The 144,179-nt window shown below is 42.3% G+C and overlaps 1 protein-coding gene across 1 annotated transcript; it reads right to left on the reverse strand.

The window, feature by feature from the left end:
* Window positions 1-54,044: 54,044 nt before the first annotated feature.
* Window positions 54,045-114,214, reverse strand: CPS1 (carbamoyl-phosphate synthase 1). Its single transcript, XM_075284940.1, has 38 exons — window positions 114,104-114,214; window positions 111,309-111,418; window positions 110,484-110,628; window positions 110,141-110,230; window positions 108,284-108,340; window positions 106,632-106,724; window positions 103,434-103,523; window positions 103,019-103,147; window positions 102,827-102,933; window positions 101,596-101,737; window positions 101,439-101,516; window positions 101,095-101,193; window positions 100,739-100,834; window positions 98,593-98,782; window positions 98,167-98,324; window positions 96,513-96,641; window positions 95,914-96,058; window positions 95,280-95,490; window positions 94,993-95,191; window positions 94,055-94,231; window positions 93,665-93,783; window positions 85,125-85,266; window positions 80,023-80,088; window positions 78,930-78,993; window positions 74,526-74,707; window positions 71,581-71,775; window positions 71,410-71,477; window positions 71,249-71,324; window positions 69,338-69,415; window positions 68,716-68,823; window positions 65,116-65,205; window positions 57,902-58,072; window positions 57,751-57,825; window positions 56,496-56,594; window positions 55,616-55,675; window positions 55,163-55,272; window positions 54,771-54,900; window positions 54,045-54,143 (listed from the first exon to the last, which is right to left on the reverse strand). The coding sequence occupies exons 1-38, from the start codon at window positions 114,212-114,214 to the stop codon at window positions 54,045-54,047; spliced, it is 4,488 nt and encodes a 1,495-aa protein (XP_075141041.1).
* Window positions 114,215-144,179: the final 29,965 nt, after the last annotated feature.

A 144,179-nucleotide genomic window follows, 5' to 3' on the forward strand; every position in this document is an offset into this window, starting at 1 on the left:
GACCTTAGACTCCGCCTCCTCCGGCAGAGCCAGCGCTGATTGGCCGAAGGCTGGCCAATGCATTCCTATGCGAATGCAGACTTAGCAGTGCTGAGTCAGTTTTGCTCAACTACACATCTGATGCACACTCGGCACTGCTACATCAGATGTAGCAATCTGATGTAGCAGAGCCGAGGGTGCACTAGAACCCCTGTGCAAACTCAGTTCACGCTAATAGAATGCATTGGCCAGCGCTGATTGGCCAATGCATTCTATTAGCCCGATGAAGTAGAGCTGAATGTGTGTGCTAAGCACACACATTCAGCACTGCTTCATCAAGCCAATACAATGCATTAGCCAGTGCTGATTGGCCAGAGTACGGAATTCGGCCAATCAGCGCTGGCTCTGCTGGAGGAGGCGGAGTCTAAGATCGCTCCACACCAGTCTCCATTCAGGTCCGACCTTAGACTCCGCCTCCTCCGGCAGAGCCAGCGCTGATTGGCCGAAGGCTGGCCAATGCATTCCTATGCGAATGCAGACTTAGCAGTGCTGAGTCAGTTTTGCTCAACTACACATCTGATGCACACTCGGCACTGCTACATCAGATGTAGCAATCTGATGTAGCAGAGCCGAGGGTGCACTAGAACCCCTGTGCAAACTCAGTTCACGCTAATAGAATGCATTGGCCAGCGCTGATTGGCCAATGCATTCTATTAGCCCGATGAAGTAGAGCTGAATGTGTGTGCTAAGCACACACATTCAGCACTGCTTCATCAAGCCAATACAATGCATTAGCCAGTGCTGATTGGCCAGAGTACGGAATTCGGCCAATCAGCGCTGGCTCTGCTGGAGGAGGCGGAGTCTAAGATCGCTCCACACCAGTCTCCATTCAGGTCCGACCTTAGACTCCGCCTCCTCCGGCAGAGCCAGCGCTGATTGGCCGAAGGCTGGCCAATGCATTCCTATGCGAATGCAGACTTAGCAGTGCTGAGTCAGTTTTGCTCAACTACACATCTGATGCACACTCGGCACTGCTACATCAGATGTAGCAATCTGATGTAGCAGAGCCGAGGGTGCACTAGAACCCCTGTGCAAACTCAGTTCACGCTAATAGAATGCATTGGCCAGCGCTGATTGGCCAATGCATTCTATTAGCCCGATGAAGTAGAGCTGAATGTGTGTGCTAAGCACACACATTCAGCACTGCTTCATCAAGCCAATACAATGCATTAGCCAGTGCTGATTGGCCAGAGTACGGAATTCGGCCAATCAGCGCTGGCTCTGCTGGAGGAGGCGGAGTCTAAGATCGCTCCACACCAGTCTCCATTCAGGTCCGACCTTAGACTCCGCCTCCTCCGGCAGAGCCAGCGCTGATTGGCCGAAGGCTGGCCAATGCATTCCTATGCGAATGCAGACTTAGCAGTGCTGAGTCAGTTTTGCTCAACTACACATCTGATGCACACTCGGCACTGCTACATCAGATGTAGCAATCTGATGTAGCAGAGCCGAGGGTGCACTAGAACCCCTGTGCAAACTCAGTTCACGCTAATAGAATGCATTGGCCAGCGCTGATTGGCCAATGCATTCTATTAGCCCGATGAAGTAGAGCTGAATGTGTGTGCTAAGCACACACATTCAGCACTGCTTCATCAAGCCAATACAATGCATTAGCCAGTGCTGATTGGCCAGAGTACGGAATTCGGCCAATCAGCGCTGGCTCTGCCGGAGGAGGCGGAGTCTAAGGTCGGACCTGAATGGAGACTGGTGTGGAGCGATCTTAGACTCCGCCTCCTCCAGCAGAGCCAGCGCTGATTGGTCGAGTTCCGTACTCTGGCCAATCAGCGCTGGCCAATGCATTCTATTAGCCCGATGAAGTAGAGCTGAATGTGTGTGCTTAGCACACACATTCAGCTCTACTTCATCAGGCTAATAGAATACATTGGCCAATCAGCGCTGGCCAATGCATTCTATTAGCTTGATGAAGCAGAGTGTGCACAAGGGTTCAAGCGCACCCTCGGCTCTGATGTAGCAGAGCTGAGGGTGCACAAGGGTTCAAGTGCACCCTCGGCTCTCCTACATCAGAGCCGAGGGTGCGCTTGAACCCTTGTGCAGCCTCGGCTCTGCTACATCAGAGCCGAGGGTGCGCTTGAACCCTTGTGCACACTCTGCTTCATCAAGCTAATAGAATGCATTGGCCAGCGCTGATTGGCCAGAGTACGGAATTCGGCCAATCAGCGCTGGCCAATGCATCCCTATGGGAAAAAGTTTATCTCACAAAAATCACAATTAAACACCCGATAGAGCCCCAAAAAGTTATTTTTAATAACATTCCCCCCTAAATAAAGGTTATCCCTAGCTATCCCTGCCTGTACAGCTATCCCTGTCTCATAGTCACAAAGTTCACATTCTCATATGACCCGGATTTGAAATCCACTATTCGTCTAAAATGGAGGTCACCTGATTTCGGCAGCCAATGACTTTTTCCAATTTTTTTCAATGCCCCCAGTGTCGTAGTTCCTGTCCCACCTCCCCTGCGCTGTTATTGGTGCAAAAAAGGCGCCAGGGAAGGTGGGAGGGGAATCGAATTTTGGCGCACTTTACCACGTGGTGTTCGATTCGATTCGAACATGGCGAACACCCTGATATCCGATCGAACATGTGTTCGATAGAACACTGTTCGCTCATCTCTAGTCATGATGTCACTTCCTGAAGAAGAAAGCAGCCACAAAATGAAAATGATTCAATCTCCACAGTATAACACCAAAGTGGCTGCTGGCAGCCTAATGCAGGGACCACAACTGATCACAATTATGGGACTCCCTAGCCCCTAGTGCCTAGTCTCTAGTGGCATGCTCCTTTCAGTTCGATGGATCTACCTTAGATAGCAGATCACTGTTCTTGGGTTCACTTTGCCAGTCCCATACAGATTCAAGGGGTTATCTAAGGAATAATAAAGCCTACCATAGCAGTACATTCCCTGCACTGGGTAAGATGTTTTGCTAAAGAACATCCCGGCCCTCTGCAGTCCCATTTATTACTTTTGCAAAGAGCAGTAGAGGAGACCAGAACTTTTGTTGTTCTGTCTCTATTTTTCAAGAAACATCCAATAGTCTGCTGTCATAGAAATGTAACAAGTTCCATCTGTACAGCTTCTCTACACAAATAGTGTAGCATACCATGGTGTCATAGTCAAAGAGAGTAGCTGTACAGATGGAACTTGTTACATTTCACATTCTAATTCACTTAGCTTTATAACAGATAGTGTAGCAACCAAGTGTTTAATATCCAAATAAAATAGCTTACCATCTGGAGACATGCCACTTGCTACATCTGCAACTGAAGGAATTTGACAGCCTTGCATATTGCATACATCAGTCAACATAATATCAAAACAGTAAGCCAGGACAGTTGTTAATATTAGTGCTAATAAAACGTACTGAATATGCTAATGACATGTACTAGGTCTTTATACTCACCCCTAGTGCAGCTGCCAGCATCCTGAAACAAAAAAGATAGAACCGTTATTTATTGATGTACCCACAAAGGGAAAATAATCTTAGATTGGTGTTCGTGTGGTCAATACATTTTGTCAAGCAAATAATTTAATTTTCCTTTCCATAAAAAATCATTCATACTGCGGACTGTCATCAATGTAACAAGTTGTGTAGCGATAACTAGAGATGAGCGAGTAGTGTTCGATCGAATATTACGGTATTCGAAATACTCGTACTCCATCGAACACTACTAGCTGTTCGAAGTTTAAGGTTCGATGCAGAACCAGCGTTGATTGGCAGAATGCTATACATTCTGCCAATCAACGCTGGTTCTTCTCTTACCTTTAGAAGTCTTCTCCGTGCAGCGTCCCCGTGGCGTCTTCCGGCTGGAATTCACTCTGCCTAGGCATCCGGCCTAGGTAGAGCCGACTGCGCATGCGCGGGCATGCCCTCGCATGCGCAGTCGGCTCTTCCTAGGCCCCGATGCCTAGGCAGAGTGAATTCCAGCCGGAAGAAGACGCAGTTACGCTGCGCCAGGAGAAGACTTCAAGGAGAATCCAGCCCGACCGTCACTCGTGGACTTGGTAAGTATAATTTTATCGAATTGTGCGTACCCCTGAAACGAGCATTTCCCCCCATAGACTATAATGGGGTTCGAAATCCGTTCGAACAGTCGAACAGTGTGCAGCTGTTCGAATCAGATTTCGAACCTCGGATATTTTAGTGTTCACTCATCTCTAGCGATGACCTAATGGACTCGGATTGGCCCACAGGTGAACAAGTGAATCCCCTGGTGGAGCTCCGAACCAAATGGGCCGCAGGTCACTCCAACATGGCTCAGTACACTCATTGCTCTTCATAGAGATAATCATCAAACAACATCTCAACCAGGCTACACATCTGTATAATATACTGGGTAGATTATGTAAGAAACAATCCAGTTTATTTGATATACTGTAGACAGACTATGTGGCTGAGACATCATCTTGGGGCAGATTAAGACCAACCAATAGTCTTCCTTCTCGGGTAGCATCTTCTCAATCACACTCCAGGGGCCTCAATGACCAGCCATCTTGTTGTGGTTTCAGGTCTGCTGATGTGTGGGCACATATACCTGTTTCATAGAGTTATAAGGGCCCTAGTTATAGGTAAGAGTCAGGCATGCATGCTGCATAGTACCAATGAACCCATTACTGAGCCCCATTATGAAATGGACAAAAGGTCCGTCCACTTACCATGAGATGTTTGTAACCTAAAGGATTGAGCTCGCAGAACAACATAAAACATAGAGTAAAGCTGTGTCCACATTGGTTCGACTAGCCTCTGTTTTAACAAGAATGAATGAATTGGACTAACGGATCCATTATAATCTGCAATGATTTCCTCTGTTCACCACCCTCAGAAATATTCTCATATAGAATACCGGAGTATTAGCAAAAGAATTTTCCATTGCACAAAACAACAAGAAAGTGATATTTCTTTGCTAAATCTCTGCTTTTCCGCAGTGCTACAGATTTCACACATTGTATAAGATCCATTATAATTTGCCATACTTAAGCATCTGCTGTGTCTTGGAAAACAAGGCTTCTAACTCCCGTCTCCATTGCTTTTTTTTTACTATATACACTGATATGTATTCTTGTCACAGGGTGCAGGCTTGTAAATCTGAAAATTATAACTCATACTGCAAATAATAATTTAATTACTTAAATAGTGCCAACATATTCTGCAGCACTATACAAATCATAGGGTTCAGACATTACAGAGTAAGGCTAAGTTCACATTTCTGATGGTGGAATCCATTGCTCCCGTACAACATAGAATGAGAGCAATGAACTTCAATAGAGCTGGAATGAGTGATGGCGACAGATTCCTTTCCAGTATGAAAAACGTGACAGAACCTCAAATAAACCTATATGAGGTAGTCACCAGCCATTTTCTTTTTACTGGACATCAAGACCTGTGGGATAGTGTGTGTGTGTGTGTGTATTGAGGGTGGGATAAACAGGGGAGGGATATATTGTGGAGAACAAGTGCAAAAGTGTTGTATTAGAAATTGTTATAGGCCTGACTAAAGAGGTATATTTTCATAATGCTCCTGAAGCCGTGGAAGTTGGATGTTAATATGACTGTTAAGGGTAGTACATTCCAGAGAACTGATGCACCTCGGGAGAAGTCTTGGAGATAGGATAGAAGACTTGACACAGCAGTGTATAGAGACAGTTGTGTTCTGTAGTAGTGTAGGGGTGATGTCACAGGAGAAGGAATGAAGCAGGATGTCATCAACATAAAGATGGCCATATCTGTTAATGGTTTGTCCAATGGGTGCAGTATGGAGTGAGAAGAGAAGGAAGCCTTGGACTAAGCCTTAAGGATCCCCAACAACAAGGACAAGAGAAGACGAGACAGAGCCCACAAATAGAGCCGTGTCCTTGGGAACAATAGAGTGGAGCATTTTAAATAGAAGTTAGTGGTCTGCTGTGTCTACTGTGTCAAAAGCTGCTGAGAAATCCAAAAAGAAGAAGGGAATAGCTGATCAGGTATATCTAACGGCAAAAGATTATGTAAGCTACGGAAATTATTTCTGCCATTTACTGCATTGCCTTCTTTAATATTTTTAACCATTGCACTGCCTTTATGAGAACACCGGAGACAAATAAAGAACGCCCACTCGCTTTTCGGAAGAATACATTGTATCCTAAAGTTTTGTCATCAGAACCACCAGCCCACTTAACCACAGATGAGAAAAATATGAGAATAATTTGTCATGTTCAACCATTTTTATCAGGTGCCCCGGGCAACGTTGAGTAATATACCGCACATATGTAATGTATTCCATTTGACATATACTCAATGGATAGATTAACATATTGTATTAGGCGAGAGATATATTTCTGAGCCGAATTTCTAGGACAGCGGTGATAGTTACAGGGATCTTTGGACAGACATTGGATCATTAAATCGCATATGTTTTCTTACTTTGTTATTAGATTTAAGCGCTGCAAAATGTACAAATTATTTGGTCAGAAATATGGCACATAAAATAAAGTTTATAGGATAATTAGTTTTTTTTTTATATTTTCTTTCCAGTTTTTTCCCCTTTTTTCATCTCACAGAGGACTAATGATCAAAGGTCTCAGCATGGTGACTAAAGGTCTTCTACTGAAAATTCACATTAAAATCCACACTATTCCTGATCACCGATTTTTTTAATGAAATTATCAATGTCAATTTCTCCATGCCTGTGGTACTATATGGGACATGCTGTAAACATGTCCACCGTTAATTATGGGAACGGGGACGATTTTATGTATGTTTATAAATATGAATTCTGATTCTATATGTCACTTTCGTGCTTGCTTGTTTATAGTGGCGATCGAGTGGCACCAACTAAAAGGAAGGAAAAGGAAAGAGAATTTTTCATGTTAGATGATCATTAGAGAGTCAGTGAGACTCTATATATATTTATTATCATATACCTTTACTATATACCTCTATGGGCAGGTCTAGAATCCTAGTAAGTGGTAGAACTATCTTAATAAGAGACCAAAGCGTTACACTCTGTTGTAGACTAGTTATCTTGTCCTCAGCTTTCTTTTAGATTCCGAATTAACTACCATAAGGAACGCGTATGGTATTTTGTATGACCATTTAACAAATAACAAATCTAGAACAGTGACATTAGTACAATTGTAGTTTTGTGAGTGAAACTGTTAATTATATTATTGTTGTTACTAATTACAGACAACAGTAACCAGGGACATAACAGGTAGACACGGGGCCCCACAGCATGACATGTAATGGACCCCACTATAGCATGACCGCCATTAGAAACAAGTTCTGAACTTGAAAACTGTATGATTGTTTTGGTCTCTTACACATACAGGGATGTCACGGTACTAGGATAATGCACACAGTGATATAACAGTACAGGGATAATGTCACCATTCAGGTATAATGCACACAGTGATATAACAGTACAGGATAATACACACAGTCATATCACAGTACAAGGATAATACACATAGTGATATCACAGTACAGAGATAATGTCACAGTGATATCACAGTACAGGGATAATGTCACAGTGATATAACTGTACAGAATAATATCACCATTCAGGTATAATGCACACAGTGATATAACAGTAAAGGGATAATAAATACAGTGATATCACAATACAGGGATAATACACACAGCAATGGCATGGTACAGGTATAATACACACAAACATATGATTGTACAGGGTTAATTCACACAATGATGTCACAGTACAGGGTTACTATACACCGGAATGTCATTGTGCAGGGATGCCACAATACTGGAATAATGCATAAAGTAATGCATAAAGGGATGCACACAATGATATCACGGATATCATGGCATCAGGGTTACTACAGACAGTTATATCACAGTATAAGACATAAGTAACTTCAGAGATGACATGCAGGTGTTATGATGTCTCAGTAATGATATCACACAGTAATGGAGGCGCATACAGTTTTACATTTCCGCTTCCTTTATCCAAAGCTAGCACTAAAAGCCAGGTCTCAGTGGAAATGGCTTCCCTTAGCTAGTAGTTGGTATGTCGCCTACTCTGGTAGTCACATCCATGACAATAACCTACCTCATCAATGACCCATCCATACACGACCACATAATATACCTAGGCTCCCCTTGACAAACATAAGCAAGGCTGTTGCAGTTGGGATCACAACACATCTGGCGTATATACAAGGAAGACTCCTTAAATATATGGCCAATTATTCATGGACTGAAAGCTAAATATGCAGCCCATTACACAGAGGTACAGGTAGGAAACAGAAAAACACATAGTCAATGGATCCCATATAACAACATGGGAACTGCTGTCCCTCACCTGAGATCCGTCACACTGTAATGTCCAGTTTGCTGTGGGAACTCATCTCGTATATTACACCCCATAGTTTAGCAGAACGGACAGATCTGAATGGGGAAACACACCCAGGTAACTGCACTGTAGCCGGACAGAATGACTCTGAGGGCTGAGTGTTTACTAGTGTCTCCTAGGAGCTATGGGTAGGGCTACACAAGATAATCTAAGTCTGTGCTTTATTCTCTAGTATCCCTGTTCCAGGCCAGTCACACACTTAGATTTTGTCCCTTTTTTGAGCCAAAGCCAAGAATGGCTACAAAAGGAATGGGAAATATATAGGAAGTTCTTATAATTCTCCCTTCTGATTAGTCCACTCCTGGTTTTGGCTCAAAAAAACGTAGCAAAATCTGCAATAAAAAAAGCTGTGTTTATGCAAAATGGAGCCTTAGCCTTACAGTGGAAAATAGTACTAAGGCCCGGTTCACATCTGCATTCGAGTCATTCCATTCCCCTATCCCTACCCCCATTGAAGTGAATGGGAAGTGTTTAGAAGCGCTCGCGTATACGGCTTGGAATGAGCCGAGCGCTTACGCCATGTGAAGGGGCCCTAAGAAACACAATGCGAACAGAACATGCATAGCAAACAAGTCCTGGCCCAATTATCCAGGTACAAGTTAAATATTCAGCAAACCGAGACTCAAGTCAGGCTGAAGATGCCTTATTTGCCCTGATTGTTTCTTACCTGTTATGCGACTTTGTCACTGAACCTTTGTGAGTAAACTTAACCCTTTAAGGATGCAGGGTAAATAGTACGTTAATACTTGGTGACTTTTTCATATTTCTAAAAATTCATAACTTTTTTATTTTTCTGTCGAAAGTGAGGGCTTATTCTTTGCATGGCGAGTCGTACTTTCATTTTGTACCATTCTGGGTTAATGAGTTAAAGGTGTCCTGTACCTCAGATGGACTCTGGGCCAAAGGTCGGACATTACAGCCCTTGGAGGACTACTTAACACTCCAGGCTCATCCAGAGACAGCCCTGAGATTGGGCGTTCGTTGCTGTGTCTCTTAGAGAATATTTGCCAGCCGTGCCAGGAGGAGCAACAGAGGAACTGACAGGAGGAATGCATTCGAGCCTAGTTTTCAGATCCCTGTCAGCGGCTCCTTGCCCTACTATAACTCCCATCATCCTAATATGGCACAAGTGGAGGAGTAGTGTTGGACTGTGTATTTTAGCGCCTGTTTCATCTCTGGGCAACTTCCTATATCCAAGGCACTGTGTATTATAAGCTGTTGGTTATACCCCGTGTTCCATTTAATAAACAGTTACTGGGTTCACATCATATCTCTGGACTCTTGAGTTGTGCCTACATCACCAACAACACCACCCTTGACTTGTCCAGCCCTGGAGTGGGATTTTAGTGTACGAGGCCTAGCATGTGGCACAGCCAGTGTCACTACTACTGCCATCCTCCGGTCTCCTCCACTGGGTTGCGGCACAAGGGGTGGTCATCTTGAATCCAGGCCCCCTGGATGCCGTGATCACTAATTTCTTGCACTTTATTTCACTTTATTTAAAATAATTTAACTTAAAATAATGATATTTTTTTAGGCAATTTCATTATTTATCTACACAATAAGTCTCGTGCTGTCTGGTTTAGGGAGAATGTTACAGTGTTTTGTTCTTGTACTTGTAATCTTCTGTGCTTAGTCTGAAGCAGCCATCCATTTCACTGCAGGAATCCTTCTATATGAAGAAATCCAATGCCCATAGTCACGCATTAACTCATCTCATCATTAAAAAATAACAATGTTTCTAACCACTTATGGCCTTTATCAAGTCAGGACAGATCAATTGCTTTTGTCTTGACAAAGGCCGTATGTGGCCATAAGTCTATAAATCTTTAATGATGAGATGAATTATGAATAAATGCTGACGCTTATTGGAGTGTCCACAGTGTAGTGACACATAGGAGTGAGGTTGTGTTGTCGTCGGAGGTGATAGAATTGTCAATAAATGCTAAGAGTCATATATTAAAGGACAGATGTAAGACATACTTAATGGGTGTTTTAATCAAATGTTTGGTTTGTCCAGTGGCGTAACTACCGCCATAGCAGCAGAGGCAGCTGTCACAGGGCCCGGGACATTAGGGGCCCGGTGACAGCCGCTACGCTGCTATCATTATACTCGGGGGTCTTTTTGGACCCCCGAGTATAATGATTGGCGTACCGGGAGAGGTAAGAAACATAAAAAACACAGTTACTTACCTCTCCATGATCCTGGCCAGGCCTCCTTCCTAGTTGTCTGATGTCTCTGACGTCACATGAACCCGGCCTGCGTCCCGGGTCATGTGATGTCCGACGTCATTGAAGAAGGACGGCAGCGGAGGCCGACAGCGTAGGAGCCGGGGACAGGTAAGAAACAGTAGTTTTTTATGTTTTTATTCCCCTGGGTCTGAAAAGACCCCAGAGTATAATAATTGTTTATGGGTGTCCACTATGGGCTATAATAGTGTGTGCAGGGGCCACTATGGGGGATAATACTGTGTGCAGGGGCCACTAAGGGACATAATACTGTGTGCAGGGGCCACTAAGGGACATGATACTGTGTGCAGGGGCCACTATGGGGTATAATACTGTGTGCAGGGGCCACTATTGGGGATAATACTGTGTGCAGGGGCCACTATGGGGGATAATACTGTGTGCAGGGGCCACTAATGGACATAATACTGTGTGCAGGGGTCACTATGGGACATTATACTGTGTGCAGGGGCCAGTATGGGACATAATACTGTGTGCAAGGGTCACTATGGGGGATAATACTGTGTGCAGGGGCCACTATGGGGGATAATACTGTGTGCAGGGGTCACTATAGGGGATAATACTGTGTGCAGGGGCCACTATGGAGGATAATACTGTTTGAAGGGGCCACCATGGGGCATAATAGAGCACGCAGGAATGCGTAGGAGGGGTCGGTCGAGGTCTTTGGCGTCAGTGTCGGTCGGGGGGGTGGGGCCCCATGTCAAAAGTTCGCCACGGGGCCCCGCCATTCCTAATTACGCCACTGGATTTGTCGTAATGTTTTGGTTTGTTTCACGCGATGCAAAGTGTATATTGTAACCAACTCTAACTTAAAGTGAATAGTGGTCACTTGACACAGTTTGCGTAAGCACTAAACAGATGACTCCTACATCAGTGGTAATGCAATATATACTATTTTTAAATTGCAATACTGTGAAAAAATATGCAACGTCAGAATGCTCTCAAAATGTATGAATAGTTTATTTTTGTAAATTAACAAAATAAAGTGACCTTTGTCCTTTGGAGGAGGAGTCCTGGAAGTGATGATATAGCTCCCACAGAGCCCTGATCTCATCCATCATCCAGTCTGTCTGGGACTATATGAAGAGACAGAAGGATTGGAGCAGGCCTACATCCACAGATCTGTGCTTAGTTCTCCGAGATGTTTAGAAAACCTCCTGCCAAGACCCTTCAAAAACTGTATGTAATGCTATGTTCATGGATGCATTCAGGTTTCCATTCAGGGGTCCACTTGGGAACCCACCAAACGAAAACCTAATCTGCTTATAAAACTGGTTACCCGCACGCAACCTTCTTTATTAAGGTTCACCTTAATAAAGAAGACTCCTTGAATATTCTACTGGGTGAGCGCTGGTTCTTCTGCCTGATCTTTTGTATTTGGCTGGTCCATTCAGGTATCCTGATATAGAGATGAAGAGAGGGATGGAGAAGTATATTTTACCTGAAGAACTTGGGGTGTGAACAAGTTGCCTAGTCCTTTGTGCTTACACCAATTGAAGTAAATGTATTACTTCACCTTCTAGATAATGTCCATATGGTGGTTTGTGTTTGTACATACGGTGGATGCCCATATGGCAATTTGTTTTTGTTCCATGCATCTTTTAGCGTCTAACAAACCTTCTGTGTAGAGATGTGTCTTCTATTCTCGTGGGATGGAAATGTGTAGGTGTGTGACTTATCTTACATTCATTCACTAGTATCATTGTGAAGGGTCCGTGTAATGCTCATTTTCTGGTTGGCACTAATATTGTGATCCCATGTATAATACCCCATGCACATTCCTTCTAGATTGTATGGAGTATTTTGGTTGTATTGTGAAGACAGTCTAGAGTCTTGTGAGGTTGTTGATTAGAAAGGTGCTCATGGAGAAATGATATCTGCAGCAGATGTTCGCTGAAGACGTTCTCTTTCATTTGCCGCACATCGTTAGTCAGAAACGCTTACCGCGAGTCCGATTAGGATGACAATTTACATGACGAAGAAAGAGAATGAAAGAAAAGTAATGAAGTTTCAATGTAGATTTTGGTTGGCTTATTATAATATGCAAAGTGATACTCGCAGATATACTTTCACCGCCCAATCTCAATCATCACCACATTGATAAACATGTAAATGGATAAGAAAAGAAGCGGTACACTGCGACTCCGTCACTACAAAGAGAATATTCAAACACAGGTCTATGATATAATGCAATTATCTGCAGATACTATTATCCAGTAGACGTAGTGGCCTTCAGACATTGGCCCGGATTTACCAATAGTGGGACAGTGTAAAAAATCTACCAGATTTATCAGAGGCCCAAAAGAACAGAACACATGGTGAGTATGTTTTTTTTATATATTTTTGTCACATCCCCGGGTCTCCACCTGTTATAATTTGATCAGACAGTGATAATTGGATGAGAATAAAGACGTTTTTGAAAGCAGTGAAACACAAATGTTGAGTCAGGATTCCATGTACGCCTCTTCCCCTCTGTATTATTTACCATGCTGTCTTTTTGTATTGTCAACCATGTCTTCTTTACTGACACAGATCCCATTCTCTAGTGGCCATGTGGCATCTGCTGAGAGAGATATTCTTCATAGCTTATGGCATAACCATTAGAGATGAGCGAGTAGTACTCGATCGAGTAGGTATTCGATCGAATACTACGGTATTCAAAATACTCATACTCGATCGAGTACCACTCGCTATTCGAATGTAAAAGTTCGATGCAGAAACAGCATTGTTTGGCCGAATGCTATACAGTCAGCCAATCAACGCTGGTTCTTCTCCTACCTTTAGAAGTCTTCTCCGTGCAGCTTCCCCACGGCGTCTTCCGGCTCTTCATTCACTCTGCCAGGCATCGGGCCTGGGCAGAGCCGACTGCGCATGTCCGCTTGTAGTGCGGGCATGCGCAGTCGGCTCTGCCCAGGCCCGATGCCTGGCAGAGTGAATTCAGAGCTGGAAGATGCCGCTGGGATGCTGCAAGGAGAAGACTGCTCGGAGGATCCAGCCCGACCCTCACTCGTGGACTTGGTAAGTATAATTTGATCGAACGTTGCCTACCCCTGAAACGAGCATTTTCCCCCCATAGACTATAATAGGGTTCGATATTCGATTCGAGTAGTCGAATATTGAGGGCTACTCGAAACGAATATCGAACCTCGAACATTTTACTGTTCGCTCATCTCTAATAACTATACGTTGAGCCTGACAACTAGATTGGATAACTATATAGATTAAGCCTGACAACTATAGGCTGAGAGTCTTTAGGTGTGAGGTGGAAAATAATTGGAAAGTCTCTTAAGAGATCATATTGATCAGTATGTTATATAACAATCATGGCTTTATGAATGGAGGTCATGTCAATCCAATGAACACACTTTTTATGAAACAATAAGAAGCTAACATGATGGTTTCTAGTCATTATATTGTTATATAAGACATTCTGATCAATATGATCTCTTAGTAGACTTTCAAATTATATTCCACCTATTGCATTTTGAATGGAAACAGGGTCTAAAGACTGGCCCATATGGAGTGACATAGGGAAAGAAAATTTTAGCATATTGCTCTGTTAAATCCTATGGAAAAAATAAGGAGTAGGACTTGCTTTTTCTGTACTGATCATAGACTTCAATGGAGAGGTGTCTTGCTTTCAATGGGGAAAGTGCTTGCTGACGGTCATTTGGAACTGAGGGTCTCCTAATAAGTAAGGGTCCCAGAGGGGGATTAGTTGTTACTAATAGGTCATAGGTACAATGTATATGTTTTAGTAGTACATTCTTCCTACACAAATTCTTAAGAAATAAAATACAAGAAATAAAAGTACAGAAAATCTTCTATTATGCTTTATGCACTTCCAAATATACAATACAGATGTGGCAAAGTTAAAGGGGTTGTCCAGGATTAACAAGCACCGATCAGCTATACAAGGACACTTCTGGCGACCATACTATACACAAAATGTCTGGACATTGAATCAGTGTTTGGCGATATGAACAGTTTCCTTCCTATCTGAATTGGACCTGATGAATAGAGGAGTCCACTCCCGAAACACGTCATCGGAGTTATTAACAATAGTTGGAATTCCCTGCTGAACACCGTACTCCGACAACCTGGTTATATGATCATAATTCAGTATATTATATGCAAGATAGTGACCATGTCCCCTTGGAATGCAACAATTTTTTTAAATGTAGATTGTGAGCCCCATATAGGGCTCACAATGTACTTTTATTTTTCCTACCAGTATGTCTTTTTGTTGTATTGGAGGAAGTCCATGCAAACACAGGGAACATACAAACTCCTTGCAGTTACTGTTCGTGGTGGGATTCAAACCCATGACTCCAGCACTGCAAGGCTGCAGTGCTAACCACTGAGCCACCGTATTGCCCCTGAGAATGCCACAAATGGTGACCAGGTGCTGTGCTGGCACTGTGATTCAAAACCCATTGACTTCAATAGGAGTTGAGCTGCTGTACTGCCACCCAGCCACTATATAGGGCATGGAGCCAGTTGCTTCTGAGCCTATGTTGTGTATAGTACTGGCACCGAAAGTGGTCATGTACAGCAGATCGATGCAGAGGACAACTGTCCGTCATCCCACAGGTCAGGTTTTTATGGTCTATCCTAGGGATAAGACTTCTGGGAAAGTCGGGCATGATGTTCAGGGTGCCTCCCATAGAGGGCAGCATAACAGAGGCACTGTCTCCCTGTTTACATCTTGGGAGACAGATTTGCATATTCTTCCCATGTATCCTAGGGATAGGCATACAATCGTTAATCCTGAACAACCCCTTTATTTTCCAAGGCTGTACTGTGCAATACGATATACTGCAGCAAGTTACAGTTAAACTTTGTTATGTCTATATCTTTCTTTACCAAATGGAAAATTGCAAAAAAACATAATTTTATGTAAAATGCAATTACTGATACTAACTGTTTAAGCACGAATCCAATATCGTTTAAAATGGAAAAACTTGTTCCACTGTATACTTCACCTGGCAGAGGTTAATATTTCCTCAAGCCGTCTCAGTTATTAAGTCACCTGTGTGGGCAGGAGGAGAACATCTGATCTTGAAAAATCCATGCAGTACGCAATCCTTTCAGGGTATTAATATAGCCAAGGCTGCAATGAATTCTTTAGCTGTACCAGAACCTAATAGAATAGGAAAGGTTAGAAAGGGTTTATGTCAAACTTTTATTTGACTTTTGTTAGATTTGCTCCTTTTTTAATAAGTTCAATATTTCCTTTCCAGCTGTGAGTGGAATGGATATAGACATGGTCTGGAGTAAAAGGCGCATTCAGTGAGTAGTCCAGGCGATTAAAGCTAAGCAATAATTTATTCATATTAAGCTTTGGATAGTAAAACAAATTAATTTGCATGTTGTACTTATTGCAATTTTTTATGCATCTGACCCATGTATGAATGGGAGTGCTTATGCAACAAGTTCAGGCCCTAGAAAGCGGGTGGAGAGGAAAGGACGTCACCATCACGTTGAAGACACAACAGCTAGGAATAGATTCATCTTTATGACAATTGATATTTACAAAGTTTTATTAATTTGCAACAAAAAAAAATTGCTTAATGGAAATTGATGGGACCTACTAAAAATGGTGGCGGTGAAACGGGACCTGTCCCCAAGTACCAAATGCTAATGCATATATCATGTGATAGCTGCTGTGCCCCTGATCAATTTGGCATCTTTTATCAATCTGTACACCCATTCTAAAGATATGGCTTCTCACAGGTTGTATCTACATTAGCTCTTAATCTAAAAATTGGACGGTAACCGTCCAGTTGGTAAATAAGAGTCAATTATTCAACCTTATGCGTTCCCGAGTCCCCGCTTCTGGGTCTCAGGAAACAGGCCAGAACCCCCGCAGTGTTGTGCAGTCTCCTCCTGAGCCGGACAGGGGACTTGCGGTTTCTGCCTAGCGGCAGGCCAGAGCGTATTTAAGGAGGGCTTTGGCATTTCAAAAAATTTTTGGCAAATGATATATGTCATGAGCATTTGGTACTTGGTAATAGGTTCTCTTTAAGAGGTGACTGCGTGAACCAGCATTGCTCGAAAATTCTGGCACAGATTTCTGGCACAAGACAAGCCAACTAACAGGTTGTGTAATCTTAGTCTAGACAGTCTAAATATAGAGGATTACTCAATCTGCCCAGTGTGTCTCCATATTTGAAAGACCAAACAAGGCCTAAATAACCTAATCCTGCAGACCTGTATTAGGGTTTTACATTCACATTTCTCAGCGTAATGTTTTTGCTGCCTACTTACATACTTTCCTTGACAATGTTGAGACAGTAGAGGATGATAGAAAGGAGTAAAGCTTGCAAAACACTGATTTTGGTGGGATCACTGAGTCATCTATTGTGTAGGGGGCTTTGAATTATCCTACAATGGCACATTTCGGGGGAGAGAAGGATCAGGTAGTTGGATTACAAAATGCCAAATCTTTTTCTTTTCGGGAAGATAAGCTGCTGCCAAAAACCCTAGCATACTATCCACATTCACAGCATACAAATGTCCCACCAAACCAAGCATGCATGTGTATAGGGGACAACAAGAGATAGCTCTTGGAGAACAGATATCTAGGGTAGCGTAAAGCCACATTCACATGACCAGTCCATGTGATCACCGGATTTATTGGGCTGGGAGAGGGAATATTATCATTGTAGTTATCTATACTGTTGGGAGTCCCTGCCTCCCTACAACATACTGTCCTATAGTCAGTGGCATAACTAGGAATGGCGGGGCCCCGTGGCGAGCTTTTGACATGGGACCCCCCCCTTCCTGACCGACACCGAAGACCTTGACCAACCCCCCGGTGCATTCCTGAGCACAGTATTATGCCCCATAGTGGCCCCAGTACACAGTATTATGTCCCTTAGTGGCCCCTGCACACAGTATTATGCCCCATAGTGGCCCTTGTACACAGTATTATGCCCCATAGAGGCCCCAGAACACAGTATTATGCCCCATAGTGGCCCTTGTACACAGTATTATGTCCCATAGAGGCCCCAGAACACAGTATTATGCCCCATAGTGGCCCTTGTACACAGTATTATGCCCCATAGAGGCCCCAGAACACAGTATTATGCCCCATAGTGGCCCTTGTACACAGTATTATGCCCCATAGAGGCCCCAGAACACAGTATTATGCCCCATAGTGGCCCTTGTACACAGTATTATGCCCCATAGAGGCCCCAGAACACAGTATTATGTCCCATAGTGGCCCTTGTACACAGTATTATGTCCCATAGGGGCCCCAGTACACAGTATTATGCCCTATAGTGGCCCCTGCACACAGTATTATGTCCCATAATGAACACCCATGAACAATTATTATACTCTGGGGTCTTTTCAGACCCCAGAGTATAATAATCAGAAACCTGGGGGGTACAAACATAAAAAAACACTGTTACTTACCTATCTCCGGCTCTGCTGCAGTCTTCGGTGGTGTCGGCCATTTTTAATGACGTACGGATGTCACATGACCCGGGACGCAGGCCCTAGTCAAGTGATGTCAGGGACGTCAAACAACTAGGCCCGATGCCTGTATGCAGCATGGAGAGGTAAGTAACAGTGTTTGTTATGTTCTCTTACCTCTCCTGTCCCTCTGATCATTATACTCGGGGGTCTGAAAAGTGTTTGTGGGGCCCGCGGCATCACTTACCAATCCTGGCCCCTGCCAGGATCTGTAAGTAAATAGGGCCTATTACCGGCTGGAGTAACTCCAGTTAGTAATGGCCTATTAAGAAGAAAAAAAAAAGCAGGGGTAGTGGCTGTCGCCGGGCCCCTAATGTCCCGGACCCTGTGGTAGCTGCTACCCCAGTAGTTATGCCACTGCCTGTAGTTATTATAATATGGGACAGTATGTTGCTAAGATGCAGGGACTCCTTTTGGCATGGATAATTGGTGCAAAAGTGGACTTACCCTTTAAGGAGAGCATTATCCTCTTTGGGTCATTGCAACCTCTTTAGAGCCATCTTCATCATTTGTCACATATCTCAAACATGCCATTTGTCAAATCTATCAAAAAGTTTGTGATAAGGGAGAGGACAAGAAGTATAGTGTAACACATGGTGGCAAGCCAAGGGGAATGACTGATGGGAGACAAACAATGACAGCAGAGAAATAAGGCTTTGGTAATTCTCCCATCCTAAGAGAATGATCATTTATTTTTATGACTCATTCACATCAGTTAATGTCGACAAAGCTCTCTGCAATTCAATACATTTTCTCCCAGCCAATGACCGTACAGGGCGTAAATCACTGCTGCGACGACGTGAAATCTCAAGTCAGCGGATGAGTGATATTTGATATTGTTTGCTTTTACAGACAGGGATATCACTGATCACATATTCTACTTATGGAGCAACCATAACATCAAGCCATAGATACATATACATATATATATCTTCCCAAGTCTGTATCTGTATGCAAATTGACATTGCCTACATACTACATAGGAAAATAGATGGTGCAGATATACAAACACACAGTGTGTAGAACAGCATTGTAAAGTAGATGTAAATACTAAGTGCCACAAAGAATCTGTTCCTTGTGAAGTCAAAGTAATTACTTTGCATTGTGAAGGTCTGCAGAGCCCTGTTGGCTCCTAATAGATTACTAACGGCTCATATGAATGGATTCTGACAGAAGTGATTAGGCAATTGCCTTTAGTCCACATTAATATACTGAGGGAGCATTTTTCCCATCTGTATCTAGTTATAATATCACCTTTTCAATTTACGGGAAGAGCTGAATAAATGGAAATCCTGATAAGGTGGGGTTCTCGTGGACTTTTAACCCCTTCTATAGAACGCAAAACAAGGAAAAGGACATTTTATTAGTCAGACAAAAATCTTGCTGCTAGGTCAAGCACTAGGGTGACCTTGTCAGGTTAGATATTTCTGTATGCTTTTATATGATAGGTGCCACTGGGCGGCCATCCTTATTGTTTCAATGCATCCGGGGGGGGGGGGGGGGGGAGGAAATAAAACAGCTTTGCTTGATTAAAAAGACCTCACCGTTTTGTGACTAAAGCTCATGTGTAGATCTATGTGTCTCCAAGTTACAGACTATCAACAAACTCTTTACAGGGAGCTTCTGCAGTCATACTCACTTCCAATCGCTAACAAGGTTTTAAGGGGCCCTAAGCTTCCCGCAAACTCTACAAAACTGCTAAGGGAGGGTTCACACCTGCGCCCGGTCTTCGCTTTAGCCAATCCAGCAGGTTTCCGTCTTCTGCCCCAAGAAACTGGACAGGGGACGGAAACCCGGCAGTCAGTTTTGAAACTCATTCACTTGATTGGGTTTGCAAAGTGACCACCCTTGTGCGTTTTCTGTCTTTTTTAAGCCAGGCACAAAGTCGGACATGCAGAACTATGTGTCCGGTTAAAAAAAAAATGGGTTCGCCACAGAGAGGCGGAAGATGCACACGAGAGGTCACTTTGCAAACCCATTCAAGTGAATGAGTTTGAAAACTGACTGCCAGGTTTCCGTCCCTTATTCAGTTTCTCGGGGCAGAAGACGGAAACCGTCTGGATTGACCGGGTGTAGGTGTGAACCCGCCCTAAACTTGACCATACCTTCTAACATTTCATAGGCCAAAATTTAAACTTTAATTTTGGGGTAGGAGATACACAAAACCCATTCCTTTTCTGGCCCAGTTACTGAGATTGTCCTGGCAAAATTGGGACTGTTGACAAATATGTTCAGCACCTAAGTGGCAGAGTGCATTGACTATGACTATGACACAGGTTTAGGCTTGAACTGGTCCACATTTGAAGAAGTAAATCCATTGGTGAGCCCCTGAGACAGGAAAGCCCACAGCGTATCCTGGTATGGCAGAGTACACTCATTATACTTCATTCAGAAATTCATGATACAGCATTATAACCAGGCTGTGTCAGTATAATATATTAGGCAGATCAGTGGCTTAAGTACCGCCGTAGAAGCAGTAGCGGCTGTCACAGGGCCCGCGACTTTAGGGGGCCCAATGAACCTTGCTGCTTTCTTCTTTAATAAGCTGTTACCTGCTGGAGTGACCCCTATTGATTTATCTCCTTATTCTGTGCACTCCTAGCCTCTTATGTACACACTTAGCAAAGTTTAAAGTGCATTGTATAACAAAGTATAGCAACAGCAATGATTTGAGTATCTTTTCTACCTCCTCCCCTCTTCATAAACTAATTTATCTTTGGAGTGGATGAGTGGCTTTGGAAAATAAAACACCAAAACACCTTATCAAAAGATGTATGTTATTGAATGTTATGTCCCCTTCTTCTGTATATCACCCCTTATCTTATGTGTAACTGCCTGCAGTAGGACAGACATATAACCAAGCCCCATCACTTTATTAAGCCATGTTCCACTAGCCGGTCACCAGCCAAAGATGGAGCAGATCAGAAGGCAATTACCCATGTTCTCCGAAACTTTCTACAAGACTGTTTACATTGGGATCATGCGGAGAATTCTGCAAACAGTGAGGGGAACTTTATTTTTTTATTTTCTTTTATCCTTTGTCTAGGTTTGTGTACTCTTAAATACACAGTTGGTTTTTGTTGTGAACACGGATGGGTACTACAGACCAAGTCATCAGAGCTCGCTTGATTTTACACCAAAGGAGACTGAGCAGCTTGCAAAGCATGAAAATACGTAATACAGCCAATGCGATAGAATCAATCTGTCCTTAGGGTAGTCAGAGCTTTAAGACACCACTTTAAAGTATATCAGTGTTTTATATTTATTCATTGACATAATGTGAGAAATGCAGATAATCCATTTACATAATCATATGCCATTCACTAATCATCCTAAATGATGTGATACGTTTCTTAAATAGATTGTAACACATGACCACCGTTACTATGTTCCATATTTATCTCACCAGATCCGGCTTGAGGAAGGATGCCTGAAACATGGCCAGCTTTGTCTTGGATCTGGAAATATGCCATTGAATACATTAATATATAGTGGGTGGTTTATTGTATTTGGTGAAACATTCCAACTATATATCTCAAGCTAAACAATACATTGCATTCCTGATTTGCATCTGTGTGCAGTGGTTTCTTCTGTAGTTATGCTTTTGGGTGGGCGAACATTGTTATGCAGAATTACACCCATTGCAGAGTGTTTGCGGTACCCCTGATATGTCCCTGTAAGGCTGAGGCCCCACATTGCGGAAACGCTGCCTTTTTGGTTGCAGATTTTGTTGCGTTTTTTTTTTTTTAGCCAAACCCAAGAATGGCTTTAAAATGAATGGAAAATACATAGTAAGCTCTTATACGTCTACCTTCTGCAAATCCACTTCTGGCTTTGGCTCAAAAAAACACAGCAAAATCTGCAACACAAAAGCTGCATTTCCACAACATGGGGCCCCTGCGTAAGTCAGTGCTAGGCTGGGGCCCCACGGGTTGGAAACGCCATGTTTTACAGTACTGCAAAGTAGATGGGATTCTTGGATGGGAATCCCATGCCTACTTTGCGGTAAAAACCATGGCACGTTTTTGGAAATTGCAGCATGTTAATTATATCTACGGAAATGCCGGTGGTTTCCCCATAGATATCATTTTAACAGTCTGTGGAGGAAAAGTCTGCAAACTTTCTGTTTAAAGTACTGCGGGAAGAACGGAGCTTTTCCGACACATTTTTTTCCCACAGCCTGTGGGGCGTCTCGTGGGGCCTTAACCTTAGAGACAACAGATATGGCTTGTATATTACTTGGAGTCTGTCTTTCATTTAATGATCTTTCATTTGATACTGTAATATGGCATACACAGATACCGTATATACTCGAGTATAAGCCGATTTTTTTCAGCCCAGTTTTTGGGCTGAAAAAGTCCCCCTCGGCTTATACTCGAGTCAGCAAAAAAAAAAAATAATAATAATTTTGATTTTTTTTTTTTTTCTAGGAGGGGGGTCTATGACCAGCCACAATATTAATGTATATAATATCCCATAAAATAGTGCAAAAAGAAAAAAAAAAAAAAGATTTAAAAAAAATAAAAAAATAAAAGTTCTAAATCCCTCCTTTCCCTAGAATACATATAAAAGTAGAAAATGACTGTGAAACACAAACACATTAGGTATCCCTGTGTCTGACAGTGCCCGGTCTACTGAATATAGGGGATCTGCAGTGCTCCTGTTCCGTTGGGAAGGGGTTCATAGGAGCACTGCAGATCCCCTATATTCAGCTAGACTGAATTCCAAGTGGGGGAAATAAAAACAGTCCTCAAGCTCAGGGAAGGGGCAGACAGACAACCAAAACACCCCCTCCCCTTCCCCATCACCCAGCATCTACTGCACCCAACAACTCCGACCATTTTAATTTTTGAAATTTTCCAGTAGCTGCTGCATTTCCCCCCAACCCCCCCCCCCTCCCCCTCCCCCTCGGCTTATACTCGAGTCAATAATTTTTCCCAGTTTTTTGTGGTAAAATTAGGGGCCTCGGCTTATATTCGGGTCGGCTTATACTCGAATACATTACTAAATGCTCTGTGTAGGGATAGTTGCACAGTTTTCAGGGCATACCTATAGTAAGAAAACCTTAAAAATGATCCGCTTTAAAGTTATCCCTGAAATCCTCCATTGGACTGTCGGGCTATACAAGGGGCAATTACATAGTAAATCATCCCTCAGTGAGTGTAAGGTGGCACTTGAGTTGAGCTGAGTTGAGTTCCTCCCATTCCCACTTACCATTAAAGCAAGCATTAACAATGTTGTCTAGTTGTTGCAAAATAAGAGTCACAAATGTTGCAAAATAAAGCAAACCCACTTATTCAGTCTCCTGGTGGTCCAGTGCAGAAGCTCTGGTGGTCCCCAGCTGATCACTGTTTACAAGGGTAATATGTCATGTGACTTCTGAGGCTACTTATGGTCTTGTTTAGCTATGGCATGACATCATGGCAGCTAGTAAACACTGATGGCAGACTACCAAAGCATCTATATAAAGTGAATAGTAATGGAAATGGAATGGGTTGGAATTTTTTTTTACCAAACTGGATATCCTTTTCAAAACTGTCTCCATAGTAAATGTAAAACCATGCGTCCTCGACATGTATCTATTTTTTTAACCTACGTTTCGGTCAAAATGAACAGAGTATAGTGTTTATATTGGCCGACTATATACTTGATGCAACTCAAGGATGGAGATTCAGAAATAATAAGGGTAATACACCAATCTGGCCTGCACCAGGCAACACAATGGCTTCACGAGCTGTAGACTCTTTGTAGGCTCTGCGGTTGTTTCTCTAGGGCATACTTACACTGACCTCATGCATTGTGTGTAACACAATAGGTATAACACCGCGGTTTATCATAGCCTTGGGGATGCTTTGTTGCGGTCTACTTGAGTAAAGGCTACTTGACTTCGAAACATTGATAAACTCTGCTCCAGGCAAATGTCATGACATTGGGCAACCATTAAAGCTATCAATGTTTCTACCTCTTAAAAAGCTCTCATAATCTGTCATGATGGTCATGAACGGCTCACATTATAATAGCAGTCGGAATCTCCAGTTATTTTTCTTGTTTATTTCCATGCAAGCTTAGGATAGATTCATTTGGGGTTAATAGTCATTTATTTGTGGCAGTTCACTTTGTATTTCTCAGTATTGTAATCATTCAATTGGTGCAGCATTATAGTCATTATTTGCTGTCGACTGTGATTTTGTAGAAAATCTCTCACTTAAATGGAACATGTTTAGCGAATTACATTTTAATATCATAGAGGAGACGCTACGAGATGTTTGCACAAAGCAATGGGATTTCTTTTATAAAATCAATATGATTTTTAGCTCTACATATGTTCATTGGGGGAGGGGGGGTTGCAATGCCTTTTATCTTCTGCATTGGCTAAATTGTAGGCAATCCTATGGGCTGCAATAAAACTTTGGACCAGAGCTCCCATCCATGCACATTGTACCCAAAGTATTAGTTTGGTCTTTAAATTTGATAACCAAAATCGTTGCGTCACCCTGTAACTAATAATAATAACTTTATATAGCCCCAACTTATTCCGCAAGTCAGAGGACACATGAACAAACAATATGAGACATTACAATGTGACATAGAAATTAATATATCAAATAATAGAAGTGAGGGCCCCGCTCGTGGGAGCTTACGTTCTATATGGCCATAGGGAGACACAAGAGGGTAGAGGGTTTGTTACAATAGTTCAGCCATGTTTTAATAAATAAGGTCATACACAGTCCAGTCACATTAAAGTGACCACCGCCTACTTTTGACGTCAATGTTAAATAACCAATGGCAGAAGGTACGTGTCATCAGCCATCTGGGTGCACTCATCATTGTGGAAGGAACGATGGATCAGCACAAGTACGCATCTATCCTTGCAGACCATGTTCACCCCTACATGTGAATTGTTTTTCCTCAGGATGATGGCATCTACCAGCAGGACAATGTGACGTGTCATAAAGCTCGCAGTGTACGTGCGTGGTTCTTGGAGCACCAGGATGAGTTTACCAAACTCCCTTGGCCAGCAAATTCCCTAGACTTGAACCCAATCAAGAATCTGTGCGATCACCTTGATCAGGTTGTTCGCGCCATGGATGGTCAACCGGGAAACCTAGCACAGCTGGCCACGGCACTGGAGTCGGCATGGCTCAACATCACAGTGACCATCATCACAACATCCCCTCTCTTCCTGCACGTCTCGCAGCGGTCCGCTCTGCCAAAGGTGGTTATTCTGGATTTTGACAGGTGGTCACATTAATGTGACTGGATTGTGTATAAATGAAGCCCGTCACCAGCTGATATCTGGGACAGATACAGATAATAAGTGCATGGAGTGCAGAGTAACTTGTAGATGAAGCAGACAGGTTCTGGGAAATAGAATAGGAAGCATAGCTTCGGATAAGTAATGTTAACATAGTGGGTGGAGGTGTAGAACAATGTGATCAGGTTATGTGATAAGCCTGCCCAAACAGGTATGACTTTAAGGGCATGTGTGAGGCTGCCGCAGTTAGTTGTTCATCAGATTGTCCAGAGTAGAGCATTCCATAGCACTGGTGCAACTCGAGAAAAGTCTCGGAGACGGGAGTGGGGTGTTCAGATAACAGAGAATAAAAGTATAAGATCATTGCCAGAACAAAGGACAGTTAGGGAAAGCCCTGAGGAACCTCATAAGCAAGAAGAAAAGAAATAGCACTAGCAAATGATACACTAAATGAGTGGTCAAAAAGATAAGAAAAAAAGCGAAAACAGCGCAATGTCCTTGAGGCCAATAGTGGAGCATAGTGAGGAGGAATTGGTGGTCTATAGTATCAAATGCTGCTGAAAGATCCAGAGATCCAGAATAAGTGAATAGTTCTCTTTAGATTTGGCTGTCGGGAGATCATTGTTGACCTTTGGAAGAGCCGTTTCAGTAGAGTGTAGTGTAGTGCACGAAAACCTGATTGTAAAGGGTCCAGAAGAGAGTTAGCAGAGAGATAGCGGATTAGGCCGTGGGCACCACAGTTGAGTCAGCTGCAGAATCCGCAGCAAGATAGAGTAGCTCGAATCTTTTTTCCGCTACTAGCTAGTGGAAAAAAGAAGCAAGCGGCTCCGACTGAAGTCAATGGGAGCCATATTTGGCATCAAAATCCGCTGCCAAAATCTCTGTGTGAACAGACCCTTAGGTATCCCTGTACCATCGGATACTGTCAGCACAGATTGGACACTGTCAAAGTATGCAAGGGCCAACCCTATCTAGTAATAGCCAGATGTCTATTTATACATTTCTAGTTTGTATGAGGCTGAAGCCCCACGTTGCAAAAATGTTGCACAAAGTGCTTCGCTACCTGCAAACTGAATAGTTTTCTGACTAATCCAAAGTGAAACCAAGGGTACATTTAATAAATCAAAAACTTATGACTGGTTTATTTTTACAGATTTTTACAGATTATATGAATGTCTCACATGGAATCGTCTGAAAATGAACATTATATAAGTGAAGAAAATAACAAAAGAACTTGGTTGAGGTGGTAATGCAAAGAAATCAATCTCCAAGAAAACCAGATGTAAGTATAATTAGCGTCTAATCTAACATCTGGTCTAACACATACAACAGCCAGAAGAGGGTGGAGGGAAAACGGGGGACAGTTCATCAGGCACATAACAAATCTGCAAATAGAGGTGGTGTAGACTGATCAATAATATATGCTCAGTGCAATATATAATCAATATATACTGTGGCAGTGATCCATAGGTGCTATAGATTGTGCATTGTCTATACTGAAAACAGCAGTTTATAATTCTAGATATTCTGTATATATATTCTGTTTCAATTATACTTATGGGGAAACTGCTGGCGTTTTCATAGGTATAATTGACACGCTGCAATTTCCAAAACCGCACCAGTTTTATAAATCGCGGCATGTCCATAGCGCAGTTTACTGCAAAGTGGGCATGGGAGTCGCTAGATTTCTGCCGCTGTCAAATCACAGTGTTTATACCATGTGGGGCCCCAGCCTTGAGAAAACTCTGCAGACTTTCTGTGAAACATTCTGCAGCAAAATACACAATGTGTTTCCACCATAGTCTTTTCTGCATAGCTTTTTGGCTGCAGCTTGCTATATGGGGCCTTAGCCTAAAGGGGGTACTGGGCCAAGGGGCGTAACTAACAGGGTAGCAGCAGTAGTGGCTGCTACAGGGCCCGGAACATTAGGTGGCCCAGTGGCAGCTGCTACTGCTCTAGTAGCTCCAGCAGGTAACAGGCCCTATTTACTTAAAGATCCTGGCTCCTGCTCACGGCCGCCGGCGCTTAATCTTCTGCGGAGGCAGCTGTGAGCAGGATCCGGTAATGGTAAATAAGGATACAGGCTCATGAACTCCAAAATACACTGCTATCATTATACTCGGGTGGTCTTTTCAGACCCTGGAGTATAATTATCCGAGGCCAAGGAGAGGTGAGAGAACATAAAAAACACTGTTACTTACCTGTCCTGGGCTACGGAAGGTTTCGGGACGGGTGGTCACAGATGTCACATGCGCCGGGCTTTCGTCTTTATGTTTCGCGACACAAGCCCGGCTCAAGTGACGTCTCTTCCATCATTGAAATACTGAAATATCAGCGGGGAGTGGGGGGCCCATGTCAAATGTTCGCCATGGGGTCTCGCCATTCCTAGTTACACCATTGTCTGGGATTATTATGTTGATAATCTAGGATAGATCATCCACAGCTAGGATTGAGCCGATCTTGAGATTTCAAGATCGATTTTAAAATCCGATTTCCGATCATTTTCCAGCCGAAGCCCAATCGTGAAATTTGCTCGATCGCTGATTGGAATCCGATCTTTTCCGATCCCGATCGCTCAACCCTACTCAATGCTTCTCTATGGGTAAAGTTACTTTTAGGGTTGAGCCGATCTTGAGATAACCTCTAACCTCGATCCCGCTGGAAAAGATCGCCAATATAAATCCAATCTTTTCCGATCCCGATCACTCAACCCTATCCATAGCATATAAGTGGGTGGGGGTCCATCACCAGGCTTCCCTGCTGCTCAGCTGTTTGAAGAGGTCTCCACATCTAAGAACAGTGATGTAAAATTCATCGGTCACAAAGTATTTTTTTGAGTCATCACTCTATGAAAGGTATAACTTTATTCTATTTGCTGCCAGAAATCTAGAATTATCTACAACCGACACTTGTTTTCCTTTAAAGGGGTATTCCCACGTTGCATACTCACCAGTCTTCACTGCTGTAAAATCTTCTTTCTTCCTGGTTTCTTGCGTCATTTGGTGGGCGGGGTTTCATATACAACCTGCCATTTAGCCCAGCCCCCAAATTAGCATGTAGCTCCACCCATTGCATAGCGTGATCCTATGAGGCGGCTGAAGGGCCTGGGATGTCATCAAAGGTCCTCAAACAACACTTTATACACAATATTGGACTCTGAAGTACAGGCAGGAGTAACTCCATTCTGTGTTACATACAGAGACTGCCTGTCTCTGCCATAATGAACACAATGGAATTAGCTAACCTGATAAATGGGAGAACAGAAGACGAGTTCAGAAATGAAAGCAGCTCCTCTCTCCTATCTGAGAGCAGGAAGCTAGGTCACGTGGTGTAGACACAGGAATAGCTAGATACACAGGCTGGCTCCCGTGCACTTAGCCCCTCCCCCCTCACAGCAGCAGATACATCACTTGACTTTTGAGCAGATAAGTCAAGGGCTGTGTCAACAATGAATTGAATAAAGTAAGATAGTGGACAAACAAAGCAGTTTTGCTGAAGCAGTGTATTTAGGAAAAGTCTTACATCCACATTAACAAGCAGTATAGATAGGATCCTTGTGATGGGACAATCCCTTTAAGGATAAGTACCACCCTTCCAGTAATATATATTGCACCACCCCACATAATCTCTCCACGCTACAATAGGTTCTAGCGAAGAATCTTTAGAGGATGACGATTAAGATTTCCATTGTATGAGAGGATCTTACAATATTGATCTGCACACAATACATATAAGAATCCAGAGCAGATCTCGAGGGATTCTTCATGCTTATGTATGCCATTTTATACAATGTTATGTACCGTAATAATCAGGTATTGTCAGTCTTGGTAGATATATGTAGAAGATACAGTTTCACAACGTAAGACACAACACAAGGTTTTCAAAGACAAAACAACGGTTCTAATGGCAGATCCTATTCCCTAGTAAGTAAATTGCAGTATTACGTAGCATCTCTTGTGAGCCTTGTACAGGCCTTGGACAGACACAGTTACTGTTGCCTTGGCAGACGGCACACGGCCAGCAGGAGGGTTTGTATTAGATGGATGAACTCTGTGAAACAAGAAAATTGTCCCACTTACAGAAGATAATGAACAGAAAAGTGATACGGCGGAAGCAATTAATCCTAATCACTTAGAAGACAATGCAATTCAATTACCGTTTCTTTGAGGAGTTAAAATCCTCCAATTAATGTTAATAGGATTTTTTTTCCTCTCATGATGGTAGATAGCATAGCACACTTCCAGTCTTCTTGTGCAGATAAGGAGAAACACGGGCAGCGCCGCCTCTCCTCTATCTCGCTGCCTCCTTCTACCATCTTTCTCTCCAATAACTTGTTTTTCAGAGTAATTACCTCTGGTTCGAGCTTAACAGATGAAGCACGATTGGATTTACTAATGTGGCATTAAAACGGTGAGACGGAAAAATGACATATGATTTATTATCAAATTGTCGGGAAATTTTCATTCTTTTCACTGTACAAACACACAGTGGCAGATTTCTTATGCCTTGCGGTTGCATTTTGTTGTGAAAATTGGCGTTTTGCACAGAAAATAGGAACTTTTTTTTGCTTTTATGACACCTATGCCACTTCTCAGATAAGGGGGCATGGTGAGGGCGGACAGGGGTTGGGACGTATCCATCCAGGGCACATCTCGGGGGAGAGGGCACGTTATTTAGGAGGAGGCGTGAGCTTTGTCATATATGGGGTGCACCTTTCATTCACTTCGAGGTTGTGGAGGCTGGAGATAATAATGGCAGGCTTCATAAATGTATCCCGTACTGTTTAGGTAATGCCGTTTTATCATGTACAGCATCTGAGTCTATCAATATAGTCTCGATAGTATAGAACGCATTCACATGCAGTGAGCAGTGAAAGTACACGGACCCCATAGACTATAATGGGGTTTGTTTACTTTCTGAGTGGTGTCCGCAAAAGTCCTGTGGACAGGAACAGCGCCGCACCTCCCATGAGGCGACCTGAAGCGACCGCTTCAGGCGGCACTATGCCAGGGCCCCGAGGAGGGTGGAATTTTTGCTGACCTAAGCCAGTCCAGGACAAGCTGTCCTGGACTGGCTAAGGGTCACCGTCACTGAGCGATGGATTGGGGAGGCCGCTGGAGCAGCGCTGCTCCAGCGGCCGCCTCTCACGCTCAGGCAGAGAGCAGGTCCTCTCCCTGCCTGCTCTCTGCCTGCTAAAGACGCTCGCTCCGCTCGGCCCCGCCCCCTCCGCTCGGCCCAGCCCCCTCCGGGAGGGGGGGGAGGCGACTTTCTGACGTCTGCCTCAGGCGGCAGAAACCAATGGTTCACCCCTGGACAGGAAAGTAGATCATGAAGTACTTTTCTGTACTTTTCATGCAGACAATGCGCGGAAAGCACACAGACCCCATTATAGTCTATGGGGACCCGTGGGCTTTCACTGCACAGCACTTGCCGATGCATTCTGTATGCCATTCAGGGGATCCCCATGTGAACTCTTTGAGCGGATTACTGAATGCAGATGTGAACCAGGCTTAAGGCCTTATTCACATTCATGACAGTATGATGGACAGAAAGACAATGAAACTGTATACTATCTTTGGAGAACATTGACATTGCAACAATGTAATTCATAAATGGTGAAGAAGATGTAATAAACATGTGGGGAGTATTGAACGTACCGCAGGAAGCTATGCAAAGACCCATTTACAAGAGTCAGCCATTATATCTCATTCACTTCCAATCAACTACAAAAATAAAACTGTCATTTTCAGAACCTAGGCTAGATCGCCACATTGCGGAAACACAGCATTTTCTGTTGCTGAGTTTGGTGCAGTTTTTTGAGCCAAAGTCAGGAGTGGATTTAACAGAAGGGAAACGTCTAAGAAGTTTCTTTATATTTCCCATTCCTTTCCAAGCCACTCCTAACTTTGTCCCCCCCCCAAAAAAAAAAAAAACGCTGCAAAAACGCTGTGTTTCCATAACGTGGGTCCTCAACTTCTTCTCGACATCTACCGTAATAGTACAGCGGATGTGGGGTATTTAAATATTTAGGTATTATACAGCAGAGACCCGGCGCTAATGCCCAAAGCTGACCGAGGTGCTGCCATTTTGGGGAGGATCACCAGAGCCAGAACGAGAAATGGGACCGGCATGTTGCCATGCAGCCTATTTAAAGCTCCCAAGCTTGGCTGGCATTTATTTGTATGACAGGCTCCTCTATAAAACCTGTAATTGAATTGCTGGCATTTTGTAATGCATTACATTAGTGATCAGGCTCACTGGGGTTCAAGAGACCTAGGGGTACTAATAATTGCAGTATAAGAAAAAAAAAAAAAAATTCACCCCATTTCCCTAGAATACATATAAAACTAAAAAAAAATTAGACATACGTATTAGGTATCCCTGTTTCCGAAAATGCCTAGTCTAACGGAAAAAAATCAAAAGTGCCAAACCACCGTCTTTTCGCTGCTTCAGGGCCCCTTCAGACGGAGTTTACGCTCTGCTCATTCAGACACGTATACACGAGTGCTTCAAAACACATCCCATTCACTTCAATGGGAGCGCGTGTAAAGCCGGCTTTACGCTCGCTCCCATTGAAGTGAATGGGATGTGTTTTGAAGCGCTCATGTATATGTGTCTGAATGAGCGGAGCGTAAACTCTGTGTGAAGGGGCCCTCATCTCTGATAAAAACTGGAATAAAGAGTGATCAAAGTGATAGACATTCGCCTAAGTGATATAACTAAAGATTACTACTGGCCCCGCAAAAAAATACGCCCTATGGGTGCATTCAGACTACGTAACGCCGGGCGTGTATGAGAGCCGTACACGCCGGCATTACGGCAGACTGCCGAACACTTCCCATTCACTTCAATGGGAGCGCTCGTAACAGCGGCGTTTACGAGCGCTCCCATTGAAGTGAATGGGAAGTGTTCGGCAGTCTGCCGTAATGCCGGCGTGTACGGCTCTCATACACGCCCGGCGTTACGTAGTCTGAATGCACCCTATGTCAGAATATGACAACTTGAAGAAAAAATGTTTATTTTTTAGCAAAGTTTAGGATTTTTGTAAAGGGGTTGAAATGTAAATAAAACTGTATAAATTCGGTACCCCCGGAATCGTACTAAAACATACAGGTGACATGTCATTTTGGCTGCACAGGGAATGCCATAAAAACAAAGCCTATTAGAAAGGTGCACAAGTGCACATTTTCTCCAATTCCACCCCATTCTGATTTTTTTTTCCAGCTTCCCAGTACATTGTATGGAATAATAGATCATATCATTATGGAGAACAATTTTTCTTGTAGACATTGAGCCCTCATATGGCTATGTGGATGGAAAAATAAAAAAAGTTATGAGGTTTGGAAAGTAGGAGTCAAACAAAAGTCAGAGAAAGGAAATATATAGTGAACCAAGTTAAAAACAGATGCTTCATCCACTGCTCAGTGCCATGTTACTACTGCTCGGTTCCCATTCACTTGAATCAGAGCTGAGCACAATAAAGCCATTACATAGTGAACGGATGCTGAATAAAGCTGATCGGTGGGGGTGTAGGGTGTCGGACATCTTAAAGACTTCAATTAGAAGTTGGAAACAAAAAATTAGGAGCAACATGCCACTGATTTTTGTGTCTATGGACTCCATGGCCATATTTACATTTTACTTTAGAAATCAATTACTCCATACGTTGTGAGGAATATTTATCATTATGCATTATCATTTGTCAACAGATTGAGGTCCTGAAAATTTGTGTAAATCTCATCCACAGGACTGCAGATGATCCCAGCAGGTGGTTAACTTGCTGTAATCCCCGTGTTTTCCAAGCCTTTGGGGTTGTTTCATGCATATTTTTGGAAAAGCACCACTGCGGTTTTTAAGGCGGCTTTTTGAGCCACGGCCAAAAGAAGATATTCTCCATTTCTTTCAAATCCACATCTGACTTTGGCTTACAAAATACTACAAAACCGGTGATCAGGGCTAGTCTATGCATTGTGCAACTGGTGCGATTACACATAGTACATCAGAAAAGGGGCTTTCAAATGGTCTGACTCTAAAATGTGTTCTCTAGAACCCGACCCAAACGCCGTGATGCTGACTTTTTCAAGTAGTATTAACAAGAAGCAATTCAGTGTGGATATAGAAAACACTGTTACATGTTAACAACAGGAGAAAAAAAAAACAATATTACTCAGCAATAATGAACATAACGCAGAAAAAATACAAGCTAATAAAAATTAATTTAGGGCGGGTTTCCATCTTCTGCCCCGAGAAACTGGACAGGGGGCCGGAAACCCAGCAGTCAGTTTTCAAACCCAGTCCCTTGAATGGGTTTGCAAAGTGATCGCCCGTGTGTGTCTTCTGCCTCTCCCCGGCGAAACCGTTTTTTTTAACCAGACACAAAGTCCTGCATGTTCGACTTTGTGTCTGGCTAAAAAAAAACGGTTTCACTGCGGAGAGGCAGAAGACGCTCATGGGCGGTCACTTTGCAAACCCATTCAAGGGACTGGGTTTGAAAACTGACCGCTGGGTTTCCGTCCTCTGTCCAGTTTCTCGGGGCTGAAGACAGAAATCCACCAGATTGGCTAAAGTGGAGACCGGGCGCAGGTGTGAACCCGCCCTTACAAAAATTCATTAAGTCAGATCTCAGATGAATCGTCTATAGGATTGTCAGGGACATCTAGACATTTTAAGGGTAAGTTCACATGGGGTTTTTTGGATCGGAACCTCCCCTTTATGAAGAGGGGAGGGAGAAGAAGGAGGAGTCTGCTGAATGAGAAACAACATAGGGACTTGCTGCTACAGTAAGATTTCTAGCAGTTTTCCTTTAGCAGTATAGATAAATCTTGGTGTTATCCGATCCAGCATGTCTGTTTCTCTCCATTTCTAACTTATTCCTCCTCCTTCTCCCCCTCCCCTCTCCAAACAACTTCATGAACTACATGAGCAGTAAATTGAACAGTTTGGCAGAAAGAGAAGATAGGTTTATTGGATGAAATATATTACAAAGTTTCTTTTATTCAGCTACTCATTTACAATAAGAATGGAAACAACACTTACCCTTTAAGGAGACGTCCACGTATACGGTATTGCTTTTCCATTGTGGAATTAAAAGGCTAATCGGTAATCGCTACAAGTACGCCGCTGTTTAACCCTCTGCATTGCAAAGGATGAAAGCTGTAGTGAAAACATGTAACATATCTTAACATACCACAGATAGAAAACCCCGCACTTCATGGCGGTTTCCGTTGACAATATTTTGCACTGCATATGGATAAGATTTGTATAAATTTCATCCACTTTACATCTACTGTACAATGGAGCAGATTACAGCTGTCGACAAGTCTGCAGCTGATCCACTGCTTGTACGTCCCATGAGGACAATGACCCACGCTGAGAGTTTGAATTGCACAGCAATAATTGACATGTTGCAGGTTTTATCCATGACTTTGCAAATGTAAGGGTTAAAAGATTCTGGAGACTTGCAGTCATTCTTGCATGGGTTCCCTTGTCAAAATAAGAATAGCCATTGCATTATGGAATGAGGGTTTTTCTTATATACTATGTTTATTTAGTGTCCGCTCAATGGGGTCCATCTTTAGGGACCCCTGCCAATCACAACATTGGGAGTCCCTGAGTCTTCTCTGTGAATGTGATTGGTAGTGAATGATCACCACCCCAGCCACTTCTGTAGGACTGCAGTGTTACAATGGCCTCCAGGTACAGTATTCTCTACATACTTAGGTCTTTTCTAGAGCATTGTGACTTGAATCCAGACTCAACATACAACGCTTGTCTGGAGGTCATTCCACTGGTAAAACCCCTGTATTAGTGATGTACATGCACACTAATACAGGGACATAATAGTACAGGGAAATACTGTGTGCAGGGGCCACTATGGGGTATAATACTGTGTGCAGGGGCCACTATGGGGTATAATACTGTGTGCAGGGGCCACTATGGGACATAATACTGTGTGCAGGGGCCACTATGGGACATAATACTGTGTGCAGGGGCCACTATGGGGCATAATACTGTGTTCAGGGGCCACTATGGTGCATAATACTGTGTGCAGGGGTCACTATGGGACATAATACTGTGTGCAGGGGCCACTATGGGGTATAATACTGTGTGCAGGGCCACTATGGGGTATAATACTGTGTGCAGGGGCCACTATGGGACATAATACTGTGTGCAGGGGCCACTATGGGGCATAATACTGTGTGCAGGAGCTACTATGGGGTATAATACTGTGTGCAGGGGTCACTATGGGACATAATACTGTGTGCAGGGGCCACTATGGGGTATAATACTGTGTGCAGGGGCCACTATGGGGTATAATACTGTGTGCAGGGGCCACTATGGGGTATAATACTGTGTGCAGGGGCCACTATGGGGTATAATACTGTGTGCAGGGGCCACTATGGGGCATAATACTGTGTGCAGGGACCACTATTGGTCATAATAGAGCGCGCAGGAATGCGTAGGAGGGACTCGGTCGAGATCTTCGGTGTCGGGGGGCCTCTGCATTTACAGGCAGAAAATCTTCTTCTTTTAAAAAGGTCTGTTAGTGATAGTAATGAGTTAATAAGTGAACCCATATACCTTTAGCAGTGTTTGGAGTGATTTCTGGGAGTCTCTGCTTGCTGATACATCCTCTGCCTTTGTTTACTTGGTGTTAGCTTCCTATGTAGCTGCTACACTAGATCCTTCTTATTCAGCCCCCCTCCTCCTCTCTCAATCCTTTACAAACCCTCCCTATCACACTAAGCCTAGCCCTTCCCACCCTCCCCTGTCTCTCTCTGTAGCCTAGTGATCTCGCCCATTACTAGCCCCTCCCACTATCTCCCTAGATAATCTATTCTGCCCACTGCTGAAGAAAGGAAGACAGGAGGAGTCGTTCCCTGACACAGGAAGGCTTGGTAAGTATTGATGGGGATAGGGGAGGGGAACGAGTAATGCTGATGTTCCGTTTCGGAAGTGGTGAAGCGGAACATCACCGGATTATCAGAAAGCGTCCCTGGGGTGGTCACATGACCGCTCCAGGGATATGGGTAATTATAGATTTTTAATTGAAGTAAATTAAAAGTTAGGTGGGGGGAGGGAGTTTAGTTTAGGGGTTACTTTTCAGTTTATCCTGGACAACCCCTTTAAATATTGCTAGAAGCAAGGTTACAGCAGGAATACAGCGGTCACCCAAGTTACAGTATTTGTTGGTTCACAGTTGTTCATTGCAAGTTGAAACCGTTGTAGCATCAGACAATAACTCTATTGAAAACTAGGAAATGGTTCTGAAAGTTCCCAAAATGTCACCAAAAATATGAAAAATTAAAACACAAAATCATCAACTAACTATTACAGATATAGCAAATCTTTACACATAAAAGTCAGAAAGAGTGGATGGAAGCTGTAAATTACTTTATATGATGGTGGGGTCATGAAAGTCTACCAAATGCACCCCAAAAATACCATTTGCCGTCTGATTGAATGTCCAAATGAGCAGCTCATCCTGAAATATGGAAAGAGAAATACAGACCATGTAGTACCGCATTGCACTGTAGAGAGGCGCTACTAGACAGCAAATCAGTGGTGCATTGTCTCTCCAAGCAGGCAAAACCTGGATCCACCCATTGGCCCACCCATTGGCTGTGCAGTGTCTCTTTGATGACATTCAATGTACAGTCTTTGCACAGTATGACTTAATGGCTGTGAGACAGGCTTTCATATAGGAGAGGCTTTTCCATGCCTTTCAGTCTTCTGTCTGGATTTCTTTTGATTTTGCTCCAGTCTTCTGTCCATTCAGCCAAGTTCCAGACTATTCTTGGAGTCTAGTGCTGGCGAGTCTGTTGTGAGACTGAGAATTAGTCATTGTGAGTTTTGAGCACAAAGCACTGTGAGACCTGGGCAATCCCTATGTGCACCACAAGACCTGGGCAATCCCTGTGTGTACCACAAGACCTGGGCAATCCCTATATGTGCTGCAAGACCTGGGCAATCCCTGTGTGTGCCACAAGACCTGGACAATCCCTGTGTGTACCACAAGACCTGGGCAATCCCTATATGTGCTGCAAGACCTGGGCAATCCCTATGTGTGCCACAAGACCTGGACAATCTCTGTGTGTGCCACAAGACCTGGACAATCTCTGTGTGTGCCACAAGACCTGGACAATCTCTGTGTGTGCCACAAGACCTAGACAATCCCTATATGTGCTGCAAGACCTGGGCAATCCCTGTGTGTGCCACAAGACCTGAACAATCCCTGTGTGTACCACAAGACCTGGGCAATCCCTATATGTGCTGCAAGACCTGGGCAATCCCTATGTGTGCCACAAGACCTGGACAATCCCTATGTGTGCTGCAATACCTGGGCAATCCCTATATGTACTGCAAGACCTGGGCAATCCCTGTGTGTGCCGCAAGACCTGGGCAATCCCTATATGTGCTGCAAGACCTGGGCAATCCCTATGTGTGCCACAAGACCTGGGCAATCCCTGTGTGTGCCGCAAGACCTGGGCAATCCCTGTGTGTGAAACAAGACCTGGGCAATCCCTGTGTGTGCCGCAAGACCTGGGCAATCCCTGTGTGTGCCATGCGTGTTCCTGAGCCTGTTCCTGTTGGGTGTACTGCTGATGTCTCAGTTATAATCAGTGCCTGTGTGAGCAGATTGTATTCCTTGGCTACATCATCACTACATTCAATGAGCAGGAAGTCCAGTTGCCCCAGCCTCCGTAGGTCAGTGAAAGAGAAGGTGAGCCAAGCACAGGGTAACAGCTGTTTGGCATAGTCAGAATGGCCGGTATCCTCCTACAAAGCCATCGTAACTTGAGGGACCATTGTGCAGTGCAGTAATCCTTCAGATGTCTGTAATTCAGTAAATACCTGCTACTTAGCCATCATAAAGCCATAGATGACAGACAACTGTGTGAAGACTAGAAAATGTGCTATTCACATGTGATTTAGAGATTTGCTCATTGGTGATGGAGACCTCTAGTGGTAGATGTCCAGAAGTACCATCTTTTAGTAATCAGGAACTTTTCTTACTTACTTTTCTTACTTTCTTCAGCTTTTAGAAACAATTTCTTATATTCACACTAGTATGCCAGGCATTACAATTTGCACATTTAAATGCATTTAATCCATAGGGTCAATGTCCCTTTTACAGAGTGGCTCGTGTTTTGTTTTATTGCAGATCCCTGCACCCTTTAATGCAATTCTGCATCAGGGAATGTAAATATACATTGTGTGTATGCGATAAGGAAATTATACATTATACGCTTTAAAGCACAAGTTCATCTAAAGGGGTTGGTAAGTTTCAGCAAATGTTATTGTTTGTATGCTTAAAAGTTATGCAATTTTCCAATATACTTTCTGTATGAATTCCTAGATCTCTGCTTGCTGTCATTCATTCTGCTTACCTTCAGTGGATCAGTCCACGGTCATTTTATATACAGTCCATGGTCATGTGAATAACATACAGCTGGACAAATTTATTTGCTTAAACTAGTCGGCAACCATTTTAGGAGCAATGCACATAACCAAAGTTCGTTGCCATATAGTACAGACCCATTCATTTCTATGGCCCCATACACACATCCATAGTTTTTATAGATGTGTGAATGAGCCGTAGAAAAGAGCTGCAAAATATGGAGCCCACGGAGGCCTTTTAGATCTAGTGAAGGGAAATCTTAATGGGGTTCTTCCTCTCTCAGCAGTTTGCCTGCTGTCTCTTCTTCTTACTTCCTGTATTCCTCCACAAGCTGGTGGGCAGGCATTGACTAATTAATGGACAGAACACTATGAAGTACCTCAGTAGATATAGACATTGCCTTTATCATGAGAGATTATGTATTATGATTACTAGAAATCAAATAACACGTACAGTAAATGTATATTACATTACATAGATTTGGAGAGAAAACTTACATGCTGCCAGGACTGATAACAGACTTGCATTATCTTTGAATTTGAGGTAACAGCTCTGAAAGCAAACCAGAGAACTCAGTTCCCTTCCCCTTAAGACGGGGCATGACCAGAAAACAATGGGTCGCATAACAAACTTTTGACTGTCCAACCTCCACACCCCCTTTTCTGCCCCCTTTTCTGGACCCCATCGCCACTATCCTAGCCTCCATATAGTATAAAACCCACTTTACTTGGCCCACATTGTATAAAACTCCATTTACTGGCCCTCACATGGTATATAGCCACCTTTACTGGCTCCCACATAATATAATGTCCCCTTTTCTGGCCCCACATTTTATAAAGCACCCCTTATCCCCATACTGTATTTTGCCTCCATATTGTCCCCCCAAACTGTATGCTGTCTCGTTTACTGGCCTCTATAAAGTAAATGCCCCCTCTACTGGCTCCTCACACAATATACTGTCCCTTTATTGGCTTCATACAGTAAGTGCCCCCTTTACAGTCCCTTATATAGTAAGTACTAGTAACTTCAGGCCGTCACCTTCCCCGCTCCTCCAGAGTTTGTCCTATTTCTGGACAAGCCCTTTAAGAATAATGTACCATGGTGAACAGCATAATATTTCATAGTGGCCCCTTCATATAGTATAACATTCCATATAGTATAATGTCCCACAGTAGCCTCTCTACACAGTATAGTATCCCATAGTGGCCCATACGATTTTCATTATGAATTTTTGGGTTCGCCACCTACTATTATTATACTCTGGGATCTCTTCAGACCCCATAGTATAATTAGTGGAGACCCAGAGGAGGGGATTAAATATATTGCTCAACAATTTGACTCACCTCTCCTGTTCTCTGGCACAGGTTTTCAGGTCTCTTAAGTTACATCAGCGACCACTGAGATCATGTAGGTTACCCACGTGACAATCATAAGCCTCCGCCTCTGACGAAATTCAGGAGGCCCAACCAGGAAAGGTATGTAGCACTGCTATTTTTACTCACCTCTTTTGGGCCTCCACTCATAACAATCTGGAGTCTGAAGAGACCACAGAATATAACAATAGCAGTTCCGTTTCAGACCGCCTCGTAATAGAAATGCTGGACAAACCGCGTAAGACAAATCTCGTGAGGTTTGTCCAACAAAAAACCTCAGTCTGGAGTCCTAATTGATCCTCGCTCCTGCCTATGGCTCCCTCTGTTTCTTCCTTCAGCCTTGTGGTCCCGTGCACCGCACAGAAGTGCTTCAACAAGGTCCATAAAAGCACATTTGGATAACTTTGTTGTACAGTCCTGGCCTCAACTCTATCAAAAAACTTTAGGATGAACTTAAATGGAGATTGTGATCTATTGTCAGTTTGTATATTACCCTTCCATAGGGTATACTGTTCATTTATCCAGCTACAGTAGCAAAAATAATATCACATTAGGAGTAGGACACTTGTACACTAGAGGCTCGACAATCCAGGAGCACAGCCACAATGAGAGACTGGCCAAGCCACTGAGGCAAAGTCTATGGGGAGAAGGAGTTTCTCACAGGGATTCTACCTAATAGGTACCAAAGAGAAGGGTCCCAGACCAAGTCTAAACTAAAGATGGAGTATGAGTTTGCATATTTAAAAAAGAAAAAACCATTTGTCCATTACAGTCAGCCAGGGTATGGGAAAGGGCATGACTGAAGGAAATAAGTATTCTATACATTTCCATAAGAGTCAATGCTGTGGCCAGTTCCTGGGGTAGGGTATTGCACAGATTCTCAGATTCCAGAATGGATCCAGAAGCTCCATAGACGTGAATGTGTCATGGAATGCACTCAGATGATACTTGGATGTCACCCTGTGACTGCATTTGGCTGCACTCGGCCCCATGTTGGAAGCCTACTTGGTCATGTGCATGGAGTCTTACAGTAAGTGCAACTTATGGCATAGCACTGTACAGATATAGTCAACAAGTACATCATCTCCTGAGCTCACAATCCCCTGTCCTTTAAGAATGTAGAAGGAAACCCACACAAACGTGTTCATTATCCAGTGTTCTTATATGCAGTATATTTTGGACAATACAATGTGCATTTTGTTGTGTTCAATTTGCGTGTCCACAGTGTACAGGCAGAACATGGTGGCACCTACAATAAAAGACACTTGGGCACCAATAACCACTTACAGCCAGTCTTTAACCACCTAGCCAATGCTAAGGAAGTTTCTATGTGTTTTCTAAGTTTCAATGCCATTTTCTATGTGTGTGATGTTTGAAACACTTTCACAGGTTGAATCCCATGGGTCCACTGACCACTGAGTTCCAAGAGTCCATGACACGCTCTACGAGTCTTGGACTCCACTCCAGGCTCCTATGAACTTCAGCTAATTTACGGTCAGATTTTCTGCTTATGTGGGGACCCCTCCCCAAACTTTGATACTCTGTGCACCAACTACTCCCAGTGCACCAAACAGAGTTTTGCTTTCCTTGTACTACATCCCTTTCAGGCTTCCATCCTTGATGATAGAACCAATGCTCCATCATTCTGGGGACTAGGTTTACTCCACATTACCTGTAGACTACTTGCCTTGCTCATCTCAAGATTAGTCAAGCTTGGTTCCGTTTATAAGAATCTTCTGGGAGTCCTTTGTATGACAAGATGACACTATACCAACAGGTCTGTGAGTACTCCAGTCCGTGGGTCAATAGCTCACTCTATATTGGCCAGTGTTGTGATGACTATGAAGGGAAATTTGATGTATCCCTTTTGATTTATTACAAATCTCAATTAACGTGAACTGAGTCTTCCACCAGTCTAGTGCTAGGTATGAACTGTTGAAGTAACTTGTGTAAGCCGATGGCTGATCAGGTAATGGAGGGGGTGTACATCTCACCCAGACTACTAAGGTGGGTGAGATGAGAAAACTCCAGAAAGAACGTTTCTCAGCAGACAATAGTTATCTGCTGAGAAACGTTCTTTCTGAGGGTTATTTCAGAGTTCCGGTTACCGGGCTGGATTTTTAGGAATGGCAGGTAGGTTGGTAGTGGGACCTGTCATTCCACCCCCCTCCAGTCCACACTTTGGGGATGTTCCGGCAGCGACTCCACTGCAGGGAGTCTCCTCATTAAGGGAGGCTTAAGAAGCCAGCTCCAGCAGCAGACCCTGACACTTGCAATACATAAAAAAACCTAATACGTCTTGAAGACGGTATTATATACAAGTAAGCCAGCACAATGCTCCTGGAACGGCGTTAAGCTTTTGATTTAATAACACTGTTACACTAATATGTATAAGCGTCAGTCATTTCATTAATCAGTTGCCGGGAAAAGAGGATTTTCAAGGGATAAAAGTGCCAATGATAGTTTATATTGTTTTTCAGCTACGAGACGTTAATAAGAACACAACACCTTCTCTAACACAACTTTAAAATTTAGCTCCTTATACCGGGGAAGAACAGAAGTGTGCATTCTGCTGTTTGCTGTAAAAATAAACCATGAAAACAAATCGATCGGCACTTGCCTTAATTTAGTGGTTCTCAAATCTACTCAAAGAACATCTAACAGGCAGGAGGCCAAGGAGGCGAGAGCTGCTCCAGTGTGATAAAGTTTTTGTGTGCTATCTGCATAAAGAATTGCTTTAACTCCTCCATTGTCACTGACCATTCCAATAGACTCCCATTTAATAATTTTGTAGTTTACAATTTAACCACAATAAGTTTGGTCAGTGACTAGTCAGTAGAGATGAACGAGTAGTATTCAATCGAGTAGGTATTCGATAGAGTACTACAGTATTCGAAATATTCGCACTCGATCGAATACTATTCGCTATTCGCAGTAAATATTCGATTCAGAGCCAGCGTTGATTGGCCGAATGCTATACAGTGTATAGCATTCGGCCAATCAACGCTAGTTCTGCAGCAGGCTTGTCCTTGCTAGTCAGGAGAGCTGGCAGCTTGCGGTTACGAGGGAGCTTACTTTTTCTCATAGGAATGCATTGACCAGCGCTGATTGGCCAGTGTACAGCTTTCGGCCAATCAACGCTGGTTCTGCCGGAGGCTCGTCTGTAAGGAGGCGGAGTCTAAGATCGGACCACAGCAGTCTCCATTGTGGTCCAATCTTAGACTCCACCTCCTCACAGACGAGCCTCAGGCGGGACCAGCGTTGATTGGCCGAATGCTGTACACTGGCCAATGAACGCTGGTCAATTCATTCCTATGAGAAAGAGAGTCAGCTCCCTCATAACAGCAAGCTGCCAGCTCTCCTGACTAGCAAGGACAAGCCTGCTGCAGAACCAACGTTGATTTGCAGCAGGCTCATCTTTGCTAGCTGGGAGAGCTGGCAGCTTGCTGTTATGAGGGAGCTGACTCTCTCTCATAGGAATGAATTGACCAGTGTTGATTGGCCAGTCTACAGCATTTGGCCAATCAACGTTGGTCCTGCTGGAGGCTCGTCTATGAGGAGGCGGAGTCTAAATTCGGACCACAATGGAGACTGCTGTGGTTCGATCTTAGACTCCGCCTCCTCACAGACGAGCCTCCGGCAGAACCAGCGTTGATTGGCCGAATGCTGTACACTGACCAATCAACATTGGTCTATTCATTCCTATGAGAAAAAGTAAGCTCGCTCGTAACCGCAAGCTACCAGCTCTCCTGACTAGCAAAGACAAGCCTGCGGCAAGTCAACGCTGTTTCTGCAGCAGGTTCATCCTGGCTAGTCAGGAGAGCTGGCAGCTTGCTGTTACGAGGGAGCTGACTTTTTATCAGTGCAACTGCAAGCGCTTTGCAGTTAAAGCGCATGGACCTCATAGACTATAATGGGGTCCGTGTGCTTTAACTGCACAGCGCTCCTTCTAAACACTCTCCTCCTGCTATTCGTGGACTTGGTGACTCTCCTTTAGTCGAATAGTGGTTTCCCCTGAAACGAGCATTTTTTCCCATAGACTATAATTGGATTCGATATTCGATCAAGTAGTCGAATATTGAGGCTCTACTCGAAACGAATATCGAATCTCGACTATTTCACTGTTCACTCATCTCTACTAGTCAGTAAATTTCTTATTTCACTTAAGACACATAGTATTTCTCCCAATAAGGCCCGTTTTAAAAACATGGAAAGTGAATGAGTATATTCCCATGTCCGTTTTTTTAGTGGATAGAAAAAGCGGTCGGTTAAAAAATGGACCCATGTTCCATCATAGTCTGTTTTGAAGCTGTTCATTGGCCTCAACGGTCACATCTGCCGGAACAAGACCCAGAGAGCAGCACGAACGGATCATGGAGGGAGACACCAGAGCACCAAGGACAGGTGAGTATGTTTTTCTTTTTCTTTTTGCACCTTCCCTGGCCTCCTTGCTCAAAACTGCATATCCTCGACAACCCCTTTAAGCTATATTCACACTGCAATAAATTCAGTTTATGTGAATGAGGTTTTTCACAGGAAAATCCATCAACGTGATTTTTTTTTTTAGAAGTTTTCTGTGTCTCAGTTTTTTATGTCTGTTTTGCATCATTTTTCAACTGTCAGTGATAACAATGGCCGGTAGCTTATCAGGCTATTATATTTATACTGTGCTTTGGTAGTCTGAGACACTCCTTTCTACTCTCGTACGGGCCAGCTGAGAGCATTGGGTAGTGTCTTAGACTAGCACAGCACAATATAGTTGTCATCATCTGAAAAACTGGGATTTTTACAAAAATAAAAAATGGAACTAAGAATCAGAAGAACTGAAACAGTTAAAAGGAAAACACAAGGTAATTTTATTAGGTGTAATGCATGTATTGGGACATTTTTTATGTCAATTGGAGGGTTGTTTTTGGATGTTCTGATTAACAGACTGAGACCCCGCGTTGGGGAAATGCAACTTTTTTTGTTGCCGATTTTATTGCCGTTATTTGAACCAAAGCCAGGGGTGCCTAAGAATGGAATGGGAAATACATTAGAAGTTCTTAGACGTCTCCCTTCTACTTAATCCACTCCTGACTATGGCTCAAAAAACTGCAGCAAAAAACTGCATAAAACGCTGCATTTTAGCCTCAATGAAAGAGATGTACATGTGATTTCTGGGTTGAGGCCATTTTGCGCAATATAAAGGGAACTGGGAAATTAAGGAATCACACCAGAAATTTTTTAAAAAGAGGGCAGCAGGTCCATTAACTAGGCATTAAGCATTTATTGGGATGGGGGGGTTATGAAGGAGAGGGGCACTTTAAGGATATGTCATCAGTATTTAACCAGACGGGGTCTAACCCAAGGGACCTTCTCTGAACAGCACTTTGAAGGACCTGCAGTACTTGAGCTAGTGTAGCCCGGCACACTGCTATACATTTTAGTGAATTCGATCTGCAGGAGCCGGGATCAATAAGTAAGGACGTGGGCTCACGAACCCCACAAACACTATCATTATACTTGGGGGGGTCTTGCCAGACCTCTGACTATAATGATCGGAGGACCAGGGGAGGTGATGTTAACATAAAAAACACTGTTACTTACCTCTCCTGGCTCAAGAAGGCTTCAGGCCGGGGCTTGCATCCATATGTGTCACGACACAAGCCCCGGCTCAAGTGATGTCTCTTTCATCATTGAAGATGGTCGACATCAGCGGGGGGTATGCCAGAGCCCAGGAGAGGTAAGTAACTGTGTTTTTTATGTTTCTATCCTCCTCCTGGGCCTCTGATTACTATACACTGGGGTCTGAAAAGACTCCAGAGTATAATAATTGTTCATGGGTGGTCCACAATGGAGCATAATATTGTGCGCAAGGGCCACTATGGGGCATAATACTGTGTGCAGGGGCCACTATGGGGCATAATACTGTGTTCAGGGGCCACTATGGGGAATAATACTGTGTGCAGGGGCCCCTTTGGGCATAACACTGTGTGCAGGGGCCACTATGGGGCATAATAGTGCATGCAGGAATGCGAGGGGGGGCGGGACGGTTGGGTCTTCGGGTGGAAAGACGCTCATGGGGTGTCCTATGTCAAAAGTTTGCAACGGGGTCCCGACATTCATGGTTACGTCTCTGCTTATAGCCAATAGATTTTACAGCAACAATATCAGAATTCTGCGTCCCCATCCAGTTTCTAGTGATGTCATTTTGTTCTTCAAGACATTACATTGAATAAGATTTAAAGGACCTATAAATATAAAGCTTTGTGGGGTGGTGGGCCCTTCCAACATTGGTACCTGGATGTGCATACAAACTCAGTAAACCCTATGGCTAACCCATTGTGATTCTAAGAACCCAGGACAACTCATTCTACAGTAAATTTTGGGACACGTCGATTAACATGTATCACACCATCCTCGTGACAGGTTGAAAAACCAGCCATTCATCCAGGGGTGAACTGGCTCCAGGTGGCCTAAGCCTGTCTTCAGCTGCATTTCATGCCCTGCTAGGTTTGCAGTACAAAATTTCTTTGTGTAAGAGAGCAGGATACGGGCTGGCGAAGCTCACAGGCAAGTAGCATATAGCCGAGAAACAAAGCAGGGAAACACAGAACAAGTGATCTGAGTCAATGGCATCCCATTAGCCGCAACGTAATGTCGGGTGTAATTAGGAAGCTTTATCTGGCTGATTGTGTTAGAGCCTGGCACCTGCAGCTGTGGGTATCTGGCACAGTCTGCCGAGTGATAGCACTTTGGGGTGTAATTAGAGAACATTAGCTTTATTCAGAGCTTGGATTGTCCTCGGTATAATATCAGCTTCCATTATCAGAGAGGACTACTGAGCAGTTCAAGGGCCGACAGCAGCTGCTTGGAGCTCGGAAGAAGGATCTCATCCTCTCTCATTTGGTGTTCAGAAAGAGTCTCATAACATGTTTTGGGAGGCTCATTATTTCGGCAGTACTATTTTCTGTCTCTTGTATGGTTCCTTGTTGATATTTCTATGAATACCCACTACAGAAATATCTTAATGTTGTAATATGTACAACATAGCGTAAGAGACAGTCTGCAAGGTTCAAATGAAAAACTTACTGGGGAAGAAAGAAGGAAAGAAAGAAGTAGAAGTTTGAGATGAAATATTTTTGAAGTAAACAGAAGTCATTAATTCACTTGGCGTCGAAAAAGTTTGGAGAATGTTTAAGTGTTTCTTGAAGATTCATTAATCTGAGGTCTTCGAGGCTAATGCTACAAGACAAGTCCATTGTGCATTGGATGTTAATGAAGCAGTTGGTAGTTTTGCTTTTAAGTAGTACTATTATATGAAGATCAGTATAGGGAAACTATGGCAATCGCAGAGGTAGCAGAGGGGACTATGAAGTTGAGTCCTGCAGCCTAAAGGGGGTCCTAATATCCCTCTGCTGTACATTGAGATTACAATCACGTCAATGGCCCCCCCTGGAGTCCAGAAGCTTCAAGCTATCCATCCATCCTACGCTCGACGCACCCCCTACCCCAACCTAATCCCCACTCTACTTGGCAATGTCAAATACCTATTTGGACATGCCACTAACGCTTCTTTGTATTGTATTGTAAGTCAATAGTCAATTGTAGTCATTTTCATTTGCATGGCCATTTCTAGTTCTGCCAATTGGGGCAAAAACTAAAATGATGCCCCTACATGGGGGCCCACACCCAACCTCATAATAATATAACTCACTTGTTCAATCCCCCACAGCTCCAGCATGGTCTCTGATTGCTGTTCCACAAAGATGACAGAGTGAATGAGCCGAGCGCTTACGCCGTGTGAAGGGGCCCTTATAATAGATTATAAAGGGGTGAACAGAGGTTCACCTAGAGCTGCCACCACTCAACACTTAAAGGGGTTTTCCCATCTCAGTCTTCCCCCAGTCTGCCTGAAGTGTCTTCTACTCACTTCCAGTATTTCTCCTACCTCCCCCTCCCTCCTGCTAAACTGGCCAGAGAAGACTTACAACACTTATACAGATCAGATTATCTGTGGATGCTTGTTCAGAATGGACTCATACTTATCTGTGTTTATATAGAGAGATAACAGACCAGGCTTTATCAGCAAAACTGCAATTAGCTGAACTGATTGTCCTGCAAGAGCAGCGAGTAAGTGACAGCACCTGTTCGATAGGTCTGTGGTTATAGCAAAACTGTGTAAACAATGGGAGGAATAAGGTCACATAGCAGGCAAACAAAGCAGAATTTCTAAAGTAATATATTTAGGGAATGTCTTCAATTTACATAAGCTACAAGTATAGATAGGGTCTGTGAGATGGGACAACCCCTTTAAGGGTATGCCCAACCCATACACAACTAGCACACAAAAGGGTAACACGATTAAGTAATATTTACTCTCTTCAGTCAAATCTTATTAAATTTTAGATTTAGTGCACACAGAAAGTGTATTGTCCTTAAAAATGAATAACTAAAAGACACATACAGTACAAACAAACAATGTACAAATAAAAATGGGAAATAAAGTGCAGTTTGTTTAAGTCTGGTGGTTGGAGTGCCATAAAAGGAAGGCAGGGACTGACTCCATGTTATTTTGTGGCTCCAAGAGTCTGAACAAGGAAATTCCTAAATAGACGTATAACTCATAATTTGATATATACATATACTTGCAAATATAAGTAATTAAACATTTTAGAGATTTTTCTTTAAATATCCTGTGGTCACAGTCTTGTTGTCTTGATCGGTTGCCAGTGGATACGACCATGAATGAAGGACCTTTCTAAGGTCAGAAAATTAGCTATGATTTCCTTTTGATGGCCGGGATATCTTCTCATACATGTAGTGTCCCTGCCTGATAACCCAGATACATTAATAAAATAATGGCTAGGTTCCTGATAAGACCCAGACCATAAAAAGTGTCTGCATCTGGGGTCGCATCTATTGGCAACTAATCAAGACAACAGCTATCATCACTAAGATAATTGGAGAAAATCTTTAAAACTCTGCAGAATTTTTAACTACTTATATTTGCAAAAATGTTTAACTTTTAATTATCTACAAATATGGATATGATTATGTTCATGGGAATACCCCTTTAAGACTCTCTTTGGAGTCTTACATTGTATTGTAGAGGAATCTGACATTGTATTACAAAAAAAAAGAAAGAAAGAAAAATTGCAAAAAAAAAATCTTAACAAAATTAGATTATTGGCAATGAAAGGGCAATGATAAGCTCAGAGCAAAGTGTAGAAATTCTCCTTCCCTCCATTCCTATGACTTCTCGATCTGCCTAAAATTGATTAAATCTAATTAAACTTTTTCTATTGCACTGTTTTTCTTGTTTTCCTGGTAGCAAACTGGAGCTATTGCTTTGGATCACGCAGTGATGATGACAACACAACCCAAACACATCCCAAAATGGCTCTGTCTTTCTCAGCTAAAATCTTATATTGTGACTGTGACATCAGAACCGTAAAGTCTCTACCTACTAGAGACTATTTCAGGTGCCCGAACCCCAGGCAACATCACACACGAGTCTCCTCTGTATTTCCACTACAATGCTTGTTGCAGTGGCCGTTTTAGTTTGCGCAAGACAAATTGCAAAATATTTGGTTTGTTAAAAATTAGCAAATCAATTCTCCAGGATGTAATTAGGAGAACAGTGCCTCTGTATGCCGCCCTCTAGAGGGCAGCCTCCTTAACATCATGCATGACTCAGTTAATAAGCCTACTAACATGATGCAGATTTAATTACCAAATTAGTATTTCTATTCCAAAAGGAACATATTCCCAGCTTTTGGAATAGAAATTCTAATTTGGCAATTAAATCTGCATCATGTTAGTAGGTTTATTAACTGAGTCATGCATAATGTTAAGGAGGTTGCCCTCTACAGAGGCACTGTTCTCCTAATTACATCCTGGAGAATAGATTTGCATATTTTTTTACCCAGAATCCCTAGCAGAGCAGGAATGACTTGTAAGTCTCCGTACGCCTATGTAGGCACACACTCTCCCTAATGTGTATGATTATCTCCTGACCCTTAAAAATTAGCAGCATATTGGGCAGATGTCCGCTGCCTCTCTCAATTCCAAGTAATATTACTGTACCTATAAAGAAGCTTCAGACTGCTGCCTGATGCAATATGTTTATCTTGCCTCAGGTATAACCCTAGCCCTTGGGTGTGCAATGGACTTTAGATTTTTCCCCTGTAACTTTGGTTCCTGTCAGTCTGAAATCTATCAGAAGGAAGACTATTATTTTACCGTATCCTCCTGCGTTTTCTCCTTCAATCTCTAGCCTTCTAAATTATAATGATAATATTAGATACTTTTCCTTTCCCTCCATTCTCATACCCTTCACACATATGCAGTTCACTGCGTAGGAGCAGTGAGTTATTCCTGATTTCATCCCTGGATTATACTGTACAATGTGTGCACACTACCATCTGTAGCAATTCAAGCAATTTCTGCTGCACTATCTGAGATTTTTAATCCATAAATTCTGCCCTTCCAATTGCTGACGATTTCACCTACGTCAAGGCAAAATGCAGGTAAATTTATCAGTTTATTAAATGTTCAAACTAGATTTCTGTCCCAAAATCGCTACCTACCTTACCTGGCGCACAGTCACATGCGCGAACAATGCGCCACTTTATTTATTTTGCCAGGACTAGCCACAATGTATCAGAATTATTAAGAGACTGGAGCCACTTAATAATTCCAGCGCTTTTTCAGATTTCAGGATTCCCTCAGTTTAGCTTTGTTTAAAGCTACTTAACTATGTATATATTATGTATATTAGATATTATTGTATCACCATGTAAAACACTTTTAGCCTACATTAATATATCAAAAATTCAGATTTTTCCAAAATTTCTGACAGACCAGAAATAGAAAATGACATGGTTTGACTGCTGCCAAGCTCCCTTACATGCCCGCTGTTGGCACACGGACCATCCAGCATTGAATCTGAATAAATTGAGACTGACTGGCTGCTGAAGATACATGGCCCTGCAGTACTAGACTGTCTCAGATTGCTTAGGTCTTCAGCTCAAAGCAGATATGGCAGAAAAAGAAGAGAAATTAAAATCTCGGGAACTGTGTCAATCCTGTGTTTTTTGCACGGGGCACCAATAGATCCACAGACCAAGAATGAATATCCATAAATAACAGAGCCCTAGCACTAGCCTGGCTCTATGCCTTAACTATTTGTGTCAGTACATAGCATTCCTATCATGTTTATATTGTCATAGGATTCTGATACTATACGGGCATTGATACATTTTAGTTAATACTGATCATTGATCACTTATTTCACCCTATCACTTGTAGATACCTTATTAATAGAAGGAGCAATAGGTTGTGAGTCCCACAAGGGACACACATTCTGCATTGCGGACCAGGAGCTTCATGTTATGCCTTTGGTCCTACCAATCCAGAATGAAGACTCTTGAACACTGTGGACGCAGATAGGTGTATGTACATATGCATGTATTGTGAGAAGGTGACAGGTGAGATTCTGGAAGGTCACTATATCTCCCACAGATTCCTCACTTATGTGTGGTAAGTGAGGCTACAATTTAGGTAACACCTTAGCTGTGAGATGGCTCCTTCTATTAACTACCTCTTGTACTTCTAGGGAGAAGCCTTCAAACACAGGTGGGAGCTGGACCTTATTAAAGGCCTATAAAGGTCGACAAGACCTCTGTCCTGGGGAAGAGAGGAAGAACAGGGTTCTTTTTTTTAAATGTAGATTGTGATCCCCACACAGAGCACACAATGTACATTTTTCCCTATCAGTATGTCTTTTTTGGAATACGGGATGGAAATCCATGCAAACACGGGGAGAACAATCAAACTCTTTGCAGATGGTTTTTTGCCCTTGGCGAGATTTGAACACCAGGACTCCAGCGCTGCAAGGCTACAGTGCTAACCAATGAGCCAACATGTGGCCCCATAGGAAGAACAGGGTTCTGTCCTGACACACTGCAAACTAGTGAGAGTCCAGTCTGAACTGTTACTGTGCTCTGTGTGCTGAAGCCAGCCACTTGTACAGTTATGGTATTTGCTGTATACTTAGTAGCTCAGACAAGCAGGATTTGTCTGAAGTTAAGGCTTATTTTGTTTTGCTGTTTTTGCAAAATAACCATACAGGGTAAAACCTGTTTGCACCTGAATTTTTGTGTGTCTGTCTCTGACTATTTGGGTCTGCTGCTGCTACCACTAAGCCTCTCCTCACACAGTATGTGTAACTAATGTATGTTATGATAGGCTCATCTATCAGGCTAGACGCTACAGCGATGCCTCGGGTCTGTGCCAGTCGTTACATTGGCTGCCTATTTATTATAGAATAAAATATAATGTTATCCCCCTCATCCACAAGGCTCTCCATAATGCTGCACCTCCCTACATTTCCTTCCTCATCTCTGTCTACCGCCCAACTCGTGCTCTCTGTTCACTCAATGACACTCATATACAAGACTTCTCCCGAGCTGCACCACTTCTCTGGAATACTCTACCCCGGACAATCAGATTAACTCCCAATTTCTACAGTTTCAAACGCAAACTAAAGACGCATCTTTTCAGACAGGCCTATCGCAATTTCTAACGTAAACCCTTCCGTACTATAATTAGAATCCCCAAAATTTAACCTTCCTCTGTCCCCACTCCCACATTACCCCACATGATATGACGTCTTTTCAGGCTAACTTTATCTGTCCAAGCTCCATCCACATGTTACAGGACACCACTAGTGATGGCTCATAAAGTTTTGTTTGTGTAATGACAGTCACCTCTATTACAAAATTGTCTGACCCTGTATAAGCAATGCCGCCCCTGATACCTCTTGTGTCACCCCCTCTACCTCATAGATTGTAAGCTCTTGCGAGCAGGGCCCTCAGTCCCATTGTGTGAAATGACGTTCTTTGTTATCTATCTGTCTGTATTTGAACCCTACAAATTGTACAGCGCTGCGGAATATGTTGGCACTATATAAATAAAATTTATTATTATCATTAATAATAAAAAAACAACATGAGACAACATATTGAAAAATACTCAGTGGTTTTATTTTTTCACATTTAATTATTTAGAACCTCCATCATTTACCATGTGTTTATTTGTATCCGCCATGTTCATTAAGTTTGACTTAACATCTGAAATGGCTCATCTTTACAATGGGCATAAGTCTACCTATGGGGTCAATATAAACATTATTTAGGGATGTGTCCATGAAAAGTTGGTACTGTTAGTGCATTGGTTTACATGGAACAGACTCCAGACTAAGTGGCATTTCCTTCCGACCATGCTTCTAGCCAAATAGTTCTACAGTTACATTTTTGCATTTATGAAGGATTTTCGGTTTTGCTTGGTATTCTTATGCTTTAGATTATCAATTTTTTTTCAATTTCTACATATTTGAAATATGTTCTTGTGATGTTCTACATCAGACAGTATTGGGACTACAGTACCTAACCAGTCGTAGACTTGGTTTTAGATGGTCACCATTCAAACCTTTTGGGTGTTTTGGGTGTGGGTGGTCAACCAGGGAATATCTTATCTATTCTTTTTCTTATTTTTCATTTTGGAGATGGTAAATCCTTTTATGAGACCCTTACTTTATATAGTAGGGCATGACTTAAACTATATACCGTATCTTTCATGCTTTTACATTTCATGGTGGCATGGAAAATTTAGAGGTGATGCTAAACTGTAATTCTAAGAAATCTATAAACATACATATCATTATTTTTTACCAGCACAGCTCAGATTTCACTTATTCCAAACCTCAAAGACATGATCAAAGGGACATTTGTCTTTCGGCAAAGTAAACAAGAAGTAAACGCATGGTCAACAAAAGACCTAATTCTCAGATGGTCCTTTTAGAAGTGAGAGCTGCTACAGAATCGGTTTACGATTCTTAGACGGATTTGGCGCCCCCGAATTGTCTATAATGGAAAAGACTCTTAGCATCCAGGTCTCCGGAATATTTCATAGCTTCTGCAAACATTTTGACCACCTGTAAAATATAAGTAAAGCTCACGTCAACAAATTAGAAGGACCCAAAAAGCATAATTTATAGTTAGATAGTCTTGACGGGATTCTGAATGTGTTATTTGGCTGACCTGACCCCATTAATGTGCTGAATGTGAATTGTTAGCTGCGCAGTAACTTATATTGATTAAATGTTCATTTACTGGAGTATTAGAGAGAACATTTTACACGGTCCTCATAATGTGAGAAATGAACGCTTGATGGAGCAAAGTCCAGGAAAGCAAGTGTCCAAATTGAATGTGAACAAGGAGTGGGTGAAATGTACGGCACGATTCTACCTGCTGTTACTTTACTGGCAAAATAGAGTTATGGCATATGCACAAGAAGCAAATTTATATTCATTTTATAAGAGGTGGCAGTAAGAAACCAACATTAGCTGGGAAATCTTATTGTGCCTACCTGGAGATTTCATGTGTTCGGCATCTTGTGTCTAAAATTGCCCCAATATCTTGGGTGAAATTTCCAAATTCCTCTCCCCACACCTATATCCACATACAGTACTATCCGGCACATAGAATTTGCAAAAATTGGTCCCACAATATGTAGCATTCCCTGGATACATGTCTGTACACATACGGTAATTGGAACTGACCTGGAAGTTGGTAAGTAAGGCGACTCCGCTGTCCACTGCAGTCCTCCTTATGATGAAGTTATCTCGCACATACTTTGTGTTGTTGTTTGGCAAGTTAATAACCATATCAATGTTGCCTTCTTTAATCAACCTATAGAAAGAACAATATGATCAGCTACAGAGGGAATCACCATGTCTCTAGTCCAACTATTGCACTTACAACAGGGGTAACATATAGAAAAGTCCAAATTCCCACATGCCCATGTGTATGGAGTCTTAGACTGATACTTGGGTTAGAAAAAGACAATTACAATATACAGTAGTACATAGCGTTTTGAACCAATACATCAAACACTATGGCAAAATATGACCGCTAATACGGAAATTTCATCTAGTGGGAGTCTAGGACGTACTTGCTGATTGAGGGAGAGCCGGATTGTCCCTCCTGGGATGGCCAAGCAACAGCTGTAGCAGGAACATCATTTGCATTGAGCCAGTCCGCAGTGGCCTCAGTAGCATAAAGCTGTAAAAATGGGAAAAAATGATCAAATGCAAAGTTTAGACTATAAGTAAGAGTTACATGTAACTAAAATATTACCTATGTAATTTACATTGTTCTATCTATCTATCTCCTATCTATCTATCATCTATCTATCTCATATATTACATTTTTCTATATAATATCTGTACAACTTCTCCCTGTCTTATCATTTGAATATTTCAATATATAGAACAAGCCTGACGTTATAAATAAAGGAATATACGCTGATAACTCGCAGTACAAGCATTGTCCCCTGGGCTATAAGGTTATACTACTTTAATTAGATACACATTTTCTTAGCTAGTAAAGTATAATCTCTTTGTACCTTGAATCCTTCCTCTTTGAGTTGCTGGGCCGTGCCAAGGAAGTGGGGACGGAATGAATGCTACAATAAGTAAGTAAAATAAGAGAAAGGTGAGATTTTATTCTTCCTTTTACACTTTGAATATGTAGCACATAAATCATATGGAGAATTTGTTGATACAGCAAAGTTAGAGTCAATTATTATATATTATATATTATAAAATACAATTGTACAGTAATTTTCAAGCTTCATTGCTGGACAACATGCACATAATTGTGTTATTAATGGAACAAAATTCATGAATATGACAAAGAAAACTAAACACAATCAAAAGCAGCTAAAGGAATAAGTCAGGTAGGTGCCTTGAAACTTTATTATCTTCTTAAGGAAGTTGCCTCAACAACACAACTCCTTTGCAAATGGAAGTCAGCATGGTGATCAGGGGCCACTATGGGGCATAATACTTTGTACAGGGGCCACTATGGGGCATAATACTGTGTGCAGGGGGCATAATACTGTGTGCAGGGGACACTATGGGGCATAATACTTTGCGCAGGGGCCACTATGGGGCATAATACTGTCTGCAGAGGGAAATATGGAGAATAATACTGTGTGCAGGGGCCACTATGGGGCATAATACTGTGTGCAGGGGCCACTATGGGGCATGATACTTTGCACAGGGACCACTATGGGGCATAATACTGTGTGCAGGGGCCAATATGGGGCATAATACTGTGTGCAGGGGCCACTATGGGGCATGATACTTTGCACATGGACCACTATGGGGCATAATACTGTGTGCAGGAGCCACTATGGGGATAATACTTTGCACAGGCGAAAATGTGGGCACTAGTATATGAGTATGTTACAGAACAATGCTATAAAGTCATGTGTTACTGACCTGGATTCCAATGAGAATTCCCTTTTGGGGCAGTTTGAAACCAGTCGAGATCATGGCCTTTAGGAAGGCAGAGTAGATGTTTTGCCCAAAGCAAGCCACCTGAATAGAGCACAATGGAAAGGGGTTAAGTAAACCAATTGATTATTGCAATGTATTATTAGATATACACTATACAGGTTATATTAGGTTGTGGACACCTTGCAAAGTAAAGTAAAATTATAGGATAATGTATCTAATACAATATATCTGTAATTTCCAATATGAGGTGTCTTCACGCAATTTCCTTACCCTACATTATGAAGACAACACTTCCTATCCTGTGTTTCAGCCTTGTCATTGGTAATTTTGTGGATCTAAATCACTGTCCACACCAATATCTGTATCTTATTTGGTTTGAGAAGCCGACTTGTGTGTATGTGAGACCTGAAGGGGTTTACCTATGAACAACACTTATCACATATCTTGTGGAAAGTGATAAGTGTCTCGTGCTGAAGGTCCAGACGTTACCTTGAATGGAGCAGTCAAGGATGGCCAATGCAACAGTCAACTGTGCACATTGCTATGACATTCAAAGAATGACCTCAGAGGTTAAGAGCCATACTCAGGTATCTTTGTCAGTCTCATATAATGGAAAGGGGTAGCAATGGCCATTCCTGACTGGGGGGACACAGGACCCTTATTCTTGTAATTGCTGGGTTTCAAGTGGTTGGGACCCAACAATCCTGTGGATTCATTAATGAGGATGGTGATTTGGATCCGCACCATTCCTATAAGTGGAACCATAGACAGGAAGCATTGTGAATGAGACACAAACAGATGGATGCCTTGGACTGGAAACAAAATGAAAAAAGTTTCAAAAAATATTTTTTTTTGTACGAGGGTCCACGAGGGTTATTGTTCTTTCTCTATACAGTGCAGTGATTCCTCTACATCCTATGTTGGGATCAGACATTTTTGGTTGCACTTTCTTTGATCTTCATCTGTGTTTAAAGATATTTCCTAGGATTATAGGTGACGGAACGGCAGTGCTTTTCTGTTCTTGTTTGTTCATATTCAGTTTGTGTCTTGAACGTTCATGTTTCTGAATTTCTCCATTGTAGAAAAATCAGACCAAACGAAAGCTCAAATACAGCGTCACGGTCTCTCGCTATTGCTTTTACTAAGTGTATATGTTTTAATTCAAAATTTTAGGGAGAAGATCATTCAATTACAACCTTCAAAGATTTACTGTGGATACATTTTAGGTTAAATTTACCTCCCCAGTGGATGCCATCTCACAACGCAGAACTGGATCAGCTCCCCTCAAACGTGGCCAGGAGAACATTGGTGCCTGTTTAGAGATTGCGATTATTACAATGACCATACAACGGGATTGTCTTCGACATGTATCCCTTTTAGACGCTCACCTTGATGCCAACATAATCTGCAGGAACGATGGGGCTCTCTAATGTTGGGAGAGGGTTCTCATCAATTTTCTCTCCAATCATGACTTTGGTGGCCACATCGATGAAGTCAACTCCCAAAGTCTTGGAAACAAATGGGAAGGAGCGGGAGGCTCTCAGGTTGCATTCAATGACCTAATGGCAAAGAGATCCTTCAAATTAACTCACAGCACATAGAATTATCCTGTATAGAATTTTATCAAGTTACTAATAATGGTTTAGACCAGGGGTAGGGAACCTTCGGCTCTCCAGCTGCTGTGAAACTACAACTCCCAGCATGCTCCATTCACTTCCATGGGAGTTCCCAGAACAGCAGAGCCAGTATGCATGCTGGGAGTTGTAGTTTTGCAACAGCTGGAGAGCCGTACATTCCCTACCCCTGGTTTAGATTGTATGAGGAAAAGTTGTCTGATATATGACCTTTTTTTAGCATCCTTTTGGTTGGTCAACATGTTCTGAGTATAATAATTCTACCAACTGTTCTGCAAAAAAGTGATGACTTGAGATCAATAGACAACAACCTTCATAGCTGTCATCAACAATAACCAACCAATCTTCTACAAAATGATACTTGTGCTTCATAGAACCTATCACAACCATTTGAGCCTGTAATTTCAGCGCATAAACCTCTCTGTGTAGTAATTGTATTTCCAAAAATAAAATAAAGTAGTCATTTTCTATCCATTTCAGACCACTAATGGAACCCACTAACAATGTTGAAATTGAACCTTCTTTATAACATTTTTGAGACTTTTTGGAAACACAGGCTTTACTTTGCTACATTGTATGTTCCAGATCAGATCGGTTTAGCGACTATTCATGGTGGTCTGTTGATGCAGTAAATACTTAACACGTACTTCCAATTATAAAACAACTTTTCAGAAATAAATAGTACTGGTAAATATAAGAAAAACTTTCTAATATATCTTATTAAAGAAATACGTTTCTTCCTCCGCTTAATAGGATGTTTTCCACTTCCTTCATTCACTCCAACTCTTATCACTAATAGCACCCATACCAGTCTCACATACAGAAGTCTATGGAGAGGTGAGGAGGAGGAGCTGCTGCTAGCTTGGCTAATTGATTTATTGCCTCAGAGCAATCATTTGCATGATAAAGTTGTGTCAAAAGAGTTCCCTCCTCATTCCCTGTCCATAGACTTCTATGAAAGAAGTAAATTATAAGATATATTATAAAGTTTCTTATATTCACTTGCAATATTCTTTTATGTTTATTTCATAAATTGACCCCCTTCCTTACTGGTCTTTGTATCCTTGCTTCTAATGATGTTTCGATACAGACATGTGAATGCTACAGCCAGTGATTGACTTTACCAATCACATGTCTATGCCCCAATTCCTCCCATTCCTCTTACTGTGGTCATTCAATGGGTTTGAATGGAGGCAGGAATAGCTAAACATTGTATTTTGCTGTTTTCGTTCAGCCATGTAAACACTCAATGGAGTAATATGAATAAAGACAATAACATGATCATAAACAATACGGTAGCTCAGTGGTTAGCACTGCAGCCTTGCAACGCTGGAGTCCTGGGTTCGAATCCTGCCAGGAACATCTGCAAGGAGTTTGTATGGCACTTTGATTTATAGATTATGATTATCTGTTATCTCTAGGTGAATGCTACTGTGCCATCACATCTTTGGTTTTAGTCAATGCTATTTAAGGTCTAGGACTATATTGCGCTCTTAGATCTTCATGCACCGTACCATTATACCACACTTGTGAAGCCTTATCTTTAAAGCTCAGTCATTTTATTGCAGATTTCTATTGCATACTAATTTGCTAACCGAATGTTGTTATCATTACCTGCTGCCATGTTACAGGTACAGTGAAGATACAATACCATCACTGTTTGTACAAGCCATCAAGGTAACACTACACTAGACATACCTCATTAATCCCCTCTGACTCTTTGGTTCAACCAATTTTACATAGCACAAAGACTACTCTCCTGAATGAGTGTTGATGCTGCTGTAATACACTGTCTACCGATAAGTATTTGGACACCCATGCAAATGAAGATATCTGCAGTCGTGATGTAAGTCACGCCTTCCGCCGTTAAATAGGAAACAGCATTGGCATTAGTCGTATGCAAGATGTCACAAAGTGCAGAGTTGTCTGATTTCGAGAAATGGGTAATTGTGTTGTACCACAGAAATGGATGATCCTTAAGGAACATAGCAAGTGAACTGAATTACCCAAAATCGACAGTGGCCTATGTGATTACGAAGTGGAAGGTGAACGGTGATGGTCAGAACGTGCCCAGAGTCAGCAGACCCCGAAACTGGGAGATAGAGACCGACGAGTGCTGGCCAGAGAAACCGCACCCAACCGATGGCTCACATACACCAGGAGTGTCACCAGGCGTCCGGGAGTATTGTGCCGATAAATACCATCCGTAAGGAAGCATCTGATGGGTTCTACCAACTATTGAGCATGAATAGTATAAGTCTCCACACACCTGAAAAGGTGGTCTCTCCCTAAGGATAGACGTTATCCCCACAATCTGGTCTTTCAGCCTCTCACTTAAACCAAATCAATTCTCTCTAGGCTGCGCTGATGAAGTCCAAAGAGACAGAAACGGTGCCGTCCGTAGCTGAGAAATTGATTTGGTTATAACCTCACATCATGCAGTGAAGGCTTCTGGGAAGTCGGGCATGTTGTTCAGCTTGCTTGCTATAGAGGGCAGCATAACAGAGGCACTGTCTCCCTGTTTACATCTTGGGAGGCAGATTTGCATATTCTTCCCATACTTATTGGTAGACAGTGTAACAGGATCTTGCTTATATTAACTAATGAAGTTGACAGCGGCTGGGAGAAAGTAAAGTGCTGCAGATATTCAGGTCTCTTCCCATATAGTAATAATGAGTAGTATGTTAATCTATTGCATTCATAGGTTAATTGTTAATTAAGCAGGTGAGTTCACACAATGCATATACTAAAAGGCGTTTAGGTGGATTATTGCAGATCTACTGCTGAGGGTTCATTCTCTTTGCAGCAACACAACAGGGAAAATAGGCAGTTCAATAGCGTCTGATCACAGTGTCTCCAGCAGCGAGAATTAGCCTGTAAATACGGTGTAAAGTGTAACGTGTATGTATGTGCGCGACTGTATATACGTACACATGTTTTAAATACACTGTCACTTTAAACAAAACCTATTCCAGAAAACAAACAAGCACCTATAGGATTCTGATCTGTATCTAACACCAACGCACATAGTGACAGGTGACACGTTCCCTTTGTGACAGCACCCTGGTATTACTGTATTATACAGTCTGATAGGGGCTCTTTTCTTATCAATGCCTTGTCAAGTTCCTCACAGAATGGTGATTGACAGATCAATAGTGTAGTGACGGAGAGCAGAGAAGCTGGTATTATGCAGGCAGCCCACATACAGCTGTCTGCAGACACAGGAGGAGGAAGCAACATGGAACTCGATTGCTTTGTAAATTGAGATTATCCCAAAAGGCTTCCAGAACTCACTAGTGGATGTTTTAGAACCTGAATATTACTTGGCGATCTAGCCTTATTAGATGAATATGGCAATTGCAAAACGAGTATTGTAATCATTCTTAATAAATGATGTCTGACTAACTGTGAAGATCGGTCCAGGAACTATCAGTCTATGCATTTATTGAATCTTCCCAGAAGGTAGCTGGGAAATAAAGTTTTCTCACCAGCCAAGATTTGATTGGCAGCCATTTTCTTTCCACAGCTGCAATAAAAATTCCTCCTATAATCAAATCTTTCTCTATGAATATACAGTACTGCCGAAAAGTATTTGCCCCCGTACAGAAAAACCTGACTATTTGTTAACTTCTCTCTGATCTTTGAAAAAATATCAGAAAAAAATAGAATAGGAGTTAACTAGGGTTGAGCCGATCTTGAGATTTCAGGATCGATTTTAAAATCCATCCAATTTGCTCGATCGCCGATCGGGATACGATCTTTCCCGATCGCTCAACACTAGAGTTAACGTAAAGAATAGATGACAAATTATTACCCAAAATAAAGTGGACAAATTTAGTGATTGTCCAATTGAATCTCATTGGTGACTACAAAAATCCAAAACTATTAGAGATGAGCGAACAGTAAAATGTTCGAGGTTCGATATTCGTTTCGAGTAGCCCCTCAATATTCGACTACTCGAATCGAATATTGAACCCTATTATAGTCTATGGGGGGAAAATGCTCGTTTCAGGGGTAGGCAACATTCGATCAAATTATACGTACCAAGTCCACGAGTGAGGGTCGAGCTGGATCCTCCGAGAAGTCTTCTCCGTGCAGCGTCCCCGCGGCATCTTCCGGCTCTGAATTCACTCTGCCAGGCATCGGGCCTGGGCAGAGCCGACAGCGCATGCCCGCACTACAAGCAGACATGCGCAGTCGGCTCTGCCCAGGCCCGATGCCTGGCAGAGTGAATTCAGAGCCGGAAGACGCTGCGGGGAAGCTGCACGGAGAAGACTTCTAAAGGTAGGAGAAGAACCAGTGTTGATTGGCTGACTGTATAGCATTCGGCCAATCAATGCTGGTTCTGCATCGAACTTTTCCATGCGAATAGCGAGTGGTACTCGATTGAGTACGAGTATTTCGAATACCGTAGTATTCGATTGAATACCTACTCAATCGAATACTACTCGCTCATCTCTACAAACTATCACTGCCTATTTTTAATGTGGAAGGACCGCTCTTATGTTGTGTTTTCAGTGGCATTTTTCATGTGATATGTAGCAGACAAGCTGTTACATTCAAGGTACATTTTATATACCTTTGTAGTGACATGTATATGCAGTATTTTGTTCTAATATAATCATTTTTGTAATTGCTCTTTATATAATATTTTGCACTGTGTGACTTTCGCAGCTTGCATGTATTACAATACAAAGAAAGCTGCAGGATGCCTCCAAGATAATCCATTGATTTTCAATCACTCCTGTGTTTTCAAAGCTTAATCAAAGCTTAGATTTGTTCATAATTTAGTCTAAATGAGAACACAATAGGAGTTGGAGATCGAACCACCAGAGAAGTTGTGTGTATAGAATTCTTCAGCTTGCAATGTATTGTAAAACGGTGATCACATTGTATTAGAAAGATGGCCAGATATAGGAGTTTCACAGAATGATTTGTTCCTATAAAAGCAGCATACTGACCTCTCGTTCACATCTGTGTTTGGTAACCCATTCGGGTAATCCATATGGGGACTGGAATGGACTACCTAACGCATTGCCAAGCGGTGTGCAGTAAAAGCATACGGACCCCAGAGACTATAATGGGGTCCATGTGCTCTCCGCGTGGTGTCTGTACGGAACATGCAGACAAAAAAATACTTTGTGATCTACTTTCATGTCCACATGATACGTGCACAGAAAGAACACGGACCTCATTATAGTCTTTGGGGTCCAAGTGCTTTCACTGCCTAAGGCTATGGCCCCATGTAGTAAGCCACAGCAACAAAAAAAACACAGCATAATGCATCACGTTTTTTTCCGCATCATTTTTCTTTGCGATTTCACAGTGTTTTCGTCTGCTGACTTCCTGCCCCTATGATACCTATATGGAGATATAATTGACATGCTTTTCCACTGCAATTTTTTATTTAAGTATAGATGGGATTAGTTAGAATCCCATCCGCTTTACAGGTAATGTAAAACATAACATTTTTTGCCGCAGCATTTCCGCCACAGCCAAAATGCTGAGTTTTAGCAATGTGGGGCACCAACCTAAAAGTGGATGAAACTGTCAGTTTTTAACATCCATTTTTCCATCAGTGTGTTCCTTATTTTTCATCAGTTTTCTGACAATATGTTAATTTTTAATGTCTATTTTGCATCAGTTTATCATTAACAATTAAAAAAATTCTGACCTTCATTAGTCTACATTTTTTTTTACTCCCGCCACTCATTTATTTTTAATAACGTCAAACTGATGCAAATCCGATTTGACAGACATTAAAAACTGACCCATTGACTTCTATTGGTCCATCCATCCGTGAAAACTAACAAAAATAGAACATGTTCTGTTTCTTAATGGTCCGATAAAATGGTCCGTTAAAATAGCAGACATGTCTATGTCCCCATTGACTCACATTGTCCCTAAAACGGACGCGTGAAAGACGTTACCTGTAGAGATGAACGAGCAGTACTCGAACGAGTAGGTATTCGATCGAATACTACGGTACCACTACTACAATAGTACCACTCACTATTTGAATGTAAAAGTTCGATGCAGAACCAGCATTGATTGGCCGAATGCTATACAGTCAGCCAATCAACGCTGGTTCTTCTCCTACCTTTAGAAGTCTTCTCCGTGTAGCGTCCCCGCGGTGTCTTCCACCTCTGAATTCACTCTGCCAGGCATCGGGCCTAGGCAGAGCCGACTGCGCATGTTCGCTTGTAGTGCGGGCATGCGCAGTCGACTCTGCCCAGGCCCGATGCCTGGCAGAGTGAATTCAGAGCCGGAAGATGCCGCGGGGACGCTGCATGGAGAAGACTTCTCGGAGGATCCAGCCCGACCCTCACTCGTGGACTTGGTAAGTATAATTTGATCGAACGTTGCCTACCCCTGAAATGAGCATTTTCCCCCCATAGACTATAATAGGGTTCGATATTCGATTCGAGTAGTCGAATATTGAGGGGCTACTCGAAACGAATATCGAACCTCGGACATTTTACTGTTCGCTCATCTCTAGTTACCTGTTTTTCACATTCATGTGCATGAGGTCTTTCTTTAATTTTTTTCTTTAAATTTGCATTCCGCGTGTGAACATCCTTCGTGGCTAGCCATGACGGGATGCGGTGCAGTGCATCGGCATCCCGTTGCGGCATTTCGCTCCAGATTAGGCCTGAAGAATGAGCCTAATCGGGAGGGCAGTCGCCGCGGCTGAGTGAGCAGTAAGATGGGGTAGCTCGTTTCTTTTTTCCGCTACTAGCTAGTGGAAAAAAGAAGTGAGCAGCTTCCATTGAAGTCAATGTGAGCTGTTTGAGGCAGATTCCACGTCAAAATCCGCTGCCAAAAAACTCAGTGTGAACTGACCCTTATTAAAATCAGCAAAGGTGTAGGTTAGCCTTTAAATTTGGCTGAAAGTACAAACCCATTGTAATGTATATTGCTTTAAATCCCCCTCCATTGTGTCACTATATATGATTTCACGTACTTACCAGAACATCATTTCCTCTGACAAGGAACTGCACATTGAAGGGTCCAGAAATGGCAAAAGCATTTGCAATTTTCTTGGTAGCAATTTTCACCTGCAAATTACAAAAAAAAAGATATAAATGTTCAAGTATCGTGTTCCAGTACTGTTTGGAGAGAGAGACAATTTTGATGTAATTGTAATACATAGCTCTACCTATGCCCTATATAGAGAGATAATACATTTTAACCCCTTAAGGACACAGTCAGTTTTTACATTGTCGCAGTTTGCAATGTTCACCGTACAGCATAAATTGTTACTTTTATTTGTCACATCAGTACAATGACAGCCGTGCTTAATTTATAGACTATTTTTATGTTTTTCTAAAATTGGAAAGTATTTTTTTTCTTTTTTTTTTTTTTTATAACATAATTTGATTTTGTATCACCATCTTCCAAAAGCCATAACTATTGTATTTTCCATTAATGTTGCTAATTGAGAACTTTCTTTTTGTGGTGCCTTTTAGTGATACCATTCTGAGATGTATATAACAGTTTAATCACTTTATATTCCATTTTTGGGGGTCAGCAAAGTGGCCAAACACCTGATAATGCCCCCCAAAACATCCACATTTGCAAGGGTTTTAACCATTTGAGGCCGGGGCCCCATTGGATAGAAACACGGTGATTTGCCCATGGTGGAAATGTGGTAGCAAAAATTGCGGTGCTTTACAGTAAGGGCAAAGTGGATGGGATTCTAACGAATCCCATGCCCACTTTGCGGTAAAAATCACAGTGCTGACATGCCACGATTTCCAAAACCGGCGCAGTTTTGGAAATCGCAGCATGTCAGTTATACCTACAGAAATGCCAGCGGTTTCCCCATAGGTATAATTGTAACAGAAAGTCCGCAGAGGAAAACTCTGTAAACTTTCTGTCAAAAGCGCTGTGGGAAGAACCACGTTTTTTCCCACAGTGCTTTTTTGCTGCAGGGCGTCCCGCGGGGCCTTAGCTTTGTAGCCTGGTTCCCAAGATTTCCCCAGCAGAATTGGGAATGTTGGCATATATAAATAAAATGATGACTGTCATCTACTTATCTTGTGTTGAATTATTGTTTCTAGTTCCTCCCAGATGGCACTCAAACTAGTGAAAAATCTGTTGACAACTTAGCAAAAAATATAGTATACCGCAATGCACTCAGTTGTACTTGGGGGATAGTTTCCTATACCAGATTACTGTGTCGTTGTCATCTGTAAATACTTAGAATGATCAATCATTAGGGTTGAGCCGATTTTGAGATTTCAGGATCGATTTTAAAATCCGATTATCCAGCAGATCCCGATATTTGCTCGATCGCCAATCGGGATCCAATCTTTCCCGATCCCGATCACTCAATCCTAGTCAATGCTTCTCTATGGGAAAAGTCACTTTAAAGGTTGAGCTGATCTTGAGATTTCAAAATCTGATTTCCGATCATTTTCCAGCTGACCTCGATCGTGAAATTTGCTCGATTGCCGATCGGGATCCGATCTTTTCGAATCCCGATCGCTCAACCCTATGAATCATCAATGCAAGCTTTGTATAGATGATGAACTAGCAGGATTGGGGACCAAAGCTCAGGAGTCTGCATAATGGTGAATGTAGATGTACAGTATATTAATAAAATTGAGATTTTTTTTTTTGTGTGTGTATTTTCTCTTTATAGTATAGATTCTTCCAATGAAATATACTAGTAGGTTAATTGACTTCTTATAAATATACCAATAAGTTAACTGACTTCCTATGAATATACCGATAGGTTAATTGGCTTCCTATGAATATACTGATAGGTTCGTTGACTTCCTATGAGTTTGCCCCCAGTGTGTGTCTGAGAAAGGAAATTCGATTGTGAGCCCCATTGCAGCATCTGTTGGTGCTACATCTAAAAACACATACTGTACTCTGCAACATAAACATACATTTCTTAACCATACTCTAAATTGACACATTTTGGCACATAATCTCCAACTAAATTGACTAGAATTTAGCTGATCGTAATTCCTAACGGAGGCTATAATTTATTTTGGCAGGATCGTACGGATCTTCCATTTTTAAAAGGTTGGTTTACAAGTGCCAAGTAGCACTGTCATGGGTAAAGTCCAGAACATCTGTTAAAGTCAGTCTACATCTGTTGGCTCCCCCAGTATATAATTTAAATGTCATTACTTCTGCCATCGCTCTATGTGGCTAGGGGGAATTTAAGTAAACTGTGATTGTTAAATGAAAAGCCGAAGAATATTGTGCAGACGTCTAGTGACCATGACATGGTGGTGGAGAACAGCGTGAGAGAAACAATCAATGTGGGAAAGCAATTGAGATGTAGATTGTTAGATTGTTCAGTCAATGCATTAACATGGGAAGATAAAGCCTGCAGATTAACATTAAGAGAGATGTGTTCAATGTGTGTCATTTATGTTAATGCAATAAAAATGTATATTCTGTTAGATTAAGTGTAATTATAATCATGTCAGGAATAGTAATCTGATCTGGCTTGGCCTGATATATCACAATACTGACAATCCCCTGACATTTCACTAAGTTTTAATGTGGACAGACAAAGTTAACAGAAGTGAAGAAGAATCAAAATGGCAGCCCTGGTGGTAATGGGTTATGCCAAGATACTCCTGACTTTTTGGAACTTTCTATCCATTTCCCAGAGAGTAGTTGACTGGTCGTTCTTCAAGCTAACCACTTGTCTACTTTTGTGGAGGTGGAGGGATGTACTATGCAGGTTTTCACTGCCTATTACAAGGAATGATGTCTCTTACTTACACTCCAGTCTCGCCACTCATAGAACTCTTATAGTCGCATTCTCATATAATGGCACATTCATCTTGAGCCATACTTCTAGCACATCAGTTTTGAGATGACAGGAAACCATATAAGCAAAGTGGAGGGGCAACACGGTGGCTCAGTGGCTAGCACTGAAGCCTTGCAGTGCTGGAGTCCTGGGTTAAAATCCCGCCAGGAACAACATCTGCAAGGAGTTTGTATGTTCTCCCCGTGTTTGCGTGGATTTCCTCCCATTCTACAAAAACATACTGATAGGAGTGATCCCTATATGGGGCTCACAATCTACATTTAAAAAAAAATATATATATATATATATATATATATATATATATATATATATATATATATATGCAAAGTGGGGAATATGTAGATAAATAATAAAGCAAGGGCTTGGTTACAAAACAAGGTTTGTCTAGCCAATAAGACTGTGCTCAACCTCAAGGACTTAGGTTGGGTCATACATCCCGAAAACTCTGCCTTGGGCACCATAAGAGCTAACCATACCCCCAGGTAAATGGTGTACAGCCAAATACAGTGGAGTACATCCATATAAAATCCCTATCAAAGTCAAGTCACTCTCCATATCTGGAAAAAAAAAAGCTTCAGTCTCCAGATGACATATTGCTCCTTAACCATAAGAAATGGTAATATGTTCTTCTGGATGAAAAGGGGGGATTATTTTTTAAAGTTATCCACATCCGTTCCCATCCCTTGGCAAACTTATGTCTGTTTTTCCGCCTTACTGTCTATGTAACCGCATAGTTTGACTTAGTTTGTATTTTTTGCCCCCTCACCTTCTCCAGTGCCCCTTGGCTGATTGTCTGTGTGGGAATCATAAGGGTGGCATCTCCTGAGTGAACTCCGGCATCCTCCACATGCTCGGAAATAGCGTGACAAACGACCTACACAAATGAAAATAACACATATTAAAAACTGCCTCTCCGGTTACCCAATGTGCTTGTTTGTCCAACTGGCAATCCATAAGCCACATTTTGTCTCTCAGTCTACTTTCCCTAATGAGGCTTTCAAGACTGTAAGAAGCCATGTAATTACAAAACTGAAAATGTAGCCGTTCCATTTGGATCACTATCAGGACACTAAGCCTGGCAAGCAGTTACTGAGCCAAAATGACAGCTCTCCTGGTGACATGAGTGCGACATGTTCCAACTTCTAATATCAGCGGAGAGAAAAACTACAGTACAGACTCGATGGAAGACATAGGTTTTAATAAAGATTAATAAACTTATTGTCTACAGGTAGCCTTTCTTGCAATATGACCTTCTATCCAGTACTGGTCATCGTATTACAGACTCCTACTCATCACGACTGTAATAGTAACATGATGTCACCCCAGTGATGACATCATCACCTTTCATAACTGGAGATCAAAGACCTAGATAAGAATAGTTAACTTACACGGCCTTCTTTTGCAACAGCATCCATCTCCACCTCTCGTGCTCCTTGGACGAACTTGGTGATCACCACTGGGTGCTCCTGTATAGATAATATACACATAAGGTTTTATTTTCTGCTTGAAATAGACATTATGTACAGCTTGGATGTGACATATAAGAAAATAGAACACACTTCTTAAAAACACTATTTAAAGGACCATATGGCTGAAAAATAGAGTACCCAGACATTCCTTGGGAAATCTGCTATCTCCTCTCTCAGATCTTCCGATGGCTGATCTTGTCAGTCTCCCGTAGCTGAGAGTTTGCATCACTCACTATAAGTCTTTCTCAGATCAAACCTGTTTCCACATAAATACCTCTCTCCCTTCTAACCACCTTGAGAGTGTTTAAAGACACTTTCATCTTCTAAGTTAAAACTTCACAGGATGTTCTTTAAATACATAAAACCCCCTACTCATGCCAAAAAGAGGCGTAATAGGAAGACAAGGAACATTACCCTAAGAGCTGGCAAGATGCGATCATTTTGCTGCCAGATGATTATGAATTATATATAACAGTTTTAGTGGAAGATATATCGGTACAAGCCATTCACACGTTCTGGGCACTTCAAGGTACTTTCTAGTAATATTTCCATGTATAAGATGGTTGAAACATTCCTATGGTTGTACTGATAAATTAATTTTTTTCTAACTTTCAGATAGGCCATGATGATAATAAATTGCTGGTCATCCTAATATAGTCTAATACTCTTCTTACTGCATTAGACCCAACTACCAACTGGATTGAACCCAATATTCAATGCGCTCAACCCCTTGGTGTTTGGCCGCTTACACGCATCCCTATGGCGGGGAGGTATTCGATCGAATACCACTCGCTCAACACTAATCCCAATATACTGTTGATCAGGGAAGATACTGGGAATCCCAATAGTCCACTGTTGACCTAAATAATATCCTAAATTACTTGTATAAAGACGACCTTTCTACCAACTCAAACTCTAGTCTTGCACCGATTCCGGTTCAGTTGGAATTTTTTCTCTGGTTCCCATTGTTCACGAGGAACCATTTTAGCACAATTATGCTTCCTAATATCAGGTGGGTGATGCGGGTGCTCCAATCTAACACCACCCACCTGGCAATAGAGAACATAACTGTGCTGAAAGTAACAGTACCAAATGCTTAGGAATGGTAGGAACCAGAGAACAAATTCCAACTGCTCTAGAATCATTGGAATGGCTCCAATTTGAGGATGCAAGGAACTTGAATTGTGGTGAAAGTTACTCTTTAAAAAGGTTGCCCTGGTATTTTTTTATAAAAAATATAAGAAATGATACTCACCTTAGCGATCTCCGTCTCTTACATTACGAAGCTTTCAAGACCCCTACTAGTCCCTCTCTCTGCACTTAGCCAATTACAGGTCAAAGTGGTCACCTGCCTCAGCCAATGACTGGATAAGCAGTAAGTTCCTAAGTTTTGGGATTTTTTTTTACTTTCTGACCCCTTAAAAAAATATTGGGCAGTCCTTTATAACGGGCCAACTGAAGAAAAAAATATGATGTAAACCCTACATACCCATTTAATACAGTGAGACTTAGAGCATAGGAGATATATGTTCCGTTATATGGTCTTTCTTTTTATAAAGAAGATATTGTCCATTAGTATAGGAACTTTAATGGGGGAATCCCTCTTCGGCATCCAATGGCCTATGGAGCAGTCAGAAAATCCCTTTGTGTTCTCTATACGACATTGTAGGCACACAGAGGCTAACTAAGTAACGTAGTCTTGTATGGACATTGTATCATATCCCTGTACAACTGACTGGTTATACCGGGCCCTAATATAGTAATGTGTATGAGCCAATAGATGTGATCTCATGATAAAATATTAGTAAAATATAAAAATATAAGTTTTACCTGTGACACTCGGGTAGCTTCAGCTAGGAAGCTCTTTAGCTCCTCTTCTCCATGGACCACATTCATTGCTGAGCCACTAGAAGAACATGAGAACATATATTAAGTAGAGTGTACCAGTATGGCACCAAGGCTATACGGTATTTGTCTATGGCAGGTGTTACCTGAGCACATAGGAAGGACGTAGTAAGCATGGGTAACCGACAGTCTTGGTGAACTGAAGAGCGTCATCCTATTAAATCAAATGAATCAATAATACAAGGTTAATTTCACATACGGATATTAGTTATAGGACTTAGTCAATCAGTACATTGCATTAGAGATATTGTAGTTACCAGAGAGTTAACCGCTTTCCATGGTGCTTGGGCGATCTGAAGCTCATCCAGGACGGCAGAGAATATGGAGCGGTCTTCAGCTCTGTCAATCTGCAATGGGCTGGTGCCCATGATCTTCACTCCACTCTTGTATAGGGGCACTGCCAAATTGTTAGGGATCTGCCCTCCCACTGAGATGATGCAGCCGTCACATTGCTAGTGATAAATGGAATAAATATACATCATATAGATTAGATAGAGATTCAGGATTTTTGATGATGTATAATGTGTCCAGTACAGAATTTTACGTAATGTTTATAGATAAACCTACGTCCACATGAAAATTCAGTTCAGTCTATGATTTTGATGTAGAGTACAACTTTTCCCAGTGCTGTATTTTATAGTTATGATACATGTAAGGAGAATTTAGATCTAGATATCTTATCATGAGGTTATTCTATTCCAGCTGCATTTTATAAAGCATAGTTTGTATGTATGAATAGGGGAGTATCTGACACCATGGTCTTCCTAAAAGTGGACCATTCACCATCTTAAAGGGGTATTCCCACCTCACATACTCATCAGTCTTTACTGCTGTAAAATCTTCTTTCTTCCTGGTTTCTTGCATCATTTGGTGGGCGGGGTTTCACATGCAACCTGCCGTTTAGCTCCGCCCCAAAATTCTTGTGTAGCTCCGCCCACCCATATTGGACTATGAAGTACAGGCAGCAGCAACTCCATTCTGTGTCACATACAGACACTGCCTGTCTCTGCCATAATGAACACAATTGAATTAGCTAGCCTGATAACTGGGAGAACAGAAGAAATGAAAGCAGCTCCTCTCCCCTATCTCATAGCAGGGAGCTAGGTCAGGTGGTGTAGACACAGGAATAGCTAGAAACACAGGCTCGCTCCCCTGTACTTAGCCCCTCCTCCCTCCCCCCTGAGAGCAGCAGATACATCACTTGACTCATGAGCAGCTAAGTCAGGGCTGTGGCCACAAAGAATTGAATAAAGTAAGATAGTGGACAAACAAAGCAGTTTTGCTGAAGCATTGTATTTAGGAAAAGTCTTAAATCCACATTAACAAGCAGTATAGATAGGATCCTTGTGATGGGACAACCCCTTTAAACTTTCTGCATTAGGTTCCACTCCACAGTGATTCCAGCTCAGTTGGAATTTTTTCCATAGCCCTTAGGGTTTCCAAGCTATCATGTTTGTTCATTTCAGCACTTGGTATGTTAAGTAGGCTTCCTACTCTGTGTTGGACTGTCTGATCCAGCCCAGGACCACCCACCTGACAGTAGAGAACCTACTTATTATATTGGGTGCTGAAACTAACTGCACCGATAGCTCAGGAATGGCGGGGGCTAGAGAATAAAAATTCTAGCTGTTGATGAAGGTGGTTATAGATCTTCTTTAACATTAGTACCCTCTCTTTATTCCCCAGCTCCTGGATTTATGTGTGGACTCTCACTGGCATATAGTTAATTCCCATCAGGACACCACATATGTTATGGCTCATGTGTGTAGCAGAACATTCAGGCTACATAGGGTGCCATATGTGTAACTATATTGTCCCCAAAAAGGTGAGTATACCTCTGTACACATGGCATCTGATAAAACACTCCATCATTTCTTATGAATCTACCAGAGAAAAAAAATCTGTATGTCTAAGATTGTAATTGAAAATTACTAAAATTATGGTAAAAGTCTTTGGTCTTTCTATGGAGCTCCACTGCTGCCCAGTACGAAACAGGGCCATAATATGGTCATGGGCAAAATTTTGGAAAATGAAAAAACAATAAAAGATGGTGGAACAGCGGGGGGTTGATCTGGTGAAAAGCATAGATTTTATTACTTTATTCAATTCACCCTCTGGCAATTTTTTTCCGATCCTGGAAGATCTTATGAAACCAACCCTAACCCTATTCTCCAGACACTAAAGGTTAGGCAAACTGACAAGTGGGCATTACCGTTCCATACACAGGATGAAGCTGACAGCACCGACAGTAGCGCGTCAGATTAAGATCTACCCCAGCTGGTAACACTCAGTACTCGAATTATTCAATATCTTAGAAGAATTACAGAATAGCGACACTATACAGAGATCTCAGACAGGGTCATTGCAGGAGAGATGACAGGTTTAGGGAACATTTGCAGAAAATTAATGTATTTTCACATAATAATTATGACTTACGACTATTTTCTCATGGTTATCACTTTATATCTTACAATTACTATTTTTCTTTCAAAATATTCACTTTTTCTCATAATTACGACTTCTAGATCTCATAATTACACTGTTATGTCTTACAACTCTGACTTTATTTCTCATCATTTTACCTTTTGTTATAAATATTTTTTTTTGTAATAATATGATGAACTTTTTGAAATATAGGATGTAAATCTATCTATGCAAATCTACTCTATCTATCTATCTATCTATCTATCTATCTATCTATCTATCTATCTCCTATCTATCATCTATCTATCTAGCTATCTATATTATCTATCTATTATCTATCTCCTATCTATCTATCTATCTATCTATCTATCTATCTATCATCTATCTATTTATATTATCTATCTATTATCTATCTATCTATCTATCTACTGTATATTATCTATCTATCTATCTATCTATCTATCTATCTATCTATCTATCTATCTATATTATCTATCTATCTATCTATCTATCTATCTATCTATCTATCTATCTATTTAATCTATCTATCTATTTACTCTATCTATCTAATCTATCTATCTATCTATCTATCTATCTCCTATCTATCTATCTATCTATCTATCTATCTATCTATCTATCTATCTATCGTATTTCCTACATGTCTTGCACTGTGTGCATAGGGTTATATAGTAGGCATGGCACCAGACACTATGGTCATACTACAGTATATAGTGTGTATAAAAGCCATCATAGCAATGAAGGAATTAAAGTTACTCACTTCTTGTTGGAATACATCCAAAATTCTTTCTTGTGACAGCTCTTCAAAGTAAAGTTTGTCACATTCATCAAAATCTGTGCTGACAGTCTCGGGGTTGCAGTTCACCACCACAGTCCTCTTGCCGAGCTGGCGTAGTGTGCGGATGCTGGAAACTGCGCACCAATCAAACTCCACACTGCTGCCTATACAATGCAGAAAGTGGGTGTAAGTGAAACACTAAGCTTTGTTATAGAAGCTTTTCCATACTGTGTGACAGATATCTACATCTACAGGAGCTGTGAAGCTGCTCAAAACAATGGCTGAGGTTGGCCATTGCTACTTTTAGGTGACTCGGGCTCCTAATAGTGCAAAGCTTTAAGTAGCCATTGGTTAGAAGGTGTCAGGCATAACCCTTTATATTTAACACCTATTCCTACCAATTCGCCCATACACAGGCAAGCTTGGCTCAGCCATACATACATGTTCCCTGTAGATAAAGGGGACTACTGTATGTACCTGCCTGTGGTGGCAGCATCCTTCATGGAAGAACAATGGATCAAAATGCTGAATTTCAACCTGCCCAATCCTTCTTTCCCCCAAGATAATCTGTACTGGGAGATACCCCCATGCACATAAGATGTAGAGTCTGCTTACTTATATGACATCTTCATATTACAGATATTGTCCTTTACAATGGATCTTCTTAACGGGTTATTATTCTCCTCTCTGCAAATCGCAGCCAAGACAGAACCAACTGCTCACAAGTCCCATCCGCCAAGCCAAAACTTAAGCAAACTGACAAATAGCGCAGCTCCACACTGCAAGGATATGTTCACATGTAGGAATCTGGCAAGGACTTGGGAGTGAATCTGGACAAGTTCTGCACCTATTGTTTTTTTATGGGAGGCAGAGATTGCAGCAGGATGCGGAAAAAAAGTCGTGCTCGATCTTGTCGTGGATTCTACGGCTCGGGAGTCCCTGCCTACTAAACGCATTTATCTGGGCTTTATCAGTAGAGGAAAGCAACAAGACTGCGGCCAAACACGGCGGCAGAAAATAAAGAGGAATTTCTCTTATTTTTTCGCTATGTGAGCCTAGCCTAACTGCATAGAGGTGGTTCGGAGTTATGATAACTACATAGCACATTAAGCTACGCTGTTTCCATAACTGTGGAGCTACAGAAAGTGTAGGACAGCGGCTCAGCGCTTTCTCCATAGCTCCCATTCACCTCTATAAGACTCACTAAGGGGGCTTTGACACTTGGGCCCGTGTCCGCCCGCCGGGTCTCCGTCCTAATTCCCAAAGAAAATGGATAGGGGACGGCTTCCTAGTGGTCAGTTTTAAAACCTATTTATTTGAATGGGTCTTAAAAGCAAACCGCTGGTGTTCGTATGAGGCCTCTCCGCGGGGAAACCGTTTTTTTTTTTTGGGCCAGACACAAAGTCGGTTTTCCCGCGGAGAGGGGGCATACATACACCGGCGGTTTGCTATTAAAACCCAATCACATGAATGGGCTTTAAAACTGACCGCCCCCTATGCAGTTTCTCTGGGGAATAGGACGGAAACTCGGCGGGCGGACATGGGCGCAAGCGTGAATGCCCTCTTGAACAGTACAGAGCAGTAGTGCTTGCTCGATCTTATGACCTTTTATTCCCATCTCGACAGCCATTTGCTTACATGGGAATAAACTGTCAAACATCTTTATGGTGCACACCAGAACCACTGGTGTCTCTTCCAGATAAACGATGCTCCCATCTATAGCACCTACACTTGTTCCCATGCGTTTCAAGCTACACTGCTTATCAGTCAAATAATAGTATTAAAAATGATATGAATAGAGATGAGCGAGTAGTATTCGATCGCATACCTCGCTCCCATAGGAATGCGCGTAAACGGCCAAATACCAAGGGGTTAAGCGCATCGAATATTCACTGTGCTTAACCCCTTGGTGTTCGGCCGCTTACACGCATTCCCATGGGAGCGAGGTATTCGATCGAATACTACTCGCTCATCTCTAGATATTAATATACTAAAATTTTGCCATAAAGTCCAACGGAATCTTTGCTTTCTAAATTAAAGAACAGTGTTGTGTTTGCGCTATTGGAAAGAGTTAACCTGCACAAATGCTTCCACCACCTGGGCACGCAGAGATGGTGTGTTTAGCCAGATGTCTATTCATTGTCTGTTCATAACTGTATCTCACCAGTGCTGAAAATGTGTCTCATTAAAGGTTGAGGAGCCCTAGACAATTATCTGTATAAATGGGAAATAGAACCCAAGGAGGGAAGCCGTTCATGAATCAGTAAGGTTAAAACTCTTTTGTCGGCAAGCACAGATTAGTCTAGTAGGAGAGCTATCTCACTTATTAAAAGTTAATGACATTTATTTTTTGCCTGGAAACTTATAATCTTTCGCATTATAATGTATTTCCTTTGAACTTACATGTCGGGCAGCGGATATTTTATTATGTGAAATAGTATTCATTAAGACTTAGTTTATTAATTTGCTAGTTACCGATGACACGCTGTAGACCCCAGGCTCAAGTGTGTCACTGTTTTCCATTAAATTGATTTCCGGCACCTTCTCGGCTTAAAGCACGCATGGGTTACAGTGGCCAAACACATTAGATTAATACCGGTCGAAACTGACAATTTTGGGGTGACCGGGTGACCTTGAAATGTTTATTGGGATGTCTTGACTTTTCACCATAGGAAGTTTGAGCTGCTGAATCTTAACATGTCTGATCCTCCAGGGATGTCTATGTACTATGTAAGTAACAGCATATCAATGGTTTAACAGTGGTTTTGAGGGTTGTATACGGCCTTTTAAGGGAATATATAAACAGAAAATAACCCATTTTTAAGTTTTATGTTAAACATATTTAAAAGAACTATTGAAAAAAATCCTAAAAATTTTGAGTCTAACCACAAAGCCAAATAATGCTAATAGATTCTGTTTTCTGTATATTATATAGCAGCAGCCACCTTATTTATAAGCACACTGTCACAGCTATCATGTATATGTAGATAAGACACAGAATCCACCAGTCACAATAGGGGATTTCTTATCTAACCTTCGACCTGCACAATGACCTCTACCCATGCCTCTAATAAAAATCAATAGGGTCTACTCCAGACCATTGCGTCTATGGCCTATGGTTCAATCTCAAGAAACAGGAAGTCACAGATTATTTTAGGCTTAGGGGTAGGAATTGAAATTGCAAGATTTTTTAAGATTTTTTTTTTTTTAAATATAGATAATAACATGGAAAAATTAAAAAACAAGAACACCAAAAATTCTTTAAAAAATGTGTTTGACATAAAAAGAACATTTCCTGGCAACACATTCAATTTAAGCCATTACTACATCATGTCCTAAATGTATGGCATGGCAAGTAGTACCGTGTTTCCCCCAAAATAAGACAGTGTCTTATATTAAATTTTGGTCCTAAAGATATGCTATGTCTCATTTTCAGGGGATGTCTTATTTTATTTTTGTGTGCTGCTGCCACCACCGCGCTGAGATGTGCTTTCTGCGCAAAGACATTATGAAGAAAAAGATTGCAGCTGGCTGAACACTGTGTGCGGTGCTCCGTGTGTACAGTAAAGCCAGCTGCTGTGATACCGTACGTTGTATCCATTGTTCCTGCTGCTGTGGGATGAGCTGGGAGAGTGGACTCCCCGCAGCATACGATGCTTAGTGTATGCACAGCGGATATCTCCCAGCAGCAAGGACAGTGGATACAACGTATCGCAGCGGCGTCAGCAGCCGTCATACCTGTGCACATGGAACATCGCGCACAGTGTTCAGCCGGCTGCAATGTTTTTCTTCATACAATCTTTACACAGCAAAACTATTATTATTGGAGGATGTCTTACTTTCGGGGGATGCCTTACATTAGGCAATTCAACAAAATCTCTTCTATGTCTTACTTTCAGTGGATGACAAATTTTTGGGGAAACAGGGTAGTGAGCGGGTGTAATATACAGCTGATAGTCTAATGCAACACCCCCCACTCAGAGGTGATTCTGATCGCAGATGTATAGCTGCTTATATGCCACTTTCAATAGCATTGCCATCATTAATCCTCTATAGGTTCGGCCAGGGACAGGGCGTAACAGGTTGGCCGTCCCAAAATTTTAATGGAAGACATTTGAAACTACAGAATCAAAGTGTGAGCACCCACATTAACATACTGTATAATACCCTAGGAGTATTATAAAAGGTACTTCAAATGTCTTACTTATAGCCAACGAACTTCCAAGTACAGAATCCATTATAAAGTCGAATACATTTGTAGCAGTGTCCTGTTCCATACAATGTGTCTTTACTGCTCTTGTCCCCATTTGCAGTCCCATTTATCTACTTGTGTTTTTATGAAGTGTTTATTACAGACATGAGAGGATGACAGGACTCAGACAGTACCTATATGATACGGGCCACAGCCTAGAACCATCATTCCATGGTCATCAAACTTTATGTCATGCTCCTGCAGAAGAAATGAGTAGAAGCATTAACCATAGCAAGGAGATATAGATCATAAACGGAAATATTGAAAGGTCCTGGGTATGGCTTATAGGAAATGTCTCATGAAGCCGTATGATTGTATTCCATTTAGAAATAGTCAACCCAAAAGTATACCAAAGAGAGTGATCATTAGTCTTGTAAAAAACATATTCTAGCGATCTTTAATATCTACATGAAGCCATTTTAGAAGAAGGTTTCTATCATTCAGAAGTCTGAAAATCTACAGGTTAGTATTACTATGGCTGTAGACCATCTGGCTAAAATTGTCGGATGTTGGATTTTCGGAATTCAGATTGTCAGATGTTGGATTGTCAGATTGTCAGAAATGATAGGTGTAGTGATCTGACATAAATGATGGATAAGGAAAAATATCTTTGTACTGTGTTAGCCAGTAGATATGATATATAAAAAATTGAGAGTCTTCAGTAGTTGATACGTTTTTTAATGTCAGACTAAAATGATGACAGATTGCAAGCTATAGGTAGTTACTAAGCCTGACAAAGAGGACTAAGCAGCCTCGAAAGCTTACAATCTGTCATCATTTAGTTAGCCATTAAAAAAGGTATCAACCACGGAAGACTCTCAATTTTTTATATGACATAATGACATAAATTAGTAAGATAAGGGCAAGGCCAAACCATATATGGCTGAAACCCTGTCCCATTGTGGCGTCCAAAGGAGCCAGGGTTCTACACATAAGAATGAGTTATACTAAAGTCTTACTTGCAGAATTGCATGGCCATTGGATTGGATGGAACAGGGCTCCTGACTGTACCCTTATACCATTACAATAGGGCGTCAGGACGTAGCGGTCACAAACTAGCTGACCCCTGAATGGGCTCATATAGATAACAAATGACCAGTATTGTTAGTTTTGTGGATTTAGCAGATTACAACACCATTTAATACAACTGATTTACAATAATATCAAATTGATCTTAGATATTCAGCCTAAGGTGGGAAAATCAGAGCACCATATCCCCGACAGTACCTGTCCATTGTAGGTGAGGTAGAGGTAGTTTGTTATTGCAGGATATTCAGCGGCCAGGGTATCAATCTGTAGAATAAAAAATGGATTCAATGTTAAGATCAAGAAAATCGAAATCTAATTCTTTCGCACTGGGGTACTATTAACTATTGTAGGGGTGTTAACTGTTCAGAGGATAGGTTACCAATATCTGTCACTGGGGGTCTCACACCCTTACAGATCAGCTGATACCACAGCATTTAGGAGGGGGGTGCGGCCTCTACTGTGTACCAAGGACTATGTATTGCATAAGGGCTGTGCTTGGTATTATAGATCAGTCCCATTCACTTGAATTGGACTGAGCCAAATCTGTACCATGTGCCACATGAAACTGATGTCATCAGCAGTGGTCCCCATTGGTGTTGGTCCTGGATATCAGAACCCCACTTACCTGATACTGATAACCTATCCTAAGCATTAGCCATCAATGTCTCAACCCCATCAAATCTCTTAACCCTCTACCTATAAGATCCACTTGATACAGTATTTTATATGTAAAGATCCCATTAGACATATGGCACGCCAATGCCCAGTATAAAACCAATCTTCATGTAAAACATTCAGACATTCATGTAAAACTTTACTTAGTGTCATTTTTACCTTCTACAAAGCCTTGAACACAAATTCTATTTTATTATCCATATTTAATAAGAAGTAGCAATGATAGTAGCGGCATAAAATGTATTTACAACGCGGATACATAGTGTACTGTAGACACAATAATATCACAATGATCGTAATAGAGTTCATCTATCTATATAGAGCTGTAAGTTATATGCTCATACAATGGCCTCTTCTCTAATGCTATATTGGGAAGGCCAGCTTTGGAAAAGTACTATATAAATAAGAGATGACCAACAATAATGATGCTAATAATGTCCTATTACAATAACCCTCACATACAGCTAATTAATAGTTATGGCACTGCGATGGGCCATAGACTATGTGACCACCTGGCTAGCGGTCCAGCAATGAAGGAGTGTCGCATTAATTAGCTCTAACCAGGATTCTATTACCTCATGGCAAATGACAGGATCAAGCGTACAAATGCATCCGCGCTACAACGGCGCATACCAAGTAACTTCATTAAAATAGAGGAGCTTGCCATGAATGCAGAATTACTTTAGTAATGATGGGGCACTTAAAATAAAGTATTAGCCCATAAAACAATGTTAGCACCTCGGGAGATGGCTGCGAGGCTAGTTTTTTAGAGCCAGATGCCGCACGTTTAAACCAGGTCAGCTCCTGATGTTTCGTGATTACAGGTTTTTATATACTGTTTAATTGCCACTTCAGCGGAACGCCACCGTTTCAATGGGAGCTCTCAAAGAGCAGCGTAGAAATTGCTTTGTGGGTGAAATAAGGAATGATGAAAATGGAAAATGAAATTGCCTGACAAAAAGAAGGTTAATCTGTCAGATGATATAAAAATATCAAGATTTTAATAGTAATGTTGCCGGATCCATTCCTACTTTTCCTTAGCGATCCGATTGGTTTACTCCGAAAGAGATTCTAACAGGTAGGCCGCTGTAGATTTATAAAGTTCTATCATCTCACGAAGAAATAGAAAAAAATTTATATTTAGAATTTTATTTTAAAAGGAAAAATTTAGATAGGACATTTTGTCTCCCGAATGCCCCTGATGTAGGAGGTGTGACCTCTAGGTCTACTGCGACATACAGTGATGGCAGATGGATTAGACATGGCATCTATTTTTAAAGAGTTCTGAAAATTTGCAGTATTCGCTCCAGTTCCTAAGCCTTATCATAGGCTGATACTTCCTGTTCTGTAGAGATCACTTCAGAGCAGCCACCTTATCATTATCATTACAGACAAGATTACAATGAAAGCTAACAACTATTTAGAGAAAATATCATTGATAAATCCAATGCTGACAACTCACCTCTTTACCTTCCCTACTTGGGTTGAGCGATCGGGATCGGAAAAAGATCGGATTCGGATTGGCGATCAAGTAAATTTCACGATCGCGATTGGATCCCGATCTTTTCCAGCATGATCGAGGTCAGAGGTTATGTCAAGATCGGCTCAACCCTAAAAGTGACTTCCCATAGAGAAGCATTGACTAGGGTTGAGTGATCGGGATCGGAAAAGATCAGATTCTGATCGGTGATCGAGCAAATTTCACGATCAGGATTGGCTGGAAAATGATCGGAAATCAGATTTTAAAATCGATCTATCAACCCTATTCCCTACACAATGACCTTTGCACAGGTCATAGAGCATACCCACAACAGTCTGCTACAGAAGTCAATGAATCATCTCTAGATTATAGGCTTCTGTTATCCACGTGGTGTAAAGCACATCTACTGTTAACAACTAAGGCAAGATAGCTGTCCTTATAACTATGCACAGGAAACAGAATAAAAAAATCTGAAAATATAAACGGATTAGAAAAAAAAAGAATATGAACCAGAATCTGGCCATAAAGGTTTTGTCCCATTATGGACACTTATCCCCTATCCACAAGACAAGGGGTAAGTGTGTGATCCCTAGTGGCCTGTTCTCCAGGTCTCCCACTGATGAGGAGGACAGTGGACCAAAAGTCCCCCTTATGCCTCCTTGTGAATGGAGCACTAGTGTGTTGGGTTACCGATGCTCCATTTACTCCAATGGGGTTGCAGGTTCTGCCGGACATTATAGTCCAGGCAGTCCCATTGTGTTCTTTTCACAAAGAGGTATTAGGGGAATTTCAGTCCTCTATCCTACTGATCACCAGAGAACCGAGCGATCAGTCCTCCAGCGATAGGACACATCCCCTGTCCTGTGGATAGGAGATAAGTGTCCATAATTGGACAACCTTTTTAATTATTTAAAAAATTGATAATATCTATTACGGCAAGTGTCATCAGTGGACACCCCTTAGTTAAAATTTTGTCCTGATCCTTATAGAGCAGCTGTTGAGTTATAGAAAAAAAATCCCTGGTTTATACAAGTGAAAATGATATAAAAAACTACAGACTTGTCTGGAAAGCAGAGGAGACATAGGCCGAGATACTATGAAAGTCTTCATAGTGCATATGGCCAGTCTGATAATACTAACTGCATATTCCTACCGCTCATGACGTTATTGTATCTGATGTATTCCAAAAAAACACAAGGGCTTTGGACTGGAGAGTGAACCTTTTGATCTTTTCTACTTGATCGTGCTTCTCATAATGGGGGATTTACTTCTATTATCTGGATTTCCTTAGCTAGAAGTTATTGGGACATTTGTACTTTTCTCATTCATTTCCAACTTTTATATATACAGAATATATATATATTCCATGGGTTTCAGTGCACTGTAACTCATGAATTGCTACCATGACGCTATCTGATCCTCTAGAATCCATGCCCTGTAGATATTTCAGGAATGCTAATATTTAGAAGGCTGTTCTTTCAGATTAATTGCCGGATTTCTGAAGCCTCCTGTTTTACTACTGTCAAGAAAGCGTATTGACAGGTTCAGAGAGATTAAATAATAATGCATAAGAAATCTTTGCGTCTGTTTCCTGATGTGACAACCAGTAGCTTCAAAGTATGACCGTAGTGCCATGGTTCTTGTTTTATGCTGAAGTCTTCCTCCCTTGCATTTTAATATAGTCTTGGAGATCATTGAAATTCTTGGCCACATCCAAATTTTCCTATTCAATTCCAGTGTGTAAATATTGTGTTAATGTAATCTGCCTTCATAGGGTTGTAAATGTAAGTCGTTTGTTGTTTTTTAGTAACGTCCTCAGTGTCCTTCAGGGTATACGACCTTTAACATGATCATATACATAAGAGTAAAGTCAATTAAATGCCAAATTCAACATGATTGGACAAGTATGGACTCCCACCTATCCCCTTACAGATCATATCATGGGGGCACCAGCATTGTTGAATTCCAACATACCCAATACTTTGTTCTCATGGAAGATAAGTATCTGGCAGTGGCTTCATTATTACGAATACATGGACACTTGACCCAGTAGGGTTAAGAGTAGAAGTGAGTAATTGGCCAACATCTATTGAAAGTGTATGGCCCACTCTAGGGTATGTTCACACGGTGGAAACCAAATTCTGCCGTGTGAACTATCCGCGTGGCTAGCCATGGCGGGATGCAATGCAGTGCACTGGAATTAAGTCGTGGTATTCCGCTCTTGATTAGGCCCGAATGAATGGGCCTAATCAGGAGGGAGTCTCGCGCCGTGGACGCCACGGCTGTTTTAGCCACGGAATCCGCAGGAAGAAGTTTGGAGACTTGTTGCAAATTTTAGTTTTCCAAAGAAATTATCTATTAATACTTATTTATAAGGGCGCAAGAAAAGAGAAGGAAAGTCCCTTATGGCACTAGTTGAAAACTTTTGGTCCCTTCTTCCCTGGCACTGTTGCCCTCGTCCCTCCAGGTCTCCTAACCATAGTATTAGCTATCTCTATGACACTTATCCTACTTGTATGTATAGTAGAGGAAGTCAGATTCTTGTTTGTAAGGAAGTTTTTCAATTAGACTCTAGTGACTAAACTGTGCCCAATGTTACATCACTTTATATCTATGTGCACCACACCCAGCACGATGCAGTTATAAAAATGACCTGTCCGATCGATGCTGTCACTTTGAGCATTTTGGTGTTTTGTTTATCCATATTCATTCAGCCATTCCAAAGATATAAGCCCTGTTAATGTTGATGCAAATGAGCATGACATATAGCTCACATATACTGCCCTGCGATAGACACCACAATGTTACTGCCTGCTTGGCTAGTGTGGTCTAATTTGCATCAACATTAACTTCCCGAGCTTGAAAGACCCCTTTAAATGAATTCAGATGGAGCTGTGGCACCATTCACAACCATCACACAATGTACAGCGTTGTGCCTGTTGGGCTGCCAGTTCCAGGGCGCAGCGGCCATTGCAATCAGCTGTCTGGTGGAGGACGCCAGGAGTCTCTGATATTGATCACTATGGAAAGCTCATCATCATATAAAGCAAGTGCAACATCGAGTGCAACGACCATAACATACTAGGAAATGGGAACCATACTTTACCATTACACACCTACAATTTGTTATGGAAGGTCTACATACCTGCTTGACCCATGGCTTGACATTCTTGTTCAGCCTAAGCTCTCTGGTTTGAGCTTCCGTCAGACCCAGACACTTGCCAATATACCGATCGGAGAACCCAATTTGCTTGGCACGACGCAATGTCTCTTCTGGCACAGATTCACTGAAGAAAAGCATAAATCCAGTCTTCAGATTACACTCCATACCATCAAACACAATTTACAGATTTACCATAATTTCTGTATAGTTTATATTATTACATTAAATATTATATACCGCATATGAGGGGTATATTCATTTTTTTTATAAAGCAAGGCAGATTTTATTCATTTATTTCCAGCATGCTTGATGTTTGCGTAAGATTTCACCCTGCTCCTCTTTGAAAGTTCCTGCACTCCTTACATGCCGTGTTCAATAATACATGATAAAAGGAGGATGAATAAAATTCCTCTTAATGAGTAAGTTTTCACCTGTCAGAAGGAGCAGAGGGAACGAAGGGATGCACTGGACGTATGCGTGACGCATCCCAATCACCCAGACACAATTCAATGTCCCTCACGCCTCCTTGTCCTTTTCATCGCCTGGATTTGTGACATGGTTAATCATCCAAAAAGGGGACACGGACCATGATACAATGTACGTCTGGCGACATCCAACTGAGACTTCCTCCGGCTTTAAACAAACATCACTAAAGACATTTTATGTCCAGCCTTAAATACTCAGCAATGTATCAATTATGCATCTTATGCAGATACATCTCTGCAAGCCTCAAGAAACAAACTTTGATATTGTAGAACGTGTGTGGATTGGATCTAGACTACACATTATGGCTCTATAGGAGCCTGGAAATGGCTTACCCATCAATAGAAACCATGAAAAACCATCAGCATAATATACAGGATCTGATTTTCTATAAATATGCCTTTTTGTTGAATCAGTCCATTCCATGTACAATACTATGCAAATGGTATAGGCAGGTGTGGAAAAAATATTGCTTAGTAAGAATGCTTTCAAAAATTGAACCCGTGAATTATAGATGGGCGAACCGACCCGCACTGAGCTGGGCTCGACCCAAATATTCCAAGATCTTTTACAAAATTGAACAAATAGAAATTTGTCTTGGACCATCTAAAATGTCCACTGCATTATACTCTGGCGTCACCCAGAAGAGGTGACAAAAATTTAAAAAAAACATTCAGAACCACCTTCTGTTACCTCTTTTGGACCTCCAGGAGATGTCAGGGTGCATTCACACGATGTAACGTGGCACTGATTCTTGCACAATAACTTGTGTAAGAATCAGCGCTGCAAAACAAAATCCCATTGACTTCAATGGGTTCCATTTCATGCCCATGACACATTGAAATCAATGGGAGGCTTTTTAACCCATTGATTTCAATGTGTTGCGCACGTTAAACAGAACCCATTGAAGTCAATGAGATTCTGTTTTGCAAAGCTGATTCTTACACGAGTTATCGTGCAAGAATCAGTGCTGCGTTACATCATGTGGATATACCCTCATGCACCCAGGGTCACTGGTGAGGCCTGTAATTGAGCCTCTGTGGTGACATAGGCATGGCCCATGTGAACTCTCGTGGCATGACGTCACCAAGAAGGCAAAGAGCATGAATGAGTATGAATGTTTTTTTTATTTTACCTCACCTATTGAAATTTCCCCAATGTGGGACTATTAAAGGATTATCTTATCTTATCTTATCTTATACTCTGTAGTTACTTCCACATTGGCATAACTTTGCTGTGTTTGCCTTAGAGAGATAGGAATTTGATAGATAGGTTCCTGGTAATCCTGACAGCGTTTGACCCTAAACTAATCTTGGACCCACACCACCCACAACAAAGTGAATACTGAGAGGTTCTCCCATCTCTAGTGTTAATAGTTTATTATTATCAGTTACCAAAATGAAGTGATAGAACAAAAGAGAAATCTAAATACCATTAATATTTGGTGTGATCTTTGCACCTTTGGAGGAGGAGACCTAGAAGTGACCATATGGTTCTAGAAGTGACCATATGGTCCCCACAGAGTTCTGTTCAACATCATCCAGTCTGTCTTGTATTACATGAAGAGACAGAAGGATTGGAGCAACCCCACATCCACAGAAGATCTGGGCTTAGTTCTCCAAGATTTTTGAAACAACCTCCATGCAGAATGTCTTCAAAAACCATGTGCAAAAGTTTTGAGAATCGATAGAAGGCATAGGGCTGGTCACATCAAATATTGATGGGTTTTAGATATCTCTTTTGTTCATTCACTTTGCAAAAAAAAATTACTGAGATGGATCAACAAAAACTGATTCTAGTCACAGACACAGACATAAACAATACTTGGGTAGTAACACTAAAGCCATGTCCATCTAGCATTAAGGGAACTCATTAATTCAAAGAAAATTTCACTATATCACTGCCACCATGGCACAAAGTAAGATGGATCCATGGGTTTGATGGGGTTACACCAAACTATGGCCTCATTCTACAGAAATATAAAACATTAGATAAGGCAATTTTTTTCAGTTTCTAAAGCTGGTTATACAGATGAGGTATATGTTTGGCCAGCAGTTTTCTGTCCAGGCCATTGTATACAGGTTTGTCCAAGTAGGTCAATGACAAGAAGGGAAACAGGTGTGGCAGTGGCTTATCATCCTAAGGAACATTGGATCAAAGATGGTGAATTCCAATATGATCGATTCCTAGAATATCAATTAGGGTCAGTTCACATGTGAAAACCGCCTAGCTTATTTGTGCGGTTTTTGACGCGGTTTTCGCTAGCGGTTTTCGCTAGTTTTTTTTTTCCTATATGTGCTATAGAAACTGCAGGCGAAAACCGCACAGTTTTTTTGCAAAAAAAACGCACGTTTTTTTACTGCGTGGTTTTCGCCTCCCATTCACTTCTATGCAATTCTTCAGGCGTTTTCCGCCTGAAGAAAGGTCATGTCGCTTCTTCAGGCGGAAAACGCTAGGAGGAAAAAAAAAGCTAGCGGTCTACATAGACCACCATGTTAAAGGGGCGGTTTTTGAAGCGAATTCCGCTGTCAAAAACCGCTCCTTTGCCCACGTGTGAACTAGCCCTTAGTCAACCATAGGGAATTTAGGTTTTTAAAAACCACCGTCTGGCACAATGCTCATCCCAAGGCCGCTTGTTTTTCTTTATTTGTGTGTTAAAGGGTTTTTTCCAGATCCTATCCACAGAATACAAGGGAAATGCTTCCCTTGTGTTTACTCACCACCTTCCAGGTTGGTGTCCGGGAGTAGCTGCAACTGAGGGCTCCATCTTACAAGTGCCAGGGCACCAGTTTTTTAAAGTTATTTTTCATTATTTGTCTATATCCACAGAATAGGTCATCAGTAGGTGATCTGTGAGAGTCTGATGCCCGGACCCCATACAGATCATCGGTTCTAGCAGATGACTTATCCTCTGGATAGGTCATTTGTTTGAGTATATGATTTGGGGCCAGAAAACTTTAATGGAGCTGAACATTACTCAGTGTTGGACTGCGGTGCTGGGGGACCACTACTAAAATTCATGTTTATGAGCCCACTATACATGCAAATATTACATGACACTCATTTTCAAACTCCTATAAGGTTATTTTTATCCTGGGGGTCCTGTCAGTAGTCAGCCGCATGACTGGGACCCTCTCAGCTCTGTGTACTGAGGCCTGGACCCAAAGAGCAGACCTCAAGCTGCACAAAGACGCTGCAAGATTATTGATGACTGGGGCCGTTTCCGTTTGGGGGGTCCCCAAGTGGACTCTCTGAATGGAATACCAAACGTAGATGTGAACCGGGCCTAACCTGGTGGAGATGCTGTAAGATGAGAGTCAGTATGAGGTATAGAGAGTGTATTATGTCAGGGTGAAGTGTGGGCCCAGCTATCTCCGGGGGATTAACCTGTTCATCTATGGGCAAGTCCAAGCCTTCCAGGAATTATAGAAAACTTAGGAGTGAAAGAAAACAGGCTGATAAGACCACTGAGGCCTATTGGGACCTCAGGGGCCTCTGGTAAGGAATCGGTGGCGTATCTGAATTGGGACCCTCACCAACAACTTATTAAGCAGTCATGTGAGCCTGTCCGCTTCTGGACCAGCAAATTATAGCACAGGAGGGAGATTGCTGGGGATAGGAGAATATGACTTTTTTCTGTTTAGACCCAAATTGGCCACCCCTGAATTTACTGGAGTTCTTGGAAAACCCCTTTAAGTCTAGAACTGAACTTCATGTCCATGTTGTAGACACTTTTAGATTGGGCGACTTTCCAGGGCTTCGAGTATGCTGTCATTTTCAAGTACAAGATATATTGATGGTTTTTATAAAAACTGCAATAATACAGTGATGAGCTATAGTGATGTTAGGAGTATAATACATTGGATACGTTTTCTTGTATATAATCTATTGTCACATCTATTGTACAGAAGAAAACGTATACCTAAGAAAGTAATATGTTAAATGTTGGTGGTCAACCACTCAACCGTGTAATCGATTACCATATACACAATAGTCCGATACTCTATTCCGCTCTTCAAATACAACATTTCTATGGCTTTCTGTTACCTGAGTCTATAATGCCCCCTAGTGGCCCGAGAAAAACTGGAACATTCAATCAAGAACTCATGATCATAGCAAAAGCAACAAGGGAAGATCAGCAAAACCCTCGTAACTGTGAAAGGTCAAAGGGAGTCAGCAAACCACTACAGATAATATACTGCCGGGCGCACAGATTTACTGCTATCTATTCCTCTGCTTTTTATATGGACACTAAAAGACACCCTCAGATTTATGAACAAATTATCACCTTAAATGGAGGAAGGATGGAAAAATGCAGAGCTGGAGAGATATAAAGGATGAACAATGTACAAGCTGTCATATTGGTTTTTCAAACTATATCATAAAAGACAGTGCACTACAAGGCGGTATAAGGGTGTTACCCTAAATGCTACGGTGCCGTGCTACCGTCATTTGCGTGGCTGTAAGTTTCAATGTGATATTCTGCAAAATGCATCAAGTCCAGAAATTTAGGACCATAAAAAATAAAATTTTTTTTTTTTTTTTTTTTTTTTTTTAAACCAAATTAACTGCAATTACATTTGCTGTGCGGTTGTACTATCTTGGGTTGCAGATCTGCAGCAGTGGACCTATTTTTTGGAAATACATAGGTAAAGGGGTAGTAGCATCACCCAGACCACATAAGGAGACTCTCTGCCTACATCCCTGACTTCATATCTGCAGACAAGAAGAGGAAACTCTACATCCTACTTGAGAAGAATAGGCCGCTGTGGAGATCGCTGCCCACCAAACAAGAGGAAGATGAGACTCCATGGACTGTTATACCCCAAACCACCAATGTGACAGATTTTTCAATGGGCCTAGAAGCTTCATACTGCTCCTGTGGTTGTAGTCAGGTCTCTAGCCTCCAAATGGGTGAGCTGCTGTTTTAGCTGCTGACACTGAATCTATTACTTGCCCCTGCCCCAGGGTAAGATCTTATTCACATACCAGTATTTCATAAGCTAAAAGCAGGGATAAGGCATAAAGGAAAGATTTGCACCTTCTGTGCCTGGGTTTGGCTTGCTCCAAAAGACCCGAGAATGGATTACTAAATGTATTTGCCTTCATAATAACCACTTTGGAGACAGGTTGCCATTGGCTTACCCCTGGTGCAAATATACTTGATAAGTGGGCACATTGACATTCTCAAAACCTGCTAGGATATTTGTCCCAGTGTGGCAGACCATGCTATGGGGCCTATGGGTTGAAGGGGCCTGGCACTGTTCTTAACATTTTCTGCATTTTTCTGTAGCCACCACAAGGGGGAGCACAGTGTATGAAGAGTCTTCCAATTTCCATAGAGTTCAGTGGTAGCTGTATTAATCCATATGCACTGAGCTCCACCTTGTGGTGGCAGCAAGCAGCAAATTTTATCACTCAGAGCTGTATAGGGGAAATTTATCAATGCATTTATACCAGTTGTCTGGTGTAAATACATGGAAAAATATTGAGCACTGATTTGTCCAATACACAGCAAAGTAGCAAGCGATAAAAATGTGACACTTTGCTCACCAGAGTAGAAGCAAGGCTTCACACTACAGCAAATAATAGCTCAAAGTTTGAAATCTACGCCCTAACATAGATTACAATTTCTAGCGCACGGACCACCCAAAATTATTATTAACATGATTAAGAGTCCCAATAGCTTAGTCCCATGGGGTTCTATGATATCTGCGTGCACCCCTGTTACAGTATAATGTAACCTGCTGTAGGATTATGAGCCAGCCCTTAGATTTTTGGATGTATGTATAGCAGGGGTCCTCAAACTGCGGCCCGAGGGCCACATGCGGCCCGCCAAGCACTTCTGTCTGGCCCTGCCGACAACGCCGGCAGGCGTGCATTTATAATGAAGCTCCTGGGGAGCTCGGGCCAGGCCATGGAGCGCACTTCACTTTAAATTTGGATGGCACCGCTCCTGATGTCTGTGCGACCTGCTCTGCCTCCGGCCCACTGTTTAAAAAGTTTGAGGACCCCTGATGTATAGGTTTATGAGATGACTGTGACTCTTATGATTTGTACATATTGTCAAATGTTACCTAATCCATTGACCTATTGTTACATAAATGGGAACTACTATAAATGGGAGCTTGTAACATTGCAAAGACTCACTTTAAGCTGTTATTTTATTGGACATGGGTTTGTGTTCTTTAATAGGCTGTTTACAACCGATCTCACAAAACAAATGCTGCATTTGTCTCTATGACAATACCTTTAGTGAAATCTATCCACATAGTACCCACAGCCCTGGCATAGAACAAGTTCCGCAGCTCTGTTGCAGCGCGCCCTGCTTATCTGGTTTTTATCACACTGGCCAGTATTAATCTTCCAGTCTGCCAAGCACTGATGAGGTTAAGTGAATTATTTGTGCTTTTGCAGTAAATCAATGGAGGCGGTTTTGTCTACTACCACCAATTCTAAAGACCCTGCCACCTGTTCCTGCATCTGCTTATTGTACCCAACACAAGAAAAACGTATTTTAACAGCATTAGGATGTTGGAGGCGCGCCTTACTGCTAACATATTCTAGCCTTGCATTCGGTCAAATAGTCTCGAGCTCTCTCATCTGTTTCCAGACTGAAGTACGAACATAACAATTTGGGGGCTTAGAAGGCAATATCTTACTTGGCGACACATAAAGCTAATTATGACTAGCTTATAGAGAATCTTCCATGCGCAGTTGGTTTTATTTATGGCTGTTTGTCACCGATGATAGCACTTCTGGCTTTTACTGCCCAAAATACCTGAAATTATCTTTTTTTTAGGGAATTATGTCCTGTCGCTTTCAAAAGATTCCTTTAGAGAAGAAACAATATTTAGAGTAGTACACCAGCTTTAGACTCTATTGGGCCTTTTACTTTGAAGCAGTGCATACAGTGCCGCACCTCCCATGAGGCGACCTGAAGCGAGCGCTTCAGGCGGCGCTATGCCAGGGCCTCAGGGAGGGCGGCATTTTTGCTAACCTAAGCCAGTCCAGGACAAGCTGTCCTGGACTGGCTTAGCACGGAGCGGTGGTTTGGGGAGGCCACTGGAGCAGCGCTGCTCCGGCAGCCTCCCCGCACGCTCAGGCAGAGCGCAGGCAGTCTCCGGGCCTACTCTCTGCCGGCGAACGGTGCTAAGCCACGCCCCCTTTGCTAAGCCACGCCCCCTCCGCTAAGCCACGTCCCTGCTCACGGCTTTCTGCACTTCGCCTCGGGCGGCGAAAGGGGCAGGTTCACCCCTGAGTGCATAGTCTTGGATCAGGAGCAAGATCTGCCCCAATAAGAAGCAAGAGTCCTTCTGGGAAACTAGCCATCAGCAGATTCTCCCTTCTTTTATAAGTTTCCCCAAGGTCTCATCCCATAAAGTCATAGCTGTCTAGGGGGAGGTGAGCAATCTGGGCATATGGCTCAGGTCTTGCTGGTGCAATGGATACCATTGCTGTTAAACAATCTTCTAGCAGTCATCACTGAAACTGTACCAAGTATCGAGTCCACAGAGTCCACTGCCTTCTGTATTCCATTCGAGGTGTCCGCTTGGGGACCATCCAAATGGAATACCAAACTAATTAAAAAGCGGAGAGTTAAGAAACCACACAGACCCCATAGACTATAATAGGGTCCGTGTGGTTTCCACTCGGTTTCCACACAAAACATGCGGAGAGAAAAGTGCACGCGGACCTCATTATAGTCTATGGAGTCCATGTGGTTTCTTAGCGATCCGCTTTTTAATGCCTATAGGTTTCCATTCGGGGGGGTCCCCAAGCAGACACCCCAAATAGAATACCAAACGCAGATGTGAACTGGAACTCGGAACATTTTAGAGGTATTTTGTCACATGATATCTCATTCTAAGCAATGGCCTGTTCCACGTACCCATGTATGACGATTCTTAATTTTTTTACCCTAAGCACATATACTACTAGTAACATTAGCACCCATGAAGGAGAATTATTGCTTAGTATATGAACCCACTTCTGTTTATTACACATCAATGGTGCCCATTGAAATGTATTGATCCTACCTTTTGCTGTTTTTCAGGGTCTTCTCCATGTTCAGAATACCTTGCATTTTGTACAGGAACCATTTGTCAATGGCTGTAAGTTTGTGGATTTCATCCAGAGGAATTCCCGACTGTATTGCCTAATATAAATCATATTAAAGTTTCAGTATTCGGTAACAGTTCTATCATACCAATGTTCTATTACGTCTTTTCAATAGTTCTTAAGCTGTCTGAATAGGTGTCAGAGACTCTATTAGGAGTCTTTCACAAGGTAGCAAAGCAAACTGCACTATTTCATCCACCAAAATAGCAGACTCCATAATGGAAGACGGTGGACCATGTTCTAGTCAGTGAGATGCATCCATTACAGTGGAGGATATGTGATCTTAGCTGATATGACTTCATTATTACCTTAGCCATGCTGTACATACGGGTGCTGGTGGGCTCAGCCATCTCTTTCCTTAGGTTGACATCTGATGCCCATGATTTGTTCATTGGAAGATTTGGGGTGAAGCCATCGACTGATGGATGGCACATTCTTAGTGCTTTTTGGAAACTTTCTTCGAATGTGCGGCCAATAGCCATAACCTAGAAGATATCATTTAATGTCAAAGATATATATAGAATAATAATTAGGGTATATCAATATACTCAAATATATTTGGCTTTGAAAAAAATGACTATGAGGCAAGTTCAAAAATTTCACCAAGAGAAGGAAACGTAAAAACTACAATCACTCGCCACTCCAATGCCCATTGCTCCAGTACCGTACCGCCAATGGTACCCGCTGGTATCTGCTTACTTAATGCCAGGATTACATGCTATAAATACACATTGAACCAGTATCTTCACAGTTACATGCCATATACAGCCAGGCTGCAGAGGTCATGTGCGTAGGAATGGTAAGTGATTGTTGTGAGGCTGGGTTCACACGATGTATTTTGGCTCGTAATGTGGCACGTAGCTATTTTGCGGCCGTGATTTTGGGGCGGTCGCAAAATAGCGCCGCGTATACGGTCCCGGCTCCCATTGAAATCAATGGGAGCGTAAACGGCCCGCAAAAGCTCCCGCGGCGCCAAATTACGAGCCAAAGTACATCGTGTGAACCCAGCCTAAGAAGTAAGCAGAGACCCTGCCTAAGTGATGGGGTATGTAAGTATAGATTTTTTGTTCTTTTACCTCATTCTCTGCTCTTGGTGAATTTTTTGTAAATCTTTGAAATCACCTTTAAGATATCAATGGAATTAATTAACTATTAATCTTATCCACTTCAGAGAATATGAATGATGGATGAACCAAATGATGGAGAAAGTATGCATTGATGATTTCATTATATATTCTAGACTAACCTCTCCAACACTCTTCATAGAGCTGCCAATCAATCCTGAGGCACCATGGAAGCGATCCAAATCCCATCGGGGTATCTTAGTCACCATGTAGTCCAGACTGGGCTCAAAGCAAGCCGTGGTCTTTCCAGAGACAACATTCCTAATCTCCGGTAGAGGTATACCCAGGGCAATCTTAGCAGCAATGAAGGCCAGTGGGTACCTAGAGAGACAACATTTTATCATCATCATAGCCTGAGAGAAGATTGCCAAAATTACTTAAATATAGTTATTTTCAGACTCAAGCTTACCCAGTGGCTTTAGACGCTAAGGCAGAGCTACGGGAGAGCCGGGCATTGACTTCAATGATGACGTACTCCAGTGATGTGGGATGCAAAGCAAATTGGATATTGCATTCACCAACGATGCCCAAGTGCCGTACAACTTTGATAGAACAGGCCCTCAACATCTGATTCTCTTCATTTGACAGAGTCTGACAAGGAGCTACAACAATGGAGTCGCCTGTACAGTGAAAAAGATATCTATGTTAGTGCATATTTTTCTGCAATGTGTGGATAGGATTAGCTAGGTATTGTAAAAATATGCATTTTTTGGTGCCGCGATTTCTCCATGGCAGAATCTCAGCATTTACATTAAATGGGGCCCCGGTCTTAAATACAATTTACTGTATAGTTCAATGATATATAGATACAAGTCACAGTACTTATTTACTGTCATATATACACTTTGTTCAGCTAAATTTTTTTCTGAACTCCTGGCCACCCTTTGGGTAGGGAACTGGAACACATCTCCATTTAGGGGAATGGTCCTGTGTTGTAGGTAGACTCCCACCGATCAGAAAAAAATACTAGAAATTTCTCATCGCTTTTTATGATGGGCAAAACCCTTTAAGTCAAATGCATTATGTTTGTAAAACCCAGTTACCTGTATGGACTCCCATCGCGTCCACATTTTCCATATTGCAGACGGTGACACAGTTATCTGCCGCATCTCTTACCACCTCATACTCAATCTCTTTCCAACCCACAACTGAACGCTCTACCAAAATCTGGTTTGTCATTGCCAAGGCCTTGGAAAAAAAAAAAGTGGATACAATAAATCATCAAAAAACAATGCTGTGCATTTCTTCCTGACCCTTGTCATAAACCTATGGTAAATAGCTAAAAAATTATCTGCAAAACTTTTAGTATTTTAGTAGGATCTGCAGTGAATTGCAATCGGTAAATGGAAAAACATTACGGCGTTACCGTCAAAAATCGTATAATAAATCCTATTTCTTTTTTGCTAAAAATTCTTTCTCTACCCCTGGACTTTTTTCATTGTGTCTTTCTAAAAATGCTTTATCCTTTTGTATCCCATTCTCTGCTTTCCTATGGTTTATCTTTGAGCATCTGCAGTCTGCACCAGTACATCGGTCCATTAAGTCAGTACATTGAGTACTCAGGATATTCGGGAGCTTTCATAGCTTTAAATGGAGCACTTGCCAGCTAATTTCCCTTGCCTTGAAGAGCCCACTCTCTTACCTTTGTGGCCAAGTCTGTGAGTGTTTCCTTATCAGGACAAAGACCTGACCCCAGTCCACCCAAAGCATAAGCAGATCGAATCATGACAGGATAGCCAATTTTGTCAGCTGCATCCAGAGCGTCTTTCACCTGAAAACATAAATGTATTTTCCTGTTATTTTTTGACATTGCTCAGCGAATGTAAAGAGTCCAAAAGACTAGAACCCACTTACGTAAATTTTATATACCCACTACAGGTTCACATATTAATATACAGTATGTTCTATCATTCCAATCCTGGGATAAGAGTCAGGAAAGACTGCCGTCCGTTGCGTTGGCCATCCAAAGTGCCAATGAATAATGCAGATAATACATCTGTTTTCCATGGAAGTCAATGACATCTTGGAAAACAGATCTTTTTAGCTGATTGAGGTCCCTCTCTATCCCAAAATATGACCTATAAGTATCAGTGGTGATGCCTGAAGCCTAATCCTTGTTGCCAACCACCTGTAAATTCCTGGACAGTGTATGAAAATAAGCAACTTTTTTACGTCTGAATTCTTGCGTCTGTAATTTTAATTTTTTTTTTAATTTGGAAGAGCTTGTATGGGTTATTATCAGTATAATTATCCTCATTTTACAAATTACAGTAAATTTATGGTAATGGATTCATATTAGTATCATCATTTATATTATAGTCATGATTTATTTCCCCCTTGTCCATAAAAAATTGGCTTCAAATGGATAAAGATAAAAAATAATGAACTTGTATTCCATTGATTTTTTCGAAGAATGCAAGATATTGAAGGTGATATAGATCTGATTAATCCCCCTATATAAGAGCAGCTTATTATATAGCTAGTAGCCAAAATGACACATTTATTTATTTTTTTCAGGTAGTGTTGAGCGATCGAGATCGGAAAAGATCGGATCCCGATCGACGATTGAGCAAATTTCACGATCGCGATCAGGATCAACTGGAAAATGATCGGAAATCGGATTTTGAAATCTCAAGATCGGCTCAACCCTAAAAGTGACTTTTCCCATAGAGAAGCATTGACTAGGGTTGAGCGATTGGGAAAGATCGGATCCCGATCAGCGATCGAGCAAATTTCACGATCGCTATCGGCTGGAAAATGGTCGGAAATTGGATTTTAAAATCGATCCTGAAATCTCAAGATCGGCTTAACCCTACTGGCAGGCTGTTGCAAACAAATGTATACACAGCAGCCTATCACCATCCTAAGTGGTGGGGGGATTGTTGGGATGAGCACTATGTTCATGAATATAGCCAGACCTACGAGACCAGTGTATTCTTTCAATGTTGCTAATAGCCAAATTGCCCAATATGTTATGTGCCATTTTGGTTAGTAGTTATACAGATCTGTAGCTATAATATGCTAGCCTATGCAATAATTCAAGAATTCCTTTACACGGTCATAGAGTTAGATGATGAAACTTTGGCTGCTTGAAGCTGCCACTAGGGGGAGCTTAGTATTGATGGCTTTATACAGATAATGAATCTGTACAGAGTGCGCTCCTTCCTTCTTCCCGGTGATACTTACAGGTAGACAAACATTAATTAACAGACTTGAGGAACTATTTAATTTTTATTGTCCATTAGTTTCATGAATCTCACTTACATTGATCATCTAATGGATTGAAGCAATCTTACCGACTCTACAGCAAAGCTTGGGGCGATGGGTTCATTAATCTCATTTAGTTTGTCAGAGAAAAGCTGCCTGTCTTCTGTAAACATGATGGATTCCACTGAAGTTCCCAAAACTCGGACGCCATACTCCTTAAGCACGCCACGTTTGAAGAGCTCCACACCTGGTAAGGTAGCAAAATAGTATAAGATGTGTGTTCCTATATGTGGACTAGTAGCTGTATACCTGTAGGGTTAGTAACTAGTCTATCTTAATGGAATTAAGTCATTTAGTTAAGGATGGCGGTGCTACATTTGTAATGTCTTCCTATTGATATTATTCTATTATGGGGTTTTTTGCGGTTTTTCAAGATTCTTCTTCTATTAATTTGATCAATAGAAAGGAAAAAAAAATCCAACAAACAAGACAAAGACTTAACATGATATACTCACCGCAGTTCAGAGCAGTCTGTCCACCCATCCCCAGGATGATGCCATCTGGTCGCTCTGTTTTAATGACTTCTGTGACAAATTGCGGTGTGATAGGTAAGAAGTAGACTGTGTCCGCCTGCTTGATGCCCACCTCATTAGTCTGGACGGAGGCGATGTTGGGGTTCATAAGGACAGTTTTCACATTCTCCTCCTGTAGATTATGTCAGACGTCAATATTAAGCAGAATCTAACTCGAGAGTACAATGAGTGCTATCTAATACATGAGCGGCCGACCTGTTCTGTTTGTGCTGAGGACAGCATGGGTCAAGAAGCTGAGTCATTACAGAATGTTAGAGTAAAATATGTCTGAATGATATTAATGTATTTTAATACTATGACTTTTTTGACATGGAATATTTACCTAGCAAAACTGCAATTCAGTGTACAACTATGTATTGCCACTTATACACAACTTATTGGGCTTTTTGACCGTCATCATACATGGTTTCCTCAATATGCAACTTTAACAGGTTTGAAACAACAATATGCAAGTTGCAACAAATGGTGTATGAAGGTTTTATCTGGATGTATTGCTGTTCTAAGGAGGCAAAAGTCAATGGCTCGTATGGTTCCACTCTTGTGATGGAAACAATGCCATTAGAGATGAGCGAACAGTAAAATGTTCGAGGTTCGATATTCGTTTCGAGTAGCCCCTCAATATTCGACTACTCGAATCGAATATTGAACCCTATTATAGTCTATGGGGGGAAAATGCTCGTTTCAGGGGTAGGCAATGTTCAATCAAATTATACTTACCAAGTCCACGAGTGAGGGTCGGCTGGATCCTCCGAGCAGTTCGAGCCAACTGCGCATGCCCGCACTACAAGCGGACATGCGCAGTCGGCTCTGCCCAGGCCCGATGCCTGACAGAGTGAATTCAGAGCCGGAAGACGCCGCGGGAAGCTGCACAGGGAAAACTTCTAAAGGTAGGAGAAGAACCAGCGTTGATTGGCCGACTGTATAGTATTCGGCCAATCAATGCTGGTTGTGCATCAAACTTTTACATTCGAATAGCGAGTGGTACTCGATCGAGTACGAGTATTTCAAATACTGTAGTATTCGATCGAATACCTACTCAATCGAATACTACTCGCTCATCTCTAAATGCCATGTAAATACTGCTTGTTGGAAAAGATAGAGTTAAAGAGAGCCTGTCCACTTTCCTGACACAATAAATACTCATATTCTGCATATATAATTCTGGAGCATCTTGTCTTAGACCTCTGTGTCTTACTATTCCTCTCTTATTCTTCCTAGAAGTTTTTGAATAAATTCGCCACTGGATGTTACCATTCCCATGGTCAAAGAGGAATATCTCTACACAGGCTGGTAGTATCAGCACTCATTTTACAATGTCATACTGTTTAGTGATATACCTCCTAATGGTAACACCCACTTGTCCATTTATTTGTACTTTCTGGGATGATTAAGGTGGAATTCACACATTGAGTGATGGATAGTAGTAGAGTGATGGATAGTAGATAATAGTAGAATGATGGATACAGATGGAGCCCCCTCCCGCTGCATGTGTTCCCATTGACGCTAATGTAGAAAAATAAACATAATGGTAGTTTTCTTCTGTCATGTTTGTTTACTTTTGCATCATCAAAAAATGTTTTCCATGGGCAACTTTTTATTCTTTCCAAAAAGTAAAAAACATAAGGGAAGAAAGCCCCTGTGAGCGCAATCCACTCTAAGTATCACCGTATTGAAGTCCACATTATTAAAGATATGCTAGCATAGAGATACGCACAAGATACACTCAGCTGTGGTGTATATAGTGTATCCTTTATGCTAGCATAACTTTAATAATGTGGACTGCAATATGTGCTCACAGAAATTGGCGCCCAACGTGGGGCGCTCACAGCCCACATCATGTTTTTAACATGAGCGTAAGTGCAGATGGATACCAGATGGATGAATGTCCATCAGCATCGGACTCTACTATCACTACTGTCTGTCACTCTCACCCTATGAAGGATGAGAGCAATGGACATTAATAATGGTATAGTAAACATACAGAGAAACAGCACAATGCAGCATGATGATTAGGATTATATTATGAGAAATACAGGTATTTGCTATATCATGCGTGTAGATAACTTACCTTCATAGCTTTGACAGCCTGAGATCCAGAATAATCAAATTCTCCTGCTTGCCCAATGGAGAGACCTCCAGAACCCAAGATGAGAACTTTAGACACCTGCAAATCAGAAGATGTAAAATAAACCGCATGACATTAGAAAGTGCTTTATTGTTCACATGGAGACGCCGTAGTTAGTTAAGAAGTCTTTAATTTAGAATAGATTGAAATGTGATGTCTAGTAATAATGCCCAATTCGCAATTCATAAAAGTTTAAATAACAAGAAAAATGAAAATTGAAGATAATTCAAGCATGTAATGATTTTACTAATACTTATTATTTCTGGCAGAGATATTTATAAAGAAGTGTTTCTTCTTACTTCAATTCTCTTAGACTCTAGAGCAGGTTTGGGCATGACAGATGCCAGGGTGGTGCCTTTACCCTTCTTTATCATAGAGAGGAACACATCAAACAAGAACTGAAAACAGGAAAAAATATCTGATTAGTATCACTAATTTAATACAATTTTGCCAGCAAAATCTGAGACACATATAGTATAGATATCTTGTGACGGAATATCACAAAATCATGTTGTTTTGAAAAGTTGATCATCTAATGATACAAATATTTGAATGCGTCCAGTCAAAATGAAAGGTAAGGATGGACATACTTGTAGTATATCTTTTTAGACAGTGCTATATTATCAAGGATCATTTACTATACCTCGGTGTCAACAGGTCCAGGATTGGCTTCGGGGTGGAATTGGGCAGTAAAAATCGGCTTGGTCTCATGCATGATGCCCTGTAACACGAAAGATAGTTCTAAAAATCCATGATAAATTTTTACTGGTAAACATTCTAGGTTTGGAGATATTGCTCACCTCATTGCTCTGGTCATTTATGTTTACAAAGAGTGGTTTCCAGCCAGCAGGTAGGGATTTGCTATCTACTCCATAGGCATGATTCTGAGCAGTGATGAAGGCCTGTCCATTCATTGTGTTCATAACAGGTTGGTTCTGCCCTCTGAAAATATTGATATAGTCCATATGCAGTTACTATATGTAGTATATGTACTATAGTAAATATATGTGTTAGTTCCTAAAACCCAAATTTTGGGAAAACAACAGATTGCTGATTCTGCACTCCTGGGATTTATTTCTGGAAAATTAAAACATGACACCCAGAGCCTTAGCCCTATAGATATAGCTAAAGGCATGCGCTGAACAACACTTCTTCATCTCAGCATGTCCTCAATACAAGAAATGACTGTTGTCGGAACACATCAGAACTTGTATCCACAGTCCAGCAACTCAGCTGCATGTTTTCATTTTCAAGAAATAAAATCCAATGTTTTTAACTGTATCCAGGAGTGCGGAACCTTCTTTCTATCTACAGTATATTAGCCCAAGCCAGGGGCAACATTTGAGCACCACAGACAAGGTGAGATGGACTGATTCATTCATTAGAGCACTTGGGAGAGATAGAAGACTTACAATTATCTGCAACAGTTTACTTGCCTGCGTCTTTCTCAGGGTGGGTTCACACCTGCGCCCGGTCTCCGCTTCGGGGTTTCCGTCTTCTGCCGAGAGAAACTGGACAAGAGTCGGAAACCCGGCAGGCAGTTTTCAAACCCATTCACTTGAATGGGTCTTCAAAGTGCCCGCCCGTCCATGGCGAAATCAAGGTTTTTTTCAACTGGACACAAAGTCCTGCATGTCCGACTTTGTGTCTGGTTAAAAAAAAATGCCGATAGGCACAAGACGCATATGGCGGTCACTTTGCAAACCCATTCAAGTGAATGGGTTTGAAAACTGACTGCCAGTTTCCGTCTCCTGTCCAATTTCTCTCCGCAAAAGACGGAAACCCGAAAGCGGCGACCGGGTGCAGGTGTGAACCCGCCCTTACTCTACCCTCTTCCCTTTTTCCCCTTTTCCTCTCCTTAGACTTCTATGGGCAAATGTAATTAATACTTCAATGACCTGACAGTCTATCTTGGGAGATCAAGACATATGCAGCAGAGATTTCAGTTTAATGTGGAAGGCGGTTCTTATATTCACTTGTGCTATTGATCAATGTAAAGATTGTTGAAAAGTTAGTGACCATTTACCATACCTGTTAGCCATTGGCAACCTATATGTCTTAGCACCGGCTGCCAAAGCTGCAATCTCATTCCCCATACAGATACCAAACACTGGTTCAGGGCGGTCACTGTTGAAGACCTGAAAAAGAAGAAGACAATCAGACTTCATATAACAAGTCATAGGCTTGGTTTTAGAAGGTTTGTAAAACAAAATAATCACTAACCTTCCTGAGATTTTGTATTAGAGGCTGGGCCAGTTCTGGGTTTCCAGGTCCACTTGTGATTAGGAGACCATCATATTCCATTTTTGCGAAGTCGTGATTCCAGGGAACCAGATGCACCTCTGCTCCTCTCTGATATCAGAAAAATGGCATTTACATTCAGATTAACGCATCATTGTCTTTGTAAAGTAAGACAGGAGTGTCAGACACTTGAAGAAGAGATAAGTGACTTTATCTAAGGACGGATTCTTCCCTATATAGTCTTCTAATCTTGCAGTGCTTATGCAAATAGGACGTCATGTTCACGGGTTAGATAGGGCCTATTGGGATGGGGACGCCTCCCCTTGTCTAAATTCTTGCTCTGATACAGGATCTCATTGACTCTTTCCCATAGAGCAGGATACAAGTGGTGTCTTACCTTTACCAGCTGGCGGATGATGTTGTGCTTCACTCCACAGTCCACGGCCACGATTCTAACAGGATTCCCTTTGCCATATACTTTCACCTCCTAAAACAAAATGCAAGAAAACGGTATTATAAAGCGATCCTCGTCTCTCACTGTCGATATCTATCCCCAGATTACCCCATTCACAAACTCGCTACTTCACATGAATACTGACATCAGTTATGTCTCTTACTGTAGTCATGAAATGGTCATATATGTATAAGGGCTAGCGAGTCAGGATGAGTAGCCCTTTCCATGTGTATAAAGTGGCTAAGAAAGATAAACTGAATGAAAGTGTCCTAATGACCAAAAAGAACTTTTTTGGACTGATTTCAGTCTATATTTGCAAACAGTTACTGCACATGCTTTGTTACTGCTCAAGTCAATGGTTTCGTATTTTGGCCCCCATTTCATACCCTCAGTCCCTCCCATCCCCTAAGGATGCGCTCTGCCTATTCCTCATCCAACCCCTGAACTTATATGTTCACTATACCACCTCTCCCTATTTTGATTTGTTAGTGGCCATTCACATCATGCTTTTGGCATCCATTTACGTGTAAACTTGTCTCCTCTCCCAGAACGTCTTGAAGGCTCCCCCAAAAAAAGGGTAACCTCTTGGACTCCCAGATGAGCTGACAAATCTCCTTGACCTGGCATAATGCCAGTATGCATTTTATATATAGTTTAAACAGTTTATGTGCACAAAAGGGGGAGTGGTATGTCCAAAAGTGCCCAGAAGGGGTGTGACCATATGAAAAATCATACTCCGCCCTAGAATCCCTCCCTATGCTGTTGACAAACTGCTATTTCTTCCATGAAAGGGTTAATGTTCTCTTTTCTGTCAGTGTAAGGCTGTGCATCATAAATCTCACTCATCAGAGGGCAGGGGTCAAAAATTTATGATACACAGAATTTCAGCCATCAAGGGACGCTAGAAAGGAGATCAAAGATGTATATCTAGCTCTAGTGTGTTGCGGATCCCCTTGTCTTCTGGGTAACAATGCAGCTGCGACCACCACGACCCCTATAGTTATACCATAAATGCTAATGTTACAATCCCATAGCACGATATCCCCTCAACCCTATCTAAGCCTCTCACCTCTGCCAGATCAGTCCTCTCTGCGCCAAGCTGATGAGATGCAAATACATCGAAACAGCTGTCCTTGGCTGAGAAGACCGTATCTGGTATAATCCCAACATCATTGCAAACAAAGGCCTCTGAGAAGGTCGGCATGATGTTAAACAGAGCACCCTCTATTGGATGTCTTCACTGAGACTCTGTCTTCCTAATTACATCATTGAAGACAGACTTGCACATTCTCAGTCAGCGCCCTCTATTGGTGTGCATACTTGAGGCACTGGCATCCTAATTACATCATGGAAGACAGACTTGCACATTCTCAGTGAACGCCCTCTATTGGCGTGCATACTTGAGGCACTGGCTTCCTAATTACATCATGGAAGTCAGATTTGCATATTCTTCCCATAATCCCATAGCAGTCAGCCTAATGCACACCCCCAAGGTAAGCTGCAGTCACCAGCACACGTCCCTTTAAATAGCCGCAGCGGGGGAGTGCAGCAATTCACGGCGTCGGTTCAAAGTTATGTTTATCTGATTTCAGTAAAGTGTCTAACAAGATCTTTGATGGATGTTTTGCTGCAATACCTAATTTCTTAACAACACTTATTATATGTGACTGTCGCTCTCCAGCTAAAACAGGCTGGGGACCTCTTCAATACACAATGTCGCTGGAAACATCTAATCCGCTCCCTCTCACAAGCTCATCAACAAAAACATTCAGAGACTATTTTATTGGTGTGAACACAGTGTTAATGAAAGAGGCTGAAGCAGATGTTAAGAAATCAATTTTTGGCTCTTGGTAAAAAGAAATGTAGCTCACGCTGGTTCATATTAAGCGGCTGTTTATCACCGGAGCAGACAGATTACCGCGCTCGCTAATTATTGCCAATGGTAAATTTCATTATTGTCAACTTTATTTTTCGAGATGGCTTTTAAAGCCTTCAAATTGGAGTTATGAAATATTCCTCCTGTTGTGTCCCAGATCATCTGGAAATGTGTCAGCTTCTTAACTTATTCTGACAGCTAAACTCCCTAATAGACCATTAAATTACATGACCTGGCGCTTTTATTAGGGGGATTGTAACATAGAGATAATTGGATGGACAGCCTTCAAGAAAACCCTACACAAGTATGAGCAGGACCGCTTGGGAATATATTAGAAAATCAGAAATTCAACAGGAATTTTGTTTGGTCCATGATGACGTAATGAGTTAACTGTTTATTGTGTGACCTGGGACTATAGGAATGGTGTGCAAAGGAAAAGGAAGACTATGCTATGGGGGGTGAGAATCTTATAAAATTACAGTTCACCACTCAAATTGAGCATTAGTAAGGAGAGTCCATTATCCCCACAATGTGTCTGGTATATACTAACAATGGCTGGCTCCATAACCTGCCTCTACTGTCCCTGCCCTCTGTATATTATTCTATAGTGATAGTGAAATGTATGATAATTTATGAAATTTGATGATAAAACTTAACATAATATCTAAGACCTGGTTCACATCTGCGTTTGGTATTCCATTCAGGGTGTCCACACAAGTTATGCGGAGAGAAAAGTAGTTCTTGATTCGTGCGGACACTGTGCGGAAAACACACGGACCGCCATTATAGTCTATGGGGTCTTTGTGTCTTCATTGCTCACCACTTTTTAATGCATTTGATATTCCGTTTAGGGGTCCCCAAGCGGACTACTGGACGCAGATGTGAACCGGGCCTGACATTTATTTCACCACATAAGACTATACAGAGGGCAAGGACAGTAGAGGCAGGCTAAGGAGCAAGTTATACCAACCATAGACACTTTTTATAGTGTGGAATGGAGTCGTCTTAGAAATGCACTGCTAAGGAGAGAAGGTAGAGTGCAAATGTTTTAGGCAGGTGTGAAAAAAAATGCTACGAAGTTAGAATGCATTCAACGAGTCACTGCCCAGATAACAAAGCTATCGGCTTCTTGCTCTGTTCCCTGTATAGACGCTGCTGAAAACAGATGTTCAGGTGTTAGATCCCACCAATCTTGTGAACAGGGTTGTGTGTCCAATGAATGTGCCCAATAGGGTTCTGGAAGCAATGAAGATGTTTTTTCTCACCTTAGTTGATACTTCTGCAATTAAGTTCCTCTTGTTGGGATCAGTGAACTCCACCGGCTGGCCTTCAAATTCGATTTTCCCCAGTACAGTGCCCTGAATATAGAAACATATCAGTTATAGTTTTGGTATCCTGGGGTGCCAGTGTGGATCTTTACCCCTCTGTAATCCCCACCATCTATTATCCAGAGTGGATAGAATCTACAATTGGGATCTGACCAACCTGATCTGCCCATTATACAATCAGTCCATTGATTTCAACTATGACTATGTAATACTCCATTCTCCCTGTGGGGAAATTAAATATTTTCTAGCTCCCCAGCAGATTATAAATGACTAACCTGATCTGCACCTTATACAAAGTGCATTGATTTCAAGTATGACTATGCAATACTCCATTCTCCCTGTGGTGGCGCTGTAGGGCAATTAAATATTTTATAGTTCCCCAGCAGATTATAATTGACTGAATGGGAGTTTCAGCAAGACAACCCATCTAGCTAAAAAAAAAATAAAATTAAAGCTTCTTTATATACACTCCCTCTCTTCTTTGATCTTTCTGTTTTCCTCATTCTCTCACTCTCTTATATACATGTTTCTTCCTCTTCTTTCTAGCGTCCCTGCTTTTCTCTAACTTCTCCTCACCTGTCTCGCTATTCCCTGTTCAGTTACGCGCATGGTCATGAGTGCGCATGCGCGTCGCCGGTGGAACGCATCGGTGACACGCATGGGCACTTCCGGCCGCGCCACTTCCGGTTCCGCGGCATTAGCGCGCCGTCGGGCCGGGGGGCGGCGTGGCTCCCGAACGCCGCTCTCACTGGCTCCGCTCGCCATCCTGACATATTTATACCCCTCTGGCTCTACCTCCCAGCACGCCATGACCCTGCTGCGTACTCTGCTTTCCATACTAGGTAGGTGGTGGTCTCCCCTGTTACCAGGTATCCGCTATCTCTACTCTCACTCCAGGTGTGTTACACCACTCTCCTGCCGTCTCACACTGCCTGTTTTCTCCCCCCCTTCCCTGTTACTTCTCTCTTCTACTGGGACAGCTGCTCTATTTCTGTGCTTACTCCTGTTTCATCCTCCATCTATATTTTGGTTTCTTCAGTTGTTTTTCTGTTACTTCCTGCTATTCCCCTTATCTTTATCCACCTTTGGCTCTTATGTTTCATAATTTTTCCCCCTTTTTTTTATCTTATTGTCCATTCACTTGGTCATTACGCCCATTTATGTGCCATACTGTGTATAACATTTTTTATTTTTTACTCTAGTTATATTTATATTGTCGTCATTTCTCTTCTAGATCCGATCTGATGAAGGTCCAATATGACCGAAACGTTATGTTTATTTTTTTGATCTAGTACTCTCTTTATGCTTGTCAAATCAATCCATGGCGTATTAATGTACTAAAAATAATAAATTTGTTTCACCCTTTCACCTATTTGCGGTGTGCAGCAGCATTTTGTTTACGCTGTATACGAGTCGCAGGACTCTCTGACTGCTAGCACCCATATTCTCTTTAGCTATTCAGTGTGCGGTTCCTCTGATATCTGTATAACAGCAGATTATAATTGACTGAATGGGAGTTTCAGCAAGACAACCCATCTAGCTAAAAAAAAAAAAAAATTAAAGCAGACAATCCTTTAATCCAGACTTACCTTGTCCCGAATTTTTTTCGCCAACATTCTGGTATCAATTCCACAAATTGCAGGAACCTAACAAGTAGAGAAAATAGGTCATGCCATACTACAGTGAATATGATGTGCGCTATAGTTATAATATCTATTCTAAACACAACGCATTTTGGTGCAAAGTCAATTTTAGGTAGTCCTGCTGCATTAGTAGAGGATGGCCACTAGATGGCGATATTGTACAACATGGCTGATCCCAGCACTCAGCTCTCCTGTTTATTTCAGCCTGATAAACGCCATTACCTCTGTTTAGTTCTCATTTAAGCTTGAAAGTTGCTCATTTTCATCGACGAGAGAGACATCCCAACAGACTGATTTGGAACGCCTGCTTTGCTGTATTTTTGATGTTTTGATGGAAATAAAGTAATTTACTCAGCTCAAGAAATGAATCAGGGAGGCTGGGGACCTTTATGGGAAAACTTCACAAAACAAATATTTTCTAGCGGAAAATTCATTTTTGTGCGCTCAAAACAAGACGATTGGCTGGGAATTTTAAAGCAATTTCCAGCTTTTGTGGTCATTAATTTTAAAAAATTAGATTTTTTTTTTAGCCTCCTAGTTGGATTGACCCTGTGATCTTTAGATCACTTGTACCATAGACTGCAATACAACATGCACCTATTGAGGCCTACCTTGCAGGCTTCATTAGTTATATTACTATGGCAGACCTGAGCCATCAGAATGTTCCAGGTCGCCTTGATTACAGAACGGGAGAACCGTTCCCTCACCAAAAAGAAATAAGAAAGTGCTATGGTGGGAAAACACCTTTAAGTTAACCCTGTGATGGTCTGAATTATGCTTAGTTGAACTGTCAGTCCTGTTGTTGCATCCGAGCCATGCTTCCATTGTCCCTTTCATGAAATGAATAGGAGCCACGAAAGTAGGGCCACGAAATTGGACAGGAATAGGACCTGTTCTATATTTTGTGGCCCGAACTGTCGTCCCGCACATGGCACCATGTAATTCATCGTCATGTGTACACGCTCATATATGTATTTCACGAATATCACACTGAACACAGCCACGGTCGTCTGCAAAAGGCTCAAGAGTACATTCACACGGTCTAGACGTGACGGGATGCGTTTCGTCTTCTTTCCTCTGCTGATTAGATCTAGATGAATGGAGGGAATCTCAGGTCGTGGAATTTGTGGCAAAATCAACAGGACGCTTATTTTTTCAGCACCCTGCTAGCTTCATATATATCATATATATTACAATATTATATCATATTATACAATATCTTCTGTGATAATATATCACACTGCAGCAGTTTAACCAATTTCAGAAATTCGGGTTAACTCTGCTACATCTCTACTTCCTACCCTTCCTATAGGATAGGGGTCAGGGGATAATCATACACATTAGGGAGAGTGTGTGCCTACATAGGCGTACGGAGACTTACAAGTCATTCCTGCTCCGCAAGGGATTCTGGGTAAAAAAAATATGCAAATCCTGGAGAATAGATTTGGATATTTTATAGGATAGGGGTTAATTTGCTAATTGATGGGATCTGACCAATGGGACCCTACTGATCATTAGATCAGGGGTGTTTTGCGCCCTAGTTTCAATGGAGTAGCAGGGCTGAAATGCGCACCGCCACTATGTTTAGTTCCATAGAACTGCCAGACATAGCCAGAAAATGTATATTTCAGATAACCCCTTGCTGAAATGCTTTTCCCGGACACATAGACATTGTCTATCAGTTTGCATGCACTGCTATTACTATAGGGCCAGTAGTTGCTATGGTAGAGTCTATAGGATATTTGCACTATATAGGGTTATCTTACTTTTATATCACATTTTATTGTGTCCTATTATACAAACCTTCTCCTCATGAAGCCACTCCGAGAGGGACTTGACTGCCCCCCAGTGACTATATTCATGGCTGTAGTCCAAAACCAGTAACCCAGACACCTGCAAGGCAAAGACATGATTGGTTACAGTCCATAATGCCTAAGAATAGGACCTGGCGTATATCTGTATATGTACACCCCATATCCACCTGAGCAGGAGATATCAGGGGATGAGTGATCATCAGAGGAGCTACAGGCAGATACTCCAAGGGTCATGTAATAGTGTTAGTCTAGGCACCGCGCCAATACACAGAGAACAGAGGATATAAGAGAATATAGGAGAGAGGTAAAGCAAAGTCTGTGACTGCACTCACTTGTATATGCTCGGACTCAAGGTATCTCATCAGACCATAGGAATCCAACGCTTTGGTGTCAGGCGCCCCTCCATTTCCTATGATCGGGTTAGTAAGGGTAAGAATTTGTCCACGGTAGCTTGGGTCTGTCAAAGCTTCTACATATCTGTGGGTACGAGACAAGATAGCATAGTGAGTACATATATATCAGGCTGTTACAGAGGTAGAAGCGCTGGAATCTTAACTGTATGTGAATTGGCACCAACTATGATGATACCGTCAGTGGATACCAACAGACTGAAGCATTTCCAATATCACATTCAAGTTTCCTATGCCGTACATGTCAATTTTTTATTGCATATGTGATTTATTGAGCCTGAAAATTTATATTAAAAGTGAATGAACTGCAGTACCTGATACAACCTGTGCACATGAGTGGCATTGTTTCTATAAAATAAAAGTCCCTTTCTCTAATCTCATACAATCCCGTTAAATTTCTCTGATATGAAAAACTGCAAAAGGCAAACTGGGGTAAAGGTTTTTGGTTACAGAATAAAGCTTTGCTCCTTACATTAAATGTATATGAGTCACAGAAGCAAAATAGGGCAGGAATAGGACCTGTCTTATCTGATGCAGCCCGGACTGTCGGCCTGCACACGGGACCGAGAAAATCATGGGCCCATAGAAAAGAATGGGTCAGTGTGCTATCCGTGAAATAGACAATAGCACTCTGACCCACACCACGGTCATCTGCAAGGGTCCTTAGACTCATAGATATATTTCCATGATAAATTCTTCCAGTTTTGATGTGCTATGACTAAGAAATACAGCGGAGCTTCAACTCACCCGCCCAGTCCAGTGTTAAAGATGACTTCTCCGGCTACTGATGCCGGGTGCCCAAAAGAGTAGCCTCTGATTTTTGTCCCATCTTCCAGCACTAAATTGGCAGATTGTGCCTGAATAAGAAGAGTTAAATCCCTGTATTACAGAGCAGTATTTTTTGCATTGCAATGTCACTTATATTGGCGGTATATTTTCAGTATACTTAGATGAGCAGTGATATAACTGTACATTTAGCAATGGAGATACTACTTAGAATTTTGTGCTTGTTCCCACTGTGTTACACTGTATCCATATGAATCTACAAGTAACAATGATTGAGGCCTTCATCAACAATATCAGCTATGCAGCGGTACAGTATGGTCTCCAATAGACTACAGGGGCCGTATTACATAGACATACCACTCAGACTGCTAAGTGCATAGAACAGGCCCCTTTTGCAAACCTTCCTACTGTAAATAATACATTACAGACATGATTCTTAATATAAATTCCCATGAAATATTAAATATGTATTACAGATATTGACTTCCATTTGCTTGGCCAGTTTTCTCAGCAGAAAACATCAATGATCGTTATATAAAGTTTTATCTATCGCCTGTAGGCCTGTGTTTAATATGATTAGGAAATAAATACGTAACTAGTAAAAATCTAAAAAAAAAAATTGTGTTAAGTAAATAATAGAAAAGCAAAAGTTTCATCCAGAATTTGAAGAACCAAAAGAAAAATCCAGAAAGATAGAGGAAGACTCTACAGCAGGGGTAGGGAACGTACGGCTCTCCAGCTGTTGCAAAACTACAACTCCCAGCATTCATTCTTGCTCTGCTGTTCTTGGAACTCCCATGGAAGTGAATGGAGCATGCTGGGAGTTGTAGTTTCACAGCAGCTGGAGAGCCGAAGGTTCCCTACCCCTGCTCTACAGTGTACAATGGAGTATATATATATATATATATATATATATATATATATATATATATATATATATATATATAGTCACCAGAATGCAAAGTACTGATCTGCAAAGTCTACCTTTTCCCTACTTGGATCAGTATTCCCGATCTAGTATGGCCTTGGCCTTTGCAGAAATGCTGTATCAAGCAAATTTCAAAAAATGCATCAGATTTCACTTTGACCCCAACAGGAGGGGCATGGTCATGATAGACAAAACCTATTTACTTACTTTGATACAGACTTGAGGATTAAAAATAGCAATCATGTATTACAATTGGATTTTGCCATAAATTTTGCAGTCAACTCTGAATTGGCATCCATAATCTGCAGCAATTTTGCAGGTATTGTATGAGGTTTGCTGCAGATTTGATAATTTGCAGCAATCTCAAATGTTCTGCATATGGGCGATAGCTTAAAAAACCTAATTCCCAATTAGGTTGTAATCTTATTCATGGCATGTTATCAGGATAGCATTACATGTCAAGATGTAAAAATGAATGTTTAGCATATTATATTAGTCTGAATGTACAATGCCATGTTCAGGGCCCTGCTCTATGAACCAGATTAGAATTCAGTGACTGTGATTTAGGTGGACACAACCCATACATGTATTACATATATGCCTGGCCCCAAATTTCCTTGCAATGAAAGCTTAACTCTAAGAAAGGGTTTTCATCAGAAGACTACAGCTACGGCCAGGTTCACATAAATGTATAAAAAATTGTCTGAGCTGCATCAATGATTTTTCATGCATAGGGGCAGCTTGTATGTCTGTAGAGGAAACGAACTGGGAAGCCATGGTGGACAATTGTCTTCTACGATCTCCAAGTTCATGTTCCAGTTTTGTGAATTGCACTATGCACTATTCTGGGTCCGTGTGCGGCCCATGCAGTCTGTTGTACACATGGACAGCACAAAATCTCAAGACTGCATCATGATAGATTGGAACGAATGTTCTTTTTAGCATAAAGGAACCCAACCACCTTCAACAGAGGTCAGACAAATATGCATGTGTTTTCAATGGGGAAAGGGGAACAGGAAAGGAATATACCCCTGACAACGATTTATCACCCAGGAGAACTCAGGTTGCGGTCACACCAGTATTGTGTAACTGTTTGGGGACTCTGTCCCCCATTCCACTTAACATGCAAGCAGGACTTTTTCTTTTCAATGATTTTGGGTGGAAACTCGTCGGACCCTATTATAGTCCCCATGTCCACGGTTTCCATTTTACAGTGGACCCAAAGAACAGAAACCCAAAGTTTAGTGTGACTCTAGTGTCCAATGTCAAATGTTGATATCTAATGAGACTAAATCTCCCCCCCCCCCCCCCCCCACATTATTTGTCAGGGGAAAGTCAACATACCCTCACAGACAAAAGACACTCAACCAGTTCAACCAAAATGAAGGATTTGAGTTAACTTTTCTCACTTGTGTGGACTTTACTATGTGGTTGCAAGGAATTATTGGAGTGAAATGCCTTGTAATTGAACTGAGAGGTTAAATGCAGTCTTGAGAAGGGCAGAAAACTTCTTATTAGTAACAGAGACATGATGAATGATGTGCAAGAAGATTTGTGCCCATCCCTAAATTCACTGTATGACAAGCTAAGTAGACACTATAAGTAGTTACTCATTGACAGAGAATCCAAGCAATAGATTGTCACTAATGCAAACTTGTATGTACATCCTGCAGTACGGGATAAGGGTAAAGCATCTAGTTTTCTATTTATATTACTAATTAATATTTAAAATATTGTAATATCTGTATAATATTAAATATAGGCAAAGGTAAAATTGCAATAGAAAATAAAGCTAAAAATCAAGTAACATAAAATAAAATAATGATACCTTAACACTCATGAAGCGGAGACCAGGTTTGGCAAAGCCATACTGGTGCTGGGCAGAAGCATTGAGAAGCCCTGCCCTGGCACCCTTAAAAACAGACAAAATCCGAGTCATCTTTAGGGCCTGTAGAGCCGTTCAGCCCTCCAAGAGCAAGTAGGGATAGATGTTTCGCCTGCAGAGTTGCTTGTAGGAAAGAGGCTGGAGCCAGGGTCACATTTGCTGATATTTGCCGTGATGTGGGCATTTAATAAATCGAAGCCAAGCCCCGCCTCCTGAACTTCACCTCCCTCTTTTGTACTGAGGATATACCGTGATTTTTAGATGTCTGTGTGACAACGTTGCGACACCGATTAAACATTATCTCTTGGAGTGATCTTCAAACACATGTTACTTTATAAGACCTCTGCTTTTCTTTTATCAGCAATGCTATACCCTGCCGGTACAGGGAATCAATAGAAAACACAAAAACAGCCATCGCTCTGTCCTAAAACAGCCCTAGTCACATGAAAGTCAAATAAACTAAAGCTAACAGTGTGTGATGCTAAAGGTGACCTCCTGTCCGAACTGTACAATGTATAGGTCACAAGACTGGCTTGAGCTACCTGTATTATGTCGAACTGCAGAGGGCTGAAAATTGCAATAGAAATTTTTTGGATATAAAAAAATCCCAAGGATATACATTTTGAGAAACTTGTTTGTTTTGTCAGGAAACTTCAATTATAGGGCTCATGTACCGAGCTGTAATATGGGGCCCTTGTGCTACATGGATGGTTTGTAGGCTCAGTAGTACTAAGCTGGCCTCCATACAAGTCCTCTTTGTGCATAACCCCTATAAGCAGCTAGATAGGAAAAAGTCAGGAGTAAAATAAGAAAGTTGGAAGACTATGGTGTTAGTAAATTCATAAGTAGTGACTAGGTATATAGGTTTTTGGAATGAGGAAAGGGTTAATCATGTTAACAAAGCAGTTTGGATTGCTAGAGATAGAGCAAAGTGCAAATCTACTCTGGAGGACACAGCGAAACCATGCTGGATGGTCGCCCATTCATTTGAGTAAACACTCTGTGATACTCGTGTAGCTTCCCCTGGCAAAAAGGGGGGACATATGTCCAAACCAAAGGATTTTAGAGCTCCCTTTGAAGATTTCGAAGAGCAGTAGTAGCTGAGCAGATTTTATAGTCTATCCTTAGGCTCAGCTCCTGTTGAAGTCAATGGTATCTGGGTTGCAGTAGTGGTGCCCAACAACTGCACGGGGCACAGAGCAGATACACTATTTTGATGCTGATTCCACCTCAAAATCCGCCCTCTCACAATAGAGGTCTATGTAGACCGCTAACGCAAACAAAGAACGCTAGCGCTCTACATAGATCTCTATTGTGAGGGGGCGGCGTGTTTCCGCTCGCACAAAAAAATAAGCGAGCTGCCCTTTCCTCAGGCTGATTCAGCCACGGCATCCACCTCGCAACACCTCCCTCTGGACTAGGCCCATTCATTTGGGCCTAATCCGCAAAGGAAAGCCACGACGGAAAGTGTTCAAGCGGAGCCCAGTGTGAACTAGCCCTTTGGTGACCACACATTGAGACCTATGATTTTCCATATTAGGAAGTTAGCGTTGGGTGAAAAATTTAGGTAAAAATGGGCACTCTGGCAGGCACAGCCATGTCTCTCGTGCCCCATACAGCTCATATACATACAGATTAAAGTTGTTCTAAGCAGCAAGACTGGACGTTGACAAAAATAAGGTGCTCACTATCCCGCTAACCGCCCCTATACAGTTGTAGACTCCTTATAAGTACAAGCACACCTACATATCTAATTGTGTATGACACATTTTATTTTTATCTCCAGGAAGCATAGACTGAGCATAGACTAAAATTTCCCTAGTTTTTTACAGTAATATTATACACTTAGTACATAAACTGGATGTCGCTCAGCAAACCTAAGGGAATGGCTAGTTTTCAGGATACTGAGATGATACAAAGTATTTTATTACTGCCATTAAAGAGGACCTTTCACCATTTTGCCCACAGGCAGTTCTATATACTGCCGGAAAGCTGAGTTCAGCGCACTGTCGGCTTTCCCGATCTGGGCCCAGTGTGAAGAGCTTACGGTCCCGGTACCGTAGCTCTTCTATGGTCAGAAGGGCGTTTCTGACACTCAGTCAGAGACGTCCTTCTTCACAGCACAGCCAATCGCGCTGTGCTGTGAGAGCCGGGAGGAATGCCCCCTCCCGCTCCTGATAATGCTCGTCTATGGACGAGTACTGTGAGCAGAGGGAGGGGGCGTTCCTCCCGGCTCTCACAGCACAGCGCGATTGGCTGTGCTGTGAAGAAGGACGTCTCTGACTGAGTGTCAGAAACGCCCTTCTGACCATAGAAGAGCTACGGTACCAGACCGTAAGCTCTTCACACCGGGCCCAGATCAGGAAAGCCGACAGTGTGCTGAACTCAGCGCACTGTCAGCTTTCCGGCAGTATATAGAACTGCCTGTGGGCAAAATGGTGAAAGGTCCTCTTTAAATTCACTAGATTGTAGTAATTCACTAAATGGTTATTTTTTTTTTCTTATTACTCTAACAATTACATGAATATAAATTATTTTCTGGGTGTTCCCCCAGCACTTCGAGAACCCCCTGTGTCTTACGTGTCCCCTTTCATGCTTGTGCTCCATCCCCTCCCCCCTTCTCCAGAACTTGTGCCTTGCACAGGTCTCTGTTGCCGCACTTTACCTATCTAAAATCTTGCGCATGTGCAATCGGCTCTGCCACTCCGGGTTCAGGCAGAGCTGACTGTGCATGCCTGAGCAGCCATTTTGTGGTGGTCTGTTACACAAGCTTACTGCACCTACATGCTTAGTTAAAAATTGCTTTAGCCAATGATAGACTGCCTTTAAACTGAAAAAGAGAGCAAGGTCAGAACTAATATTTCCAGGTCTAGGGTCAATATCAGCCATAGCTTGTCACAGGTTCCCTACTCAGGTCATTATTGGTTTACTGTATATGCTATCTGTGTCTACAACTGACTGCACATGGAGCCACAATACAGATGCTGCAAGTCACATGACCAGAAACACGTCAAAAAATGCACCATGCATTAACTCAGTTCACATTACTTGACAAACATTGGAGACAAATTTCTCCAACAGTCTTCATGTCTGTTTCCTCCACATATATGGCCCCATAAGGGGGGAAAGTAGTATGATTTTTTTGCAGATGCTACTTAAATGATTTTTCATACACCCTTGTACAATATTGTGTAAAATTTTAGGTACCGTATATACTCGGGTATAAGCCGACCCGAATATAAGCCGAGGCCCCTAATTTTACCACAAAAAATGGGGAAAACTTATTGACTCGAGTATAAGCCGAGGGGGGGAAATGCAGCAGCTACTGGAAAATTTCAAAAATTAAAATGGTTAGAGTTTTTGGGTGCAGTAGTTTCTGGGTGCTGGGGAAGGGGTGTTTTGGTTGAAGAGACAGAAGGATTGGAGCAAGCCTACATCCATAGAATATCTGTGCTTAGGTCCCCCAAGTTGTTTGGAACACATGACATTGGCACTGAGGATGTTGACTTACCCATAACCTCTTAGATACCATTGCTGCCGCCTCACCTTCGTCCCCCAACCCTCATATCTTATCCTACCTGAGAATAAAGATAAACACAAGGTGGGGGGGTTGGATTATTTACCCCCAAGTTACCCCCATCTGCCAACCACAGACTCAGGGGCACTATAAAAACAAAGATGGCAGTTCCATCACATATATAACAAAACCCACTCCCCAGGACACCCACCAGTAGGAGCCCAACGTGGAAACTAACCACCATGTTTCGCCAACCCCAAATATCAATCAACTCCAAGGACCCCCCACTCAACAAGCTAAACAAAACCCCCAGAGACACTAAAACAAGGATGGTCCTTTGGCTCTTCCCAGGGGTGAATGACCACAGGAAGCAGAGCCAGTCCTTTAAATCCCTTCCCCTTAGTTACTCTTGACGAACTTCTCTCCTTCCCTTAATAACCAATAGCCACACTGTCAGGGCCCTGTCATGGCGGCCTCCCCCTAGTTTGTCACTCTGGTCCAGCTCTTCTGTATTGTAAACCCATTCTTAGATTGAAAAACAAGCAAAGCTTGAGATAAACCAGATCATATAGAAACAATACTAGTTATCCATAGACTAACTGTGGTAATCCTGTTTGGGGCGAAAGTTTTAAGTGACTTATTTCATGTATTCAGTTTTGGGAGTACATATTGATAGACGCCTGTTTGGATTTACATACAATGTATTCCACATACATATACTATCTTCTATGGCTGGTTCACATCTGCGATTGGTATTCCATTCGGGGAGTCTGCTTTGGGATCCCTGGATGGAATACCGAATGCATTAAAAAGTGTTAAGCAATGATACTACACAGACCCCATAGATTATAATGGGGTCCGTGTGTTTTCCACACGGTGTCCGCATGGGTCATGCAGACAGAAAAGTGCTGCTTGAATTACTTTTCCCTCAGCATGATTCGTGTGGACACCGTGACACACGGATCCGTTATAGTCTATGGGATCCATGTGGTTTCATTGCTTAAAATTTTTTAATGCATTCGGTGTTCCGTTCGGGGGGTCCCCAAGAGGACTCCCCGAATGGAATATGGAACGCAGATGTGAACCAGACCTTACAGAAGTTTATCTGAAATAAATGGGACCATAGAAACATGACCACTAAGCTAATAGAGCCTGAGACTAGGACACTAAACCTAGGTTTTAACACTCACTTGAATGCCTGCCTAACCATAGGACATAAGAAACATCAAGCTAATGAAGGACCTTGGCACTAGATCGTTGGACATTGGGGCAATGAGCTGTGAAAATGCACATGATAATGCAAATAGTTGCATTTTTGGCTACCTTGCTTAGGGCACCAAATGAGCAGAGGTGCAGAGTGCAAAGTAAATGCCAAAACAAGAGTGTTGGACTTGTTCCCATTTGTTCTTGTGCATGGGATGAATCGTCTCTCCTAACTATCCTTTTGCCAGTCCCCAGGGATTTGGAATGGCACAAATGAATTTATCCATCATGAGCAGATGTTTAACCACAGGGAACAGCCGAAACATTACAGCTCTGTTAAGCTATGGTCACATCGGTGAATCCCAAGATGACGGACACAAATGTTCCCTGATATATCCCACAATGGTTACTTTAACAGACAATACAATGCAGTTTGCTGTGCTATTTTTGACTCCAATTTTTGTGGGTCCCACAACAGAGACTCCAACACTTGAGCGAACTTAGGCTTAGGGTGGGTAAAATAAAAACTACAGTTTTGCACCTAGGGTCCAATAACTAGCAGTATACTTCTATGTAGAGTCCACTCTTGACAATACCTATCAAATATATCAAAAGCTGCTCCCTATGTGAACTGGCTTTGTGTTTTCGTAATGAGAGCAATGCACTACTTAGTCAATATTGTCTTTCCTATATAACAAGTGAACAGAGGACAAACCTATATCACATGAGTATATTTGGGAACATACTGTATAAACTAGCAGCATTAAAGAGAACATAAAGAAGGTTATTTAAACAGCAGTCTGGGGCTGGTAAAAGTTACTATATTTTTGTACGTTCTTCATAGATGGGTTTGCAGATCCATGCCAAACTGATGTTGTAACTTTCACAAACCTTGGTTTGCTACTGGTTTACATGGAGGGTGTGTAGATTGCAGAGGGGTGTTGATTTGGAGAGTGTCCACAGTAAATCTTCATGAAAGGGATTAAATAAAAGTTGAAAAATGTGCAATTTTGCAATCCTGCTTGAGGTTGTTGATCAGGAGGCTTATCACCTCACATGAGAGAACCATGGGCAAATTTTAACTACAAGAGTAAAGCACATTATTACAGCTCTAGAAGAAAAAAACATATGACCCCGTATGCTTCATAGATGCTGCCCTGCCATGGTGGATTTAATCTTGCACAAGACTGAGCTCTGTTGAGATACAATGGTTGGAAGCCCTGACTAAATGGTTGGTTGCCCCTGGTGTATGCTCTAGGCAGATTCGTCACCATCTGTGTGCTGTATGATAATGTGACCCTGCCATATTGTAACTCTAAAGGTGGACTGGTAGATTAGAGTAAAGATGGCAGACCTGTCAATTCAGCAGAACTGGACAACCATGTAATTCATATTATCTGCTCTGTCAACATTTATTAAGAAAATGTAGGAAAAAGAATTGGGTGTGTTGAGTTTCACTGTGCCCAATCCTTCCTTGTGTGTGGACGTTACTTGTATCCCTCTCTCTACATGTATGAGAAAGTCAGAAGTGTTTGGTCAGAAGCTACTGAAGGCATATGGCTTCAGATTTGATATTGATGACTTATCCTTAGGACTTAAGTCTGCCATAACAGGAGATGAAAGTTGTTAAAGGGGTTCTCCAGCCCCAAACCTACAAGATAGGTCATCAGCATGCTTTCTGTTGGAGTCCGGCGCAGATCAGCTGTTGTAGCAGCCACCAGGTGTTGGAATCTGCTAGTGGGTGGGGAGCATGGTCAGCATTGGGACTATAAAAGTACTAGGAGCATTGCTGCAGCTGGACCATGGCATAACTGTGCTTCCTGGAAACTTCAGCACCGCTCCTATTACTTGAATAGGAGCATCACTGCATGTGCTGTCCGTCCGCTAGTACCTTCCCACATCTGGATGCTATTACAACAGCTCATCTGTCTTGAGTCTAGGTGTTGGACCCCAACAGATCACATACTGATGACTATAGATCATCAGAATGAAAAAAATAAATAAATCTACTTGGGTTCACCAAATAACTCGCTTTCTATCGATAAAGTGTATGTCTGCCTTTAATCCCCTTGCAATAACCATGGCGGCTGTGTTCCAACTGGTGCTTACCCATACAGAACTGGTAGTGTAAAGTATTTGGGTCAGAAACATTATTGACCTTGATTCTAGAATCTAGAAGGATCAGTATAGACAGCACTTTGCACAAGTGACTTTAAGTCAACTGGAGCATCCATGATGCGACACACACTGACGCTGGCACTTATAGACTTGTCCTCTGATCCATATGGCACGGTAGTTACTTCCTAGGATAACGGAGACCGAGCCATCAGACTAAATAATTTTGATGAACTCCCCGGAAGAGGCGCAAAGGTAGCTCTTATCCGCCATGCCTTCATTCACATATTAGGCCCTACCCCGGGATGTGCCAAATTACTTCCCCTTACATATAGTGTGAGTCATTCCTTCCAAAATCACAGGTTTTGGGCAACATTACTCTTATTTTAATATTGATGGAGGCAATTAAATGGTCCACTCTCAACTTTACATGGGGTGGTCTGTTCTAGAGGTCAAGGACATGTTGTTGGATAGCGCAATACTTGAATCCTTCGAAGAATTCTCCAGTCCTCTAGAAGGTTGGTCTTAACCTGCTTGGACAATGTCAAGTAGAACTAGACCCTTCAGCAAAATCTACATTAAAATGGTGACATATGAGATTCATTAAAACAAATAGGAAGCAATGCTCAAAAAAAATTATAAAAATGTGAAGATATTTCTCAAGAAATCGGTGGATTTTATATAAATGTTACCATAAAAAAAGCTGAGCTGGAGAAAGGAAGGAAATATAAAAATCTGAAAGTACCGATCATATTATTAGAGCCAAGATATGGTGCACACAGGGGTGTGTTTTCAGATAATTTCCCACAAATGTTTGACATAGAGTGTGACTGAAGGGCAAATCTACTTCCAACCATCAATGTAGGGGCAGGTCTTCCAAACCATTCAACTGAGATCAGCCATGACCTGTCTGTCACATGACAACAGATGACACAAGAGCCTTGACACTTACAGCACATGACACAAGTTCAGCGACACACGGCAGGTTTTGCACGTTTTGAAGAAAGGCAGTAAAATAACCATCACTCAGCAATTGTTCCTTTAGCTGTAACTAAACGTAAGCGTATAGTCACATGGCTGACCATATCAGATAGGAGGATTTTTTTTTTTTTTTTGGTCTCCCATTCACTTCAGGCGGCATGGACCATGATTGGATGACCACAGATGCCCCAGGGATACAAAAATGTCCTTTATAATGGGTTTCAAATTCCCAGACTTATTATATTGCAGTCAACATAGACTGCTATCTGATGGAGGTTAACATATGCTGATCATAGTAAGTCCCTTTAAGGTCAGAAGTGCCCCGACTCTTGGTCCACATACTGGTTGGATGAATCTTTACCAAGTTGGCCAAAAAGAAGTATGGAATTTGATCAATATCTTGGCATTTGGACTATCCAGGCAGATCAGATAATGTATCCAGTTCGGAAGAATTGTTCAGCCACTTAAATTTTCCTTTACCAAAAACTTAGTATGCTATAAAACTTCAAACCTAAAAACAAGTAGTTGGAAACAATTTTCAAGAATTTTTCTCTAATATCTTAAAAATTCTTTCCTATTGCTACTCTTATTATCTAGGAGTTTTATAGAGCACACTATAGGATAGCTATGCTTCAATACTAAAATTTCAGAACTAAACTGTGTACCGAGTGTGTCTTTACATTATATGAAATCCATCCATCTTCAATGCTATATCTAGGTACTTGGGATTAGGTGTAATCTGCCAGTATTCACCATTGAAGTTGTTTAGCGCAAGGCGGAACCGAAACTTCAAAAGAATTCTAACCCGATTGGCTGTTATAAATCTGGAAAATTACTGGCACCAGCCAAACGTTCCATGTGATGTGGCTTTGGATGCTGACTTGCTGTTTATTCATTGGATGCTTATTGTTTTCCAAGTCATAGTCCAATTCTCATTGCTCTTGCAGATTTTCAGTGATAGGCACATGTTCAACTTATTGCAACATTGCAATTTACGTTTTCACAAAGTTTATTCACTTCACATTATACATCTTCAGAAATAGAATTTCAGCAGATTTATTGAACATGCAGATTTATTAGAAGGAGATAGATAGATAGATAGATAGATAGATAGATAGATAGATATGGACTTGGAACACTAAGACAACATTTTCAGCCACATGCTTTGCATTTACACCTTGAAAAGTCTGTGTATTTACAGTTCCTGTTACCTGTGTAAATGCATATTATATTACTATGGTATACAGTTGCTCTGTTGCATCATAAACATATGCTTTTACGGTCTTGGAGGTGCCACCTGTTTATTGACCAATACCAATAAAGGCAATTATTCAGAATTTCAAGGACTTGAACTACTGGACACCCCTGCCCATAGGCATATCATTGAAGTGGTTCCTCGCCTCTGGAGCCACTATGTATTATATGGATGGTCATATAGTTAAATGGCTTCCATGCATGGGTGAAACTAGCTTCTAAAAATAATGACCTCCTCTTCCTGAAGACCAATAATTGCCCTCTTTTTATCCCCCACAGAGTTATAGCTTTAGATTTGATCTAAATTTTCTAAAAGTTTAGGGCTCCAGCCAAATCCTAAATTTCTGGGTTCTTCATACATGAAGCCTTAGGGGGAGTTCACATGGAGTAACGTGCCGCGTGATGTGGCATTTATACGCTGTGTGAGATTTTGAGCGCCGTATACGCTCCCATTGATTTCAATGGGAGCTGGGATCGTATACGTGGTGTTATTTTGCGGCCGTGATTTTGCGTGATATATGATCCCGGCTCCCATTGAAATGAATGGGAGCTTATACGGCACTCAAAATCTCACATGGCGTATACGTGCTACATCACGCGGCGCGTTACTCCGTGTGAACTCCCCCTTATTCTACTCTGGTGTTTGCACAGAACCTTGCAAAGATTTAGGGGATGAAGAGAAAAAAAAACAAAAAACACATAACACCAACACCCACCCCCACCCTCATACACCTCTTTTCTCCAACTCTCTAGGGCACCTTCATGGCACCAGCAGTACCCGATATCCTCCTCAGACCTCCATCTGAAGTCACACACAGCGGTGGTCAGACAGGGCAGAAGAGGCTTGACAAGGAGGCTGTAAGACCACTGGACGTCCAGTGGGTCGGGGAAAGGAGGGAAGCGGAGAGGGTAGAACTATAACTTTTGCTCACCTCCCCTGGTGCTGCATAAGGTCAGTCGCTGCCTGTTCCTGTTCGATTATTTTTACAGGTAGCAGCAAATGTTCTACTCACCGTACCCACCGTATCCGGCCTCCACCCACACAAACACAGCTTTATATTTTCAGGTCAAGTTGTATTTTGCAAAAAGGTATCATTTTATATATGTATGGGAGTGTGAAAGAGTTGGCGGATGTATGAGTAGGGAAAGGAGAATGAAATGGAATGAAATTATAGAAAAATGACATAAGGCATGATTTTGCAGAGCTAGATTTTGGTTTGTAGATCAGGTGTTTTCAGACACAGGGATACAGAGTATGTATTTAACTTTACGAACTTTTGTGTTGTAGGGAAGGGAAGTAGGATTGCAAGGTGGGGGTGGGGGGTTGAGGAGAATGTTGATTTTTAAACAGCACACACTCCAACAGACATCAAAAATATAGTTTATTTGCTCGACACATTGACACAGGAATACGTTTTTGTATCCACACAATCCAAACAACTTGTTAGTAGAATTTAAAGAAATGAAAAAATTGAAAGCCTTTTACATTGTAATCAGGGATACAGCTCTTCCACCCGATGTAATATATATATGTATATATATATTGTCAAGTAACAAAGGCTTGTTCATACATGGCTTTTTATGAGACTTTTCAGGAGTTTTTTTGTGTTAGAAAAATCTAGATATGATTAGAGCCCCAATGATATTAGCCTGTCACATTCTTTATACACTTTTAGTAGAAAAATTAACAACCCCCCCCCAAAAAAAAACAAAAAAAAACCAAAAAAAAAACAATATATTATATCAATATAGATTGCTACCCCAAAAAGCTTTGGAAAATTTAAAAAAAAAAAAAAAATCAGATACACCTGACCCCAATACTCCAGTGTCCTCCTAGTGCATCCTGGTTCTTCTGCTCCAGTGGCTTCTCCCGGGTTCCATTGAAGCCGCTAATTGGCCTCAGTGGTAACGTGATCACTGAGGCCAGTTAGCGGCCTGCAGAAGAGACCCCTGATGCCATAGGTAATGACATTGCATGCCTTTCGTTAATTGGTCTCAGTGGTCATGTGACTACTGAGGCCAATCAGTGGCTTCAGTGGAACTCCAGGAGAGATCTAATCAACATAAGGATCGAAACGCGCCAGCACACTCCAGAGCATCAGGAACGAGCAAGAATTTTATTTTTTTTGGAAATTCCCTTTGCTTGCAGAATCCTCTGTTTCTCACTATAGTATACGTGAGCCGGCTCTTTATAACACAGTGAAGACAGTTGGGAGTCATTTTAAATAGTTATCCCAGGCATTATAAAACCTAGAACAGTTTTCCGGGTGCCGTATGATATTCTCAGCAGTTCTACCTATAGTTTATTTCTGGACATTTAGGAGCTATATGTGTGTAGGGGCTTAGCTTCTCTGTATTATATAGGAGTCCGTCTCCTGTACTCCTAGTAAAAAACACCAAACAGATTTCAAAACCTGAAAATATATCACAAACAGGCAGGAAAAGAAAAAAAGATTTAGGGCCATTGTAAGATGACAAGTACAGCATCGGTTAGGTACATTCCTTCGTAACGTAATCGGTAATTTTCTTAATTCGTTCTACAACTCTAAATTCTTTGGCAGGCTATAACACATCTGTATCTGATTCAATGACATTAAATGATGGAGATACAGACAAACCTTTGTTTGATTTGTCAATAAAAAGTGGGCCAACGAAATATAACGTGATCCCAAATGGTGTTGCCATCTTCCAGTAGGATTGATCAGTGTCCCAAACCACAGTATAACTTTCATTGTGAGAATTAAAGGTCCACCTATGGAAACCATGGTTCTCTCTTTGAATTCCAGAGTGTTTCGGGGGTGAAATTGATGAATATGCATGGATAAGTCTCTCCCATACCATCATTGTTGGCCAACATGCATCTTCAAGGGCAGGACCATATGCAAAGTCAGAATACTCGTTCTCAGAAGACATGACGCCTTTTCTTTTGGAAGTGAAGACTCAAAATACAGGTTGTTCTAGGTAAAAAACTTGAAATATAAGATATAATTAAGTCTGGAAACAATTATGAAAACTATACAACACACACACACACACACACACACACTATTCTGCCCAAGTCCCCATTACCAACTAAGAACAGAACAGTGATAATACCAATATCCACTAATGCCCCGATACGGAAATTTTTAAGACTGTATAGACTAATAGCAACCTCTAACCCCCCAATAGAAAACCATCCCCAGAAATGAAGACAGGACACAATGTAAACTAAATTATATGGACGGGGTTGGCCACAGCTCTTTAATGATTTGCCAAACACTTATCTCCATAACCGTAAATACGGCTTGAAAGCCGTAGAGATATACACTCAGTAATGCTCTGCAGGGGGTCCGAAAGAGCCGGACAGGCGGGACTCCCACCTATATGAACCCCTGGACCGTACCATCATCCCACCAATAAGGTGCAGGTAGGAGTATAAACAACTTGGCAACATTATATCTCATATTAGGTGAGAGGAACAACCTAGCAATACTGAAAAAAAAAAACCTTCTCACTACCCCTGAATGGAACGCCCCCAAAGTCTCACAGACAACGAACTGCAGAATGGGGATGGGGGAATTTAGGAAGCACTCTGGCAATAATAGGGGTGCTATAGAGTCAGGAACACCTTCCCAATTTGGATTGGTGTTCTGACATATCTGACGAGCAGTACATAATATTGGGGAGGAAAGAGGCCTGTGTAAAGCTCTTATTAAGCTGAGGCCTACATGAAGGAGCCTCCAAACATAGGTTGTCTGGAATCAGAGATTCTGCCCAAGATTAAAAGAATTCTAGCATCGGGTTTGGACAGTGATACGATGCAAACAAAGACAACTCCTACACGACATTATGTGCAGGACAAAATTAAGAACGGGTCCAAGACAAAGAAGCAAATCCTTATAGTTGGTAGGTACCATCCATGGTTTAGACACACAAACACACAAGTAAAAGTGGCCTATGCCGGATGCTCTGAGGGGGTCGCTGGTTACTTACCAAGCTTATTAATTGTGTGAAGTTTCAGCCTTTTTAATAGAAGAAATAGATTTTCAGATCTTAAGTCTTTATCACAGTTATTAGGATTATCTGGAAGCAACAGTCACCATAGACATCATTTTTCTCTTAAAACCGTAGAATGAAAGAACCTTAAAAAAAACCCACACACTTATATCTTCAATATAAAAATTGTTACACACACAAACAAAAAAAAAGTGTCCGTAGTCCCCCAACTGAAGAACACATTTCCATTGTAGAGGATTCAAGTCTAATTTTTTTTTTCTATCCATTCAGGCTACCAAATATTTCCCTAGAACATAAGATAGTACATAGAGATGAGCGAACAGTGTTCTATCGAACACATGTTCGATCGGATATCAGGGTGTTCGCCATGTTCGAATCGAACACCACGTGGTAAAGTGCGCCAAAATTCGATTCCCCTCCCACCTTCCCTGGCGCCTTTTTTGCACCAATAACAGCGCAGGGGAGGTGGGACAGGAACTACGACACTGGGGGCATTGAAAAAAATTGGAAAAAGTCATTGGCTGCCGAAATCAGGTGACCTCCATTTTAGACGAATAGTGGATTTCAAATCCGGGTCATATGAGAATGTGAACTTTGTGACTATGAGACAGGGATAGCTGTACAGGCAGGGATAGCTAGGGATAACCTTTATTTAGGGGGGAATGTTATTAAAAATAACTTTTTGGGGCTCTATCGGGTGTGTAATTGTGATTTTTGTGAGATAAACTTTTTCCCATAGGGATGCATTGGCCAGCGCTGATTGGCCGAATTCCGTACTCTGGCCAATCAGTGCTGGCCAATGCATTCTATTAGCTTGATGAAGCAGAGTGTGCACAAGGGTTCAAGCGCACCCTCGGCTCTGATGTAGCAGAGCCGAGGCTGCACAAGGGTTCAAGCGCACCCTCGGCTCTGATGTAGGAGAGCCGAGGGTGCACTTGAACCCTTGTGCACCCTCAGCTCTGCTACATCAGAGCCGAGGGTGCGCTTGAACCCTTGTGCACACTCTGCTTCATCAAGCTAATAGAATGCATTGGCCAGCGCTGATTGGCCAATGTATTCTATTAGCCTGATGAAGTAGAGCTGAATGTGTGTGCTAAGCACACACATTCAGCTCTACTTCATCGGGCTAATAGAATGCATTGGCCAGCGCTGATTGGCCAGAGTACGGAACTCGACCAATCAGCGCTGGCTCTGCTGGAGGAGGCGGAGTCTAAGATCGCTCCACACCAGTCTCCATTCAGGTCCGACCTTAGACTCCGCCTCCTCCGGCAGAGCCAGCGCTGATTGGCCGAAGGCTGGCCAATGCATTCCTATGCGAATGCAGAGACTTAGCAGTGCTGAGTCAGTTTTGCTCAACTACACATCTGATGCACACTCGGCACTGCTACATCAGATGTAGCAATCTGATGTAGCAGAGCCGAGGGTGCACTAGAACCCCTGTGCAAACTCAGTTCACGCTAATAGAATGCATTGGCCAGCGCTGATTGGCCAATGCATTCTATTAGCCCGATGAAGTAGAGCTGAATGTGTGTGCTAAGCACACACATTCAGCACTGCTTCATCACGCCAATACAATGCATTAGCCAGTGCTGATTGGCCAGAGTACGGAATTCGGCCAATCAGCGCTGGCTCTGCTGGAGGAGGCGGAGTCTAAGATCGCTCCACACCAGTCTCCATTCAGGTCCGACCTTAGACTCCGCCTCCTCCAGCAGAGCCAGCGCTGATTGGCCGAATTCCGTACTCTGGCCAATCAGCACTGGCTAATGCATTGTATTGGCTTGATGAAGCAGTGCTGAATGTGTGTGCTTAGCACACACATTCAGCTCTACTTCATCGGGCTAATAGAATGCATTGGCCAATCAGCGCTGGCCAATGCATTCTATTAGCGTGAACTGAGTTTGCACAGGGGTTCTAGTGCACCCTCGGCTCTGCTACATCAGATTGCTACATCTGATGTAGCAGTGCCGAGTGTGCATCAGATGTGTAGTTGAGCAAAACTGACTCAGCACTGCTAAGTCTGCATTCGCATAGGAATGCATTGGCCAGCCTTCGGCCAATCAGCGCTGGCTCTGCCGGAGGAGGCGGAGTCTAAGGTCGGACCTGAATGGAGACTGGTGTGGAGCTATCTTAGACTCCGCCTCCTCCAGCAGAGCCAGCGCTGATTGGTCGAGTTCCGTACTCTGGCCAATCAGCACTGGCCAATGCATTTCTATGGGGAAAAGTTAGCTTGCGAAAATCGCAAACTGACAGGGATTTCCATGAAATAAAGTGACTTTTATGCCCCCAGACATGCTTCCCCTGCTGTCCCAGTGTCATTCCAGGGTGTTGGTATCATTTCCTGGGGTGTCATAGTGGACTTGGTGACCCTCCAGACACGAATTTGGGTTTCCCCCTTAACGAGTTTATGTTCCCCATAGACTATAATGGGGTTCGAAACCCATTCGAACACTCGAACAGTGAGCGGCTGTTCGAATCGAATTTCGAACCTCGAACATTTTAGTGTTCGCTCATCTCTAATAGTACAATATTGGCATTACATGTTTTCTTGTTTTTTTTTCCAATATAAAAAAATTATATTCATCCCTGTCCATGGCGTCTATTGTGATAAGTACTGAGCGTGTCCATGTAATTCGTATCACAGGCCAGTTGACTGCAAGAATATAATTTTTGCTCCTCTAATCTCTAAAACTGATGAATAAATTAGATTTCGGTTCAGCAAGAGCATGGACTATTGAGGTAAGGATTTTTTTTTTTTCTTCCCAGGAACATGAGTCAGGAAGCCGGAATAAGCAGGATAAATTTTGAAAGTTACCAAGCTAGGTTATAGGGACTCCAAAGACAGAGACCCTGTCCGCTTAAAACGTGGTTACCAGTGCAAACCTGTGGACACCATAGACTATAATAGGGTCTGTCGGGTTTGGTTTCTGCTGGTGTTCTACTGAAAGCAGTGGAAAGAAAAAGTCCTCCTCTACCAATTTTAATCAGAACCTGAGTCTCCATTGCAAATGTGAACCTAGCCTTAGTTGTCATGTGCACCAGCATGAGGGCAAGGCCTCAAGACTATCCTTTAAATAAGTTATGTTGAAGTCACACCATCAGATAGCATCTTTATTGACTCACATCTGGTCCTACCCCTCGTACACATCAGTGTTTGGATTCCATCCAGGGAAATCCGCATGTGGACCCCCCTGAACGGAATACCAAAAGCAAGTGCAAAGCGTTGTGCTGTAAAAGCGCACGGACCCAATAGACTATAATGGGGTCCGTGTGCTTACTGGCAGATGTCCACAGGGATCGTGCGGATAGGAAAGTACTTCCCAATCTACTTTCCTGTCCACATGATTCGTGCAGGCAGCGCGTGGCAAGCACACAGACCCCAGTATAGTCTATGGGGTCCTTGTGCTTTTACAGCACAGCGCTTGCAATTGCATTTGTATTCTGTTTGGGGGGGGTCTCCATGCGGACTCCCCCGGACGGAATACAAAAGCAGATGTGAGCCAACCCTTAGAGTGTTGCTTTCTCCCAGGCTAGGAATACTACCCAAGGACAGGGAGAAAAATTGCTTACCTTAAAATGAGTGAGCCCCAAACAAAATGATCAAGTTTTTATGTTAAACACATTATGAATTTTATAATGAATCATTTTCATAATTTAATCCCATAGACAAAGATGTGAGACTTCCCTAGATTCTGCAGTAACAGTATTAAGACAGTGGACAATCGGGAGACACTGGACAATTAAAGACACTGGACAATAGAACCTAGAGGCCAATAACGACAGACTATTCTATATAGTTTGTGGCCAGACAGCTGATGATTTGTTTAATGCCCCCCTCCCCCAGTTGTCATGGTACGGACCAACCATAACATTAAAACCACCTGTGTAATATCGCATACTATATAGTCCCATACACAGTGAGCTGCAAGGTGCAGAGCCAGCAATGGACAGGGGTCAGCATGGGCTCTCTGACCAGTCTGTGACTACATCCTATATACAGCACGCTGTGATGTCCTGTGTGTACCAACTCTTTTTTTTTTTTTATCATAGACAGAAACGATCAGCAGTTTGTTTTAGCTTTGGGTCCAACCTTTGTCCCCATAAGCAAACCTTCAGTTTGGAGATGGTCTGACCCTTGTACTTGCCCATTTTGTCTGCTTTTAAACATCATCTATAGCAGTCCAATATATTGAAAAGTGTACAGTTCACCATGACGCTAGGTTCACACTAGCGTTCAGTCTCCGTTCTGTGGTTTCCGTCTTCTGCATGCAAAAAGACGGAAACCTGTCAGATCGGGTCCGGCCGTGAGCGGCGGTGAGCGTTTTATGCTCTCCACCGCAAAACCGTTTTTTTAAGTCGGACACAGAGTACTGCATGTCCGACTCTGTGTCCGGTTTAAAAAAAAACCTGATTTCGCGGTGGAGAGCATAAACCGCTCACCGCTGCTCACGGCCGGACAGCTTTCTCACCCATTCAAATGAAGAGTCCTGCAGGTTTCCGTCTCCTGCCTCTGTTTTGTGCAGGAAACGGAAACCTGTAGAACGGAGACCGGGCGCAGATGTGAACGAGCCCTGACTACAGTACTTCAAGCCTTTCTTGAGGGTTTTTGTTTTTTTTTTTTTTGAGAGCTTTAGGGGACTCAATGGGACGGATGGAAAAAGGAAGAGACGGTTTATGTACCAATCATACAGACAGTGCCCCAATGTGCGGTTTATGTACCAAATCTTTATCAACATCCACATGTAACTAACCTATTGTCCCTTGTTTGGTTGTGTCGGAATATGCAGTTTTCTTCAGTCTTTGCTCTGACGTATCCCTATAAACAGAGTCGAAATGGGATGTCTGGGGCCCACCAGTGCAATTGATTCTAGGGGTCCACTGCCAGGGCCCATGCAGATCAGCTGTACAGAGACAGCGCAGCTAGAGGTAACAATGCCATGCTGCTCACCCACAATATGATGTGCACCACTGCACTTCCTAAACCCACCACCACAATCTGTGTAGCAAGCGAGCAGCGTGGCTCCTGGAATTTTACCTGTAGCTGCACTATCCTGCACATACTCATCTAGAGCAGTTCTGGCTGTTGTACCCACGTAGATGTAATATTGATGGCCTATCCTAAGGGACACCATCAATATAAGAAAGATGGATAAATCCCTTTAAAAAGAGGCTTTCCAGAAATTGGCACAACCAATGTGGGAGACGGGATCCACCAGGGATCTGCTCAGGAGTGGATATAACAGAAGGGGAATGTCTAAGGGCTTCTTTTATATTTTTCTATATTCTTCAAGCCACTCCTTTTGGTTAAAAAAAAATCTGTATAACTGTATAGAAATTTGTAATTACAAAGAGATACTAGCCACTCAGCTTGTGGTGCGATAAGCTCACAATCGCTCTTTAAGCATGTAGAAATCATTTCCAAACGGACCTCAAGAAGCAGCCGCCGGCCTCAGGAAGATGGTATGAAGTACATCTCAGGATAATCCGGATAGATGCAAACCTGAGGCAAGAGCGTGCTGGTCCAATTAAACAAAATCTTTATACCAAAATGGTGCACACAACGCGTTTCAGGATTAGGGAAAGTCCCAAAACGCATTGATTATGCACAATTTTGGAATAAAGACCTTGTTTATTTGAACCAGTGCTCTCCAGCCTCATCTTTATATCAAGGTAAACTACCACTCAGTTTGTATTGCACTTGAGAAAGGGCTTTGCCCAAAACGCGTTGTGTGTAAAACTGTTGAAGAATCCTTGAAGTGTTCAGTTGTGCACGCTTACTTCCCACTCCTGACTGGGCCAAACCCTGAGGGACCCCCCCTAATGTCTTTACATCAATCTGTAGTGAAAAATGGATAATGAGCACCATGGAGGCCCATTTCCCATTTGTTAACCCTTTAGTGGTATTCAGTGTAACCTTGGTGTCTGTTTGCTGCTTATGGCCACTTTAAGCTATCTGTTGCCCTTGTTGCCATAATTCATACAAGTTTTCCCTGCCTAAATCCTTTTCAGATTTTGGTCTGCATGATAGATCCTTGGAAGTTTTGAGATCAGGTTATAAAAATAAAGGTCTAAATGTAATTGTAATGCAGTCTGAAAATCTGAACGCATTATGGCAGTGTGCAGGAGGCAAGGTCACATGGCGGATTTTGCACAGGACCAGTCATACAAAATGTGCTGCAAAAAGATTGAAATCAATAGGAGGTGGACTTTTGGGGCAGATGTCACCAGAAAAGATTCAGCTGTGATGAGCAGCCTTTTCTTCAATGCCTTGTTGATGTCCATTTGCCATTTACTGGCCCTTTAGCGTTTGTTCACACTGAGGAATTTGGCGCCGATTTTGAGGCAGAGCCCTCTTCAAAGGTAGTGACAAATTAAGAGATTGAGCAGGACATCTACTTTTTCAGTGTCTTGCTTCAGTCTTATCGCAGATCCTGTGGCCGATTCAGCTGCAGAACAGGACACTTGGCTGCCTAGTCCCGGTCATGCGAAGATAGTCGGTGAGTAATAAGAGCCACAGAAACCCAAAGGGGCAGAAAGTGGAGCAAAATTTGAAGCAGTAGTAAGTGTCAAATACCTGATCACTTTTTGCAGTGTGACCACACCCCAAGGAAGCAACAAAAAGGCCCCCATTACACAGCTGACAGTCCGCAGTCTCTGGGGAACTTTTCATTAGCATTAAACAATTATATCTGTCATCGTCTTGTCTGCCACTGACTGTACACTGAATGCTTTCCGTCCTGACCAGTGGCGTAACTACCGCCTTAGCAGCAGAGGCAGCTGCCACAGGGCCCTGGACATTAGGGGCCCGCCAACAGCCACTACCACTGCGTTTTTGGGGTTGTTTTTTTAATAGGCCGTTACCGGCTGGAGTTTTTGGGGTTGTTTTTTTAATAGGCCGTTACCGGCTGGAGTTACTCCAGCCGGTAACAGGCCCTATATGCTTACCGATCCTGGAAGGGGACGGTATCAGTAAGTGACGCGTGGGCCCCACAAGCACTATTATACTCGGGGGTCTTTTGGGACCCCAAGTATAACGATCGGAGGCCTGGGAGAGGTAAGATAACATAAAAAAAACTGTGTTGCTTACCTCTCCAGGGTCCAGGCAGGCTTTGGCCTACTTGTGTGACGTTATATGACAGCGACAGAAAATGCAGGGGAGATAGGTAAGTAACAGTAAAATTCAGGGGCGTCAGGAGATAGGTAAGTAACAGTAGTTTGTTATGTTTGTATCCCTCTGGGTCTTCGATTATTATACTCTGGGGTCTGAAAAGACCCCAGGGTATAATAATTGTTCATGTGTGTCTACAATGGGACATAATACTGTGTGCAGGGGCCACTATAGGGACATAATACTGTGTACTGGGGCCAGTATGGGGACATAATACTGTGTACTGGGGCCAGTATGGGGACATAATACTGTGTACTGGGGCCAGTATGGGGACATAATACTGTGTGCAGGGGCCAGTGTGGGGACATAATACTGTGTACTGGGGCCAGTATGGGGACATAATACTGTGTACTGGGGCCAGTATGGGGACATAATACTGTGTACTGGGGCCAGTATGGGGACATAATACTGTGTACTGGGGCCAGTATGGGGACATAATACTGTGTACTGGGGCCAGTATGGGGACATAATACTGTGTACTGGGGCCAGTATGGGGACATAATACTGTGTACTGGGGCCAGTATGGGGACATAATACTGTGTACTGGGGCCAGTATGGGGACATAATACTGTGTGCAGGGGCCAGTGTGGGGACATAATACTGTGTACTGGGGCCAGTGTGGGGACATAATACTGTGTACTGGGGCCAGTATGGGGACATAATACTGTGTACTGGGGCCAGTATGGGGACATAATACTGTGTACTGGGGCCAGTATGGGGACATAATACTGTGTACTGGGGCCAGTATGGGGACATAATACTGTGTACTGGGGCCAGTATGGGGACATAATACTGTGTACTGGGGCCAGTATGGGGACATAATACTGTGTACTGGGGCCAGTATGGGGACATAATACTGTGTACCGGGGCCACTATGGGGTATAATACTGTGTACTGGGGCCACTATGGGGTATAATACTGTGTACTGGGGCCAATATAGGATATTATAGTGTGCGCAGAAATGTGCGTGGGGGGGAAGCGGCATTAGGGTCAGTTGGTCGAGGTCTTCAGTGTCGGGGGGGCCCCATGTCAAAAGTTCGCCACGGGGCCCCGCCATTGCTAGTTACGCCACTGCTCCTGACATGTGTTAGGACTGTATAAGTATATAAATTGAGTTTGGGGTTCACCTGACTTCTGAGAATGGAAGTTGTGGAGTCATTCTCAGGCATCACATCACATGACAGGGAGGAGAAGCGTCATAAAGAAAGGGGGTCTCAATGTATAGTAAAATATTGTAAGTGGCAACAGAGGGGCCCTGAGACATGGGGTCCGGTGGGGCTGTCACACAAAAGCGTTACCATAGGAAATCTGGAGAAAATAAATATCTGTCAAATCAATTATAAGTGATCAGGGCAGATCAATCATGGCTCCGGTGAAAAATATAGTAATTACAAAGGACAGATATATGGGGACTGAACGCAGTGGAATCACTAAAATAAGGAACATGAGGCTTTACATGTTTGTGACCTTGACCAGCAGAGTGTACTGTACAACTTATCACAACCCTGCAGCCAAATTTCTTCATCCGACGGCTATTTGAGTGTTGCTGTTCCAACCTTTATTTGCACTGATTTGTGTGTGTGTTCACTGTCAGGTGACACGTCTAGGATGTCCTTATTGAGTGTATTTACCCAAGAGACAGGATTTATCATAGGAGTGTAGTAGTCTGCATAACGGAGCATTGAAGGGAAAAAAAAAAATAGATTTTATCTATACAAAATTTAAATGTTGATCAGAATAAAAAAAGTTAAAAAAAAAGTTATGCTTTGTCTGATCCACCAGCAACACGGCCTGGAGCTGAACACATATAGATGTACTCCCCCCCCCCCCCCCCAAAACCGACGCCGAAGACTTCAACCGGCCCCCTCCTCCGCACTCTATTATGTCCCTTAGTAAGCCCTGCACACAGTATTATTCCCATAGTGGCCCCTGCCCACAGTATTATCCCCCATAGTGTCCTCTGCACACAGTTTTATCCCCCATAGTGGCCCCTGCACACAGTATTATGTCCCATAGTGGCCCCTGCACACAGTATTATGTCCCATAGTGGCCCCTGCACACAATATTATCCCCATAGTGGCTCCTGCACACAGTATTATCCCCCATAGTGACCCCTGCACACAGTATTATCCCCCATAGTGACCCCTGCACACAGTATTATCCCCCATAGTGACCCCTGCACACAGTATTATCCCCCATAGTGGCCCCTGCACACAGTATTATCCCCCATAGTGGCTTCTTTTCAGACCCCAGAGTATAATAATCGGAGACCCGGGGGAATAAAAACAGAGAAAAAAAAACCCAGAAACAGTTGCTTACCTGTCCCCCAGCTCCTAGGCTGTTGGCCGCCGCTCTTGTCCTGCTTTAATGACGTCGGACGTCACATGACCCAGGAAGCAGGCCCGGGTCATGTGACGTCAGACATGAATGACGGAGGCCTGGCAGGATCGTGGAGAGGTAAGTAACAGTATTTTTTTAGGTCCCCTTACCTCTCCTGGTCCGCCGATCATTATACCCCCCCCCCCCCCCCCCCGAGCATAATGATAGTGTTTGTGGGGCCCACAGTGTCACTTGCCGATCCCGGCCCAGCCAGGATCGGCAAGTGAATAGGGCCCGTAACGGCCTATTGAAATAAAAAACAAAAAAACACAGCAGTAGCGGCTGTCACTGGGCCCCCTAATGACCCGGGCCCTATGGCAGCTGCCTCCGCTGCCTCTACGGTAATTACGCCACTGTAGATGTATAGTTTTATGAGAAAATGTTCAGTATAAAGTACATTCATATGGGGGAATGGCCCAATCTGCAGAGTAGTCTGTGCCGCGGGTTCTGTAGCAAAATCCAACAGAACAGTCACTGTTCTCAGTGTCTGGCTTCAATTTTTGCCTGCCATTGTTAACAGTGAGACAGAATCAGGAATATACCTTAAACACAGCATGAAATTGTCAACCGGCCCTATGGTTGCATTCTAGGGTTGAGCGATCGGGATCGGAAAAGATTGGATTCCGATCGGCGATCGAGTACATTTCACGATTGGAATTCCGATCCCAATCTTTTCCGACAGGATTGAGGTCGAAGGTTATCTCAAGATCGGCTCAACCCTATTCATGTATATATCATTAATAGGGTTGAGCAATCAGGACAGATCGGATCCCGAGTTTTATAACCCATTGATTTCAATGTGTAGCGCGCGTAAGCCGACACCCATTGAAGTCAATGGGATCTGTTTTGAAGCGCCTTGCTCTGACACGTGTTTACGTGTCTAAATGAGCGGCGCGTTACTCCGTGGGAATGGAGCCTTAGTTATGGGGCACACCATACACCAGGAAACAATAAGAAGAACCTCATACTTACCAACTGTCTCAAATTTGGATGAGAGGTTTGGAAAATTTGGCACGTTTGGTTAGAAATCGGTGAAACATAAGTCCCAACCCCAATATAGCCAGGACACTCAATTTATAGTATGGACAGGAAAGTGCAGTGATGGGACTTACTTATCCCTACTTTGTTAGTCTAGAACCCTGATCACAGTGAATGTTTTTATACCAAACCCTGTCTTGACTCCCCATAACCATTCACAGGTCAGTTTTCATTTTACAAAAGCAAAACGTGTGCCATAATAGCTTTTCTTGCATGCGACAAACTGTTTTGTTTAATTAAAGTCAGTTTAAAGGGATCCTATCATTAAATCTAATTTTCTTCTGTGTACCACGTAGGAATAGCCTTAAGAAAGGCTATCCGTTTCCTACCTTTAGATGTCTTCTCCATGCCGCCGTTCGGTATATAATCAGGTTTTCGTTGGTATGCAAATCAGTTCTCTCACAGCACTGGGGGTGGACCTCAGCGCTCAAACAGCACTGGGGGCGTCCCCAATGCTGCAAGAGAACTCTCCAGCGCCGCCTCCATCTTCTTCAGGAACGGGTCTTCTTCGTGTCTTCTTCTGGGGGTTGGCTTCAATCTTCTAGGCCTCGGGCCTAAGGCAAAGCCGACTGCGCATGCCCGCGGCCACAAGAAAATGGCCGCTTACACAGTATTGTAAGCGGCTAATTTCTTGTGGCCGACAGGCTTGCGCAGTCGGCTGCCCGAGGCCTAGAAGTTTAAAGAAGACCTGTTCCTGAAGAAGATGGAGGCGGCGCTGGAGAGTTCTCTCGCAGCATTGGGGACGCCCCCAGTGCTGCAAGGGAACTCATTTGCATACCAACGAAAACCTGATTATATACCAACTGGCGGCACGGAGAGGACATCTAAAGGTAGGAGATGAATAGCCTTTCTTAAAGCTATTCCTATGTGGTACCCAGAAAAAAAAATGAGTTTTAATGATAGGATCCCTTTAAGTCTGGGAGGCCCATGTGGCCTAAAACTAATGGTTTGGCCCTGTAGCAAATCCCATCCACACATTGTAGAAAAATACAGTGGAAAGTCTGAGATTTCCAAAACCAATGCAGTAAGGCTACAGCACCCCAGAAAACAGTGCCTCCTACAGATAACCCCATAACACCTGCAGCCAAAGTGCCCTGCAGTTGTACCAGCCACAGTGTGAGATTTAACCAATAACTAGTTTGAAGCATATTTAGGCTTTATTCACACCAGAATATCTTAACTCAATTGTCTTTACCAAGTCCTGAATGAGGGTACGCTCACACTTGCAGGTTTCGATTATGCTATTTTTGAAAGCCAAAACTCCAGCGTGGATTATAACATGGAAGAAAGATTCTACTCGTCCTCTTTCATAAGCCATTCAAGTTTTGCCATCAAAAGTTCATGAATAAAACCTGGGGTGTGACTGCAATCTCCTTCAGGACTTGATTATCAGACAATTGAGTTCAACTATGCAGGTGTGAATAAGGCCTAAATGAGCTTTCTGCTAGTCAGTTTTGTAATATTATGAAGCGCTTGACTTCTACCACTAGAGGGCACTATAGACCATAGCCAGTTACTGCATACATTGTAAAGTTAGCCATTAGGAGGAATGGATTTAGGGGGAAATATAAATCAATTCTTTTTATTTTACTACTAGGCCAGGGTGTCCACATTCATATTTGGTGAAAAATGAACTCCCCCTCCTCTTCCAAAAGTGTTGCAGGTTTACAGCAGTTACAAAAATCATTGCCACATTCAAGTTTATGGGACAACCACTCCAGGCTTTAGAGACAGGGTCAATGTGCACTGCAGTTCACACCACCACAGGGATAGAGCAGATTTATGGGGGTCTAAGTAGTCAGACTACTGCCAAACTAAAATGAATGCTCTATCTGTGGAATAGCACATCAGTTTTAATAGCATACATAACGCCATGCACTATAAAAAAGAATTGTATAACTATACTGCTAATAGTCTATTGTAAAACCAACAAAATTCCTGGGCACATGTTAATAAACGTGGACACATGTATCACATCACTGCAACATTATGGACTAAACCTACAATAAGGCAGACTTACCCCCTACCTGGAGCATCAGACCCCCCTCAAATATACACTTGTAGCAATGGCTGATGGATTAATTATAAGTACCTGTGATGAATGGGAGGATTTCTGGGCCAGTAACCAAGGTGGTGGCCACCTACACAGCCCATGTGGGCTTTACTAATAAGGCCAGGATTGCACAGCACTATGGCAGAGTTCACATGATGCTTTTATGTGCAGTAATGAGTAGTACATGTTACTATGTATACTGTGTAGCTACCTGTATGTTAAAAGACATGGGGGCACATTTATTAAGCTACTTGCGCCTTTTTGGTGGGGTCTTTTTGAGGCGTTTTTCTGCCCTACATTTCATTTATAACGCATTTGCCCCTTTTATTTTCTAGATATTATGTTGCCCCCACCACTTTTGGGGCAAGGAACTCTGGGAAAGCGGGATCACCCACAATGCCATGGGTGCAGCCAATCAGCAACCAGCGGCCCTGTGCTTTCACAGCCCTTTAACCCCTTTGCAACCGCCCACAGCATCAGGAGCGGGTGTTAGCTGTAATTGATGAGACCGGGGGTGCCGATATGTATCTTCTGCACCCCGGGGTCTGGCCAGTGACCCCAGGCTGCTAGTAGTCCCCAGTACCTGGTTGATCCTGCCCAGAAGTGAGGAAGTCAGCCTATGTATCTGCATACGCTTGCTCTATAGACTGCAATACACGTCTATATTAAAGTCTATTGTGCTGAACCAGCGATCAGGGCATCTCTGGTTCAGGTCCCCTAGTGGGACATCACTAAATACCACTGCAAGGCACAGTATTTTACACCACTTTTAATGTGATTTGCCACAAATTAATTTGGATTGAATCCACAAAATCCCACTTTAAGTCTCTGTATTCCCTATTGTCACCATCAGTGATAAGGCCTACTATAGCAGAGTCATCGGAGTACTTCTGTAAGTAACAGCTGGATGAGCTGTGGTTAAAGTCAGCAGTTACACTCTGGAGAGAAAAGGGGCAAGAACTGCACTTTGTGGTGGCCCCATACTACAGATCATAGTGTCCGACATACAGTCCCCGGCTCTCACATACTGTGGTCGGTTTGTGAGGTAGTCGAGTATCCAGTTGATGGTCCACTCCAACAAGGTCCAGCTTGTCCCTCAGTAGCCATGGCTGAATGGTGTTGAATGCACTGGAGAACTCAAAGAACATTATTCTCACAGTGTTCCCTGGTTTCTCCAGGTGAGAGAGACCTCTGTGAAGAAGGTGGATGATGGCATCCACCTTCCACCCCAATCCATCCACCCCAATCCCTGGCCGATAGGCAAACTGGAGGGAGTCCATAGAAGAATACACTAGAGGACATAGATGTGTCAGGACCAGTCTCTCTAGGACCTTCATCAGGTGGGATGTCAGTGCTACAGGTCTGTAGCCATTGAAGTCCGTTGGGTTGGGTTTCTTTGAGACAGGTACCACACGAGATGTTTTCCACAGTTATGGTACCACTCACAGCTTCAGACTCATATTGTACATGTGCATAATAACACCACACAGCTGGTCTCCAGACATTTTAAGAACTCTTACGCTTATCCCATCGGGTTCTCCGGCCTTGTCTGCTTTAATCCTCTTGATTTCTCTACACAATTGAGACTCAGTAAGGATCAGATAGCCAGATGGCAATTGAGTGGCATAACTAGGAACAGTGGGGCCCCGGGGCGAACGTTTGACATGCCCCCCCCCACACACACATGCTGAAGACCTCTACCAACTGACCCTAACGCTGCCGCACCCCCCACCACCACCACACACACACACATTTCTGCGCACACTATAATATCCTATGTTGGCCCCAGTACAAAGTATTATGTCCCATTGTTGCCCCAGTACACAGTATTATGTCCCATTGTTGCCCCAGTATACACTACTGACCCACCGCTATGGCAGGATTGATTTTCACTTGACAAAGGGCATGAATTAGCCCGAAATGTGTTGTGCCAATAAAGTTGTCCGTGTTATCCACCTGGGTGAATGCTGTCTTCTGCCTGTTCTTGTGAGGAGGTCGGTCCATTACCATTGTCAAAATGATATGTAGGCATTATGAAGAGTGCTGATATTATATTCTGGTGATTACACAATGCTTAGTTGCATTTGATATAATGGGAGGAGGACTACAAGTCCCAGCACTTCTATCACCTCATCCAGGATATGGAGTCCAGGAAGACATGCAGACAGTGTGGGGTGTGCTGATACATGATACTGTGTGATATAAGAGGCAGTATGGTCTATATCCAGCCTGTTGTCTCCAGCACATCATGGTACAGTCTGCCCACTGCCATTACTATCAGGTAGGTGTTCCTTCTCTTATCAACCAAGTCAGTTCTGACAGTAGTGATTCAGCCATTTTGATTATTCTACATGGGATAAATAGCTTCATGTTTTAATATTGCAGGCAATGAGCCTATTGATACATTTATTTTATAAATATTTTTACATGTAATCTCTTAGCTGGGCTGAAATTCCAGTAAGGGCTCGTTCACATCTGCGCCCGGTCTCCGTTATGCAGGTTTCCGTTTCCTGCACAAAACAGAGGCAGGATACGGAAACCTGCAGGACTCTTTCTCACCTATTCATTTGAATGGGTGAGAAAGCTGTCCGGCGGTGAGCGTTTTATGCTCTTCGCCGTGAAACCGGGTTTTTTAATCCGGACACAGAGTCGGACATTCAGTACTCTGTGTCCGGATTAAAAAAAAGCGGTTTTGCGGCGGAGAGCATAAAACGCTCACGGCTGGACCCGGTCTATGGTTTCCGTCTTCTTGTATGCAGAAGACGGAAACCACAGAACGGAGTGCCGAACGCAGGTGTGAACCTAGCGTCACCCCGCACCTTGGTGTTTCCATACATGCTGATTTTTTTTTTCATACTTTTTTATTTTACTGTACACCAATAAACTTACTAATATTAAATATTATATATACTATTATATAGTATATATACTGACATTCAGTGAGAAATTATGTGTCCATAAAGTGCCCAAATATTACATCTCTGTGACTACCAAATCCACCCATAATCTATACATTTTGCGCCATGCCTACATAGGTGTGCAGATTATTTATTACAGTAGTGCTATTTTCTTTTGGTTACTCTTTGCTTGTTTTGCTGTTGCTTGTTTTGCTTGTTTGCTCCATTCAGAATCCGGGCACATGTGCGACCACCTATCCATTCTCCTCCCAGATGTGGCTGCCGGACTCCTGAATGGTCTTGGGGGGCCCAACCTCAATTGGAAGCAATGGACAGAATATATATCTATTATATATTATGTATCTGTTTCATCCAAATAGGTAGTGTGGAGATGTATAAGACTTATATACTGGTAATAATGAACAGACGCATTTTATTGAGAAGAATATATCTAAATATTTATTTGTAATAATTGAAATAGTAAAGCCAATTGTATGATGAGATCCTACAAGGACCAGTAATATCCCAACCCCTGACTCACTAAGAGTCATCCACCAGCACTCAGGAGAGGAAAAACCCCCCTGTGGAGGAAACCTCTGGGGAACCATGGCTGACGGACTGCCCTTCCCTCTGGGCATTAGGGGGTTGTAGAAAACAAACAGAAACTGGTTTATAGCAGCCAATGTTGGCTTTGTTAGAGATGGTAGAGCATAAACTTGTATAAGCTTTCTGAGACAGCCTTCCCAAACCCCTCCTAAGTGACTGTCTGAGACAGCCTTCCCAAACGCCTCCTCAGTGACTGTCCGAGACAGCCTTCCCAAACCCCTCCTAAGTGACTGTCTGAGACAGCCTTCCCAAATGCCTTCACGGTGATTGTTTGAGACAGCCTTCCCAAACGTCTCTGTAGTGACTGTCCGAGACAGCCTTTCCAAAATGTCTACACAGTGACTGTCCGAGACAGCCTTCCCAAACGTCTCCGTAGTGACTGTCCGAGACAGCCTTTCCAAAATGTCTACACAGTGACTGTCCAAGACAGCCTTCCCAAACGCCTTCTCAGTGACTGTCTGAGACAGCCTTCCAAAATGCCCCTTCAATGACTGTCCAAGACAGCCTTCCCAAACGCCTCATCAGTTACTGTCCGAGACAGCCTTCCCAAACGCCTTTTTAGTGACTGTCCGAGACAGCCTTCCCAATTTCCTCTGCAGTGACTGCCCAATACAGACTTCTCAAACGTCTCCTCAATGACTGTCCGAGACAGCCTTCCCAAACACCTTCACAGTGACTGTCCAAGACAGCCTTCCCAATTGCCTCCGTAGTGACTGTCCGAGACAGCCTTTCCAAAATGTCTACACAGTGACTGTCCGAGACAGCCTTCCCAAACGTCTCCATAGTGACTGTCCGAGACAGCCTTCCCAAAC

The sequence above is a fragment of the Leptodactylus fuscus genome, chromosome 8, assembly GCF_031893055.1.
Source record: "Leptodactylus fuscus isolate aLepFus1 chromosome 8, aLepFus1.hap2, whole genome shotgun sequence".
Classification (NCBI taxonomy): domain Eukaryota; kingdom Metazoa; phylum Chordata; class Amphibia; order Anura; family Leptodactylidae; genus Leptodactylus; species Leptodactylus fuscus.

What these genes read in the sequence shown, in the direction of transcription:
- CPS1 (XM_075284940.1), bottom strand. Translation starts at nt 114,214, where the DNA reads ATGACTCGGATTTTGTCTGTTTTTAAGGGTGCCAGGGCAGGGCTTCTC. An exon ending in TCAAGCCATGGGTCAAGCAG is followed by an intron (nt 80,089 to 85,124) that starts GTATGTAGACCT and finishes TTTATTCTACAG; the next exon opens with ATTGATACCCTGGCCGCTGA. An exon ending in CTGTTGCAAAAGAAGGCCGT is followed by an intron (nt 68,824 to 69,337) that starts GTAAGTTAACTA and finishes TCATTTGTGTAG; the next exon opens with GTCGTTTGTCACGCTATTTC.